Genomic DNA, 122787 nt, shown 5'->3' with positions numbered 1-122787 from the left:
ATACTAGAAGGGCAGGGGCTAGATTCAAAGACAGGAAGCCTCATGAAGCAAAAAGTCGAAAGCAAAATTTGTGAGTGTTCGCCATGGAAATGGACGGTCACTACTCCTCTTCAATCTCACAGTAAGTAAAATCACTGAAGAACGGAAAAAAAGGAAAAACCAAAATCTCTGGTAACGTAAACAACTAGGTCGGACTAAAGATGACATTCATATGTTTTGCTTAGCTTCCGCAGACGGTTTAGTGATACTAGCGGATAATAAAATCACAGCACTCAAAAAGTCAGAAGTCTTCAAAGAATGCGCGGAAAAAGATGGCCTGCAAATCAAAGAAAAGATCATTTGCACTAAATATAACTTTCAGAAACTAAACGAAGTACAGGCAAATGAAGAGGGGCTAGACAGTTCAAGTACCACGGTGAGGTCTTAGAACCAAAGACGCTACAAAAAGGACAGAGCGTTTGATTACAGAAACTCAACAGAGAGTGCGACGGGAGAATGTATAGCATCCCAACAAGAACTGCCGGTCCACGCACATGGCTGAGCACTACAACACGGTGATCAAACGTGAAGTTCTCTACGGAAGCGAAAAATTACTCCTCAGCAGAAAAGGTGATCTGAAATACACCCTGAAGGATGGGTGAATGATTATGAGGAAAATTCTGGCCCCAGAAAAAAATAGAGGATGGATACAGCCTGAAATCAGGTAAAGTAACAGGGAAGTTACGGAGCTTGGCAGCAGACATTACAAATGAATACTGAAATTTGATAGATTATGCACAAAGTTATGACATATGGAGGGAAATTAAGGAATGTAGCTGAATGCAACAAGCTATAAAGGTCCTAGAGAGTGTCCAGATAGATGCACTGGAAATAGTAAACGGAAAACTGTTCTGTCAAAAGGTAAACTGATGGGTAGTACAGTAAGAGAATTATGTTACAAAATAAAGGACTGGAGAGAAAAAATAATCCACGGAGAGGAATGAGAGCCATAAGGGAGATCAGGTAAAATAACCTTTGCATGATCCATCAGGGTCCACACCCAAATAATAATAATAATAATAATAAACCCCGTGGAGGCCCGGGAAAAGAATAGGCCTCCGGTATGTTCTGCCAGTCGTAAAAGGCGACGAAAAGAACAAACCACTAATAGGGCTAACCCTCCTTTTAGTGTGATTACTTGGTTCAGGATAGAACTAAAGAAGCCTCGGACAAGCGCCGTCATGGTCGGGGACGACGCTTGAACCCTATGCCCGCCCACAATGGTAACGACACTGCTAGCCAACTGGAAAATGATTTAAATCCGAATAGAGGTGTTTTGCAGGATATGCTTCCTGCAACCACCCTAGAAGGAAATCAAAGACAGAGGATGAGATGGTCAGATGAAGTTAATCGACACCTCATGTTCTGTTATTACCAAGCAACAAACCTAGGAACCAACACAACTGGATACAGATCACAAGTATACACAACATTTATTACCAGATACCCGGAATTAAAATTTTTAACAGAACAACGACTAGCTGATCAGATCCGCGTAATAATCAAAAATAACAGGATACCCCAGTCAGAATTAGAAAACATCAAACAACAAGTACAACAAATACTGGAACAAAATAATGTGCAATCAGAAGAAGAAGACAATACAGTAATGGACTCAAACATCCCAGAGCAAACAAACAAAGAACAACACACATCAATTAAACAGCCAGAGGAAAACGAAATCTTAAGACAGCCACCAGAACAAGCACAAATAGAACACGAAGAGACACACGTGTTAGATATAGAAGAGAAATTTCAGCTGACATATATAGAATACAAAGACACAAATACAGACATTAGACCATTCTTGCATAGACCGCCAAATAACCCACAAGTCGAAACAACAATAAAAACCATCAACATAATCATACACAACAAAATAAATGAAAACACAACTATGGAAGAGTTACAACTACTGGTTTATATAGGAGCACTCACTACACTAAATATACACACTAGGCAGAGATCAGAACAAACCAACACACAGAAGAAACCCACAAAACCAGCATGGCAACACAGGTTACAGATCAGAATAGAGAAACTGAGAAAAGACATCGGACAGCTAACACAATTTATAAGAAATGAAATATCAGACAATAAACGAAAAAGGTTAGGTAAAATCTCACAACAAGAAGCAATAGAGCAATTAGATGAAAAAAAGCAGAAATTGCAAGCATTGGCCAAACGACTTAGAAGATACAAAAAAAGTGAAAATAGAAGGAAACAAAACCAAACATTCAACACAAACCAAAAGAGATTTTACCAAACAATGGATAACACACACATTAAAATAGACAATCCACCAAACATAACAGACATGGAACACTTCTGGAGCAGCATATGGTCAAACCCGGTACAACATAACAGGCATGCACGGTGGATACAAGCAGAAACAGACACATACAAGGTGATACCACAAATGCCTGAAGTGATAATTTTGCAACATGAAGTCACCCGAGCAGTTAATTCTACACACAATTGGAAAGCCCCTGGAAATGATAAAATAGCAAATTACTGGCTAAAGAAATTCACCTCAACACATTCACATCTAACTAAGTTATTTAACAGTTACATTGCAGACCCATACACATTCCCTGATACACTTTCACATGGAATAACCTATCTGAAACCTAAAGATCAAGCAGACACAGCAAACCCAGCTAAATATTGCCCCATAACATGCCTACCAACAATATACAAAATATTAACTTCAGTCATCACACAGAAATTAATGACACATACAACACAGAACAAAATTATAAATGAAGAACAAAAAGGCTGCTGCAAAGGAGCACGAGGATGTAAAGAGCAACTGATAATTGATACAGAGGTGACATATCAAGCTAAAACTAAACAAAGGTCGCTACACTACGCATACATTGATTACCAAAAAGGCTTTGATAGTGTACCCCACTCATGGTTACTACAGATATTGGAAATATACAAAGTAGATCCTAAATTGATACGGTTTCTAAACACAGTAATGAAAAACTGGAAAACCACACTTAATATCCAAACAAATTCAGATAACATCACATCACAGCCAATACAGATTAAGCGTGGAATATACCAAGGAGACTCATTAAGTCCTTTCTGTTTCTGTCTTGCTCTGAACCCACTATCCAACATGCTAAATAATACAAATTATGGATACAATATTACTGGAACATACCCACACAAAATCACACATTTGCTATACATGGATGATCTAAAACTACTGGCAGCAACAAATCAACAACTCAACCAATTACTAAAGATAACAGAAGTATTCAGCAATGATATAAATATGGCTTTTGGAACAGACAAATGTAAGAAAAATAGCATAGTCAAGGGCAAACACACTAAACAAGAAGATTACATATTGGATAACCACAGCGACAGCATAGAAGCGATGGAAAAAACAGATGCCTATAAATACCTAGGATACAGACAAAAAATAGGAATAGATCATACAAATATTAAAGAAGAACTAAAAGAAAAATATAGACAAAGACTAACAAAAATACTGAAAACAGAATTGACAGCAAGAAACAAGACAAAAGCTATAAATACTTATGCTATACCAGTATTGACCTACTCATTTGGAGTAGTGAAATGGAGTGACACAGACCTAGAAGCACTCAATACACTTACACGATCACAATGCCACAAATATAGAATACATCACATACATTCAGCAACAGAAAGATTCACATTAAGCAGAAAGGAAGGTGGAAGGGGATTTATAGATATAAAAAACCTACATTATGGACAGGTAGACAATTTAAGAAAATTCTTTCTAGAACGAGCAGAAACTAGCAAAATACACAAAGCAATCTCTCATATAAATACATCAGCTACACCATTGCAATTTCATAACCACTTCTACAACCCTTTAGATCACATAACATCAACAGATACAAAGAAAGTAAATTGGAAAAAGAAAACACTACACGGCAAGCACCCGTATCATCTAACACAGCCACACATAGATCAAGACGCATCCAACACATGGCTAAGAAACGGCAATATATACAGTGAGACGGAAGGATTCATGATCGCAATACAGGATCAAACAATAAACACCAGATATTACAGCAAGCATATTATTAAAGATCCCAATACCACAACAGATAAATGCAGACTTTGCAAACAACAAATAGAAACAGTAGATCACATCACAAGCGGATGTACAATACTAACAAATACAGAATACCCCAGAAGACATGACAATGTAGCAAAAATAATACATCAACAACTTGCCATAAAACATAAACTAATAAAACAACACGTTCCCACATACAAGTACACACCACAAAATGTACTGGAGAATGATGAATACAAATTATACTGGAACAGAACGATTATAACAGATAAAACAACACCACATAACAAGCCTGACATCATACTCACCAATAAAAAGAAGAAATTAACACAACTAATTGAAATATCCATACCCAACACAACAAATATACAGAAGAAAACAGGAGAAAAAATTGAAAAATACATCCAACTGGCTGAGGAAATCAAGGACATGTGGCATCAGGATAAAGTTGACATTATCCCAATTATACTATCAACTACAGGAGTCATACCTCACAATATCCACCAGTACATCAATGCAATACAGCTACATCCAAACATATATATACAACTACAAAAATCTGTAATTATTGATACATGTTCAATTACCCGAAAGTTCCTAAATGCAATATAACATATACCATACAGTTACAAGGAAGTCACGCTTGACCGAGGTCTGCTTCACGTTCCATTTTTAACCAGACTTAAGTCTGAGAAAAAAAAGTCAATAATAATAATAGGCCTCCGGTATGTTCTGACAATCGTAAAAGGCGACGAAAAGAACAAACCACTAATAGGGCTAACCCCCCTTTTAGTGTGATTAGTTGGTTCAGGACAGAAGTAATGAAGCCTCGGACAAGCGCTGTCATGGTCGTGGACGACGCTTGAACACTATGCCCGTCCACAATGGTAACGAGGCTGCTAGCCAACTGGAAAATGATTTAAATCGAAATATGTGTTTTGCAGGGTATGCTTACAGGAAAACAAAGACAGAGGATGAGATGGTCAGATGAAGTTAACCGACACCTCATGTTCTGTTATTACCAAGCAACAAACTTAGGAACCAACACAACTGGATACAGATCACAAGTATACACAACATTTATGACGAGATACCCAGAACTAAAATTTTTAACAGAACAACAACTAGCTGATCAGATCCGTGTAATGATCAAAAATAACAGGATACCCCAGTCAGAACTAGAAAACATCAAACAACAAGTACAACAAACACTGGAACAAAATAATGTGCAATCAGAAAAATAAGAAAATTCGGTAATGGACCCAAACATCCCAGAGCAAACAAACAAAGAACAACACACATCAGTTAAACAATCAGAGGAAAACAAGCACAAATAGAACACGAAGTGACACACATGTTAGATATAGAAGAAAAATTTCAGCTGACGTATATAGAATACAAAGACACAAATACAGACATTAGACCATTCTTGCATAGACCACCAAATAACCCACAAGTCGAAACAACAATAACAACTATCAACACAATTATACACAACAAAATAAATGAAAATACAACTATGGAAGAGTTACAACTACTGGTTTATACAGGAGCACTCACTACACTAAATATACACACTAGGCAGAGATTAGAACAAACCAACACACGGAAGAAACCCACAAAACCAGCATGGCAACACAGGCGACAGATAAGAATAGAAAAACTGAGAAAAGACATTGGACAGCTAACACAATTTATAAGAAATGAAATATCACACAAAAAACGAAAAGGTTTTGGTAAAATCTCACAACAAGAAGCGATAGAGCAATTAGATGAAAAGAAGCACAAATTACAAGCATTGGCCAAACGACTTAGAAGATACAAAAAAAGTGAAAGTAGAAGGAAACAAAACCAAACATTCAACACAAACCAAAAGAAATTTTACCAGACAATAGATAACACACACATTAAAATAGACAATCCACCAAACATAACAGACATGGAACACTTCTGGAGCAACATATGGTCAAACCCAGTGCAACATAACAGGCATGCACGGTGGATACAAGCAGAAACAGACACATACAAGATGATACCACAAATGCCTGAAGTGATAATTTTGCAACAAGAAGTCACCCGAGCAATTAATTTTTCTCACAATTGGAAAGCCCCTGTAAAAGATAAAATAGCAAATTTCTGGCTAAAGAAGTTCACCTGAACACATTCACATCTAACTAAATTATTTAACAGTTACATTGCAGACCCATGCACATTCCCTAATACACTTACATATGGAATAACTTATCTGAAACCTAAAGATCAAGCAGACACAGCAAACCCAGCTCAATATCGCCCCATAACATGCCTACCAACAATATACAAAATATTAACTTCAATCATTACACAGAAATTAATGACACATACAACGCAGCACAAAATTATAAATGATGAACAAAAAAGGCTGTTGCAAAGGAGCACGAGGATGTAAAGAGCAATTGATAATAGATGCAGAGGTGACATTTCAAGCTAAAACTACACAAAGGTCGCTACACTACGCATACACTGATTACCAAAAAGCTTTTGATAGTATACCCCACTCATGGTTACTACAAATATTGAAAATATACGCAGTAGATCCTAAATTGATACAGTTCCTAAACATAGTAATGAAAAACTGGAAAACCACACTTAATATCCAAAAAAATTCAAATAATATCACAACACAACCAATACAGATTAAGCGTGGAATATACCAAGGAGACTCATTAAATCCTTTCTGGTTCTGCTTTGGTCTGAACCCACTATCCAACATGCTAAATAATACAAATTATGGACACAATATTACTGGAACATACCCACACAAAATCACACATTTGCTATAATGGATGATCTAAAACTACTGGCAGCAACAAATCAACAACTCAACCAATTACTAAAGACAACAGAAGTATTCAGCAATGATATAAATATGGCTTTTGGAACAGACAAATGTAAGAAAAATAGCATAGTCAAGGGAAAAGAAACTAAACAAGAAGATTACATATTGGATAACCACAGTGACTGCATAGAAGCGATGAAAAAAACAGATGCCTATAAATATCTAGGATACAGACAAGAAATAGGAATAGATAATACAAATATTAAAGAAGAACTAAAAGAAAATATAGACAAAGACTAACAAAAATACTGAAAACAGAATTGACAGCAAGAAACAAGACAAAATCTGTAAATACTTACACTATACCAATATTGACCTACTCATTTGGAGTAGTGAAATGGAGTAACACAGACCTAGAAGCACTCAATACAGTTACAAGATCACAATGCCACAAATATAGAATACATTACATACATTCAGCAACAGAAAGATTCACATTAAGCAGAAAGGAAGGAGGAAGGGGATTTGTCGACATAAAAAGCCTACATTATGGACAGGTAGACAATTTAAGAAAATTCTTTATAGCTAGCAAAATACACAAAGCAATCACTCATATAAATACATCGGCTACACCACTGCAATTTCATAACCACTCCTACAACCCTTTAGATCACATAACATCAACAGATACGAAGAAAGTAAATTGGAAAAAGAAAACACTACATGGCAAGCACACGTATCATCTAACACAGCCACATATCGATCAAGACGCATCCAACACATGGCTAAGAAAAGGCAACATATACAGTGAGACGGAAGTATTCATGACTGCAATACAGGATCAAACCAGATATTACAGCAAGCATATTATTAAAGATCCCAATACCACAACAGATAAATGCAGACTTTGCAAACAACAAATAGAAACAGTAGATCATATCACAAGCAGATGTACAATACTAGCAAATACGGAATACCCCAGAAGACATGACAATGTAGCAAAAATAATACATCAACAACTTGCCATAAAACATAAACTAATAAAACAACACGTTCCCACATACAAGTATGCACCACAAAATGTACTGGAGAATGATGAATACAAATTATACTGGAACAGAACCATTATGACAGATAAAACAACACCACATAACAAACCTGACATCATACTCACCAGTAAAAAGAAGAAATTAACACAACTAATCGAAATATCCATACCCAATACAACAAATATACAGAAGAAAACATGAGAAAAAATTGAAAAATACATCCAACTGGCTGGGGAAGTGAAGGACATGTGGCATCAGGATAAAGTTGACATTATGCCAATTATACTATCAACTACAGGAGTCATATCACACAATATCCACCAGTACATCAACGCAATACAGCTACACCCAAACGTATATATACAAGTACAGAAATCTGTAATTATTGATACATGTTCAATTACCCGAAAGTTCCTAAATGGAATGTAACATACACTGTACAGTTAAAAGGAAGTCACGCTTGATGAAGGTCTGCGTGACTTTCCATTTGTAACCAGACATAACATCTGAGAAAGGAAAGAAATAATAATAATAGTAAAAGTCTACTTACAGATTTGGTATGATCCATTTTTCTTGATATGCTGTCTACTTCATCAAATGACATTGAAAGGTATGAATTTTACTCTTGGCGCCACTGTTGTCTTGCGACATTGACTTCTTGACTTTTCCGTACCACGAACTTCACGCCTGTCGATAATCCTATATTTGGACAGCTGTAAGGCGGCCACATTCGCCGAAAATGATTATGTGCAGAACTGCGATTCTTCGCTAAACATATTGCGGTCCATTCATCAGGAGACCATGCTTCCCCGTCACGACACACTATTCCAAACGCAGCCTTTTGTATGTGATGTCAAGGGCAGCCTGTACATGGACGCTAATTCCCTAATCTGCCTGCTGCTAGTCTGCGCCCCATGGCACAGGATGACAGAATGTGGCAGGGAATCTATTACTTGTTGTCGGATAGCAAGCACGGATGTGAACAATTTAAGATGTGCTTGGTCCACATTACAGCATTTCTCGCTTACGGTGGGCAGACGTGGTCGACCATAAGCTTGACAACGAGTTTGCCAGCCGTCACGTTCCCATGCAGGCATACATTGGGCCACTGTCAGATTCTATTGCCCCACAAATCCGGATATTGCACTACTCGAACATGCGGCCAAATGGAGAACCGCCATGACGCCCCTTTTAAACTGTGTCAGATGCTGATAACACTGTTTCACACAGGTATGCGGCATCTTTATGTTCTTTTCAGTATAAGCAATTGTTAAGCCCCTTATAAGAAAGGTGAAAAGAAAGATTTAAAAAATTATGTAATTTACTTATTAATTTTTTTTCAAAGTATTCAAAATAGTAACGTACCCAAGGATAATCTCACATGTAAGCAGAAACGATTTACTTAGCTTATCACAGTTTGGATTCGAGAAGCGTTATTCACCTGAGAATGCTACTTACAAGTATTACAAGCCTTAAGTAATAAGCTATCGACAGCTAGTATTTTTTATCATCTTTCCAAAGGGTTTGATTGTGCAGTTACGTTAAATTCTTAGAAAAACTTAAGTTTTATGACCTTGTTGGATTTACACATACTTAACAAACAGACTTCAAAAATTTGGGTTCAACAATTCAAGCACTGTTGGAAAGGTAGAAAATTCTAGTGGCTGGGGGAAATCACAAAGGGTATCCCACAGAGTTCAATTTTTGGTGCACTCCTACTCCTTATATATGTGAATGACCTTCTACTAAACATTAAACAAGGAAAATTGGCATTTTTTCACGCAGTACTAGTGTTCTAACAAATTCCATTAGAGAGAAACCGGCAGACGAAATTGTTAATTATTTTTTCGCAATTATTAAGTGGTTCTCTGAAAATGGAATGTCCCCAAAATTTTTAGAAACGACGCCATATTCAATCCTGTACAAAACATAGAGTCGTACCAGCAACTGATGTAGTACATGCACAGGAGGCAATAAAGTAGGGTAGAATGCTCCAAATTTTGGGTGTACAAATTGATGAAAACTTGAACTAGAAGAAGCACATAACTGAGCTTTTCTAGAAAATAAGTTCAGCTATTTTGCTCGCTGTATGATTGCTAGCCTTCGAAACAGGTGAATCAACCTCCTAACATAATTTACATATTTCCACTTAGTAATGTCTTGTGGAACAATTTTCTGGGGTAAACGTCGCTCAGGAAGAGAGTACTGATTGCACAAAAGCGGACACTAAGAATTATATGTGGTGTTCACCAGCATTCGTCATGTATCTACCCTTTCAAGGAATTGGCATTTTAACTGAACCATCACAATAGATGTACGGTAAGCGTACAAATAACCCATTGCAGTCTGAGAAGAACAATGCTGTCCACACTATAGAAAAAAAATAGATCTTTATTACCCATCACGAAAACTGTCAGTGCCTCAGAAAGGATTGATTATTTGCCCAATACCATAAAAGTCTGACAGGTAGCAAAGGAAGCTGTAATCCTAACCTAAATTTATTTCTCCTGAACAGCTCCTATTCACTGGACGAATTTCTATTCTTTTTATTTGAAAACTGGTAGTATTGGGAAAAAGGCTAACCTAGTTTTAAGGTGTAGTGGCACGAAAAGGGCGAAAATCTGTTTTCATTAATGTTAACGCTAATGATGGATACATATCCTGTAAACTGATTGTTTCCACATCATTGCAATAAAATATTCGGTCAAATGAGCTATGGAACATATAACTAACTAAGTCATCACTCAATACCTGACGCTGTTCACGTATGTTATATATCGTACAACATTAAACACGAACGACATAAATGTACTCTAATTGGGTCATTCTGTGAGAGAGAATTGCAGCTCTAATTATTGACATAACTGCCGATAGTATGCACATGTATGGAGTTACATTGACATCCGACAATGTCGAGATAGTTTCACATTTTTGTCACTATGCGTTGACGTCAGCTGTTTAGACACATGAAAATTTGAGATGGAACAGGACTCGAATCCCGAATGCTCGCTTATCTGGAGCTGTCGCTTGCGCCACTTCGGGTGCCTGAAAGCTCCTCCAGGACCGATTCAAACTTTTCGTAATTCTCGCACAGGGTAACAAGTATTATATCGTCAAGAATACATCATTGATGGTTTCGAATATCTATGTTTATACAGTGCCTGTATCTTCACAATACAATGTCATTTGAGACATGCGCGCAGACACTCTAACTATTACTGACAAATACACCTGTGGTAAACATTATGAAATACGAGTAGCTGCACTTTCTACGACTCTGTGGTGATGTCAGCTCTTTGTCGACATAAAAATTTGCAGCAGGCCGGGGCTCAAACCCAGATTTCCCGCTTATCGCGAGCGGTGGCCGTGACCACTTCAGCTATCCGAGCACGCCTCCGCGACTGATCCCAACTTCCACATGTCACATAGTCAGAAACATTATGCTGGTATTGTGACGATACAGTCACAGACACTGTAGCCGTCACTGATATATCCGACCACGTCTTCTGGCTGCTTCACTTTTTTGCCAGTGAGTAGAACTGACTGGGATAACTCCAGAAGCTCCATGACGCCGTACATGGATGACTAACCGAATGAGGATTCGCTTTTTGACCAAATTGGAGGTTTCAACAGCTTTTCTTCCGTCTCTACAGCTTCGATAGGTTGTGAGCGGCGTTTCAGTTGGGACCTGCTCATTTTGTAAATTGACCATTGAGTAACGTTGTACATGCATAACTATATAGTATAATAATTGCTGTGAACATCAGATTTGTCGCCCCATCTGAACTGTTTCGCCCCTGAACTGTTTCGCCCCTGCACCTTTCTCATAGGTAACAGCCGGCCGGTGTGGCCAGCGGTTCTAGGCGCTTCAGTCTGGAACCGCGCGACCGCTACGGTCGCAGGTTCGAATCCTGCCTCGGGCATGGATGTGTGTGATGTCCTTAGGTTAGTTAGGTTTAAGTAGTTCTAAGCTCTAAGGGACTGATGACCTCAGAAGTTAAGTCGCATAGTGCTCAGAGCTATTTGAACCATTTTTTTTCATAGGTAACAGGGGAAAAAATTAGATTAGTATTACAGTGCTCATCTAAGGAATTAGATTCTAGAAACTTCCGTGCCTGATAGACAGTTCAAAAATATTAATAAGAATCATGCTGCACTGCACCTGGCAGCTTACGTTTGAAATTAAGATTTACACTGAGGTGACAAAAGTCAAAAGTTATGGTATATCTCCTAATATCGTGTGAGACCTCTTTTTACCCTGCGTAGTGCAGCCTGCCGGTGTAGGATTTTTTGCACGAGCTGACCTCTCAATTGTGTCCCACCAATGTTCGATGGGATACACTTAGGGCGATCTGGGTGGAGAAATCATTCTCTTGAACTGTTATGAATATTCTTCAGACCAGTCATGAACTACGAGGGTCATCTATAAAGTAAGTTCCGTTTGGTTATATAAAACAAACTTGTACAGATACAGAAAAAATATTTATTGCACAAAAATCTACAACTGTTAAACTACTTTTCTACATAGCATCCGAAATTTTGTAGGCACTTGTCATAGCGTGGCACAAGTTTTTGTATGCCTTCATCATAGAAGGTTGCCGCCTGTGTATTCAACCATGTGGTAACATGTTCTTTCAGCTCGTCATCGTCATTGAAGTGTTGACCACAAAGGATAGATTTTAGATGAAAAAATGGTTCAAATGGCTATGAGCACTATGGGACTTAACTTCTGAAGTCATCAGTCCCCTAGAACTTAGAATACTTAAACCTAACTAACCTAAGGACATCACACACGTCCATGCCCGAGGCAGGATTCGAACCTGCGACCGTAGCGGTCGCGCGGTTCCAGACTGAAGCGCCTAGAACCGCTCGGCCACTCCGGCCGGCGATTTTAGAAGAGATGAAAGACGCTAGGAGCGAGGTCCGGGCTGTACGGAAGATGAGCAAATGTGTGTGTGGAATCTTATGGGACTTAACTGCTAAGGTCATCAGTCCCTAATCCTACACACTCCCTAACCTAAATTATCCTAAGGACAAACGCACACATCCATGCCGGAGGGAGGACTCGAATCTCCGCCGCGACCAGCCGCACAGTCCATGACTGCAGCGCCTAAGATTGCTCGGTTAATCCCGCGCGGCGGAGGATGATCAAACGCGTCCTAGTGAAATTCCCGTAAGAGTTGTTCGGTCAAATTCACCGTGTGAGGTCGGGAATTATCGCGGAAAAAAAAACCCACACCTTTTGACAGTAAAACTCGGCGCTTGTTCTGTATTGTGCGGCGCAATTTATTAATGGTCTCCCAGTAACCACGTGCATTGATTGCTTGGCTTCGTGGTAAGAAAGCAATCAGAAAATTGCCTTTTCTGTCCCAGAAAACGGTGCACATAACTTCTCGAGGTGTCAAAATTTGCTTAGGCTTACCCTTCGTTGGGGATGAAGTGTGCCTCCATTCCATTGATTGCCGTATTGTTTGAGGGGTGTTGTACGATATCCAAGTTTCATCCCCCGTGACTATCTGAGAAAGAAAACCATCGCCTTCTTAATTGTAGCGTGTCAAAAACGGAAGTGCACTGCCCATCCGTTGCTTTTTTGTGTTGTTCAGTAAGAATTTTGGGTACCCAACGTGAACAAAGTTTTCGAAATATCAGTTTTTCAGTAACAATTTCACGAATTATTGATCGTAAGATTTGCGGAACTTCCATAGCAAGGGCACTAAGTGTAATCTTACAGTTGTGCTTAATCTTTTCAATTGTGTGTACCAGTTCATCAGTAACCACAGACGGGCGTCCACTTCGTTTTCCACAGTGCACTTGATCACGTCCTTCATTGAACAGTCTGACCCATCTTCTTGAATCACTCATAGCATTTTGTCCGTAAACCTCGCAGATTTGCCAATGAATTTCCTTTGGTTTAACTTATTTTGCATTTAGAAAACGAAACACAGACCTGATTTCACAAGCGGCGTCATTCTCAATTACGGCTGACTTTATAAAGAAGTACTACAAAGCAGACGTCGGCAGCAGCGATCTGAAAATGGCGTACATGTCTTCTCCTTGAGTCAGAGTAACTGCGGCGCATGCTCAGAACTGCGATCGTAGCGCTGCCGCGGACAGAAATAGAAACGGAACTTACTTTGTGGACTACCCTCGTACTGTGGCGTAGTATCAGCCACAAAAATTCCATCATTGGCAACATGAACTCCACGAACGGCTGCAAATAGTCTCCAAGTAGCCGAACATAACCATTTGCAGTCAATGATCAGTTCATTCAGACCAGAAGCTCGAGTCCTTATAATCCAGACACAGCCCACACCACATGGCTTGTTGAGGACTTGAATCCATGGCTTCGTGGGGTCTGCGCCATTCTCGAACCCTACCGTCAGCAATTACCAAGTGAAATCGGGACTCGTGTGACCAGGCCGCGGTTTTCCAGTCGTCTAGCGTCCAATCGACATGGCCACGAAACCAGAAGAGGGCTGCAGGCGATGTCGTACTGTTAGCAAAGGCATTCGTGTCAGTCGTCTGCTGGCACAGCTCATTAAGGGCAAATTTAGCGCCTCTGTCCCAACGGATTCGTTTGTCGTACGTCCCGCATTGATTTCTGTGCTTATTTCAAGCAATGTTGCTCGTCTGTCAGCACCGAAAACTTCAAGCAAACGCGGCAGTTCTCGGTCTTTAAGTGAAGACGTTCACCGCTGCCTTGTCCGTGGTGAGAGGTAGTGCCTGAAATTTGGTATTCTCGGCATTCTTTTGTCACTGTGGATCTCGGAATACTGAATTCGCTAACGATTTTCGAAATGGAATGTCCCATGCGTCTAGTTACAACTACCATTCCGCGTCCACAATTGATAATTCCCTTCGTGCGACCGTAATAACATCGGAAACCTTTTCACATGAATCATCTGAGTGCAAGTGAGAGCTCCGGCAATGCACTTGTGTACGAGACACTACCGCCATCTGTATATGTGCATATCGCTACCGATGACTTTTGTCACATTGAGTGTATTTCAGGCTGAAAGTCGCGAGCTCTATCTTCTTATCTCGTCTTTTCTACTGAAAATTTCGTGCTTGTACTCTTGTTAAGTTTACTATAACAGAGATCGCCTAAACTTTTTTTTTTAATAGGTCCTGTGCGTAACAAATAACTTCCATGGTCTTTCTGCTGCCACTGCTTGATCTGCTGCATTCCATTATTTAACAAAACCATAAAAACCTATTATTCATGCTGAGTGCAATGCATGTTCTGTATGCCAGCTCCTGCTGTTGCTGCAGCTGAACCCAGGCAAGTAATTCCTTTTTTCAAAAACTATATTCTGAAAGCGATTCTTTCTCATTCTATTAACAGAACGCTAGAAGCTCTTTGAACAATCGCTTCGTATGTAAATCTGCCTCCAGTGGCATTAAAGCAATATTACAAATTAATCAAACTCTTGAGACAGACTGAAATACTTCTCAATTAAATACATAGTGAAACAATTTCCTGACAATTACAAAAGAAATGAATGACAAAAATCAATACTTAATCTATTCGCCTAACAATGGTTTCCCTTAAGAATTCAACTCCTATCATTATCAAAATTACCGTCTGTTGCTACGCACATACACAAACCCTTTTCTTTAAATTAATAAGCGCGCTGCAAATTATAAAATATATCAACTCAATACCAAATCCTGTGACGCTGCGGGCGGACACAGCAGTACGGCAGCTCGGCGACGACCCCTCGCCCAACACACGTGCGCACCACAGCAGGCGGGCTCCTACACCGGTTTCCAAACTGCCAGTAATTAATCCGTGCACTGCGAAACGCGACAACAATATCTTAGATACCAGAGCTTGTGTATGGGCGCTGTAGCCAACCTTTAAAACCTAAGAGAGTATTTCCAACTCTCAAGGCCACTACGTTACATCTACGTAGTTTTTTATTTTAATTAGCACTTTATCTATGCAATGGTATATGATCGTAGGCATGTGAACAACGTCTGTTCATGCAGACGCAAATGCACGACTGAATGTGCTTCTGTTTTTTGTCCTGATTGCTACCTCTTTTGCTCGAATGCTCAGTGAAATACTGTCCATGAGAAAATGCTTCAGTAACTTGATCTCTCTTTTGTTGGCATGTTGCGGGTGGATATTCTGGAAGGGATGATTTTGTATATTTTCTTTGTGTTGTTGTGTGGTGTGTAACAGTGATAGTGCAAGTTACAGACAGTCTTTTTAACTGTTAACTACGGACACCAGTTAGCTCATCAGAGAGAAATGGAATCCTATGTGTGTGTTGTGTAGCTGCACTCCAGTACTTTAAGTTTTCGACACACAAGTACACTACTGGCTATTAAAATTAATACACCAAGAAGAAATGCAGATGATAAGGGGGTATTCATTGGACAAATATATTATACTAGAATTGACATGTGATTACATTTTCACGCAATTTGGGTGCATAGATCCTGAGAAATCTGTACCCAGAACAACCACCTCTGGCCGTAATAACGGCCTTGATACGCCTAGCCATTGAGTCAAACAGAGCTTGGATGACGTGTACAGGTAGAGCTGCCCATGCAGCTTCAACACGATACCACAGTTCATCAAGAGTAGTGACTGGCGTATTGTGACGAGACAGTTGCTCGGCCACCAGTGACCACACTTTTTCAATTGGTGAGAGATCTCGAGAATGTGCTGGCCAGGGTAGTAGTCGAACATTTTCTGTATCCAGAAAGACCCGTACAGGACCTGCAACATGCGGTCGTGCATTTTCCTGGTGAAATGTAGGGTTTCGCAGGGATCAAATGGTTCAAATGGCTCTGAGCACTATGCGACTTAATTTCTGAGGTCATCAGTCGCCTAGAACTTAGAACTAATTAAACCTAACTAACCTAAGGACATCACACACATCCATGCCTGAGGCAGGATTCGAACCTGCGACCGTAGCGGTCACGCGGTTCCAGACTGAAGCGCCTTTAACCGCACGGCCACACCGGCCGGCTTCGCAGGGATCGAATGAAGGGTAGAGCCACGGGTAGTAACACATCTGAAATGTAACGTCCACTGTTCAAAGTGCAGTCAATGCGAGCAAGAAGTGACCGAGACGTGTAACCAACGGCACCCCATATCATCACGCCGGGTGATACGCCAGTATGGCGACGACGAATACACGCTTCCAATGTCCATTCACCGCGATGTCGCCAAACACGGATGCGACGATCATGATGCTGTAAACAGAACCCGGATTCATCCGAAAAAAAATGACGTTTTGCCATTCGTGCACCCAGGTTCGTCGTTGAGTACACCATCGCAGGCGCTCCTGTCTGTGATGCAGCGTCAAGGGTAACCGCAGCCATGGTCTCCGAGCTGATAGTCCACGCTGCTGCAAACGTCGTCGAATTGTTCGTGCAGATGGTTGTTGTCTTGCAAACGTCCCTATCTGTTGACTCAGAGATCGAGACGTGGCTGCACGATCCGTTACAGCCATGCGGATAAGATGCTTGTCATCTCGACTGCTAGTGATACAAGGCCGTTGGGATCCAGCACGGCGTTCCGTATTACCCTCCTGAAACCACCGTCACTGTATCTCGACCAACGCGAGCAGCAATGTCGCGATACGATAAACCGCAATCGCGAAAGGCTACAATCGCACCTTTATCAAAGTCGGAAACGCGTTGGTGTGCATTTCCCCTCCTTACACGAGGCATCACAACAACGTTTCACCAGGCAACGCCGGTCTGCTGTTTGTGTATGAGAAATCGGTTGGAAACTTTCCTCGTGTCAGCACGTAGGAGGTGTCGCCACCGGCGCCAACCTTGTGTGAATGCTCTGCAAAGCTAATCATTTGCATATCACAGCATCTTCTTCCTGTCGGTTAAATTTCGCGTCTGTAGCACGTCATCTTCGTGGAGTAGAAATTTTAATGGCCAGTAATGTATTAGCAACAGCGCGTGATATTTCTGTTTAAGACAGTTTAGTGTGACGTTAAGAGCGTCAGTCTTTTAGTACGCAAACTGCAAATAAATGGCATTTGTGGCAAAAACTTCGTAGTAAAGTTGTGTAGAGATTTAAGTCAGTTAAGAAGATGTTTCGCTACGGTCTTTGCTCTGCACCATTTGACGTCCGCAAGGATCCTGCAAAAACGCAAAACCGTGTTATTGGTGGCAGTGGGACTCGAGGTGGTCGAAAGAGTGGAAATATGGAGCATGCGAGCAGTGGCGCGCTGCGCCGGTGTCTGGGTCCCGTGTGGCTGTCCGGAGCACCTGGTGGGGGAGGCGCGACTTAAAAGATGCGGCCTCGCGCGCCGCCGGCAGATGTCCGAAGCCACAGCACAAGTCCGCCTGCCGCAGACCGACACAGCCGCAGCACGCAGCCGCGACAGTCCGTGAGTACGCGCGCGGGCTAGCGGCGGGAACAACCGAACGGAAGCAGTCGATTCAGTCGGCTGCTGGAAAACAATCAACTCATTCGTCTGAAGTTTCACGTATCAGTTGAATTATTTATCCATTCTTTTGAGTGAAGCCAGCCAAATAGAAGCTATCGATTGAGTCTGTTGAAGGGATGGCACTTATCGCTGAAACAACCGGTTTTCGCTTATATGTTTTTTTTTCAGTTTTTCCTCACTGCTCAAACAGCTCAAAGTAATCGGTTTCTGAAATAATCGCCTTTCGGTTTTTTATTCCTGTTATTTCCCGTAATGTCCGCTCCGATAGCTGAGCGCGGCAGTCTGTCACGCCAAAGGACCCGGGTTCGATTCCCGGCTGGGTCGGAGATTTTCTACGCTCAGGGACTGGGTGTTGTGTTGTCATAATCATTTCATCATCACTAGTGGAAGGCAACGGGAAACCACCACTGGAATCCCTTCCGTAGACGCTCATTCGGTGGACCTCTCTGACGAGGCTTCCCCTCGTGACAAGACCTGCCGTAAGGCAGAAAGCAAAGACGGTTTTCCCGTAGTTAAAGTAGAAATCGAACAAAGATCGAAACATCCCCAGTCTCTCAGGTTCAAAATACATAGACTCACTGTATTAAATTAAATAGGAGAATAAAAAGAAAAGTTAATCCACCCTCCTTCGCTGCTTGTCTCTAAAAGTGATAACTGGTTGAATAATACACTAATTTTTGAAACTGTGCTCAAAAATCATGCTGTAGTTGAGAATCATACAACTATTTGGGCATTACGAATGCCAAAGGATGAAGACTAATCGTGAAGAACTCTGTTAATTTAGACGTTTCCGAGGACTGCAAGCAGATAAACACATATTATGTAGATACAGGAAGCAGATCAGCTGCTTTCTATTTTTGTTGTCCTCTACGAATGGACCGTTAAGTTTTCAATTTATTGCTGTTATAGTAATGTCCTTCCTCTTTTATTATTTCAGAGAAATGGAAAACAAATCTTTAATCCTTTAAAGTAAATGAAGCATTGTACTCCATTGCTGTATCACTTCGAAAAATATATCCCTACTATAGGCTTAGTGCCATTCTGCAATACAGTGGATGTCCGGCGGTGGTAGCGAATAACTACCATACCAGACCACGTGGAGGCGAATCTAAAACACTGCACGTACACACATGCCATAAGCCAGCACACGGCAACAGGGGCATTATTGTCTCAACAATCCTGCGACACCCTTAACCTATGTGTTTGTGGGTCGTCTCTGTCGGCTTTGTTATTAAAATAGCACTGATCGCTTTTTTTCTTTTTGTATAATAATGTAATATTTCAAACCAATGCAAGTTTTACGAATAAAAATAACTCCTTTTTTTAAGAAAGGAATTTTAAAACTGAAAAATTTTAGCACTGCTTCTAAGACTAATCGGTATTTCCTTTTTTTACTCAGTTATTAGTAAAAAATGAAAAATGCCTGTTATAACCGAGACGAAACAATACCGAAAAATATCGGTTACTCAGAAGTAAAATACTGGTCGATTTTTCCCCTTCCCTAGTCTGTTGTAGTTGGGTTGGACTAATCATTCATTCGTTTGAGTGAAACAAGCTTCTGGCAGCAACTGACGAAAACCGTTTAGCACATTCAATTCTGAGCGGGAATATTCGTTCGTTTTTCCACTATCGAATCATTATTGCTGTCTGCACTCTGTTATCCCTGACGTCCCTTTTATTGCCCTTCCGATTTCTATAGAGTGGTAATAGCTAATCTTTCAGTTCACTTTCTCGTCCATGCTTACGAACAGGAGTTTTTTTAATAGCGAACATTGTCTAATCAGAATGCCGAAACTCTCAGTGGCGTGGGAATGGAAGAAATTATATGACTAAATGAAATGTGATCCCGAAAGCAGTTCATTACGATATATAGTATCTGCAGCGATGATTAATATTACGAAAATATATTAAAAAACGAAAAGAAAATTAACGAATGATTACAAATATTTCTGGCAAAAAAGAATGCTTCCGACAAGTGACATCTGCGCTTAAGAAGCAAGTGACTGAGTCACCGAACAATTAAGAAATTTTTATTTCATACGCTTTCTATTCACGTCACCTCAGCAACTAGCGAGACAAATTACCGATGATAGGTGAAAACCAATGTGAAAAGAGAACGAGGACCAAAATAAATTTAAATTTTGGTTTTTATTGAGCGCCAACGAATAGCTTTCGGTACAGTTTTTCGTCCATGTTAATGAACAGGTATTTTCCGAATAGTCTGGCTCAGAATGTCGAAACAATCAGTGGCGTGGGAACGGAAGCAATCATATGTCTAGATCAAAAGTGATCCCCAAGATTCATTCAATGCGATATATAATATCTGCAAGAATGATTTATATTATGAAACTATATTGATTAAAGAAAATTAACGGATGATAATACATTTCTGGCAGAAAAGGCCACTTACGACAGTATATGCTTAAGAAGCAAGTAATTAAGTCACCGTACCTTCTCCCTGCATTTTAATGCCCTTTTTAAATTTCTCCTTGTTTCCTTGACTGTTTGTTCATTGTATAGACTGAATAACATCAGTGATAGGCTAAAACTCTGTCTCACTCCCTTCTCAACCACTAGTTCCACTTCATGTTCTTCAACTCTTATAATTACAGCCTTGATTTGCAACAACTTGTATGCAAGGTTTCGGTCACTGTATTTTATTTCTTGGAGTGTAATCCGGTCTACATCGTCAGCAGCCTCTCTAAATCTACAAAAACCATAAAGATAGGCCTGTCTCTCTTCATTATAGGGTAACCGCTATATCACGAAATAGTTTATTCTAGAACTGCCCGAGACAGCACGTTACACGATTAGTCACGAAGCATTATGGCCGCGTACATACATTTCGCACAGTGAAAATCACGATACAATCACAGAAATTCGACCTAATACTCAGGCGTGTCCATCTCGAATAGTGTGGAAGGGAGAAAACGATTTCAATACACAGGTATCGTCCATCACATGCCGTGCTGCCGCTTGCAGAGTAGAGATGTAACTGGAATTAGAGGAAGAAAAATCATTCGTTTTGTGACTTCTCTAGTTACATTTGCGCAACAAAACTGCACACTTTCAGGTTATATGAGTTATAAAAAAAGTAAGAGTTTATTATTTGCGCTTTACTCTACCGATTATTCAAAATACATTCAGTAATTCATCTTGTTTTTCGATTTTTTCATTGGCTCACTTCTCTGCGTTAATAAATTCGAGTTTCATCAGAATGATGCTTATAGCCACGTTATAACTTTCCAGCGTCACTTCTAGAATTTTTCTGCGGATTGGCTATAGTGTGACTGGTCACTCATCTTTGTGTAGAAAGCAGTTACAGATTATTTAATTTAATACCTAGTTCAATCCCTAATGTACAGGAATGTCACAATAGTTATGTAAAGAAAGAAATACTTTTTATATACTGCAGCATTGTTTGTTTAAAGAATAGATAAGTTAATGTTTATATTTAAAAAAAAGAAATATTTTTAACTTTTAAAAATTAATTTTTTCTCAAGAATCTAGATATCTTAGGAACCATTTCGTTTCTACAAATAACTTAACAATAATTATGACGCATTAACTATAAGTTATTTATAAATCAACCTAAATCGAGAATTAAATCTGCTTTGTTGTTGTTGTTGTGGTCTTCAGTCCTGAGACTGGTTTGATGCAGCTTTCCATGCTACTCTATCCTGTGCAAGCTTCTTCATCTCCCAGTACTTACTGCAACCTACATCCTTCTGAATCTGCTTAGTGTATTCATCTCTTGGTCTCCCTCTACGATTTTTATCCTTCACGCTGCCCTCCAATGCTAAATTTGTGATCCCTTGATGCCTCAAAACATGTCCTACCAACCGATCCCTTCTTCTAGTCAAGTTGTGCCACAAACTTCTCTTCTCCCCAATCCTATTCAATACCTCCTCATTAGTTACGTGATCTACCCACCTTATCTTCAGCATTCTTCTGTAACACCACATTTCGAAAGCTTCTATTCTCTTCTTGTCCAAACTAGTTATCGTCCATGTTTCACTTCCATACATGGCTACACTCCATGCAAATACTTTCAGAAACGACTTCCTGACACTTAAATCTATACTCGATGTTAACAAATTTCTCTTCTTCAGAAACGATTTCCTTGCCATTGCCAGTCTACATTTTATATCCTCTCTACTTCGACCATCATCAGTTATTTTGCTCCCTAAATAGCAAAACTCCTTTACTACTTTAAGTGTCTCATTTCCTAATATAATTCCCTCAGGATCACCCGATTTAATTTGACTACATTCCATTATCCTCGTTTTGCTTTTGTTGATGTTCATCTTATATCCTCCTTTCAAGACACTGTCCATTCCGTTCAACTGCTCTTCCAAGTCATTTGCTGTCTCTGACAGAATTACAATGTCATCGGCGAACCTCAAAGTTTTTACTTCTTCTCCATGAATTTTAATACCTACTCCGAATTTTTCTTTTGTTTCCTTTACTGCTTGCTCAATATACAGACTGAATAACATCGGGGAGAGGCTACAACCCTGTCTCACTCCCTTCCCAATCACTGCTTCCCTTTGATGCCCCTCGACTCTTATAACCGCAATCTGGTTTCTGTACAAGTTGTAAATAGCCTTTCGCTCCCTTTATTTTACACCTGCCACGTTCAGAATTTGAAAGAGAGTATTCCAGTCAACATTGTCAAAAGATTTCTCTAAGTCTACAAATGCTAGAAACGTGGGTTTGCCTTTCCTTAATCTAGCTTCTAAGATAAGTCATATGGTCAATATTGCCTCACATGTTCCTATCTTTCTACCGAATCCAAACTGATCTTCCCCGAGGTCGGCTTCTACTAGTTTTTCCATTCGTCTGTAAAGAATTCGTGTCAGTATTTTGTAGCCGTGACTTATTAAACTGATAGGTCGGTAAATTTCACATCTGTCAACACCTGCTTTATTTGGGATTGGAATTATTATATTCTTCCTGAAGTCTGAGGGTATTTCGCCTGTCTCATATATCTTGCTCACCAGATGGTAGAGTTTTGTAAGGACTGGCTCTCCCAAGGCTGTCAGTAGTTGCCCGCATCTCGTGGTCGTGCGGTAGCGTTCTCGCTTCCCACGCCCGGGTTCCCGGGTTCGATTCCCGGCGGGGTCAGGGATTTTCTCTGCCTCGTGATGGCTGGGTGTTGTGTGATGTCCTTAGGTTAGTTAGGTTTAAGTAGTTCTAAGTTCTAGGGGACTGATGACCATAGATGTTAAGTCCCATAGTGCTCAGAGCCATTTTGTCAGTAGTTCTAATGGAATTTTGTCTACTCCCGGGGCCTTGTTTCGACTCAGGTCTCTCAGTGCTCTGTCAAACTCTTCACGCAGTATCATATCTCCCATTTCATCTTCATCTACATCCTCTTCCATTTCCATAATATTGTCCTCAAGTACATTGCCCTTGTATAGACCTTCTATGTACTCCCTCCACCTTTCTGCTTTCCCTTGTTTGCTTAGAACTGGGTTTCCATCTGAGCTCTTGATATTCATGCAATTGGTTCTCTTCTCTCCGAAGGTCTCTTTAATTTTCCTGTAGGCAGTATCTATCTTACCCCTAGTGAGACAAGCCTCTACATCCTTACATTTGTCCTCTAGCCATCCCCGCTTAGCCATTTTGCACTTCCTGTCGATCTCATTTTTGAGACGTTTGTATTCCTTTTTGCCTGCTTCATTTACTGCATTTTTATATTTTCTCCTTTCATCAATTAAATTCAATATTTCTTCTGTTACCCAAGGATTTCTATTAGCCCTCGTCTTTCTACCTACTTGATCGTCTGCTGCCTTCACTACTTCATCCCTCAGAGCTACCCATTCTTCTTCTACTGTATATCCTTCCCCCATTCCTGTCAATTGTTCCCTTATGCTCTCCCTGAAACTCTCTACAACATCTGGTTCTTTCAGTTTATCCAGGTCCCATCTCCTTAAATTTCCACCTTTTTGCAGTTTCTTCAGTTTCAATCTGCAGTTCATAACCAATAGATTGTGGTCAGAATCCACATCTGCCACTGGAAATGTCTTACAATTTAAAACCTGGTTCCTAAATCTCTGTCTTACCATTATATAATCTATCTGATACCTTTTAGTATCTCCAGGATTCTTCCAGGTATACAACCTTCTTTTATGATTCTTGAACCAAATCTGCTTTAACAAATGTAATTTGATGTTTCATAAATCACTTACATTACCAGTAAATTTTGCTGTAAGTTATGGGAAAGACTTTATCTGAGAACCGATTATTCGTAATGGGGGCAAAAAAGTTAGTGCAACGATTCTGAAGCATCCTAATGTCTTTTTGATTATGGTGTCCTGCATACCTGTTCGGTATACGAGCGACGTACGAGGGACAATCATAATGCTTTCATTATTACCTAAAAATGTTAGTAAGCAATTTCTTGATATTTTTGCAAGTACACGTGTGTAGTCCTGATATACACTGCAGTAGTTCTGCAACATGTAAAAAAAGGGTGTGTGCGTGCGAGGGGGGTGGGGGGAGGAGGGATTCGTGGAGTCACTTCATGTCCCCTGTATCAATAGGCAGCGCTATTTCGTTTTGACTTCCTCTAGCGGCGCACTGTAATACCTGTGGACAAAACAAATCAGTATGTTTATGTTTTTGTGGTGATAACTAGAACTTCATAATAATTCCACGAATTTGTACAACGTATACTTGACATTTACACTATTTTGTTGAGTAATTAAGATTCGCACGTCGAATTAGTGACTTTACTTAAAAGTAAATGAGCAACTGATATTAGTGATTTTCTTGGGGGGCGGGGGGGGGGGGGGGGGGGAAGGGGAGGTTGCTTGGATTTAAGTTCCAACAGAATAATTTAATGTAGCTTGTCCGTGGTTTATTTTGTGACGCTAAAAAGAATGAATCGTTTCATGACATTTTCAAAGCTGTCACGGCCGACTATTTAACGTGTCTTTGTCCAACTCGTCCTGTAGGTACATAAATGTCTGTATACTGAATTATATTTTTTGATCTGAAACTGAAAAGTAATTCACGGGTAAATAAATACTATTACTCCTACCGCTACTACTACTACCATTACTACTCAGGTGCTCAAAACATAAGGACGACATCAACATCCGCATGATGTGTCAGAGCCAAGTAACATAACCCGATGCTCGCACTGCCAAGTAACATAGCTCGATGAAACTTGGACCACGTATAGAAAGAGTGTCATGCTATAGTATAGGAGGTAAGTGAAAGAAATACGCAATGAGACGAACATAAATGAGCCTTTCATTCAAAGTCAACAGTTACACTGAAATCAGCTTAATTTATGATGATCCCCTGAACATTACAAAAGACGGGATATGGTTCTTAATAGTGTGTGCGATAACCACGGACGCTGACGGATGCTCTATAACGTTTTCCCGTGCTGGACACAACTTAGGTAAGCAGCTTTTGTGGTAGGGGCTCTATTCCTCCATCAGAGCTGCTGACAACTGTTGGAAGATCGTTGGTGGATGTGGATACGTGGTAATACGCCTCTCCAACGCATCCCACACCTTCTCGATGGGATTTAAGTCGGGAGAACAGGCAGGACAGTCCATTGGCCGAATACCCTGCCGTTCCAAAATTTCCTTCACCTGCACAATTCGATACTGTCGCTCATTGTCATCCATATAAACGAAGTCAGGCCGGAATGCGCCCCTGATAAGACGCAAATGGGGGAGGAGTACAGTGTGGCAATAGTATTGACCGTCGGCTGTATCGTGTTCAAAGTCTTGGAGTTCAGTACGCCAGTGCAACATTATGCCTCTCCGAGCCGTAACACCTGGATCACCATACGATCATGTTCGACATTGGAGAACGTAGTCTCATAGGGGGAGAAGTGGGATACGTAATGCACCCACGGAACATTGTCGAACATGATCGGTTGTAACATGGGCTTAAATGATACTCAGAACCACGTACAGCAAATTTCACAAAACATTTCACAGACGTTTTTGTTTTCAAAATTTAGTTTAATTTTCGTCTTTTCTTTAGGAAGCAATTAACAGCATAAATTTTATCGGTCGGAGTTCCATTATTCTTAGGTCTATACGGAACAAGAGAACGCAGAGAAGTTTTAATTTCTGCTGTAATTTGATAGTTATTTTATGTTTTCACCACGAAAGAAAGAATTCCACCAATTCTACACCAAAGTAATAACTTTCATGTGTAAAATAGCTAAGCCGTAATGAGATTAATTTTTTTGACACATTTACTGTTGGTGATATATTTCAGTTTTCCCTTAAATCACTAATTCATGTTTTATTAATTATTCTGATTACTTTCAAACAATTAAATCCTATTTTGAAACACTAGATCTCATGCTGGTTAATTTGATTCTACATTTGTCCATTTCCGACTCATTGTTTGGCTTTGAAAATTCGAACAAAAATCCGTTGAGTAATTTCTAGAGGGTCTTGTTTCCTCTCCGCTCATTTGATCAAAAACATACAATAATGTTCAGTCAGATTGTGACAAGATTCCAAAGTGGTGCAAAGACTGAATTTCGTTTAGATGTACAGAAATGTAAAATTTTGCACATCAAAAAATGAAAAATGGTAGACTAGAACATCGGTGAGTAATAACTGCCATCGGTCAACTCATACAAATACCTGGATGTTGCAATCTGTATGGATGAGAAACTGGAACAATCACATAGGCTCAGTAGTACGTGAACCAGGTGGCAGACTTCAGTTCATTCGTAGATTACTAGGGAAATTCAATCAGCATATTTGTTACAAAACACTCAAGCGACCCGTTTTTCAATATTGTTCAATTGTGTGTGACCCATACCAAACATTACTGTCAGGGCCTACTGAATGTTCACAGGTCTGTTCACCCATGGGAGAGAGTCCTCGAGATGCTTAAAAACTTGAAAACAGATGCAAACTATAACATGAAAGCCTACTTACAAAGCTTTGAGAGTCAGCTTTAAGGGAAGAATCTAGGAGTATACAACACCAGCCTGTTTATCACTCAAACGATTTTGATCATCTTGATCACAATATGTATTCACTGACTATGCCTAACGCGTGTCGGATTTCGCCATTTTCATAGAATACAGAAATACACAAACTGCTATCACAAGACATACATTACACGTTAGCATAAAACACTTTGTATCCATATTGGACAGATCCATTTGGGTTAAGCGCGAACGGTGAGTGTTTTATTCCAGTGTATTATGTATGTACTTCGGTATTACCATAACCTTCCTTTACAGATACCAGTTTATGTATTTTTGTAGCCTTTGAAAGTGGCGAAAGCCGAAGCACGTAACGCTTAATAAGTGCGTAAATACTGTGGTTAATTTATAAAAAAGTGTTTGAGTGCAATCAATGGCCGCACCATCGCATAGTGCATTTATGCAGTTTATAACCAGTACTTATAGGTACCGTAGGCTGCGAATGGAACAGGAGGAACCCTAATAAGTACAGTGTGCCATGCATTTAACAGTGGTTTGCCGAGCTCTACTTGCTAAAGTAGTTTTACCGACCATACAGATTGGTTGCAGCATACGTTGCTTTCAGTGCTTGAACAGTACGAAGCAGAAGATGCCATCAGCGATGAATAAACAGCCTTATTTTGCCGCTGCTTACTCAGTAAAAGTTTGTCGTTTAAGGGACAATAGGTTTCAGCGAGAAAAATCTTTAAGGAAAAAACTGTGACGTTTGTAGGGTGCAATTCAATGGAACTACAAAATTTACCATTATTTATCACACCATCGGTACTTTAAAAATGTTGGAAAGTAGCTATTCGAATAAACGAAGAAAGAAAAAGCATGGATGGTGGCCGCTCTGTTCACCGATTGATTTATAAATTTTTATATAGAATAACAATTTATTTCAAATAATAATGTACTGTACACAGACTTTTTAATGAACGGTACGTAGAGATAAAAGAGAAAATTTTGTCAGTAAATCGAGTTATTGTACTGTGTTAAACTTTGACAAAATGGAAAAAAACAATTTATTTCGCATGCATAGTTTTAACAGAAATTCTTTTATCACGGAAAAAATATTTCGGACTCCTCAGATTCGTTTTAATCATGCTTTAACCACATTAGCACGCAATCTCGGTCTACGACTTTTCCAGCCGATTTGTCTCCCCAACTTGGGCCACCCTTTGGAGTGGCAATTGCAGCAGGTGTGAACTCGATGGTTCTCAACATCTACACGTGACTCTCAGTGTTTCCATACTGAGTTCTCTAAACTCCCCCATAACAGACAAAAAATTCCCCAAAATTATATCATCTCAGCAACTTTCCGCCAAGTATCTTAAGCGCGATCATTCCTTTACATTATCATTTGTTATCAGTCTTGGCAACTTATAGAGGTGGAATTATTTGTTAGGGTCCCAAAATAATCGTACATGTTAAAAAATTATACTACATAAACTAAAATTTTTAATTTGTTAATAAAAACAATAGTCGGACCAGAAAAATAAAAGATTGTTCTATGGGTACCACATTTGCTTCCTTCATACTCTTTCCATTGTTCTATTTATTTACCGTTAACGCACCACCTATATCTCACTTCGCAGTTCGCTACCTCGATCCACTACGCAATTCTTTTTACTTACACTTCGTGAAGGCTCTTAACTGCCGATCTGTCATTACCTTACGTATAATTAGAACAAATCACACCATGACCGGCGTGTTTCCGAGAGTTCCTCAATATGTGAAACAACATATATTCGTAGTAATATGAAACCCACCAGATACGAGCATCAATTAAGACGACGAAATTCATTGCAGCATCTCCTCAAAACTCGATAAGGCCATGAAAGTAGCAAGAGATCCCAAACAGTCGAAACTGGGCATGTACGCATCATAGTGATGTCACCGCGGCAAGCGCAACGTCTCCCACAAAAGATAAAATGTGTCGGTTTATATGAAGAGAGGGTGATATCTAGTGAAAAGTATGTGTTGTCTGAACTAAAATATGAGAGCTGGCATTGGTATTAAGGCTAGACAATTAAATACTTCCCCAATTTCCCTGTCACCAAAATTTTCTTCCCCAAAAATTTTCCTTTCCCCAAAAGTTCCCCCAAACTGCGGAGAAAAAAAAAAAAAAAAAAGAAGTTACCAGCATGTCTGTACCTCCCCAAGAATAATCGCGCAACAGCTAGAATGACAACGTGCTGAACGCATTAATAAAATATCTCATGGTCTGAGATAAATAACCGCTGAAACCTGTAATTTAAAATGTTCATAAATGTAGCTTCTGTATTTCGATACATGTTTTCAGGTTATGAATTAGCGACGTGTCACATTTTTGCTTCGAGATACATCATATTTAAAACTTCTATTCCGTGGCACGTGTGCAAGTGTGTCCGTTAAACAACCCAGCAAAAGGAAACAATTTAAAGTTATTTATTTCGTAATTGAAACAGATTTCTGATAATAAGCGTCAGCGTCTCGAAACAGTAACCTTCGAACACGGTTAACGTAACGCCGAGTTTCGGGGACGGGACTGCAATCCCCTGCAGCACCGTTGTAATGAAGATGTCATCTGTTTCTCCCCGGACACTATAACCAATTCTTTGATGCGTATCTGTGTCTAATTGATCATTACTATGAGTACTTGTCCAATTTAATATTATATTTACGTTCTTATAGATGATTTTGGAATTAATGAAGTAAGCGAAATTTGTGCGTGGGACGTAATCTGTTCGTGTTGAGTAGCACCTAAGTGCCTGCTGGCCTTAACATCTCCATCTCAATAACTAATGTTCGCATACCTTCATTCTACGATATACTGCGGAGAAATTTGGAATTTAATCTACGACACTGATACATGGATTAACTGAAGCGTTCGATAACGCTTTGCCAACTCACAATCAAACCTAGATTTCTGTCAATGCTACAGATCGCTGTTACCACAACCTACACCCCAAAACCTAATACAGACGCAAAAGAAATATTATGTGCCTTGTCTTTCTGTTTGAGCACGTATGACGTCACATGCCACATCATCATTGCTTTACGGCTCGAATTCTATATACAGTAGCTATACGGTTAGTTTTAACATCGGGATTCGTGACCGCTAGCTTCTGCTACAGTGCTACGGCACTAGTGCGTGTTTATCTTTTAATCTCGAAGGTGGGCATACAATTCAAGTATAATCATTGAACAGTGATTAAGTTGTTTATTGACGTGTCTCGGTAGCGCAGTAGGTAGCGCGTCTCATAATCTTAAGGTCGCAAGTTCGAACATCACTCGGGGCACTTAATTTACTTTCATTCACAGTTAAATTGACAACTCTGGGGTTGTGAGGAACGAAACACTTTGTCGTTTGCTATCCACAAGGTTCCGATGAGTAGGTCAGGTGTCCACTACACGCAGGAGGCGGCTACACGGGTAGCAGGGGCAGTGTGGCGTGGACTGGGCAGTTTTTCAGGCTAGAGGGTCTCTGGAAAACACAAGAAGGGCTTCAGTCACAAAGGATTCAGGCTGAACACATGAAGAACGTAGATACAGTAACCACCGGTATAACAGTTGTAAATTGTCGTAGCTGTGCTGCGAAAGTACCTGAGCTCCAAGGGCAAATAGAAAGCACAGATGCTCAAATCGTTATAGGCACTGAAAGCTGGCTAAAGCCGGAGATAAGGTAAGCCGAAATTTTTACGAAGAAACTAACGGTGTTCCGAAAGGATAGGCTAAACACGGTTGCCGGTGGCGTGTTTGTTGCTGTTAGAAGTAGTTTGTCTTGTCTCGAAAGTGAAGTAAATAGTTCCTGTGAATTAATATGAGCAGAGGTCATTGTGGGCAACCAGAATAAAATAATAATTCTATCCTTTTACCGACCTTTTAATTCAGATGATACAGTTGCTGAAAGGTTCAAAGAGTTTGATTTCAAACACGTACCGGACTCATACGATTATAGTTGGTGGTGGCTTTAATTTATCCTCGATATGTTGGCGAAAATACATGTTTAATTCCGGAGGTACCCATAAAACATCATCCGAAATTGTGCTAAACGCATTCTTCTAAAAATTATTTGGAGCAGTTAGTTCATGACCCAACGCGAATAGTAAACGGTTGTGAAAACACACTTGACCTCTTAGCAACAAATAATCCTGAGTTAATAGCGAGCATCAAAACGGATACAAGGATTGGTGAATACAGGGTTTTCGTTGCGAGACTGAATATTATAGCCCCCAAATCCTCCAAAAGTAAACAAAAGATATACCTATTCAGAAAAGCAGATAAAAATTCACTTGATGCCTTCCTGAGAGACAATCTCCACTCCTTCCAAATTAATAATATAAGTGTAGACCAGATGTGACTTGAATTCAAAAAAATAGTATCGACAGCAATTAAGAGATTTATACCAAATAAATTAACCAACGACGGAGCTGATCCCCCTTGGTACACAAAACGGGTCAGAACACTGTTGCATAAACAATGAAAAAAGTATGGCAAATTTAAACGAACACATAGTCTCCAAGACTGGCGATCATTTACAGAAACTCGAAATTTAGAGTAAACATCAATGGGAGATGCTTATAGCAGTTTCCGAAACGAAACTTTTCCTCGAAACCTGCCCGAAAATCCAAAGAGATTCAGGTCGTATGTTAGCGGCAAGAACCATCAATGCCTTCTCTGCACGATAGCAATGGAGATACTATTGAAGACAGTGCTGCCAAAGGAGAGTTACTAAACACGGCCTTCCGAAACGCCTTCGCAAAAGAAGACGAAGTAAATGTTCCAGAATTCGAATCAAGAATAGCTGCCAACATGAGTAACGTAGAAGTAAATATCCTCGGGGTAGTGAGGCAACTTAAATCACTTAATAAAAGCAAGTCTTCTGGTCCAGACTGTATACCAATTAGGTTCCTTTCAGAGTATGCCGATGAATTAGCTTCTTATATCAATCATAAAGAACCTTTCGCTCGACGAAAGATCCGTACCCAAAGACTGGAAAGTTGCACAGGTCACACCAATACTTAAGAAAGGTAGCAGGAGTAATACACTAAATTACAGGCCCAAATCATTAACGTCGATATGTAGCAGGATTCTGAAACGTATATTGTGTTCAAACATTATGAATTACCGCGAAGAAAACGGTATATTGACAAACAGTCAACATGGGTTTAGAAAACGTCGTTCTTGTGAAACAACTAGTTCTTTATTCGCATGAAGTGTTTAGTGCTATTGACAATGAATTTCAGATCGATTCTGTATTTCTGGGTTTCCGGAAGGCTTTTGACACTGTACCACACAAGCGGCTTTTAGTGAAACTGTGTGCTTGTGGAATATCGTCTCAGTTATGAGACTGGATTTGTGATTTCCTTTCAGAGAGATCACAGTTCGTAGTAACTGACGGAAAGTCATCGAGTGAAACAGAAGTGATTTATGGCGTTCGCCAAGGTAGTGTTATAGGCCCTTTGCTGTTCCTTATCTATATAAACGATTTGGGAGACAATCTGAGCAGCCGTCTTAGGTTGTTTGCAGATGTCGCTGTCGTTTATCGACTAATAAAGACACCAGACGATCAAAACAAATTGTAAAATGATTTAGAAAAGTTATCTGAATGGTGCGAAAATTGTCAGTTGACCCTAAACAACGAAAAGTGTGAGGTCTTCCACATGAGTGTTAAAGGAATTCGTTAAACTTTGGTTACACGATAAGTCAATCAAACCTAAAGGCCGTAAATTCAACTAAATACCTAGGAATTACAATTACGAACAACTTAAATTGGAAGGAACACACAGAAAATATTGTGGGGAAGGCTAACCAAAGACTGCACTTTATTAGCAGGACACTTAGAAAATGTAACATATCTACTATGGAGACTGCCAACACTACGCTTGTCCCTCCTTTTTTAGAATACTGCTGCGCGGTGTGGGATCCTTACCAGATAGGACTGACGGAGTACATCGAAAAAGTTCAAAGAAGGGCAGCATGTTTTGCTTTATCGCGAAATATGGGAGAGAGTGTCGCTGAAATGATACAGGATTTGGGCTGGGCATCATTAAAAGAAAGGCGTTTGTCGTTGCGAAGTAATCCTCTCACGAAATTCCAATCAGCAATATGCGAAAATGAGAAAATATTTTGTTGACACCGACCTACGCGGAAAGATATAGGTGTTTGTTCTTTCCGCGCGCTGTACGGGATTGGAATAATAGAGAATTGTGAAGGAGGTTCAACGAACCCTCTGCCAGGGGCTTAAATGTGATTTGCAGAGTATCTATGTAGATATAGATTGACAAGACTGTAATTTCATTTAATACTAACAATCAGAACTTTCTACGATACTGGTAAGACAATAACATATTTTCGTAAAAGTTTTTTAATTAAAACAATATAATATCACATGAAAATAGTTAAAATTTTTAAATTTGTTGATCAGGTGACTGGTGTAATAATTTTTACAATTTCAACAACTTACACGGGATCTTAGATTGTTTTTATTTAAAAACTTTCTTTATAATTGCTCATTGCAGTTTCCCAGGAAGAGAATTAAAAAAAAAAAAAAGTTAACGACACAGTAAGTAAAAACGTGATGACATATCAGCGAGGGAAAAAACCAGAGGAATCTGATAGTGGAAGAATGCACCAGTTGCCTAGGTGAGTGATGAGGTACGAAACGATCAAATGAGGACGGGAATATCAATGCAGTGGGAGACGATTGTACAGATTATTGGGTTCTTTGAGTATTACAGCAATAGAGAGATAAAGAACTTTACGCAGGGTATCGTGTGGCTCGGGAGATAAGTTGGCAAGTGTCACAAAAATGTCAAGTAGTGCTATAGTTCGTGATAAACTATTTGTTACCTGTAACTGCCTGAATAAACCAAGTGAAAGGTGAGGGAAAGACAAGAACATGTCACCTCCAACACGACCATGTAAAATAAAAAACACTGAGCACTTCAAATTGATTGTGATAGATTTACAAAGAAATTAAAGAGAGTGTCGAGTCAAGATAACGCAAAAAAATAACTGCACTTAAATTTAATCTGCATCGTTTGTTTCGAGTAGTACCTTGCAGCTTGTTCCGATTATATGAGATAACGTTTGTCACAGATTCACATTCAGCATAATATCTGAAAAGTTTCCCTCCATTTTATTGGCTGATACGTTCGTGACCTACATTAATACAGGGATGTCACTTGCACTGCACCAAAAACCTACCGAAAAATTTCGTTATGTACTCATCTGGGTCACGTTTCTTTGAGCGGTATGTAAACCAGGCCAACCGCTATGCATTGTTGTTTGTGACACGTACCCCAAGAGGAAGTTACTGCCTCTTGCGACCGTCAAAGGGAGCAAGAGGGAAAAAGAGGAGTCAGACATGGCTTCAGGCGCATCTTTTTGTTGGACGTATGGAACGCATTGAAAAATGGCGCTTGTCTTGCAGCAGCACGAAGACGCACGAACGCAGCCGAGACGAAACCTCTTAATGGCTATTGGTAGTTCAGTCTCATCCAAAGATGATGCGTGGGGTGACTGGAAGAATGGAAGGAAAAAGCGGAAACGCTTCATCGGTTGCAAACAATCGGCATGGAATTACTGGGTCACGGAGCTGAGTTTGTTTTGAGGGGAGACTAAGAAACGAGATTAATTTTTCTTACGAGAGCTGATGTAAAACAATTGAGATTTGATGAGCGTTCATTTCAATTGGACCACTCCGTTAGCTACAGACAAGCAGAAGATCGCCATACGGTCTAGCTTCCATCAGATATTTGTATGCATCGCTCTCGTTTTGATGTGAATGTAGTTTGAGACGTCGCCCCAAAACTCAGCAGTGTGCTACAATTTTTCTGGTTTTATTTTTTTTATTTGGTTCGTTCACTTATTATATTAATTCAGGTAGACTTAGGATCACGGGAACTAGTTATAAATTACACCCCTTTGCAACAACTTCCTTAAGAAAATTCTGTATTTCCTTTTAACTTCCATTTTTACCCGTACTATTTGTTTTTCTGTAAATATATGTTCACTGCGAAAAGTATATTAAGCCCAGATTGCCTTCCGTACGTCTAGTTATGTTTAACAGATAGAAAAAGAAATAAAGAATTAAATTGAAACAGAACATCATTGTAAGAGATACTACGAAGTATTAATTTGATGACTGGAATTATTTTATTGTAATAATCCGATTTACCATGTCCTTTCAAAGTTTCCAAGTTTCTCAGGAAGTCATTTTTGGACTTAACACATTTTACGCAGCATACTAACCTGCCTTTCACCAGTATTATCATCGGAATTCAAGCACCTTATTTTATACTGTGAAAGTCTTTTAAGTCCAAAGGATGTAATGAGAACGATCTTGTTTTTTATTAATTCGTTAATACACTACTAACGATGACGTTTATGTGCTTCTTTAGGACTTCCACAATTTCGATAACTCATGTATGAGTAATTTCCTGAGGTAAATTTCCTCCAACTAGTAGCAGATCGTTTTCATTTTCAACCTAAAGATACAACTCAAGTCTTGCTGTCACCGTCCATGTCAGGCAGGCGCCTGAAGTGACAAATCTTTATTGATAAACTATTTTTTCTTACTGTTAAAGTGATTGTTCTGTAGATTCTAAACGAATAACGAAAGAAATTTCATCAGTTCTATCAGTGTTCACAATACGCAGATGCCAATCATCTGTGACCTCCATATATTTGCCTTACAACTGTCCCTTTTTCTTCTTCTATATTGCTCAAAGTATGGTTCAATGCAAGCGACATTCTATTCTTAATCAATTAATTTACAATCTAGCGATCTTGATTTCTAACGCCACAGTATCGTAGTGAAAAACCTTCCTGAACCAAAGGCGGAGTATGGTATCGTGGATCTTTACGCATAGAGTACAGGCAATATTTACTCTAAAAATATCAGACAAGACACACTAATAAGCACATATATAAGGCAGACACGAAAAGAACAAATCTCTTGAAATATGTGGGATAACATAAGCTAATTTCTTCAAACTCTCTGTACCAAAACCATATTACGACGTAGGGACTCGGATCCCTTATATAACGTCAAAAATACTTCACTGAATATTTAACACTTCAACAAGTTGCTTTGTGTGATAAATTTGACAACAAATTTTGTTATTACGGTTGGCTTATGAGGTTCATTTAGCGTACTTTTTGAGGCCTTAAGAAAGCAGCTGATCAGCCACAAGTTTTATTTTAAAAGGGATTACCCTAAAGGTAACCTTAGGCTTGAAATTCGTATCTTGTGAGAGTTAATTACAAATATTTAATTTAAGTGACACGTGGAAACTTTTTGATATTCAGTATCTTACAGAATATTTTAGTGCTTCCACAAAAGAAACAGAAGAGTTATGACTGTAAATAAATATGCTTAAACGGTTCAGCTTAGATGCTGAAAAAATACTTCTGTAACCTTCTACAGAAAGAAGTTTGCCTTGAAGAAAATGTTTATTGTTCTTCAGGTCAGGAAATCTAAATACCGCAAATTGCACGTAACTGATGGAGTTATTTTATTTATCTTATTATGAGAGATACTGTAAAGTGGTTTTATTCAATAAATTATTTTTTTGCAAAACTTTTACGGTATCAGTTTTCTGCTGTCCATCACTATTCAGTGTCAATCCTCGTATTGTCTACACCGTGAATAGTTAGATTTTTGAAGTGTGATTCCAAGTGCATTCCGAGAATAACGTTTCTTTGCTGGAATTGAGGACCATGGTTTGTCAATACAATACCGGCACGTAGTGTGTAGATTGCATCATAGATTAGTGAATTGTTATTGTGATGTGGGCTGCTGCTTCGGTACTTTGCAAAAACGTTTTTGTTGCCTTCAGTCAATGGTAGAAGATACCTAGGAAGGTAAAATAACATTTTACCTGTATGTCTGACAGTCTGTCTTGAAAAGTTATCTATTTTTTATATGACGAGCGTAATGTCTATTAAAAAATTTTACTCTGAATCAGATACTTTGCGACCTAATTAGATCTATAGCGGTGTGCAATACATTACTAAGGACAGTGTACTGGGGTGACTGTTCGAGGTTATATTTTACTTGCTGCATTTTTCAAAGATTCCAATCTCCAAAACTGGGTGTAAATTTATTTTGCCCACGTCACTGGTGGATATCGGACTCACAACCTCGCAGCAGGTAGACTCACCTTTTCGGGACCACGATCCATGCTCGTAACATAGTAGTACAGTTTTCTGGGAGTACTACAGGAAAGCATAAGAAGAACCGATGTTAATGTCGTAGAAACGCGTGGCACCACAATGCACAAGACGCTTGTAAACTGTTTTACTGACTGTAGCTTTTTATAATTTTTGTTTACCTTATTTCGTATTGTACTAGGCCTCTTTGTCGCTGCAACATGATCATGAGATACTGATGTACATTATATAACTGTTTTATACAGAATAGAAAAGAAGTACGGGGTTTAGAAATTGAAATTAAAATTATGATGATAGTTGTTTATATCGCAGTGAGATTAGACACTGATACTGAAAAAGATATGAGGAGTTTTGATGTTGTCGTCCTCAGTCTGAAGATCTGTTTCACACAGCTCTCAACGCTAGACTTATCATGTGCAAATGTTTTCTTCTCTGAATAACTACTGCAGCCCTACAATTTTCCCCCGTCACATACACACAGACACAAACACACACTCACCCACACACACTTCGCTCCATTGCCAGATTTAATATCACTTGATGCCTCAGTATGTTTTCTATATTCTCATCGGTCTTTCGATCTAGTAATGCCAAGAATTTAGTTTTTTCCCAATTAGATTCGGAATCCTCTCATTAGTTATTCGATCTGCTTTTCTAATCTTCAGCATCACCTTTCAAAACTTCTGTTCTCTTTTTGATGAACTGCTTATCGTTAACGTTTGCTTTCGCACTAGGCTACTCTCTAGTCAAATACATTAAGAAAAGACTTCCTAACACTCAAATTTATATTAAATGTTGAAAATTTTTTTACATAAATTCGTATCTTGGTAAAGTCAGTGTGCATTTTTTATCCTCACTTCTTTGGCCATCATCAATTATTTTAAGGTCTAATTTTCTAATCTCATTTCTAAACATCGCATGATTATTTCGACTACAGTCTACTATCCTTTCTCATCTATAATCTCTTATACAAATCTGGTTATACTAGACATGTACATAGTATAAAATTCTTGCATAATAGGCAACCATATGTAACTTAGCTGAAGGATCGCTTGAATGTAACCATCTCCACTCTGTACTGTTTTCTTGTGAGGATGAAAACTTGGTGAACCTAGAGTGGAGCATGGGGAGTCAGTGTAGCTGATAAGTTCCTGCTTACACTAGCACATAAGTAAATAAAGGGTACACTAACAAGACCACAACAAATATACTCAGATACTTTCAAGATCGAAAACTTTACTGCCTGTGATGAGTTACAAAACATTGATTAAACAAGACTAACAGAATAGAACTTACAAAAACGAGGTTTATGACGTTAAATTCCTTCAGATAGAAATGAAAAGTATTAAACGTGTTTAATGAACAGTGATATGAAAAGTTCCGTCTGCTGTTGGACAATGGCCTATTTTTTGGGGCCAGAGTGCATGTAGAAACACAGAATCATCTTCGTAACCTTGCGGCGTAAAACTCACAAGGGAGAAACCACTTTGCGGTATCATGAGCATAGAGGAAGCACTCACAGAACGTTTTTCCATTAACATCGTAGTGAATGAGCTTCAGTAGCTGAAGTCCTGAAGAATCCGTGTTTATAAACGTATATTGGCCAACGAAATTTTTCATTTAAATTTCCTGTTATTTCATTGAGTTGCTTGGAACAGCCGCAACGGCTATCCTAAAGTTCTTTAAAATGAATGAGGTAAAGAAGATATAGCGACTGAAGTAATGCAACCTAAAGAAGGATAAACACTATTACCAGAGACGCAACTGAACTGTAAGACAAAGGGACGGAGTAACAAAAGAAAGAAACATCATAATACAGGATATCGGAAGGAACCATAGATTGTTTGAGCACTTTTGCTGATCATAGGTACAAAAGAAAGAAAGAATCTTACACAATTGTTAGGAGACCTAAAGGAATCGTTCGGCCGCCTAGTAGGAAAAGGATTTCTTTCCCTGTGCAGTGTAAGAACCGTGTCTCAAGTGTGTAGACTCAAGGTGTCTGTAATGGCTATGGCGTCACATTTGCATAGTACGATAGTGAGAAAGGAGAGTATGAAGTCCGTTGCTGGTACATAGCATACGCCTCTCGAGTAACACCAAGGAGACCATTGGGAGTAACCTTCCCATCCGACGGACGGATCACAATCATCGGTATCATATGACCTCACTTCATCAAACACTGGAGGGATGTGGCGCAAAGTCTGATAAGCAGGAATTTTCTTCGTCCACCATGACTGGAACCAGCTGTCTCTGTGATGACCGCCAGCTTTCAGGGGTGAATTATCGACCTCGGCTACTGAGGTGAGTATGACAGTGCTATAGTTACCACACTGGAGGATGATGGGTACACGATCACACAGATAGCAGTGCTACAGTACCGGAAGATGAAGCCGCAGTTGCTTCAAAATCGAATACAAATAAATTAAAACAATAAAAATAGCTGAGTGGAATAGTTGGAATATAGCACTGTTCTTCATAACGAGGCACAAAATTGGATATATTAGATGATGTTGCTGTATCGGATAAATAAAAGCTATGATGACCCCGAGTTGACGCATGCAGAAACTGGACTTTTATTCGGAAGTATTTTGTGTAGTTTCTATAACGCTGTTAAGAAGAATGCCTGGAAGGTTGCCTCGATAAGGCTGTAACTTGTGGGACTGTGGAGTCAGATTTGGGTGAATAATGTGCAAAACGACGAGTTGATACATTTATTAATGGTTCAAATGGCTCTGAGCACTATGGGACTTAACATCTGAGGTCATCAGTCCCCTAGAACTTTGAACTACTTAAACCTAACTAACCTAAAGACATCACACACATCCATGCCCGAGGCAGGATTCAAACCTGCTACCGTAGCATCCTCGCGGTTCCGAACTGAAGCGCCTAGAACCGCTAGGCCACCGCGGCCGGCGTTTATTAATGACAGTCACTAAAATGAGAAATAATTCTTTCAAAGTGAAGAGTATAAGCTCACATTCCAAGTCAAACGTAGCCAGTCAACTGTACAACCCATTACACGTGATTTTAAAAACTAAAATTTTTGTAAACCCTCGTCACCAATTTTGTAAACGGCTCGTCGCTACTGTTGTGGAGGCCGAGTTGCCACTGTTGTTACGGTAAGCTGAGTTTATGAGTTCGTGAAACGGCTTCTGGTGCAGTACACCGTTAACACAATTTCTCCCTGCCACTATGACACAGCTGTGCCCCAGGTTCAAGAAACAGGATAGGAGAACGAAAGTTCTACAATACTCCGACAAATTAGTAACGAACTTAAAAAGGTTTACTTATCTTTGTGACTAGTTGAATATTGAAGTCTGCAACACTCCTTGTAATATAACACAAAGTAGGCCCTCAATGGCTAAGTGCAAATAATCTTAGGTAAACTTCACAGTACATAGCAAATGCAATTTACAACAACTGTCTGTTCACTGCTAAGAGTTCACTAAACGACGTTTCCTGTCTAAGCCAGCCCTGGACAATGATCTGTAACCAAGTGGGCGAGAGCTGCTCTTCTACTTTTCGAGTAGACTTTTGTCAGCTGTCGTCCGGCCATTGGCGTATTGTATTCGGCCGGCAATTAGCCGAGGCGAAGTCGCTATCTTCATCCGCAGCGCCTCCCGTGGCGTTGCTGGAACTCGCGCAAGTGGGGAGTCTCTACGGCACTGGTGCCAGCTCGCATCTTTGCGCCTGTGGTGCTTTTGCCCTGGCTGTACATTGCTCGGACGGCGCTGCAAAAATGATGATAAAGGTTTACTTTGTTAAGATGTAACTTTAGGAAAACTGAAACGTGATAAAAAATTTACTTTATCGGTCGCTAGTTTATACTGAATTTAAAAGTAGCCACTTACCAGATTAATGCTTTACAACAATCTAGATACACAAGTAGTTAACAATGAACTGCAATATGAAGTAGTAGCTTGAATTTAAATTAAAAGAAATTACAGATCAATGATTTACAGTTTTTAAAACAAACACAACACACAAATATTTACTAAATGACTTTAATTTCAACCAATAGTTAAATTAATGAAGCTAAGATATAGATGCATCAAGTAAATTTGACAGTTACGATATGTAACAGAAGCAGAAATTCCAGCAACCAGATTGTTTATTGTGTCGGTGGAGCCTACAACTGGTAACCGTTACAATGACACATAATATTACTAACTGGACAGCATCACAGGCCACGCGGTTCCTTACACAACTGGCACTACATAACGGTGTACACAATGCTACAGCTCAGGTAACCTGAAAAAAAAATCTGATTCAGTGCTCACCAATAGCCATTATAATTCTACCGTAGAATGGGTTTATTATGTTTACACTAAAGGGTCACAAATCTTAGCAGCAACCAGCAACCGAAGTCAGCCGTTCTAGAATACAAAAAGCAAACTTCTCGTGAATTGGCATAGCCCCTTAGTACACTGAAGAGCCAAACAAACTGGTACACCTGCCTAATATCGTGGTCCTATAGAGCCACGTACCGGGACCCGCAATCGGGACCTTTGCCTTTCGCGGGCAAGTGCTCTACCAACTGAGCTACCCAAGCACGAATCCACGCCCCGTTCTCACAGCTTCAGTTCTGCCAGTGCCTCGTCTCCTACCTTCCAAACTTCAAAGAAGCTCTTCTCCGAACCTTGCAGAACTAGCAATCCTGGAAGAAATGATATATCGGGGACATGGCTTAGCTACAGCCTGGGGGATGTTTCCGGAATGAGAACATGATATGAAACTTCCTGGCAGATTAAAACTGTGTGCCGTACCGAGACACTTAAACCTTTCGCGAACAAGTGCTCTACCCACTGATCTACCTAAGCACGATGAGGTACTGGTGGAAGTAAAGTTGTGAGGACGGGTCGTGAGTCGTATATGAGTAGCTCAGTTGCTAGAGCCCGTAAAAGGCAAAGGTCCTGAGTTCGAGTCTCGGTCCGGCACACAGTTTTAATCTGCCAGGAAGTTTCATATCAGTGCACACTCCGCTGCAGAGTGAAAATCTCATTCTGGACTGAAGTAGTGCTGGGGGAATTGACACCATGAATCTTGAAGGGCTGTCCATAAATCAGTAATAGTACGAGGGGGGTGGAGATCTCTTCTGTACAGCACGTTGCAAGGAAATCCAGATATGCTCAATAATGTTCATGTCTGGGGAGTTTGGTGGCCAGAAGAAGTATTTAAACTCAGAACAGTGTTCATGCAGCCGCTCTGTAGCAATTCTGGACGTGTGGGGTTTCGAACTGTCCTGATGAATTGCACAAGTCCGTCGGAATGTACAATGGATATGAATGGAGGCAGGTGACCAGACAGGATGCTTACGTACGTGTCCCCTGTCAGTGTCGTATATAGACGTATCAGGGGTCCCATGTCACTCCAACTGCGAACGCCCCACACCATTACAGAGGCTTCACCAACTTGAACAGTCCCCTGCTGACATGCAGGGTCCATGGATTCATGAGGTTGTCTCCATATCCGTACACGTTCATCTGCTCGATACAATTCGAAAGAGGAGGCAACATGTTTCCAGTCGTCAACAATACAATGTCGGTGTTGACGGGCCCAGGCGAGGCTTAAAGCTTCGTGTTGTGCAGTCATTAAGGGTACATGAGTGGGCCTTCGTCTCCGAAAGCCCATATCGATGATGTTTCGTTGAATGGTTTGCACACTAACACTTGTTGACGGCCTGGCACTGAAGTCTGCAGCAGTTTGCAGAAGAGTTGCACTTCTATCACGTTGAACTATTCTCTTCAGTCTTGCAGGTTCTTTTTCCGGCCGCAGCGATGTCGGAAATTTTATGTTTTACCGGATTCTTGATATTCACGGTACACTCGTGAAATGGTCTTAGGGAAAATCACCACTACTTCGAAGATGCTGAGTCCCTTCGCTCATGCGCCGACTACAACACCACGTTCAAACACATTTAAATCTTGATAGACCGCCATTGTAGCAGCAGTAACCGATCTAACAACTGCGCCAGACATTTGTCTTATATAGGCGTTGCCGACCGCAGCGCCATATTCTGCCTGTTTACCTATCTCTGAATTTGAATACGCACGCCTACACCAGTTTCTTTGGCGCTTCAATGTAGTTCGGCAAGCACTTATAATGCGGGTCGTTAGATGCCGAGCCGGTGAGGGGAAAAGTGTGTCGTACTCGACCCGGTATACGATCTGGTGACTTGGCTACAGAACTGTGCTGGATTGCATCTGGCGTTCCTGGTTGCTATTGACGGATGTGGAAACGACTACCCGACTGTAGGCGATTCAGTCACAGCTGGAAGGGTTATATTCGTATACAACCTACAGCACTAAAAACTGTGAAATTAGCGGTACGTTTTTTCTAAATTTAGTGTTGGCCGAGCTAAGTTATACTTCAGTGCTATCTGCCCCATTAGTAACGGCGTTTCAGATGTGTGACTAATCCGATCGTTGTGATAAACGATTTCGGTACTGTGCTCAAAGGTGGCGCCTCCGTTTAATACTTGTGCAATTTGTGTAATAAGTAGTCGTTGGCATTTGTATTATGCATTACTGTGCTCAAAGGCGGCGCCTCCGTTTAATACTTGTGCAATTTGTGTAATAAGTAGTCGTTGGCATTTGTATTATGCATAAGTGCCGGTGAAATTACGTGCAAGTGACCAAGACTAGTATATCATTTATTTACGTAATTCATCTGAAGCTCAGCGAATTTATGGCCAATTACTACTAAAGCGCTTGCGTAATACGGTTGACTGGATGTCCTTAGAATAGCTACAACCTAACTGCCCAGTGTTAGATGAGTAATATATAAAGTATCTCGATGTCGGCTCACCACCGACTGCCTCGCTGAGGGCTTATGTCTGCCCGCTGTTGGAACCAAAAGTCTCACAAAGCAACTGATGTGCACAAGGCCTGGGGTGAACCGATCTCCTCACTTTTCTCGTACTAAGCTAACGATACACGTCTTTAGCCACTTCTTTGTGGACGGGAGAAACTGTAACATTTCTTCTTATCGTGTTCCTGTGGAACTCACTGTGTTATTCCTAGACTGAGATCTTTTGAGTTGCTGCTGCCAATTGAGAATCCGGAAAGCGCTGCAAACACGACCTTTGAGAACAACGGCCGCTTTGATTGTAATCGTTGATAGGCAGCCAACCAATGAAGTGAATAAAATTTCGTCAGGCTACCAGAAGCGTCAATTGCTTAAAATGTCGCAAACTTTCGACCAAACACTCCTTGTCCATTGTCAAGTGCAATGACTGCTGATGGTCGGCTGGTACCTTGGTACTCTCTAACTGTGCAGTATCTGACATCACTTTTTCCCGGGGTTATCGCCGTATGTGTGCGAGGTGCCGGGGCTAGCAGTGTATTTAACTCTACATTCGTCTAGAGTCTTCATATGGAAATGATGCTCTAAGCCCCCCCTTTTCTAACTCCGACTTTTGCTGTTGCACATGGATTAAGAAGAAACGCGAACTGACTGTAATCGACCCTGCAAGTGGAGTAGAAAAGAGTTCGGCACCTGCAATAATTTAATTTGATAGAAATTAATTTGATAAAGGAAAGTTTCATTAACGTGGTGAGAAATGAAAGGGTTGCTCTACCGATCTACAGAATGAAAGTTCTGTCCAAAATAACAATTTGAGTTATTACTACTAAACTCAAAATAATGAAAAAAACACATGAAACATTTACAAAACGTCAAATTGGATACTCAAATAAATCCTGTGAAGGTGAAGTTGTCCATAAACTAGTTTGTGACATTTATGACCATGTGGTATCTGGGGACAATTTCTTGCACTCAAATCTTAAGAGAAACACCCAGCCAACCCAACATTAATTGTTGCTACAGTAGTGAGAACTCAGACAGTGAACACCCAAGACAGAACCACGTTAGAAAAGACGGGAACAGGCGCGCTCTGCTGAGCTCTGATTATCGCCTAGCAAAATTCCCTAATCTGCCGGTGCTGCGGACATACATTACCAAACTGTCTTCTTAGCTGCACGGACACGATCCGGCGTACTGGAGGCGATGGCTGGTTGCTTCGACGTTCCGTCGTGGTGATGATAACGTCGCGAGTATAGCCCGAAACAAATTATCGTGATCTGGTTGTTCCAGACTAAAGACTTCCTAGCAATAAAAATACGCCTCTGAGGGCGACGAAGAAGGCTCGCCACCCAATCACTAACGGTACAGTGATTGATTTTAACAAGCGAAGTCACACAGTAACGCCGATACAGTTAACTTTAGCCAAAACTTCTCAAGACGGACAACATAGGCGGCTTGTTTGGAGAACGCTCATTTGCCAACTGTACTCGGAAAGTTACGTTGAAGTAGAAACTTCAGCAACTTCATCAAACAGTTACAATTAAATGAAAGTATATTAGACAGCCAACGGAAGGCAGGCTGTCCAGAGCAGCGAGAGCTCAGTCTTGTAACCTACTCCGACCGAAAGGCGCGAGCCGACCCCTCAAGAGCATCCGTACAAGCCGAACACAGAACATTCCCACCCCCACGACAGTGGCCGTGGTTAAACGTTCCAATCAGCAACTCGTAAACCGGAGGAAAATTCCACTCTATTGCCGAAGCACTACTATTCCACCAATGGAGATACTTGGCGCCAATTTCTGCGCCGATTTTGCTACGTCACGGAGTTATCCCCTGAGCAAGCCAATCACAGTTATGATTTTGCAGAAAACGCGGTAATTTGCCCGACAAGACTGCCTGGGAACACAAGTCATTCCCACGGCTCGCAGGTAGCCCGTCAGAAAGTGTTTTCACTAAGTTTAGGCGAAGTAACGGAGTGTCTAGCCCCAGCCACTCCTTCAGGCCCCTGTAGGCGTGTCACTCCCGCTCTTATGACAATGTCGGCGTCTGGACAGCATCCACTCGACCCCCTCACACCCGTCGGCATAACCCTTTCAAGATCAGCAGGACCCGCCTGTCACCGGACCACCCGGGTGACGAGAGATGCGTTGGAAGTCCGCGTGTGAAGCAATAGCAACTTTTCACCGCACGCAATTAGAGACGAAAATAATCAAAGCTTCTGAGTTCTCAATACTAGCCTTGTAATGACAATACTCGGCCGTACTTACTCAGAGTACGATATAAATATGAGAGGGGGCAAGTCGCTGTATCTGACATGACTTTTTCCAGAGGTATCGCCGTATATGGTCATATGTTGACTCTGTATTTGCTGCTCCGTCTTCATCCTCGCTGTGGCCGGCTGCCACACTACACATAGCTGTAGGCCGCTGTTGTCAGTGATTTTAATTCTGACGGTTTCTTTAATCCCACTGTTCCAGGAGCCGTTATCTGCGAGGTACGTCAAGAGTTTCGTCAGCTGTGATTCGCTGACCGTTTTCTAGAGCGTTCTGAGCTAAAATAGCTCTTTCGATGTAGCGTAGGCGATAATACCTTTTGTTATTCTACAGTGCCCTCGTTTTCCGACGTGAGATCTGCCGCAGTTGCAGGGTATTTTGAAACCCCAAGTGTTCTGAGACCTGCCGCACCTCTAGCAGGGTCAATTTTCGATGAAAAATAGACTTGGTTTTGCGTTTCTTCAGCAGGTGACTCATCTTACCAGGCAGGGATCCACAGAACGACAAGTATGCAGACTTCTTTTACTACTCCTTGTGGCTGGTCTCATTGCGATTCTTGGAAATTTGGAAATTTGTGGTAAGTTCCCACAGAACCAAACTGCTGAGGTCATCGGTCCCTACGCTTACACGATACTTAATTCAACTTAAACTAACTTACGCTAAGGACAACACACACACACACCCATGCTCAACTGGGGAATCGAACTTCCGACAGGGGGAGCCGCGCAAACCGTGGCTAGGCGTCATAGACCGCATCGCTACCCCGCACGGCTATCCCGCAAGGCAGCTCCGCACGGCTTTTGCGATTCATAGTTGAGATAATATATTTGATAGTTGTTGAAGACCTGCGTAGGCGGCTCACCTGATGGGGTAAGTTATCGGCGTCTGGTATCGTTCTTGCACGATGTACCAACCTCTGCGTCACAGTGCGCTTCTGTACTGGGTGATCATCACTGATGGAGTGCAAATACACTTTTATGTGCTTAAGTTTTCTGTAGACGCTGTGGTCAAGGAACTGATTTCATTTGCGGTGCATAAGGACGTCGAGGAAGGGCAAGGCATCGTCTTCTTCTACTTTCGTAGTGAACTGGATGTTAGTGAAATGCTGCTGATATATTCCAAGAACGCGCCAAGTTTTTCACCTCCCTGTGGCCAAATGACGAACGTGACGGCAATATATCGAAGGAAATAATTGGGCTTTATTGGGGCCGTGTCCAAGGAAACGTCCTCGAACTTCCCCACATAAAGAGGTTTTGCGACTGCCGGAGATAACAAGATTCTCATCGCAAAACCGTACGTCTCACCGTGGTGCTGGTCATCGTACAGAAAATAAGATGAATTACTAGTGTGCCTACGTAGCCAGACCTCGTCACCCTCAAAGAACTGGGATGTGCACAGTGACCCACCAATCACGTGCATGAGCGTGGTTGTTTGAGGGCGCTGCGGATTCTGAAAAGCCGGCCCGGCTGCCCAGGCGTGAGCCGCCATTGTGGAGCGGACGGCGCATGCGCGGATGAGCGACACTGCAGGCGCCAGACGCGGTCTGCTCGTTACGGCCGCCTGTATAAGGAGGCTCTGGAAGGAACCGCTCCTCACCCGCAGGCTGACAACTGCCCGCCGTCGGCTCTTTGTCCCTTTCTTCTGGACTTCCTTCGCCGGTACTGTCCGCTTCGTAATCACGCGGGTCAGGCTGCATAACGCTACTCATTGCCAACTGCGCTATACCCATCTCCTTGCAAGTTAGTGCTAGGGAGCCCCATTTCAATTTTTGTTTCTGTTCGATGATGCAAGATGTATGTCGAACGGAACGTCTACAACGAAGACGTAAGGGTCCAAAAGTTGTTTTACAACTTCTACATCTACACCTACACTACTGGCCATTAAAATTGCTACACCACGAAGACGACGTGCTACAGAAGCGAAATTTAACCGACAGGAAGAAGATGCTGTGATATGCAAATTATTAGCTTTTCAGAGCATTCACATAAGGTAGGCGCCGGTGGCGACTCCTACAACGTGCTGACATGAGGAAACTTTCCAACCGATTTCTCATACACAAACAGCAGTCGACCGCCGTTGCCTGGTGAAACGCTGTGTTGATGCCTCGTGTAAGGAGGAGAAATGCGTACCATCACGTTTCCGACTTTGATAAAGGTCGGATTGTAGCCTATCGCGATTGCGGTTTATCATATCACGACATTGCTGCTCGCATTGGTCGAGATCCAATGACTGTTAGCAGAATGTCGAATTGGTGGGTTCAGAAGGGTAATCCGGAACGCCGTGCTGGATCCCAACGGCCTCGTATCACTAGCAGTCGAGATGACAGGCATCTTATCCTCACGGCTGTAACGGATCGTGCAGCCACGTCTCGATCCCTGAGTCAACAGATGGGGACGTTTGCAAGACAACCTTTGCAACAGCATGGACGATCAGCTCGGAGACCATGGCTGCGGTTACCCTTTACGCTGCATCACAGACAGGAGCGCCTGCGATGATGTACTCAACGACGAACCTGGGTGCACGAATGGCAAAACGTCATTTTTCTGGATGAATCCAGGTTCTGTTTACAGCATCGTGATGGTCGCATTCGTGTTTGGCGACATCGCGGTGAACGCACATTGGAAGCGTGTATACGTCATCGCCATACTGGCGTATCACCCGGCGTGATGATATGGGGTGCCATTGCTTACATGTCTCGCTCACCTCTTGTTCGCACTGACGGCACTTTGAACAGTGGACGTTACATTTCAGATGTGTTACGACCCGTGGCTCTACCCTGCATTCGATCCCTGCGAAACCCTACATTTCAGCAGGATAATGCACGACCGCATGTTGCAGGTCCTGTACGGGCCTTTCTGGATACAGAAAATGTTCGACTCCTGCTCTGGTCAGCACATTCTCCAGATCTCTCACCAGTTGAAAACTGGTCAATGATGACCGAGCGACTGGCTCGTCACAATATGCCAGTCACTACTCTTGATGAACTGTGGTATCGTGTTGAAGCTACATGGGCAGCTGTACGTGTACACGACGTCTAAGCTCTGTTTGACTCAATGACCAGGCGTATCAAGGCCGTTATTACGGCCAGAGATGGTTGTTCTGGGTACTGATTTCTCAGGATCTATGCACTCAAATCGCGTGAAAATGTAATCACATGTCAGTTCTAGTATAATATATTTGTCCAATAAATACCCGTTTATCATTTGCATTTCTTCTTGGTGTAGCAATTTTAATGGCCAGTAGTGTACATCGATACTCTGAAATCCACACTACCACGCGTGGCGGAGGTAACATTCTACCACTACCAGTCATTTCCTTTCCTGTTCCACTCACAAATAGCAAGACGGGAAAACGCCTGTCTGTATGCCTCCGTATGAGATTTGATTTCTCCTATCCTATCTTATGTGAAAATTACCGAACTATCAGCTTAATAAGTCACAGCTGCAAAATACTAACACGAATTCTTTACAGACGAATGGAAAAACTAGTAGAAGCCAACCTCGGGGAAGATCAGTTTGGATTCCGTAGAAACACTGGAACACGTGAGGCAATACTGACCTTACGACTTATCTTAGAAGAAAGATTAAGGAAAGGCAAACCTACGTTTCTAGCATTTGTAGACTTAGAGAAAGCTTTTGACAATGTTGACTGGAATACTCTCTTTCAAATTCTAAAGGTGGCAGGGGTAAAATACAGGGAGCGAAAGGCTATTTACAACTTGTACAGAAACCAGATGGCAGTTATAAGAGTCGAGGGACATGAAAGGGAAGCAGTGGTTGGGAAGGGAGTAAGACAGGGTTGTAGCCTCTCCCCGATGTTGTTCAATCTGTATATTGAGCAAGCAGTAAAGGAAACAAAAGAAAAATTCGGAGTAGGTATTAAAATTCATGGAGAAGAAATAAAAACTTTGAGGTTCGCCGATGACATTGTAATTCTGTCAGAGACAGCAAAGGACTTGGAAGGGCAGTTGAATGGAATGGACAGTGTCTTGAAAGGAGGATATAAGATGAACATCAACAAAAGCAAAACAAGGATAATGGAATGTAGTCTAATTAAGTCGGGTGATGCTGAGGGAATTAGATTAGGAAATGAGGCACTTAAAGTAGTAAAGGAGTTTTGCTATTTGGGGAGCAAAATGACTGATGATGGTCGAAGTAGGGAGGATATAAAATGTAGGCTGGCAATGGCAAGGAAAGCGTTTCTGAAGAAGAGAAATTTGTTAACATCCAGTATTGATTTAAGTGTCAGGAAGTCATTTCTGAAAGTATTCGTATGGAGTGTAGCCATGTATGGAAGTGAAACATGGACGATAAATAGTTTGGACAAGAAGAGAATAGAAGCTTTCGAAATGTGGTGCTACAGAAGAATGCTGAAGATTAGATGGGTAGATCACATAACTAATGAGGAAGTATTGAATAGGATTGGGGAGAAGAGAAGTTTGTGGCACAACTTGACCAGAAGAAGGGATCGGTTGGTAGGACATGTTCTGAGGCATCAAGGGATCACCAATTTAGTATTGGAGGACAGCGTGGAGGGTAAAAATCGTAGAGGGAGACCAAGAGATGAATACACTAAGCAGATTCAGAAGGATGTAGGTTGCAGTAGGTACTGGGAGATGAAAAAGCTTGCACAGGATAGAGTAGCATGGAGAGCTGCATCAAACCAGTCTCAGGACTGAAGACCACAACAACAACAACATCTTATCTTCGCGGTCCTTACACGCAAAGTACGTTGGAGGTAACAGAATCGTTTTGCAGTCAGCTTCAAATGTCAGTTTTCTAAATTTTCTCAGTCGTGTTCGTCGAAAAGAATGTCGCCTCTCCTGCAGAGATTTCCATTTAAGACCCCGAAGCACCTCCGTAATATTTCCGTATTGTTCGAATCTACTGGGAACAAATCTAGTAGCCCGCCTCTGAATTGCTTCGATGTCTTCCTTTAATCCGATCTGGCACGGAACGCAAACGGTCGTGAAGTACTAAAGATTAGATGGGACCAACGTCCTATATGCGGTCTCCTTTTCAGATGAACCACATTTTCCTAGAATTCTTCCAATAAACCGGTCTTTCCTACCACAATCCTCGTATGCTCGTTCCATTTCATATCGCTTTTTAGCGTTAAGCCCGGACATTTAAACGACGTGACTGTGTCAAGCAGGACATTAGTAATACTGTATCCGAACATTACATGTTTGTTTTTGCCTACTCATCCGCATTAACTTACATTTTTCTACATTTAGAGCTAGCTGCCTTTCATGACACCAATACGAGTAAGTCGTCTTCTATCCTTCTACAGTTACTCAACTTCGAGAGCTTACCATACACCACAGCATCATCAGCAAACAATCGCAGATTGCTGTCCACTCGGTCCGCCAAAATATTTATGTATATAGAGAACAAAAGCGGTCCTATCACACTTACCAGGGGCCCTCCTGACGATAAGGTCGTTTCTGATGAGTATTCGCCGTCGAGGGCAACATGCCGGGTTCTATAGCTTAAGAAGTCTTCAAGCCACTCACACATCCGGACTTGTCTCTCTGCGACGGAGATGCTTATTATTATGCCGCCCATAAGGGAGTAGGTTCGTTGGTCAAACGAAGGTAAGTTTGTACTTTTCTCCTGCGTGAACGATTTCCGGAACGTGAAATTTGAAACTTCAGCTTTCGTTTTGTTGTCTTCAACTGCCACACCAAGCTGGTCAACAAGTGACTGGATGGAAGGCTTAGACCCATATAGCGATTTTACGTAGCGGTGGGTCTTTTCCGTCCTTAATCCACTTACTAGGCATATAATTCTCTAGACCACGGTTACAATCTGCTTAAACTTTGCTTATAACCCCTTCACCATGTAACACAGTTCTGAATTAGAAGATCACCCACTGAAATGGTGATCCGCCCGTCTTTTAATGGTCATCGTCTACAAGTTTGGTAACAATTGTAGGACGGTTCCAGTCTTTTAAGGTTTCTACAATCGGGCTTTAAAAAGGGAAGTTAACGGAGGATACTGTAAACGAGGCAAGAAACTTTACAGGCAAATAAGTAGAGAAAGTAATGATTAACTATTGCTGGTGCTTTTTAGCACCATTATTGACCAGTGCTTCTCAATCGATTAGGGGAGTTGGATTGCTCTAGAGCTCTGTTCAACCCGGGTAAAATATTATCATCAGGATAAAGGGGTAGAACTTACATGCCTAGATCAAAATCTAATTAATAAAATCTCCAAAGGCTGCCCACAAAGATCCATCTGATCTGGGATCTGACGCCGGATCCGTCGTGCGCAAGTTGCAAAAAAATCTGTCACAGCCTCGGTGACATTTGCCGATGATTTAATGATGCTTGTGAGAGGCATCGTGAGAAACAGTCTGGAAAAGTTGTAACGTAGTTATTCAGGGAGGTAATCAATCGGTGTCTGTTATGGTGCCCAAAAAACTACATAGTTTTTTTTTTCATTTTGTTGAAATACCACATGTTAAGAAACTGACTCCAGTGACCCAACTGGTGGAAGGGGACCTACCGTTTAACGTGGAATCCGAACCATTTGTCATTCCTGACGACACCTCACCTCGTTGAGCGACGAAGGCTAGGAAAGTAGGAGAGAGGTAGTGAGGGAACCGAAAGGCGGAAGCGGTTCGTGAGCCATGCCTGGGTAGCTCAGCCAGTAAGAGCATTGGCCACAAAACGCAACGCTCAGCGTTCAACAATCAGTTTTAATCCGCAAGGGACCGTCAGCATCGTCAGAATTGTACAGTGAAACACTCACCATGCTTTATTTATTTAAATCCACATTAGTATAGACTTTAAAGACAGTTTCAGTGTTTCTTGTGTCCTCAGCTTGTGGGGGCTGATGCATGTGTATTTCTGAGAAAATTAGGGAAGTGAACATGTAATAGAAGTTAAAAATGTTTACAGGTACAACAACGTACACTGTTGGACTCTACATAAACAACGTCTGGAAACCTGAGGTCTCTGTAATAGCTGTTGTTTGACCTGCGAATCGGTGTTGTAAATAATAGAAAGAAATCAGGACAATTTCATAGGATTTGCTAATCTAGTAAAAGTGTTCAACAGTGAAGAAGGGTGGAAGATGTTCGAAATTCTCACGAAAATAGGTGTAAGCTATAGGGAAAGAACGCGCAATGTGTGAAATGTGGAGAAACTAAGAGGGAAAAATAAAAATGGAAGAACAAGAACGAAGTGCTCTGATTAGAAAGGGTGTAAGACACGAATGTAGTCTTTCGCTCTTACTGTTCAATCTACGAGGGTTGTCCAGAGAGCAAGGTCTGATCGGTCGCGAAATGGACACCACAGTGAAAACCCGATGAAGCTTTGCACAGATGAGTTGGGTAGTGTCTCTAATATGACCGTCGATCGCATCAAGACGCTCTTTTCACTTGTTAGCCCACTGTGAGCGAGTAAAGGTGTCTAGAACAACGATGTCTCCCACCAAGAAGGAGGGACCGCTCAGAGGCTTCGCCTTACTGAATGCAACCCACCTAACACAACTGCCACGCACTTCCTTCTTCACGGCAATTCTCAGCCACAAGCTGCAGGGGCAGTGAAAACACTCCTGCAGCCTTTTCGATGGAAAGTGTTCGATCACCCACAACACGGCCCTAATTGGCTCGTCCTGAGTATCATCTCAGTTCACATGAAACGCTGGATATGGAGACAGCACTTGGGCGCAGGCTACGCGCTATAGACCAGCGTAGAGAATTATAGGAAAACACAGGCGGCTGCCTTCTATGACGATAGAATTGGAAATTTGGTATAACGCTCCGACAAAAGTCTATGTCGCAGCGGTGACTATGTAGAGAAGTATCTGGAAAAGTAAAATGTTTCTGATTTTCACTGTGGTTTCCGTTAAGCGACCAGTCGGAAATTACTTTCTGGACAACCCTCGTATACACTCCTGGAAATGGAGAAAAGAACACATTGACACCGGTGTGTCAGACCCACCATACTTGCTCCGGACACTGCGAGAGGGCTGTACAAGCAATGATCACACGCACGGCACAGTGGACACACCAGGAACCGCGGTGTTGGCCGTCGAATGGCGCTAGCTGCGCAGCATTTGTGCACCGCCGCCGTCAGTGTCAGCCAGTTTGCCGTGGCATACGGAGCTCCATCGCAGTCTTTAACACTGGTAGCATGCCGCGACAGCGTGGACGTGAACCGTATGTGCAGTTGACGGACTTTGAGCGAGGGCGTATAGTGGGCATGCAGGAGGCCGGGTGGACATACCGCCGAATTGCTCAACACGTGGGGCGTGAGGTCTCCACAGTACATCGATGTTGTCGCCAGTGGTCGGCGGAAGGTGCACGTGCCCGTCGACCTGGGACCGGACCGCAGCGACGCACGGATGCACGCCAAGACCGTAGGATCCTAAGCAGTGCCACTTCCCAGCAAATTAGGGACACTGTTGCTCCTGGGATATCGGCGAGGACCATTCGCAATCGTCTCCATGAAGCTGGGCTACGGTCCCGCACACCGTTAGGCCGTCTTCCGCTCACGCCCCAACATCGTGCAGCCCGCCTCCAGTGGTGTCGCGACAGGCGTGAATGGAGGGACGAATGGAGACGTGTCGCTTCTGCCTTGGTGCCAATGATGGTCGTATGCGTGTTTGGCGCCGTGCAGGTGAGCGCCACAATCAGGACTGCATACGACCGAGGCACACAGGGCCAACACCCGCCATCATGGTGTGGGGAGCGATCTCCTACACTGGCCGTACACCACTGGTGATCGTCGAGGGGACACTGAATAGTGCACGGTACATCCAAACCGTCATCGAACCCATCGTTCTACCATTCCTAGACCGGCAAGGGAACTTGCTGTTCCAACAGGACAATGCACGTCCGCATGTATCCCGTGCCACCCAACGTGCTCTAGAAGGTGTAAGTCAACTACCCTGGCCAGCAAGATCTCCGGATCTGTCCCCCATTGGGCATGTTTGGGACTGGATGAAGCGTCGTCTCACGCGGTCTGCACGTCCAGCACGAACGCTGGTCCAACTGAGGCGCCAGGTGGAAATGGCATGGCAAGCCGTTCCACAGGACTACATCCAGCATCTCTACGATCGTCTCCATGGGAGAATAGCAGCCTGCATTGCTGCGAAAGGTGGATATACACTGTACTAGTGCCGACATTGTGCATGCTCTGTTGCCTGTGTCTATGTGCCTGTGGTTCTGTCAGTGTGATCATGTGATGTATCTGACCCCAGGAATGTGTCAATAAAGTTTCCCCTTCCTGGGACAATGAATTCACGGTGTTCTTATTTCAATTTCCAGGAGTGTATATCCAAGAAGCAAAGATAGATGTGGCAGTGGAATTAAAATTTAGGGTGAAAGGATATCAACGATAACATTCGCTGATCAAATTGGTATCCTCAGTGAAAGAGAGGAAGAATTGTAGGGCCTGTTCGAAACAGTGAACAGACAGATGAGCACACATTTTAGTCTGAGAGTAAACAATGAAGGACAGAAATAATGAGAAGTAGCAGAAATGAGATTAGCAATAAACATAACATGAAAACTGATGATTACGAAGTAGACGAAGTTAAGAACTTCTGCTACAATATGACACACGATCGCAGGATCCAGGACGTGGTAGGCTCCACTAAGGACAGGATGGATGCAGTACACACTGCAGGCGTGTACAAGGTGGAATGCGAATGTGGAGAGGCATACATCGGAGAGACTGGCAAGCCAATAACAACGCGCATTCGAGAACACGAGCGCTATATTCGTCTAGGGCAACACAAGAAATCTGCAGTGGCAGAACATCAGCAAGACTGCGGAAAAGAAATAAAATTCAGCGAAGCCTATGTCTTGGACATGCAGCCGGTTATGACGAAACGCAAAATCAGAGAGGCTATCGAAATACTTAAACACCCTAAGAACACGTATAGGGAAGATGGACTCAGGCTTGCCCCACTTTGGCTTCCTGGAATCAAAGCCCAACAGACCGCACTGTCAACACGAGGCGCGGACACTACCGGCGGGTAACTGCCGCCGCGCGGCAGACGTCCAGCACTTGGTAAACCTCTCATTCGGCACATAACACAAGAGCCAACAGACAACACAGGTTACGTTCTCCCTTCACCGCAATAACCTATTAAAATAAAATTCCCTCTCCTTCTTCCTTAAGTGACCAATGAAACGAACTATAGTTAAAATCTTCTGGGTTATTAGGCCGCGTCATATTTCCACTAAAATGATCGATGGCTCTGGCTCTGAGCACTGTGGGACTTAACATCTGTGGTCATCAGTCCCCTAGAACTTAGAACTACTTAAACCTAGCTAACCTAAGGACATCACACACATCCATGCCCGAGGCAGGATTCGAACCTGCGACCGTAGCAGTCGCGCGGTTCCGGACTGAGCACCTAGAACCACTAGACCACCGCGGCCGGCAATGATCGATGTTCGACCTCTCTGCTGGGATCTTCCTCAGGATCTTCTGATGTCCACTACTGGATCTAGGACGTGCTAGGCTCCACTAAGGACAGTATCCTGCGATAGTGTATAGTAGACACCAGATCCTGAGGAAGACCCCAGTAGAGGGATCGAAATGTCGATCATTTTAGTATGAATATGACGCGGCCTAATAACCCAGAAGATTTTAACTACAGTGACAACGGCCACGAAAGCCTGCAGAATTACATGAAACGAAGTATCTTTTTAAAATTGTCACGTAATGGCATGCGCAGTAAACAGTACCAACAAAATATAAGGTACACTGCATAGCTAGAAAGCACCAGTAGACCCAGAAGAAAGCCGCTGCAACCGTGGCCGAAACGTTGGATTTTCTCCAGCAGCAGTAGTTTTATACATTATGACGTGGTACCATACCCAGAAAACTTTTAAGTCGACTTACTCTGGCCGCGGAAGCCTACGCAGTTATAAACATGACACACGATGGACGAAGTAAGAAGGACATAAAAAGCATAATAGCACAGGTAAAGAAGGCATTTCTGGTCAAAAGAAGTCTGTCAGTATCGACATTAATAATAGGAAAGAGTTTTTGAGACTGTACGATTGCCGGCCGCGGTGGTCTCGCGGTTCTAGGCGCGCAGTCCGGAACCGCGCGACTGCTACGGTCGTAGGTTCGAATCCTGCCTCAGGCATGGATGTGTGTGATGTCTTTAGGTTAGTTAGGTTTAAGTAGTTGTAAGTTCTAGGGGACTGATGACCACAGCTGTTAAGTCCCTTAGTGCTCAGAACCATTTGAACCATTTTTGAACTGTACGATTGGAGCACATCATTGTGTGGTAGTGAATCATGGAATGTGGAAAAATTTGAAAAGGAGAGATATGGTCCTATAGAAGGATTCTGAAAATTAAGTGGCGTAATAAGGAGCCGTGGTGTTCTCCCCAAAACCATAGAAGAGAGCAACATATGGAAACCATTGGCATGGAGGGGTAGGATGACAGAACGTGTTAAGACATGAGGGAAAAACTTGCACGGTTCTAGATGGAACTTTAGAGGGTAAAAATCCAACGATTAATCGAGGATGTAGGATGGAAGTGCCACTCTGAGATGAAGACGTTGGCGCAGGAGAGGAATTTGTGACGGTCTGCATCAAGCAACACAATACAGTGATGACAAAAAAGGAATGATACTTGCATATCAATCGTGATTCGTTACAGTTTGGGAGTTTTAGCATCTCGTCCAAGATGAAGATTGCACTCCTGTTTATAAAGGAAGAGGGTGAGTTCAAAGGAGCAACACGGCGGATTACGTCTTTAGACAAGGGAAGCCTCGCTGACGCTAATCGCTCGCTAAGCGGTTACGCTGCAAGAACGCGTTGCTCCGAGGAGGCGGCAACAGCAAGAAGGAAACCAGCTCGCAGAGATGAGCGAACTGACGCTGCCTTCAATGTAAGCCCACTAACACATTACTCATGCCTCATTGAAACGCAGCCGACCAACTAATTGCCTATACGACTCTGTAACCATTGTTAATAAGACGGAAACTTTTGCCCTTCACACTGTTATTACAGGCGCGCCTATAACGTTCGGCGAGTATTCCTGTCTACATGGTACAATGAATACTTAGCACGCTAAATGAGAAAACACGATGAATATCTTCACTCTGTGACAGCAATGGTAATGTTACCGTGGACAGCATCTCCAAAGCGAAGTTACAGAACACAGTTATACGAAATTGTTTCTACAACTACATCTACATACAGGGTGTTTCAAAAATGACCGGTATATTTGAAACGGCAATAAAACCTAAACGAGCAGCGATAGAAATACACCGTTTGTTGCAATATGCTTGGGACAACAGTACATTTTCAGGCGGACAAACTTTCGAAATTACAGTAGTTACAATTTTCAACAACAGATGGCGCTGCAAGTGATGTGAAAGATATAGAAGACAACGCAGTCTGTGGGTGCGCCATTCTGTACGTCGTCTTTCTGCTGTAAGCGTGTGCTGTTCACAACGTGCAAGTGTGCTGTAGACAACATGGTTTATTCCTTAGAACAGAGGATTTTTCTGGTGTTGGAATTCCACCGCCTAGAACACAGTGTTGTTGCAACAAGACGAAGTTTTCAACGGAGGTTTAATGTAACCAAAGGACCGAAAAGCGATACAATAAAGGATCTGTTTGAAAAATTTCAACGGACTGGGAACGTGACGGATGAACGTGCTGGAAAGGTAGGGCGACCGCGTACGACAACCACAGAGGGCAACGCGCAGCTACTGCAGCAGGTGATCCAACAGCGGCCTCGGGTTTCCGTTCGCCGTGTTGCAGCTGCGGTCCAAATGACGCCAACGTCCACGTATCGTCTCATGCGCCAGAGTTTACACCTTTATCCATACAAAATTCAAACGCGGCAACCCCTCAGCGCCGCTACCATTGCTGCACGAGAGACATTCGCTAACGATATAGTGCACAGGATTGATGACGGCGATATGCATGTGGGCAGCATTTGGTTTACTGACGAAGCTTATTTTTACCTGGACGGCTTCGTCAATAAACAGAACTGGCGCATATGGGGAACCGAAAAGCCCCATGTTGCAGTCCCATCGTCCCTGCATCCTCAAAAAGTACTGGTCTGGGCCGCCATTTCTTCCAAAGGAATCATTGGCCCATTTTTCAGATCCGAAACGATTACTGCATCACGCTATCTGGACATTCTTCGTGAATTTGTGGCGGTACAAACTGTCTTAGACGACACTGCGAACACCTCGTGGTTTATGCAAGATGGTGCCCGGCCACATCGCAAGGCCGACGTCTTTAATTTCCTGAATGAATATTTCGATGATCGTGTGATTGCTTTGGGCTATCCGAAACATACAGGAGGCGGCGTGGATTGGCCTCCCTATTCGCCAGACATGAACCCCTGTGACTTCTTTCTGTGGGGACACTTGAAAGACCAGGTGGACCGCCAGAATCAAGAAACAATTGAACAGCTGAAGCAGTACATCTCATCTGCATGTAAGCCATTCCGCCAGACACGTTGTCAAAGGTTTCGGGTAATTTCATTCAGAGACTACGCCATATTATTGCTACGCATGGTGGATATGTGGAAAATATCGTACTATAGAGTTTCCCAGACCGCAGCGCCATCTGTTGTTGAAAATTGTAACTACTGTAATTTCGAAAGTTTGTCTGCCTGAAAATGTACTGTTGTCCCAAGCATATTGCAACAAACGGTGTATTTCTACCGCTGCTCTTTTAGTTTTTATTGCCGTTTCAAATATACCGGTCATTTTTGAAACACCCTGTGTATACTCCGCTAGCCAATAACCAGTGTGTGGCGGAGGGCACAATTCGCGCCAAAGTTATATTTTCACCCATCTGTTCCACTATCGGATCGCGCGAGGGAAAAACGACTGTCTTAACACCTCAGTACGAGCTCTAATTTCCCTTATCCTTGACTGGTGATCATTGCGCGATTTGAAAGCTGGTGGTAAAATATGTGCTCTATATCCTCGGCGAAGATCGGATTTCGGAATTTAGTGAGCAGCCCCTTCTGTTTAGCGCGCCTTCTATCTGCAAGTGTGTCCCACTTCAAACTTTCTATGAGATCTGTAGCGCTCTCGAGATGGCTAAATGTACCAGTCACGAATCTTGCCTCTCTTCTTTGGACCTTCTCAATGTCTTGAATCAGACCCAACTGGTAAGGGTCCCATACAGACGAACAGTACTCTAAGACTGGACGAACTAACGTATTGTAAGCAATTTCCTTTGTTGAAGGACTGCATCGCTTCAGGATTCTACCAATAAACCGCGATCTAGAGTTTGTCTTGCCCGTTACTTGTGTAATCCGATCATTCCATTTGAGATCATTTCGAATAGTCACACCCAGATACTTGACGGATGTTACCGCTTCCAAACACTGGGCATTTTATTTTGTACTCGTACATTAACGGGGATTTTCGCCTTCTTATACGCAGTAGGTTACACTTACTAATATTGAGAGATAACTGCCAGTCATTACACCACGCATTTATTTTCTGCAAATCCTCATTGATTTGTTCACAACTTTCGTGTGATCTACTTTTCTGTAGACTACAGCATCAACGGCAAACAGTCTAAGGCCGCTGTCAGTTCCATCAACCAGATCGTTTATGTAAATCGTATAAAGCAGCGGACCTATTACGCTGCCCTGGGGCACACCTGATGTTACGCATGTTTCTGTTGAAGTCACCTCATTCAGGACGATATACTTTCTACCCAACCGCATATGTGGACTGATAGACCGTGAGCGCGCACTTTTTGGAGCAAGCGACAGTGCGGAACTGCGTCGAACGCCTTTCGAAAGTCGAGAAATATGGTTAAACGTTGGAGCCGGTATCTAGAGCCTGTTGTATATCTTGCACAAAGAGGGCCAGCTGTGTCACGCATGACCACTGTTTCCTAAAACCGTGCTGGTTTCTGGAGATGAGCTTCTCAGAGTCTAGAAAGGTCATTATGTCTGAACACAAAATATGCTCCGTGATTCTACATCAAATCTACGTCAGTGAAATTGGCCGGTAATTATGTGCATCCAATTCATCATTGTGCAACATACTCTCGATTTAGAATACCACCTGACAATTTGTAATTATTTTGACGTCTAAAGAGATTGTTGTTAAGGTTGTAGCTGACGGATTTGGGAAATATAATGATTCGGGTGTGCTCAAGGTTCAAATGGCTCTGAACACTATGGGACTTAACTTCTGAGGTCGCGCGGTTCCAGACTGCAGCACCTGGAACCGCTCGGCCACCCCGGCCGGCTGTGCTCAAGGATCTGTAAAGGGGCTCATTGGACTACAGCACACATAGTTCCATAAACGGCACGAAGATGTATCTAGTCATTCACGTCTGTATGCAGGCTGTAATATGATTCTGCTTTCCATTCGCAAAAGCTAGTTTACGGAGATTAGAGCGCGGACAGAGACAAAGAGAATCGGTTTTTGTCGCTCTACACAGCATTAGAACGGGAAAGTCAGTAATTAATACTGTCAAGTGATGAGTTCCCTGAAAATTTTTCGTAAATGTAGCAGAAAAAGGTAACGAGAATAGGGTTTAATATCCGGTCAACAGCGGGGTCATTAGGGACGGAACACGGATTGGACATTGGGGAAGGAAATCGGCCGTGTTCTTTTCAAAGGAACCATCTTCGCATTCGCTTTCATAGAAAAAGAGAAACTACGGAAAACCCAAATATGACTAGCTGGCTGAGGGTCTGAACTCCGCTGTTCACTAGTGTGTTCCAATGCGTGAAAGAATTAGCCACCAGCGCTCGACGCACCTGTAGCATAAAACAGGTTTCATAACAGATTTCTGGTAGTCATCTCAGTACTATCACCAATTTTAGTTGCTGCCTAGTTACTTCAATACTCGTCGACCTGCTTGGTTACTCATCTAGATGCGACTGATTAAGTTATACATCGCTCCTACTAAAACAAAGAAGTGTGAAAGACAGAGCGCTGTTTGCGTGTAACATCTTGCATTGACGACTACTGGAGATAAATCAACAGCCGGTAGGTTCAGTACGAACACAGCATCCTATACGAATCCTATACGAATCTGTTGCTGTTATCGTAGCATAAGGCAGCAAGACATCCTCGACTACCAATCCATCATTCACACAGGCACCTTTCAGCGCGTAATTTATGCTCGTTGTGCAAAGAAACACTTCGGGCAACCTCCCTCGGACCGTACGCCATGACGCCAGCGTTTCTAATGAATGCTTCCCATTCAGACGTAACATCTGATTCCACCTGTCGAGTAATTCCTTTGTCGAATACTACATCAGAGAAAATGTAGGTTACTGATGTCTTTTTCTGAATAGCTGGCTGGGTCCAGGAAGCGTGCAGAGTGTAGCAGACGGACGTTCCACCGTCCTGTGACTGTCCGGCAAAGAGTTATAAAGGAGGAAGGTGCGCTTCATTTCTCAGCTCGCAGACAGTCTAACGACGGGTCTGCCGCCATGTGTTTCGGCTTTTCAAAGCACAAAATGCCCCTTAAAATGGCACTACCGTACGTTTTTGCCTTTCCTTTTCTCTTGCGGCACTCTCGCCAGCAGTTTCCACGTTCAAAGGTGTCTCCTTGGGAACTGCCACATCAGTGTTTCATTCTAAGCCCGTTGCTTGCTGTTGCACGCTGTGGAACACTGTTCAGCAGCTGCCGCAGTTCCCTGTGAGGTAACTGTGCCTCCAGCACTCTTTCCTATGAAAGAAACAGCTTTATTAAAAAATCAATTGTGGGGCCTAATTACCTGCTGACAGGGTGTTTGTTAGAAAGGGGCTGGACAAAAATATGTATGTTACTTATAATCCGTCTTGATTGCAAAATGTTTAATCATATGACCGGTTTCGGTTCCTCTAGAACCATCTTCAGAGCTGATATTTCGATTACAAGAGTAATCCGTCCACAGACAGCATGTGAAAGTTGCTGTGTGTGGACGGGTGAATCCTGTAACCGAAATATCAGATCTGAAGATGGTTCTAGGGGAACCGAAACCGGTCATATGATTAAACATTTTACAATCAAGACGGATTATAAGTAATATTGTAAAACCACTGATTGCGGCTATCCCATCAGACATTATGTCTGTTTTTGCAAAAATATGGAAACAGCAAAAACACATTACAACGTCTAATACGGTGTATGAAAACCGCCCACATTCAAAATAGCTCCCAGCCATCTCAGAATGTATAAATACAGGCCTCGTATGGGCTTCAAATCGTTCTTATACCACTCTTCCTGTCCGCCTCGATAGCTGAGTGATCAGCGCGACAGAATGTCATGCAAAGGGGCCCGGGTTCGATTCGCGGCTGGGTTGGAGATTTTCTCCGCTGAGATGTTTCTCCGCCTGAATGTTGTGTTGTCTTCATCATCATATCATTCTCATCGACACGCAAGTCGCCAAAGTGGCGTCACCTAAAAAGACTTGCACCGGGCGACAGGTCTAGCCGACGGGAAGCCCTAGCCACCGACATTTATTTACCACTGTTGCTGCAGAGTAGTGGCAATTCGGGTCTTCGAAGTAGACCACAATGTTCAATAACATTGAGATCTGATTACTGTGTGGGCCAGGGAAGATGCTACAGTCCATCCTCGCGCTCACAAAACCAGTCCTAGACCACGTAACCTGCGTGAGAAAGAGTCTTGTCGTCTTGGAACACAGCATAATCACTGGAGAACAAACATTGTACAATGAGATGGACCTGATAAGCCAAAAATGTCACACGATCCTCAGCAGTAATACGACCCTGCAGAGTAACCACGGGGCCCATGGAATACTACGATATGGCTGTCCAAATCTTCACCGAACCCTCGCTACGTTTCCCTCTTGGGACGTAAAGTAGCCAGAAATTGAAAACAGTGTGAAACAAGCCTCATCCGACCAAACTGCTATCACTCCATAGTCCAGGTTTTATGGCTTCGGCACCACGTTCTGATGTACCGAGCTCGATAGCGTAGTGCTTAGCACACTGGACTTGCATTCGGAAGGACGACGGTTCAAACCCAGGTCCGGTAATCCTGATTTAGGTTTTCAGTGATTTATCTAAATCATTTAAGGCAAATGCCGCATCTTTTCTTCGAAAGGGCATGGCCGACTTTCTTCCGGACTTGTGCTCTGTCTCTAATGACCTCGTTGTCGATGGGACGTTAAACACTAATCTCCTCCTGCCTTCTCTTCCTACTCCCGTTTTCTTACAACGGGCATTTGCTTCACTGGTGAGCGATTTTGGAATTCAAGCTCGCCATGGAATTCCCTGTAGGTGGAGTTCCTTTCGCGTTGTTTTGGCGCCGACAGCGTTCACGAGTGCGACATTCATAGTGACCTTTGCAGTTGTTGTCGTCTTATAGTTTTCGTCACAATCATCTTCGATGTCCGTCTGTTACGTTCACTCAACGCATACTTCCGTCCACGTTGTGACTTACCGGATGGTGTTATTCCATTTTTCCTTGCGCGCGGTAAAAATCTACGATATGATGCCTCTTGAAAAACCATGCGCTTCGGCTAGCTTGGTTATGGAAGCACCCACCATACGAACACCAAAAACCTGCCCTGGTTCGAATTCACTTAGCTCAGACATAATGCACTCACAACAACTCAGAATATTGTTCTGACAACGACTGACCCTTGAAACACATTGTTACTTTGTGCCTGGTAGGGCTCTCAACAAGGGAAGTGTCCAGGCGCCTCGGAGTGAACCAAAGCGATGTTGTTCGGTCATGGAGGAGACACAGAGACAGGAACTGTCGATGACATGCCTCCTCAGGCGCCCAAGGGCTACTACTGCAGTAGATGACAGCTGCCTACGGATTATGGCTCGGAGGAAACTATGACAGCAAGGTCACCATGTTGAATAACGCATTTCGGGCAGCCACAAGACTTCGTCTTATGACTCAAAATGCATGATGCGCAGCTTCACTCCAGCCGTCCATGGCGAGGTCCATCTTCGCAATCACGACACCATGCATGGGCCCAACAACATGCAGAATGGACCGCTCAGAATTGGCATCACGTTCTCTGCATCGATGAGTGTTGCATATGCCTTCAACCAGACAACCCGGTCAGGTTGAGCACCTTAGCCACACTGTCCAGCGAGTGCAGCAAGGTGGAGGTCCCTTGCTATTTAGTAGTGGCATTATGTGGGGCCGACGTACGCCGCTGGTGGTCATGGAAGGCGCCGCAACGGATGTATAATACTTGAATGCCATCCTCCGACCGATAGTGCAACCATATCGGCAGCATATTGTGAGGCACTCGTCTTCATAAACGACAGTTCGCGCACCCATTGTGCACATCTTGTGAATGACTTCCTTCGGGATAACGACGTCGCTCGGCTAGAGTGGCCAGCGTGTTCTCCAGACATGAACCCTATCGAACAACACTGGGATAGATTGAAAAGCGCTGTTTATGGACGACGTTACCCACCAGTTACTCTGAGGGATCTACGCCTAATCGCTGTGGAGGAGTGGGACAATGTGGACCAACAGTGTCTTGATGAACTTGTGGATAGAATTCCACGACGAATACAGGAATGCGTCAATGCAAGAGGACGTGCTACTGGGTATTAGAGGTACCGATGTGTGCAGCAATCTGGACCCCCACCTCTGAAGGACTCGCTGTATGGTAGTACTACATGCAATGTGTGGTTTTCATGAGCAATAAAAAGGGAGAAATGATGTTTATGTTGATCTGTATTCCAATTTTCTGTACAGTTCCGGAACTCTCGGAATGATGTGTGTATATCCAACTACGTATTTCTCTTACTATGAAGGCCCAACGGTACCGACCGGCCACCGTGTCATCCTCAACTAATAGGCGTTACTGGATGCGAATTTGAGGGGCATATGGTCACCACACCGCTCTGCCGGCCATATGTCAGTTTCCGAGACCGGGACCGCTGCTTCTGAATCAAGCTGCTCCTCAGATGGCCTCACAAGGGCTGAGTGCACACCGCTTGCCAACAGCGCTCGACAGACCGGATGGTCTCCCATCCAAGTGCTAGCCCAGCCCGACAGCGCTTCACTTCGGTGATCTGATGGGAACCGGTGTTACCACTGCGGCGAGACCGTTTCTTAGTATTAACTGCAGCAAATAATAATTATAATTCAGACCTGCATCAGACTGGCAAACAAAACTAATGGTCTACAAAATCATTCACTAAAAACACAAATACTCTTAGGTCCAGTGGGAAGTCGGTTCGTAAATCGCGCCCTCGAAATTATACTGGCGGAAAAAAAATCGGAACACCAAGAAGAGCTGCGCGACATAAACGGAAGTTGGTAGGCGTGTTTCTACACCTGAAAGATGATGTATATTCAGATTTCGCACCAGTCCCATAACAATGGCGCTAGTAGTGCCACTACGAGGATGCAGATCACTTTTACCTTAAACACACGATGTAACGGACGTGAACGTTAGTTACCTTTGGGACTGGGCGTGGTGAGTTGATGTTAGTGAAGAATGCCTATGAGGCGTCAAAGACGCCATTGTCAACACCCCACGGAGTTTGAACAAGGTACTGTAGTTGGATTGCGACTGCTCTCGGCGGTGGTCAAGGTCGTCGCAAGAAGACGGGGCTCCGGATGACCACGTGGCACTAAAGAGAGGCAAGACCGTCGTGTTTGGCATATGGCTATGGCGGAGAGTACTGTATCTGCAGCAGCAATTTGAGCAGCAGTTGGCACCACAATGACACAACGAACTGTCGCAGATTGGTTACTTCGAGGACAGTTCTGAGCTACACGCCATGTAGCTTGCATTCCTCTGACCCCAAACCACCGCCATTTGCGACTTCAGTGGCTTCGAGTGAGAGCTCATTGGTTCAAATGGCTCTGAGCACTAAGGGACTTAACATCTATGGTCATCAGTCCCCTAGAACTTAGAAATACTTAAACATAACGAACCTAAGGACAGCACACAACACCCGGTCATCACGGGGCAGAGAAAATCCCTGACCCCGCCGGGAATCGAACCCGGGAATGAGAGCTCATTGGAGGGCAGGGTGGAGGTCTGTTGTGTTTTCAGGTGAAGGCTCCTTCTGCCTCGCTATCAATGATGGGTGCTGGTTAGATGGAGGCCAGTTGAGGGCCTGCAACCAACCTGTGTGTGCCCTAAATACACTGGACCAATACGTGGCGCTATGGTCTGGGATGCGATATTGTATGGCAGTAGGAGCACTCTCATGATTATCCTATCATGCAAAACTGTATGCCCGTCTGGAGATTCGACCTGTTGTGCTGACATTCATGAGAACCACTCCAGGAGGTGTTTTCCAACAGGATAACGCGCGCCCACATACCGGTGTTGTAACCTCACATGCTGTAGGGATTATAGACATGTTGACTTGCCTGCTCGATCACCAGATCTGTCTCCATTCGAATACATTTGGGATATCATTGGGCGACAAGTCCAGCGTCATTCACAAACAGCGTTAACCCTCCCTGTATCGACAGAACAAGTGCAACAAGCATCGAAATCCATCTCACAGACGACAGCCGTCACCTGTACAACACAATGCAAGCACTCTGCTGGGATCTTCTTCAGGATTTTCCGGTGTCCACTGTTGCTAGAACACTGACAGAGACCAGTGTCGCGTTCTCTTATAAAGGGGAGTTTTCCCGCGTTTGTGCTGGAGAGTGGGAGTATTGGTTAAAATTCTTGTGGCCACCATTGGTGGGCCATCGTCATAGGCTAATATTCATGCGCTGATGCAGAAGAAGGGGCGTTATTGGCTAAACTCTTGTGGATACTATTGGTGGCGCATCGTCATTGGATATTAAGTCACTATTCTACTCTTACGCTAGAGAAGGGTTATTGGTTGAAATTCGTCCTACTGCTATCGGTTGGCCGTCAGCATTGGCTAGATCCTAAGCGGAGAGAGCAAGCGTGAGGGAACATTTACGCAAAATATTGTTGTCCGCCGAGGTGACTTGCAGCGCGTTGTTTATGTTGCTCGCACACCGCGGTCGCGTATTCACTTCTTTGATAGCTGGGAGCCACTAAGCCGGAAGATACTGAAGTGAATCCCAGTAGAGGGGTCGAAACGTCGACTATTTTAGAGGATATATGACGCTGCCTAACACCCCAGAATATTTAAACTTTAAATTCCCGAAATGTCTTTACTCTACATTAACTATTTCTTGGTGTCGCGTTTTTTTTCCGTCAGTGTATTCTGAGTCCACTGAAATATTAAAGTATTTAAAGTGTTCACGGCTATTTGGCTGCACGGCCTATCAACAATAACACACTCACCAACACCAGCACCCACTGGCAAAAGATCCCACGTGCTCTAACACTCGTCCTTAAATATTCTCTGTGACGTCACACACAACTGGATCCAAGTTAGATAGTGAAACAATGACCACCATTTAAATTTAAAGTCATACATATAGTAACGTACTATAGAACGGAGAAAATTACTGCGGTCACTTAGCGATCTCTCGTTAAACATCGACACGCGCAAGTTATTAAAAAAAAACTCATGAAGCATGGATACATGTGATCTAGCAACGTGACTAGACTTAAAATACGTATCAAATAGCAGATCGTGATTATTATTTTATTAGGAATATTAAATAAGGATTTGGGAAACTCATGCTACTTATATATTACTTGTAATTGTGGAGGATGAACAGGATTGGCACGGTTCCATAACAACTTTCAGTAGCAGTAAAAAACAAAGTTCTGCGTTCTCGCCCTAGGGGTGCGACCAACTACCGTGTTATCCTCTGTCAAATGGCTCCATCGGATGAGGTACGAAGGGGCATGTGGTCAGCACACGTCTCTCCCGGTCGATGTTGGGTTTCTGAACTAGGGAACTACTAATCGGTCGAGCATCTCTTCAGTTTGCGTCACGTTGCTTAGTGCGCCCCGTTCCAGTATTCCGGCCAAGGATAAATCCCTGGCAGTACTGGGAATCGGGTCCAGCCGTGCTGAACACTCAGGTGCAAAGGCTGACCAAGTTTCAGTAAATCTCCTATAATTCTTTATAGACATGCGTGATTCGAAAAGTAGGCCAAGCTCATTATGCTGTTTACAGACGTTGGCAGCATCCACGTGACATTTCATGTGATCAGATTGCTCCAACAGTTTATTAGTTATTAATTTTATAATTTATCGTAATTAAAAACAACAGTAACTTTTTAATAACGGTTCTAGAGTCTTGCTTGAAGCTGCAACGAGCTCAACCCATCGATGCCATTTTTCTTATGTACTTGGTGCTTTTGTATCATGTTTGTAGCGTTTGTAATGTAATATCTGCGAAAGTGTATATAACAGTATAATTGTAGTTTCAAATAGGTTCCAAAGTTTGGGGGCTTTTTACGCTTACAATAGGCCTATTACAGCTGTTCTGCCATCATCAAGTTGCTTATAATTAATGGTACATACTTCTGACAAATTTTTCTAATTTTATAGGTAATTATTAAATCGATTTCATTGTTACACATTTTTACATACGTCTAATGGTTTTCACATTCATGCAATATCGGTTGTTCTGTCACTGTCTATTTGCTGGTTATTTACGTTACTTTGGTGTTATTGGAGTTGTAATGATTGGTTATCACCTTTCTGACTTATTATTTAATGTAGGTGTCAGATTATATTCTTCATATCAGTATTTTCGTGACAGCTTATTTCATAGATAGTCCAGCGATATTTCATGGTCACAGGCAGTTCTATCATTGCTGTTATCTTAGTGTTGATCCTGGCTGTTGGTATACCTTTTCTTTTCCCTTGTGTTATATCTATATCTATATTTTCTTAGATATAACACACAGAAAAAGAAAAGGTACAACAACAGCCCAGATCAGTGCCTTCATAATAGAAATGATAAAAAGAACTACCTGTAACCACACAGTACGGCTCGATTATTTATCAAATAAGCTGTCACGAAAATACCTATGTAAAGAATGTAATCTGACAACTACATAAAGTAATAAGTTAGATAAGGTGATAACCTACCATTTTTACAGTGACAGAACCACCGATATAGCATGTATGACAAAAACCATCAGACGTACTAAAAATGTATAATAATGAAATCCATTTAATGATTACCCATCAAATTAGAAATAAGTACTAAAAATATATACCATTTACTCACAGATAATCTGATGATGGTAGTTCAGCCGAAATAGGCCTATTGTAAAAATAAAAGCTATCAAACTTAGCAGTGTGCTTGGAATTATAATTGTACTATGTCGTTAAAAGACATATACTCCTCAAAAGACATACACTACGTAGCGAGCACAGAAGAATATAAATTATTGAAAATATATATTATTACTTTTTCATTTCGTCCAGCTTAGCTGTCATTTTATCGTCTCTATCCCCTTAAGCCAGCATGCACGCAATGGCCCCATAAAAATCCGTCATCCAGTCACGCAGGCACATAGATGCCCCGCATTCCTGGCCAAGCTTTCAAATACTCACCACTGTTCTCGCAGATGAGATGGCTCTTCATAATGCAAATTCCACTGTGCGCACGTCACTAAGAACGCTGAGATAGACAGCTGTTTGTCATGAAACATAAGTAGTTTACAAAGGCATGCTTCTACATCGACATCTAAATCCATACTCCTCAAGCCACCTGACGGTGTGTGGCGGAGGGTACCTCGAGTACCTCTATCGGTTCTCCCTTCTATTCCAGTCTCGTATTGTTCGTGGAAAGAAGGATTGTCGGTATGCTTCTGTGTGGGCTCTAATCTCTCTGATTTTATCCTCATGGTCTCTTCGCGAGATATACGTAGGAGGGAGCAATATACTGCTTGACTCTTCGGTGAAGGTATGTTCTCGAAACTTCAACAAAAGCCCGTACCGAGCTACTGAGCGTCTCTCCTACAGTCTTCCACTGGAGTTTGTCTTTCATCTCCGTAACGCTTTCGCGATTACTAAATGATCCTGTAACGTAGAGCGGTGCTCTCCGTTGGATCTTCTCTATCTCTTCTATCAACCCTATCTGGTACGGATCCCACACTGCTGAGCATTATTCAAGCAGTGGGCGAACAAGCGTACTGTAACCTACTTCCTTTGTTTTCGGATTGCATTTCCTTAGGATTCTTCCAATGAATCTCAGTCTGGCATCTGCCTTACCAACTATCAGCTTTATATGATAATTCCATTTTAAATCACTCCTAATGCGTACTCCCAGATAATTTATGGAATTAACTGCTTCCAGTTGCTGACCTGCTATATTGTAGCTAAATGATAAGGGATCTATCTTTCTATGTATTCGTAGCACATTACACTCGTCTACATTGAGATTCAATTGCCATTCCCTGCACCATGCGTCAGTTCGTGGCAGATCCTCCTGCATTTCAGTACAATTTTCCATTGTTACAACCTCTCGATATACCACAGCATCATCCGCAAAAAGCCTCAGTGAACTTCCGATGTCATCCACAAGGTCATTTATGTATATTGTGAATAGCAACGGTCCTACGACACTCCCCTTCGGCACACCTGAAATCACTCTTACTTCGGAAGACTTCTCTCCATTGAGAATGACATGCTGCGCTCTGTTATCTAGGAAATCTTCAATCCAATCGCATAATTGGTCTGATAGTCCATATGCTCTTACTTTGTTCATGAAGCGACTGTGGGGAACTGTATCGAACGCCTTGCGGAAGTCAAGAAACACGGCATCTACCTGTGAACCCGTGTCTATGGCCCTTTGAGTCTCGTGGATGAATAGTGCTAGCTGGGTTTCAAAATTCTACAACTGATCGACGTTAGAGATATAGGTCTATAGTTCTGCACATCTGTTCGACGTCCCTTCTTGAAAACGGGGATGACCTGTGCCCTTTTCCAATCCTTTGGAACCCTACGCTCTTCTAGAGACCTACGGTACACCGCTGCAAGAAGGGGGGCAAGTTCCTTCGCATATTCTGTGTAAAATCGAACTGGTATCCCATCAGGTCCAGCGGCCTTTCCTCTTTTGAGCCATTTTAATTGTTTCTCTATCCCTCTGTCGTCTATTTCGATATCTACCATTTTGTCATCCGTGCGACAATCTAGAGAAGGAACTACAGTGCAGTCTTCCTCTGTGAAACGGCTTTGGAAAAAGACATTTAGTATTTCGGACTTTAGTCTGTCATCCTCTGTTTCAGTACCAGAGTGTCTGGACATTTTGTTTTGATCCACCAACCGCTTTGACATAAGACCAAAATTTCTTAGGATTTTCTGCCAAGTCAGTACATAGCACATTACTTTCGAATTCACTGAACGCCTCTCGCATAGCCCTCCTCACACTACATTTCGCTTCGCGTAATTTTTGTTTGTCTGCAAGGCTTTGGATATGTTTATGTTTGCTGTGAAGTTCCCTTTGCTTCCGCAGCAGTTTTCTAACTCGGTTGTTGTACCACGTTGGCTGTTTTCCATGTCTTACGATGTTGCTTGGCACATACTCATCTAATGCATGTTGTACGATGGTTTTGAACTTTGTCCACTGATCCTCAACACTATCTGTACTTGAGACAAAACTTTTGTGTTGAGCCGTCACACATTTCTTACTAAAGACCATGAGATACCTCAAATATTCGCTTACAACTATTGATTCCTTATCTCAGAGTAGTTCAGGGTCCTCTACCACCTATAATTTTGTTGTTAAAAGTTTGCGTACTCAATAAAAAGGCACCTAAAGTTACTAATAACGTTCTCACAAGTCGCTAATGTTTTGTTGTCCCTTGTTGAAACAATTCATAGACACTTAGTCTTTTGTTGTTGGCAGGTGAAGAAATGAGAGCAGCCATGAGCACGGCGCTGCTGTACCTGGTGCCCCTGTGGATGGCGATGGCCCAACCAGCTCATGTACAGAATCAGGCGACACAGCCTCTGGTGGGCGATTTTCTGAGGTCGCACTGGTCGCCAGTTCAGCTTCAGAACCTCACGGCACAGCCTGTAGTCAGCACGATCGTGAGGGCTCGCTGGCCACCATCTCAAATACAGCACCAGATGGCGCAGCCTCTGGTCAGCGCGACCTCGAGGCCTCAATGGCCACTTGCTCAAGGTCCTCAAGGTCAGAACCAGACGGTGCAGACTCTGATCAGCGCAACTTCGAGGAGTCGCTGGTTGGACGTTCAAGTACACAACCAGACCGCGCATCCTCCGATCAATGCGACCTCTAAGTCTCACTGGTCGTCAGCTCAAGCACAGAACCCGATGGTGCAGCCTCCAAATAGCGCGATCTCGAGTCCTCAGTTGTCGCTGGCGACGTCTGGTCGGAGCTATCACACTCTACCATCCAACAACGAGTTGGGCAATGACGTGGATAGCCAGAAGCCTTCAGTGGCGGTGGGGACTGCAGAGTACGCTCCGCTGACCTACAACCACGACTACTACAGGAACCGCTACTCTGGGAAGTACCAACCACAAGAGGGTGACTACAAGAAGACGACAGTGTCGAGCAAGCAGGTAGAGGAAGGCTACAAATACGGCGCTAAGAAGCGGAAGGAGGATGCTGTCGACGACTACCCAACAGGGCCGTCGCCACGAGACCGCCTCGGCTTCGAAGATGACGATGACTATGAGGACCACGAGGGAGGCTACGGCTATGGATATGTAGAGGAAGACGGTGAGTGAGCGAAAGTTAGTAGTACGAGGGTTATTCCAAAAGTAAGGTCCGATTGATTGCCAAATTGAATCCACAGTGAACATCAGAAATGTTTTACTTGTAACAATTAGCTACACCTTTCAGCTACTTCTCTACGTAGTCGCCGTTCTGACTTAGACTTTTGTCATAGCGTTGTACCAACTTTTCAATAGCCTCATCATAGAAGGCAGCCGCCAGAGCTTTCCGCCAATTCTCCACGCTGGCCTACACCTCGTTGTCTGTGTCAAAATGTTGTCTTCAAAGACAGCGGTTCATGTGACCAGAGATGAAACTCAGGGGGAGACAATTGCGGACTGTATTGTGGGTAATCTCACATTTCCATTTGAAAACGATGCAGGAGCATCTTCATTGCCCCTGCAGAATGCGGCTGAGAATTGTCGTGAAGACGAAACAGCACGACAGTTATGTAATGTTGGCTGCATAGCTTCAGGCGAAATTTCTCACCAGGCCCTCGTACTTGGCGGCAGACACTATTTTCTAGACATCTTTACGCACTCACTGCGAGCTCAGAAATGAGAAGAGCGACGTGATGCTAACTGGGGTTATACTAGAGACACTACCCAACACATCTGTGCAAAGCTTTATCGGATTTTCATAGTCGTTTCCATTTCGCGACCGATCGGACCTTACTTTTGGAATAACCCTCGTATATACTGCTATAAGCAGCTGACTCTAAATGCAACGTGAGTCCAAAAATAAGTACATTTCCTGGAGGCAGAGGGACGCTATCAACAGATTCTCCCGCCAGTTTCACGTATTTCACATTGTGTTAACTGGACAAACAGCCATCATTGCATAAAAGTCAACAATATTAGGGTAAGGATAAATTGCTACTCACCATAAAGAAATTTGTGGTAAGTTCTATTGGACCTAACCTCTAAGGTCATCGGTCCCTAGGCTTACATACTGTTTAATCTAACTTAAAATAACTTACGCTAAGGACATCACAAACACCCATGCTCAAGGGAGGACTCGAAACTCCGACGGAGGCAGCCACGCGAACCGTGGCAAGGCGCCCCAGACCGCACAGCTACCCCGAGAGGTTCACTGTAAAGCTGAGCCACTGAGTGGCAAGAAGGCACAACGAAAAGACTATTACACATTATAGCTTCCCGCCGAAGCCTTCTTCAGCTATGAAAATCCGATCGGAGATGCCGGTGGTAGCTGTTATGTGTGCATGAGATGTGCTTGCTTGTGTGAATGAGTGTGTGTTTTCTTTGCTGAAGAAGGTTTTGGCCAAAAGCTATAAAGTGTAACAGTCTTTCCGTTGCACCTATTTGCAATTTAGCTGGCGTTTTTTAAGGTGAATAACAGTTTAACCTTTTCCTAATATTGTTGGCATTCCAACCTGGAGTTTCCATTGTATAAGAGTCAGTTAGGAAAGAGGGCTTGTACTTGTAAATGCTGTTTCATGAGTTTGGCGGTTTTTCAGTTCCACAGCTGAAGAAACAATGTCTTAACATAGATGTTTTGTCAAAAAGCTTCACAGACGACGAAACTTGGTGTTATTGTTATCATTTGATACTAGCCATTACTTTTATTTGTTTATTGCGACACAGTCCAATACGAATTTTGTAATACTACATCTTTAAGCTTATTGTTCTACAAAATATGTGACGAACAAAATTAAACATAAGGAATTGCTACTGTGCTGGTGAAAGTTCACAATTAATTATATTTAAAACAGTACGCTTCAATAAAGTAATTTAAGGCAATGTTTCCTACTACCAGAGAAATACGTTAATGCCATTACAAAAATAAAAGTGTACGTCACATATGGTTTTCAGGCAAAACAATTTTTTTTAACTTTGGCAAGTGTTACGACTATTTTTATCTTGAGATTTTTTATTCCATTACAAAATTTGCAAAATTGTTTCATGTATAGTTTTACTAAAACTGGTTTGCCGACTGGCCAGCTGCCTCCCTTTTTGTTACATTTTTCCTTAGCGCATCTCTCTCATTATTAACTTCGTGATTCGTCTATAAACGGCGGTCTACTGCTGGGCCGTTCTCTGCGTATGTGGAGTCAGCACGGAGGGATAATCTGAACCGATGGCAATAAAACATTATGTTTCCGTTCCCAGGTAACGTAGTTGTAAGATTAGATTACGGTGTTAAATTTATGGAAAGGTGAAATCCAGCAGTTGGAAACAATTCCTTTTCTTGATTTCACCAGCTCTCTTTCCCATTTTCCGTTTGGTATACATCTTAATTTCCTTTTGATAACAGAGGCAGAAATTCTGTTGTGGCTTTTTGTTGCGTTTTCTCGAGCTCTTTGTTAGGCGAGCTTATCCGCGAACTCATTCCCAGGAGTTCCTGCATGGTTTTTGTTCATTCAAAGTTAAGGTACTATTTCCTCTGCCCATTACCATAATTTTGTACCTGATTTCTTTGATCAATTGCTTGCGATAACTAGATTTTTAAAAAAATAGATCCATCTGACCCGTTTTCCTGTTGGTGCTCCCGTTCTTGGCAGGTGTGATAGTAATAATTATGGACACCCCTGGACTCGTTCCTTACTCCGTATAACTCCCATCGAGCTTGTGGAAGACGTTTTAATTACCTCGACCAATAAAAGGAAGACCGTTGACAATCAAATTAAGAGATGTTGTTTCGCCATTCTGATACTGAGTGGATAGTCCTCCGTGAGTTTGTTCAAAAAATGGTTCAAATGGCTCTGAGCACTATGGGACTTAATATCTGAGGTCATCAATCCCCTAGAACTTAGAACTACTTAAACCGAACTAACCTAAGGAAATCACATACATCCATGCCCGAGGCAGGATTCGAACCAACGACCGTAGCAGTCGCGCGGTTGCGGACTGTAGCGCCTAGAACCACTCGGCCCGTGCGTTTGTTCCCCGAGGTACATCAGCAGACCACTATTACCCACTGTTACTACCTTCAGCTGTCAAAACGGTTTCGTTCGCATTACGGAAGAAAAAATGGCCTGTAACCAAAGGAGTAGCTTCTACATCACGACTACTCTCCTGGTCATGCAGTGTTGAGTGTCAGGCAGCTTTAGATCAAGCCTATAATCACTACAGTTTCACATCCCCCGTAATCACAGGATGTGCACCCCTGTTCCCTGTAATGAATACGAAGCTTCAAGGAAAGCATTTTCAGGACACAAAGAGGCGAAATAAAGACATTCGAACAGATGAAACAACTTTACAAAAGCAAGCAGTCAGGCCCAACTGACGGTTCTACACGGATGACGAAAGATGAATCAGAGTAAAAGAGAGCAGTAGAGGCCTATAGTAGGAGAATCGATCACTATAGTCCTTCCACGCACGGAAGTTGAGTACCAGTTATGCTAGAAGTTAGAACCCACACTCATAAACGCTATTAATGTCATTAATACACGAAGGACTTACCTCTCAAATCTTGAATCTTAGTCAGCTAGGGGCTCAGCGTCATCGTTTAAGGCAAAGAGAGAATTCTGCGTTCCTGTACCTTGGGGATGTGGTCTCACACTGACAAGGGGACGCTCCATACTGTAAATCACGGATTTTGATACGCTTCAAATATGTTGTAGAGGCACTTACCCTGAGTACTGGCTATTCGGTTTTTTAGCGACGGGCCTTGGTTTTTGAGAAAATCAATTATGAAGTTCATTGTGCAATTTGTATATACGTAACATTACATATATTCCGAGCAAGTCAGCGTAGCTCAGCCGTAAAGGTTCACGGCTACTGCGCTGGAGGTATCGCGTTAGAATCCGTCTCCTGTGCCTCTTTTTCTTTTTTCAAGATCAACTGAATTTTTCAATTTTATTTCAAAGAATATCAAAGCACAGTGTAACGTGTGCGAAATTATATAGATATATTCAGTTATTAATTTTTTCAAATATTCATTCCGTTTGTGGTTCGCATTTGGAGTTCCAAATGTTCGTACAACGGTCGCGTCTTGTATTACCTCAATTCGATATCCACCCATTATCGTTGAGCGATTCAAGAAAAAACATAAGATACGGCAAAGAAATATTACAAAATTCGTCAGCTCTAAAGAATGCGATGATAGACGAAGTTTTATCAGCTGCCGAACAATTCCGCGTACAAACGAGAATACTTATGGAGAATTTCGACCTGGACTTCGTAATCAAGACTGATCAAACTGGCTGCCAGTATCAGGCAAGGTATAATAAATCACTTTCGGGAAAAGGAACGAAAACCGTTCTTGTCCGAAAAAAAGATTTAAACAATTCTTTATAGCCCAGTATACCGTAACAGCCTCAGGAAAGGTGATCCCATATGGTTTTTTATGTGTGCAAGAACCCTTCCGAAAATTTGGTCCTAACGTTCAAAAACAAGTAGACGAATTAACTGGGAAATACAGAAATGTAGTCGTGTCCTGCACGAAATCCGGGAAGTTCACGAAACTGGTGTACGAAGAATTTTTGCGTTCTGTAATTCTTCCGTACGTGGGACAGAAAAAAATTTTGTTCATCATCGATTCGTGGAGATGGCAAACGGATTCAACTTTATACGATCATCTATTCACTGATGAAAGGAAAGCGCGTACCTACGCCCTAAAAGTGGTCCCGCCAAAGTGCACTCCTTGTTGCTAGCCCTGCGATGTTTATTTTTACCGACAGGTAAAAATCTTCACGGAAATGATTCAGAATGCTACCGACTTGATGAAAGACAATAGAGAGATCGCTTCTAGTGAAGATTCGATAAAAGTACATTCGCTAATCCTACATCAATTCAATGCACCTCATTTTGATACTATGATTAGATACGCATGGTTCGCATAGAAATTAGTGGATGAAAGAGAAATCTTTTGAATGTAAAAGAATTGTGTTTCCCGGTATCGCTCATGAAGAAACCGTGCGCCTGCAAGAGATTACTTTCATAAAATGCGCATGGTGCTGCGAAAATTTGTGCGTCGGTTGTTTCTATAATAAATATCACCCACAATATTGTTCTGGCACGTCAAGCAATGTGGACGATGAAAAATAAGATTTTGTAATACTGTATGACAGAAAAAATTAGTAACTGAATATATCTTTATAATTTTGCACACCTTACACTGTTTGTTGATATTCTCCTACCCATTTTTTGATTTTTATCTTGCTCTAGTAATTGACTAGTCAAAACTGATGACATTCTCTAATTCTGAGGTTTAGTGGGCTGGAGAACTACGACTTTCGATGTCTTCAAAGGACTATGGCTTTTCTGGTAGTGTAGTGTGACTCGCATGAAAATGACCCTCACTGTGACAGAACCATTTTCACGTCTTACTTCATTTACCCTTTAAAACAACATATGAAGCTACCCCATCATCTTTGGCTTTATGCACGGTTACTTCATCATGAGTTTACAGGAGAAGGACTACAGTTAACCCACGACAGAAGAAACGCAATTAAGATTGATCTATGAAGCATTGCTATTAGGGAACATGACGATTAGCACGATACAGGGACTGCAAGATAGGCAAAATAAAACAGGCTCGGAAATTATTTATGATAAGACTGTTGCGGGACTAATCCTTGCTAACGAGCAGCACGGCTTTGATTCGCTGCAGAACCCGTTTTGCGCAATTTCGACACTAAGTTTCGCATTTCAGACCTTGCTGATAGTCTAGTCAAAACACTTCCTGTGTTAAACTCTTGCACAACACGATATTGCAGTGCCTGTGTTATTCTGAAGGAAACTTGCAACGTAATTCGAAATAACGCAGGCACTACAATGCAGTATTTATCTACAGACACCGGACGAGCGACTTTCACGTAAAATGTCTCCTCTATACGGGAATGTACATAATGGATGTACGAGTACAGGTTGTAGACACATGGAAGTTTGGGTGTGCTCGTAAGTAGTGCACAGATAGCCAAATGGTAAGGCGACCGCTCGCAGTAACCGGGAAATGCGGCTTCCAGTTCCGGTCCGGCACAAGTTTTCACTGTTGTCATTCCATCATATAGCTGATGGTAGCCCATATTCGCAACAGCGAATACATTTTATCTACTTGCACAAACAGGTTGCAAGTAATTTTGCTTCGCATGGCTCCTGACAATTAACACGTGAGTCCTACTGTGTGCTGCATTTAACGGGGCACTAAGAGAGTCTACTCTCTTCACTCAGGCGAAGATAATGCGGCAGCAAAGCACTCGGGATGGAGCACGCGGGAGATGTGCACTTACCGGAATGCGACAGTAACAGATGGGTGTATCGAAGTAAAGGTTTCCAGCATTTCTGTAGAGAGAAGTATTCTTGTTAATTAACAAGGTTGCCGGCCGGTCTGGCCAAGCGGCTCTAGGCGCTTCAGTCTGGATCCGCGCGACCGCTACGGTCGCAGGTTCGAATCCTGCCGCAGCCATGGATGTGTGAGATGTCCTTAGGTTAGTTAGGTTTAAGTAGTTCTAAGTTCTAGGGGACTGATGACCTCAGATGTTAAGTCCCATAGTGCTCAGAGTCATCTGAATTAACAAGGATCAGTTCCACATCAGACTAATAAATATTTTCCTGTCCAGACTAGCGTATAGCCTATGTCACTCGTCTGCCGTGCATCCTATCAAAAAGCACCAGGGAAGTTCTCAGGCTTAACATTCCTATTTGATAGACAGTTCGCAATCAATACCACATACTGTCATCATATAAGATATTTTGAACAGGTTTTAAACGTAGCCCAGGCTACTTCTGTGCTATATGGTGACGAAAATTAGACCGGGTATTGTCATCAACGATGCCTACCATTTTGGTTTATTTATCGATATCTGTCACAGAGGAGGAACTAAGTAGGAACTACTCACCGAAATGGAGAACAAGGTGTTCAGTCAGTGGTGCGATTTTCTGTGATTCTTGTTGCAGGCTACTATGAACACGGTGACGACTACCACCACCACCACGCTCGCCCCGTGCACCATGGCTACCATGGACCACCCGTGTACGTGCCACACCGGCATCATCACCATGGTGACAAGTACCTCAAGTTCGGCATCCTGGCGCTGCTCAAGCTCATCCTGGCCAAGCTCAAGGCATTTGGTCTGTTTAAGCTCCTGCTGCTCTTCATCATCAAGCCCATTCTACTCTTCAAGCTCGCTCTCAAGTTCCTCTTCGTTACAAAGGTATGTGCATGATTACATCAGTGTGTGTCGTCGGATTCTTTCATCGTGGCATGCTTCAATAAAATTTTCTCGGTTTACAAGCCGCGTCACTTCGGATAAACCGCTCAAGCTTCGTCGTCATCAGGAGCTGAAATCCATACTGTGGAACAACTACTAGCAAGATAGGGATCGTGATGAAGAGACATGGACTGAGACCAGTGTCCTGGCCCCACCACCAAGATAAGAGATACGTTACGCCACGTTAAAGACAACGTAGGTCTTCAAGTTCCTTGCGTGTAAGGCGTCACCTGTGAATGTGGCAGCATTTATAGCACTGTTGCTGAGCATTGTGCAGAGCATACACGTCATTTCAATAAAAAATAATTTGAGCAGTTGGCTGTGGCTGAATACCGCCTACAAAATGGCATGAAATACATTGTGGAAAGACGAGAGTTTTGGCTCAAACAATATCCTACTGGGATCCTGTTACAACAGAAGCGGACGAAATTAGAATAAAAAGCAGTAATTTTAACAGAGACGAAGGGTACACAGTAGCGCGTGGTGTCGGGCTGTGGACATTGAGCGAAAGCAAAGACGGAGGCTTGACGCTTGTAGAAACGCGAGAATGGAGTTTCAAACGTTGTGTTGGCAGCTCGCGCTTTGTGACGTCACTCGATCCCGCGGCAGGACGGGAGCTGCCTAGCTTGCCTTCCGCGTAAGCGCCCCTCTGACCCTCTCTGGAAGGTTCAAACGCTGCCATTGCATCTGTATAAGCAGAACAGCGGGCCAGTTCCGGTAGTCAATGATTTTAACTCTCGACGATGATGGCGGTGATAGCTGTCGAAAGCTCTGCTATTTTATTCGAAGCGTCGTGGCTCATAAACCGAGAAGACAGTGTTCTCTGAAGTTAAAAAGCATTTAGTGACGAAATACTACAGGTGGTGCCCCAGCATCCCAGTCAACTATGACTTTTATGATGCGTCATTACGAATTGTAGATGTCGTTAGTGTCAGGACTATTTTGACTCTTAACTTTTATTTGAGAAGTATGGACTCGGGTAGTCGATGATCTCACAACGATAAAAGTGCAAGCTAGTTGTGGGTACTCTTAAAAACTGAAAGTTGGATACATCTGCTGAGTTTGGAATTTTCCAGCCGATATTGTATGTAAAAATTACTTTGGCAGTGGTCGAATGCGGTAAGTCTCCTGGCAGTTATGTGTCATAAATGGCTGAATAGTAATTGTAGGTTCTAATAAAGCACTGCAATTCTGAAAACAGCCTACAGTCTATTTGCTTGTGTGCTTTAGCCTTTCTAGAAATCGTTTCTCGGCAGGAGCTTAACATGTGGCTCCACGTCTTCAGTCTTCCAGAGCACGTAACAAGATATGAAGACTCAGAAACAGTACTGTACGTTGTTCGCAGAACAACACTAATGTACTCCTTAGAACACAAGCGAAAATTAAAAGAATATTTAGCAGTGCAACTTGTAACACAAGCCTTTAAACGTGCAAATAACTTTCAGTCACAGCACTATATTATTTGTTCTGTTTACCTTACGTTAATTTAAAGCTGCGAGAAGGAAATAAAATAATGAGAGAGTAAATGAATGGATATATATTGCTGACTAGAGGTTCTCTCCTGATAATCTCTCAGCTACGTCCAGTAACTTGTAAGTGATCTTCATAATCGTGGAGCTACAGATCATTTTGTTCACATTCAGTGTGGAACGGTACAGCATTCGTGTCCTTGGTCATGGACATTTATTCCTGATGATCCGCTGCTTGTATATTCTAGTGGAGAAAAAGCGTCTTAATATAGGTTAAACAGCGACAGCAATAACAATAAAATATATCAATGCTGACCGGTTCATCAATTATGGAGTGATAAAAATTAATAGCAGAACAAGATAGTGCACTGTGCATGTGATGTACAGGGTGGTTATAAATAGTCTGAAAAGCTTGTAAGGGTGTTGCAGGGTACGTTGTGCCAAGAAACAATTATGAAGAAAAAAAATTCGATACATTGCTCCGTTTTCGAATTAGCCAATCAGGCCGTTACGTGCGCGGATTCAAACGGCCCGCCAGAGAATGAGAAGTCAAATGTGTTCTTCGTTTGGTTTCCTAAAACCAAACAACAGAGCGATACAAACATTGGACGTGAGACTGTAGTAACAATAGATCCCGATTCAAAGGCTGAGCAGCCTCGTGCGCTATCATCTATGCTATGAAAACTACTGACATTAATTGTATGTGGCGGGCCGTTCGAATTTTCGAGCGTCATGGCCTGATTGGCTAATTTCAATGCTAATTAACTCGGAAACGGGGCAATATATCGACTTTGTTTCTTAATAGTTATTTCTTAGCACTCCTACCCGGCAACAACCCTACTAGGTTTCCAAACTGTTTCTGACCGCCCTGTACACTGTACATAGCTGTAGACCGCTGTGGATGGTGCCAGTTAAGCAACTCTCAGTAGTCACTACTCCCGAGCTGTATGCAAAGAAGTGCTAATAAATTGCAAGTAAGTGGCGTCTTCATAATCCGAGATCACAGTAATTTTTGAGAACAATTCCCACTGCTCTTATCCTTCTGGTACCTCTTACAGTAATCCGTCATACTGGGCGAGGTAGCACAGAAATTGAGGCCCTCGACTCACATTCAAGAGGAGCAGGATTCCAATTCCAGTCTGGTTACCCGGTATCAGATATTCATTAAACAACTTAAATGTTTGTTTATTTGAATAGCATGTGGGTAGTATACTTTCCTTTTCTTTTCCCCCCCATTCTTGATGGTTCATTTCAAAATACGTGGCCAATTTCCAGTCCCATTCCGACCTTGTAGCCCCTCTTTAATGCCGTGCGGTCTTGGACGCCTTACCACGGTTCGCGCGGCTCCCCCCATCGGAAGTTCGAGTCCTCCCTCGGCCATGGATGTGTGTGTTGTCCTGTTGTCCTTAGCGTAAGTTAGTTGAAGTTAGATTAAGTAGTGTGTAAGCCTAGAGACCGATGACCTCACCAGTTTGGTCCCATAGGAACTTACCACAACTTTCCAATTTCCCTCTTTAATGATCTCGTCGATCACATTACGATCTACCTTTACTTCCTTTTAAAATTGCCCTCTATCAGAACTATGTTTTGGTACACTACATAAACGTCGTAGTAAATGATAGGATTATCGGTACTGTTGGTAGCATTGCTAGGGAAAGAAACGTGAGTGAATGTGTGAGAGAGAAACTGGGAGCTGACGACTTCTTTTTGTTTTCCGTTTGTTTGTTTGTTTTGGACACAAGTAGAACTGAACATTGTTCAGTGTTAGTTGATTGTGTATTTTATGTTCTTACAGAATATAAATTGTGTTTTATTAGTAACAATACTTATTTTACCACGTAACTTCCGTGCTTTTCTGTAATCAGAGGAATTTACTTTCGATGTAGATACAGTTTACATGCATAAAAATAAAAAAGGCTTTATAATTATTGTTATTATTTTGTACTAAATAAAATGTTCTTCATCATGATTAGGGCAAAGTTTCCTGTTATTCTTGATAAGTACCAAAAATTTTGATGAACATCAGAAACACGTTTCATGTAAGCTCACAAATGTACTGAAGCGATATCTAACATGTTTTTTTAAAGTTTTATCTATTTTTTAGGAATTGTATCATTGAGCGCTATGTGATAAATATGTATTCTTATAATCCCTCTGTTTCAGGCTACAAATCAACAATTTTCGAATAAAACCGGATTTAAACACCGATAATTTCAGTGTTGCTATAAATACTGTTTACTTTTAAGTAATGGACAGGAGTATAACATTGTAGAACAGAAATGTTCCGCAGGTTATGCGGCCCTTTATTTATGCTCACTCAGTTTGTAGATGGTTCTCCACTTCCAGTTTCTCATGCAGTCTAATAAGACACCAATCGTATATGCAAACAAAGGAATCGAAATAAGCTAACGCCTGAAATGTATGCAACACAGCTAACATAGAGGTTATGCGGTTACCATCTTCACCGACCAGCTACCAGGAAACTGCCATAGGCTGCATTTACTTATGACAGTCTTGCTTCCCATAACCACCCATGCTAGTGTTGCTGCCTCTGGATCACAGGGTCCCGGGTTCGATTCCCGGCCAGGTTGGGGATTTTCTCTGCCTGGGGACTGGGAGTTTGTTTTGTCGTCATCATTTCATCATCATTATCATGATTATTCGTGACAGTGGGTGGGTTGGACTGTCTACAAAAATTGGGCCATGTAAAAATACAGACTTTGTACGGGCGCTGATGACTGCACAGTTGAGTGCCCCACAAACCAAACATCATCATAACCACCCATAGACGATACTGGCCAGTACCGTAATGAGAGAAGGCAGCTCGGTAGTAGCTGTATTTGTGTGCGTTTTGTTGCAGGCGTTCAACGCGCTGACGCTGCCGCTGCTGCTGCTGCCGCTGCTGCTGTTGCTGCTGCCGCTGCTGTTGCTGCTGCCGCTGGCGCCGCTGCTGCTGCTGCCGCTGCTGCTGCCGTTGCTGCTGCTGTTCCTGCCCGTGCCCGTGCTGACACCCGGCGCTGGCGCTGGCGGCACTGGCCGTCGCCGCCGTCGCAGGAGTGCGCCTGCCCTTGCCGCAGGCTCCGCCAGCCCAAACCTGCTGACGCTGACGCGCCAGGTGCTGGAGGCCGACCAGTGCCTCGAGAGGATCGCCTGCCAGCTCGCAGCGCGCCGCTCCAGTCTCTACAACAGATTCATCATATGGTAAGCACTTCCACCCACTTCTCACATCTTGCTTTAGGAATCAGTGTTAGAAACGTCTGCACTTTAAACGAATGAGGTACCCCAGTGGTTAACACAATCGACTCGCATTCAGGACAGTTCAAATCTTCATGAAGCCACCACGATTTAGGTTTCTCTTGGTTTACCTAAATCGCTCTAGGAAAATGCCAGGATTGTTCCTTTGGAAAAAAACACGACCTATTTCTTTTCGTATCCTCGAAACAATCCGAGCTTATGCCCTACATCTGACGTTGATGGGATTTTAAACCCTAGTAATCCTTCCTACCATACTTACTGCATACATTTTTTCTTGTACTATTGTTTGTTCTATTAGACACATCGTTTGTGCAGTAAGATGCGTTGTGGTACACCTAGTTGCAAGTACAGACTTGTCAGAGATTTCAGTTTGATACACCACTGTCCACCCTCACCCGTTGTCGCAAATATGTACATGGAACATTTCGAGGAGGAAGCACTTGAATCAGCACATCTAAAACCCACTTGCTTCTTTAGAAATGTGGATGATACCTTCGTTATCTGGCCACAGGGAAGAGATAAACTGGCAGACTTCCTCACACATCTCAACTCTAGACACGAGAATATTAAGTTCAGCATGGAGATCGAAACGGATGGGATGCTCTCTTTCCTAGATGTTTTGATTAGAAGACTAACTGACGGCACTTTGGACCACAGCGTGTATAGGAAGAAGACGCACACCGATTTGTACTTACATGTGGATAGCTGCCACCACCCGGCACAAAAGAATGGCGTGCTCAAAACTCTTGTACACAGAGCTCACACCATCTCCGACAGGGACAGTCTCCAACAAGAATTGGACCATCTGAAGACCGTGTTTCGGAGGAACGGTTACAAGGAAGGGCAAATTCGGAAGGCTCTACATCCCACACCTGCAGCACCGGCGGAAACTGAGGATGGACGTCAGGAGGAGACGGCCTTGGCTATTATTCCGTTTTGTGGACCCTTATCTGGAAAATTGGACGCATTTTAAGTAAACACCAAGTGAAAACCATCTTCCGTCCTCCAAGCAAAACCAAGAGCCTTCTTGGTAGTGTCAAGGACAACCTTGGTCTACATAAATCAGGGGTTAATCAGATACCTTGCCAATGCGGTAGTGTATACATAGGGCAGACCATTCGTACCATTGAGGACCGATGCCGAGAACATCAACGGCACACTAGACTGAAACAGCCCAGTAAGTCGGCAATCGCTGAGCATTGCCTGCCGGAACTCCACAGCATGGATTACGACCAAACCAAAATCCTGACACAGACTTCCAAATACTGGGACTGTGTCATCAACGAAGCCATAGAGATCAGAGTAAGGGAGCCACAACTAAATCGTGACAGCGGTAACATCCTTAGCAAGGCGTGCGAACCCGCGATCACCCGGATTAAGAAGAAAAAGGATATTTCCCAGAGTGTACCGACTTCGGGGGAGGAGGGAAGAATAACGAGAGCGGCACCGGCAGACCCTCCTGAACGAGGAGACCTAGGACGCAGCGCCCAGGCGGTGGGAGAACGGACGCTGTACCTGGACCGCGCGGGGCGCGGACCGCACCGACTCTTAGGAAGCGCCTGAGGGAGTAGCGGGAGGGGGATTGTCCTATACATACATGGCTCCGGCCCACTGCCGGTCAGTACATCAGCGCACCTGATGATGGCAACGTGGTCGGTTGCCGAAATATTGTGTCCTATGCACACTCATACCATGCTGTTGACCCGAGATTTATTTCGTCACCACTGTCCTTGTCCCACCATGTAGAGCTGGGCCAATGTCCCTATTTAGTCATATTTTTCTCTTTTGTTTAGTCTTTTTCTACAGTGTTTTTAAATTTTAACAAAGAATGTTATGAAAGTAAAAATTTATAAATGAAATGGTTCAAATGGCTCTGAGCACTATGGGACTTAACTACTGAGGTCATCAGTCCCCTAGAACTTAGAACTACTTAAACCTAACTAACCTAAGGACATCACACACATCCATGCCCGAGGCAGGATTCGAACCTGCGACCGTAGCGGACACGCGGCTCCAAACTGACGCGCTTAGAACCGCACGGCCACACCGGCCGGCCTTATAAATGAAGTTATTGATTTAAGTAAGGAAATAAGACAGACAAGACAGTTAAAAAGAAAGCGATATTTCAGTGCCTGTGTTGTTAAGAAGAACGATGCAGCGTTCCTTCGGACATGCTTGCATGTCTCAAGGAACAGGCACTGCGTTGACTACACCCATTATGGAATACGTGAAACGTATTCGCAGTTGTGAATACGAACAACCATCAGCTTTATAAGGGAATAACGACAGTTAAAATTTGAGTCAGACCAGGACTGCGTATCCGTGCACGACGGAACATAACACCGTTCTCTTTAACAACACAGGCACGTCAATGTCGTGTTTATCTGTCGATACCAGGCAGCGACATTCAATTAAAATGTCCTTCCCTGTACAGGATTACATAAACTGTGTACGAGTACAGGGAGTGACGCAGGAGCGACCAGGTATGAAAGTTTGGGTCTGGCCGTGAGTCGTGCACGGATAGCCGAAGCGATTAAGGTGACGCTCGCCTAAAGCGTTAAATCCGGGCTCGAGTCCCGGTCCGACACAAATTTTCACTGTCGTCACTCCCTTATACAGATTTTAACAAAGAAGGATGGGTAGCCACACCACTAGCCATGAGTGGAAATGAAGATTTCAGAATGCGAATTTCGAGCTCTAGCACCTTCGGTTTGTGACCTCTCATTTTAGTATAGCTGTGTTCTGTAGTGATGGTGATTTCATGAATAGCCAGGAGTCCCATCCACACTGCAACGACCTACAGTGCCAGTAGGACTGGTGATTGCAGAAACAACGTAAGGTCGTTTTTCTAAATTTACAAGACGCCGAAAAATCTAGTAGATAGTGTCGGAAGTTCCATGCGGCTTTTCGCGGATGATGCTGTAGTATACAGAGAAGTTGCAGCATTAGAAAATTGCAGCGAAATGCAGGAAGATCTGCAGCGGATAGGCACTTGGTACAGGGAGTGGCAACTGACCCATAACATAGACGAATGTAATGTATTGCGAATACATAGAAAGAAGGATCCTTTATTGTATGATTATATGATAGCGGAACAAACACTGGTAGCAGTTACTTCTGTAAAATATCTGGGAGTATGCGTACGGAACGATTTGAAGTGGAATGATCATATAAAATTAATTGTTGGTAAGGCGGGTGCCAGGTTGAGATTAATTGGGAGAGTCATTATAAAATGTAGTCCATCAACAAAGGAGGTGGCTTACAAGACACTCGTTCGACCTATACTTGAGTATTGCTCATCAGTGTGGGATCTGTACCAGGTCGGGTTGACACAGGAGATAGAGAAGATCCAAAGAAGAGCGGCGCGTTTCGTCACAGGGTTATTTGGTAAGCGTGATAGCGTTACGGAGATGTTTAGCAAACTCAAATGGTAGACTCTGCAAGAGAGGCGCTCTGCATCGCGGTGTAGCTTGCTGTCCAGGTTTCGAGAGGGTGCGTTTCTGGATGAGGTATCGAATATATTGCTTCCCCCTACTTATACCTCCGGAGGAGATCACGAATGTAAAATTAGAGAGATTCGAGCACGCACGGAGGCTTTCCGGCAGTCATTCTTCCCACGAACCATACGCGACTGGAACAGGAAAGGGAGTTAATGACAGTGGCACGTAAAGTGCCCTCCGCCACACACCGTTGGGTGGCTTGCGGAGTATAAATGTAGATGTAGATGAAATCTGCATATCGTTCCCAAATCGAGTAAACAATATTTGGTATTCCTGTGTTATAACTAATTTCTGTTATAGTGTTGACCGTGTGTATGTACATATTCTAAGTTACTATGTAAATCTGAACTAATTACTGTTTTGAATGACTGTATTAGTACAACAAATATTCATGATCTATAAACACTTTACACATTTTTGATACGACCTAAGCAGCAACAATAGTCACGATCTACCGAATGCTACGTGTGGTGTGAAGTTCACACATATTTCTTGGCTTGCAATGGTATAGTTCTTTGTTGGCATTAGCAATGTGAGTTCTCATTTGTGTTATTCTGTATGGTCGTGTCTATCTATATTCTTTGTGTAATGTGATCGATATTTTGTCAGCACGTTTTTGGATGCCTGTCCAATGACTTTTACTTTTGATACTTTTATGCATTGTCTGTCACGTGATTGTGTTGTAGGTACCTGTAACCACTACAGCACAGAATAATGTCTTCAGCGCATCCTCATGTTGCACGCTTTCTTGAGAATAGTGTCGACTGGCGGACTGTTGCAGGATATTGGAGAGGTTCCAGCGGTGGGTAGCTCCAGAAAGCGCGAAGCCGCGGCTGACGTCCTACCTGGGAGCGTACCGACAGGGAGCTGAGGTGCCCAGCCAGTGCAGACCACGCTACGAGTGCGACAGCGAAGTGCTGGGTCTGCCCAGGGGCAGCCTCCTGCAGCAACTTCTGTAGCTGCCAGCTGCTCTACGCTGACGCCCAAGCCTGCGGCCTACCACCAGCGCCTCCAGATGTCCAGTCCACGCTGGTCTTCCAACGAGCGCTGATAAACGTAACCTCTGAAGGCCAGCTTCTGTAGCCCCTAACATCGACTCCTCCAGGGACTTATCTGCAGGAGTTTCTCGCCTCACTACATCTGATACTGGACCTCCATAACATACTCTCCAGCAACAGATATCAGTGACTTCCAATGCTGCCGCGCCAGTGGTGTGCAAATACAATTGTTTGGAATGGTGACATCATGGCTGGGATGTAGTGACTGCAGCACTGTTAGTAGTATAAAAATACTCTGCCTCGATTGCACAGTATTTTTATCAACGAACGCCCGGTTTGAATGTACGTGGAATATTCAATAAGTAATGCAACACTTTTTTCTGAAAGGTTGGTTTTATTCAGGTTTCTAATACACCGTATTATTCCCCTCTCTTGTAGCTAGCTTTCAACATTATCTACGTTCAATGCAATGTCCTAACGCCACCTTACTGTGTGTCCGCCTGGGACCAAACTATTGGTTGACATCGGACCCAAGGTCATGCTGCATCAATAAACTCCCCGTTATCCACGTACTGCTTCCTCCGGAGTACATTATGGGCCAAGCAAATGCAAGGCCTTTCTGGTCTTCTGTTGGGAGGCCAGGAATCCAGCGGGCACACACTTTTGGTTATCCCTATTGGTGGACGGGTATGTCGGCGCTACCAACAGAGACGTCCAGTTGCGCAGCGAGGTGTTTGTGATACCTCGATCACCTCGTTCCAAAATACCAGGAGTCACAGTTGTGTGCGTCTTGCGGCACGCGGGAGATAGGGCGGGTTTGTGCAACCTTGTTGTGATGATGACAGACGCTCCGCCCAACGACTCACCGTGCTTTTGTTCACTCCAGGTCTCCATAGACATTCTGAAAGCGCATATGAAAATCTGCGATGCTCTTGTTTTCCGTCAGAAGAAACTCACTAACAGCTACGTGGAACTCATCTCCATTACAGACGCTATTGTGGATAGCGCCACCATCTATCGAAACTTCGTGACACTATTGGGACTGAAGCGGGAATATTCCACAATGTCCCACAAAAAATTTCGCACTTTTTCAACCGAAATTGGCCGAGAAAAAAGTGTTGCATTAGTTACTGAACACCCCCTACATTGAAACTTCCTGGCAGATTAAAACTGTGTGCCCGACCGAGACTCGAACTCGGGACCTTTGCCTTTCGCGGGCAAGTGCTCTACCAACTGAGCTACCGAAGCACGACTCACGTCCGGTACTCACAGCTTTACTTCTGCCAGTACCTCGTCTCCTACCTTCCAAACTTTACAGAAGCTCTCCTGCGAACCTTGCAGAACTAGCACTCCTGAAAGAAAGGATATTGCGGAGACATGGCTTAGCCACAGCCTGGGGGATGTTTCCCATTCTGGAAACATCCCCCAGGCTGTGGCTAAGCCATGTCTCCGCAATATCCTTTCTTTCAGGAGTGCTAGTTCTGCAAGGTTCGCAGGAGAGCTTCTGTAAAGTTTGGAAGGTAGGAGACGAGGTACTGGCAGAAGTAAAGCTGTGAGTACTGGACGTGAGTCGTGCTTCGGTAGCTCAGTTGGTAGAGCACTTGCCCGCGAAAGGCAAAGGTCCCGAGTTCGAGTCTCGGTCGGGCACACAGTTTTAATCTGCCAGGCAGTTTCATATCAGCGCACACTCCGCTGCAGAGTGAAAATCTCATTCTGGACCCCCTACATTGTTCACTATCATCACATACAAAATGCTTGTCTACGAATAGCAGTGAATGAGAACACCTCTCTGCAACTTATGATATTGACAGTTTACATGCTATTCGTAGCGAGTCATTTTGTGCTTGGTGCATAAGGAAACTGGTCATGTGTCAGTGAAAATATTTCGTGGTCGATACATTTCTTTTATACATTGTTAAAAACAAATTGCCTTATCCATAGATCGACTGTAGGAGCTCCTGTCTCGCTGGAAGAATGTGGTTATGTCCTCCCTGGGGTATGTTTGTACGGTACTAATACAGTGGAGCCCCTACTATATCATGAGAACAGGACATCGTAGCAGCAGATATTATGGTCACGCGCGACGACTCCCCATTTCTGCCACTATCACTCATTGCGCATAGGTGCCACTGAGATTTCCACAACCAGGCATGCGATGTTAAAGAACAGCAATACGTCTACCAAACAGTCCCATCAGCGTCCTTCCAAAGACAGAATCTCGAGTGCTTTGTAGATACTTTCTGAAGTGACGACTTCAGGGCATCACAGGGTCCAACTTTCTATGCACAAATTATGCATATTTTTTCTGCAATACAGTCAGTAATACAGGGACGACTTCAGGGCATCACAGGGTCCAACTTTCTATGCACAAATTATGCATATTTTTTCTGCAATACACTCAGTAATACAGGGATTCACACAAAGCGTAGCTGTATATGACACAGTTACATTTCTATACACACATTGACATTATATTTCTAGTTATAGGTCCGTGCTGCTGCAAAACGTTAGATTGTCTTTATTTAAAAATATTTACCGAAGTGCTGATGGTTTTAATTTTAAAGTATTTGACTAAGAATTCATCATCAGAAAGCTTATATTTCTGCAATTAGGGCAAAGTAAAGAATAAGTACAACGAGAAAACTGACTGCTGAGTTAGGATACTTGCTATATATTGTGTTCTTTGCTCACAGTAGTTTTACGTGATTTTTTTTCATAGTTTCAGGCGGAAAAGGCCACTGACGATGGCATTAGTTTGTACAAAATTTTTTAAGTAAAGACAGATAACAGTTCTTTGTAAAACGTCGTCTTCTTCCACTAGTCATGGACCGATAAAAATAAAAGTGCGTAGTCTGGGCAAATTTCGATATTGTATAATGCAACAGATAGCTAAAACATATATGCATACTTTGAATGCACTGTATGACCGTGACTGCCAGTTTCAAAATGTCGCTCGATACTAAAAATAACACATCTACCTACTAATAAACTGGTTGTGGAACAGCGCCATGCGGTACCATTCTTTGGATGTCCTGTGTATGCTTAGTCTGAAGTGTACGAAGCCTTGCCTGTCGCCTAATAGCTAAACGACGTTGAGATCTACTTTCTAATGTTGTCTTGTACCTATGAAATGGTAAATGAAATATCTGGTCGACACAAATATAATCGAATGTTCGTCGTTTTATTTATTTATTTATAAATGTTTTATTTACTGATTAATTGATTAATTTATTTATTTGAAGATGTATTTATTTATTTATTTTGTGCGTATAAAATATACAAGAAATAAAACTTTTTATGCAAATAAACAATAACTAAAAAATGCTTTTTTGTGATAGACTAAATAAGACATCACCTCACAGAAAAAAAATGTTTTCATAATACAAATTCACAATGTCGAAACTCTATTTTAGTTGAGTCATAACTTACTGTTGAGTCAGCTTTCTTGTTGCGGCTCTGTTTGTCAGTCTGGAACTGTTTTTGACCAGCAGATTCAGGAGTTGTTCCATGTGACAGAGTGCTTCTAATGTGCCACACAGTTATGGGGTATTGGAAGTACCTGAAAGTAGACGAAAAAATCTTTTTACTGTAAATAGGTACAAAAGCAAATACCAATTTACAGGGTAGATTCTAAAGTCTAAATTTGTTAACATTTGATGAATCAGTATGTTAAAACTGTTAAACATGCGTTTTAACTGGAAGAAGAAATGTCTAAGAATGTATACCTCGAGCACAGCATTGTAGAGAAGTGAATCATTGACCGTGGGTAAACTGGGAAAGAAGGTGTTGTTTCAGATGGAAACTAAAAGTTAAGTGGACTGATACGGTAAGAAATGAGAAGCGTCACTACGGAGTCGGCGAGGATAGGAATGTGTAGATAACACTGGAAAAAGGGATATGATGATAGGACGTGTGTTAGGGCATTAGGGGTAATGGAGGACCCGTAAACATCGAAATTGCAGGGTAGTAGAGGAATTATACACACAAAACGTAACTGAGACTGTTAGATGAAGAGCTGGATCATACGAGGGAAAATGGTGGTGGTTCGCTTCAGCCAGTGATAAGACAGACGACAAAGAAAAAATAATCCAGCACCCTAGTCTGGCTGGAGGCGTAAGATAAACTAAGGTGAAAGTGTTCAGTTATGTCGCACGTTGCGGCATAAATGCATTTTTTCTTTTTTGTTCTCTCAATAACCACAGTGTAGTGACAAAATACATTCTTAAAAAAAGAAAAGAAAAAAATAGGGCGCACCAGGAAGGAATGATCTTAATAGGACGGAAATCATCAGATATGATGCAGATGTACAGGCAAAAAAAAAAAAAAAAAAAAAAAAAAAAAAAAAAAAAAAAAAAAGCAATATCAGAAAAATTGAAAGTTTATTCAAAACAAAGAGCTTCACGAACTGAGCATGTCAATAACACTTTGGTATGCCTCTGGCCTCTATGCAAGTAAATATTCAGCTTGGCACTGATTAGCAGAATTTTTGGATGTCTTCCTGCGGGATATCGAGCCAAATCCTGTCCAGTTGGCTCGTTAGATTGTCGAAATCCAGAGGTGGTTGGAGGGCTCTGCAAAACGGGGAGTAGAATATCGTCGAAGTGCCGCTGCGCTGTAAGGGTACCGCGGATGACAGCCAAAGGGGTGCTGCTATGAAAAGGAACGGCGTCCTAGCCCATCACTCCTTCTAGGCGGGCCGTTTGGCGGGCGACAATCGGGTTGGTATCTCACCGCTATCCGAGTCGTCTCCAGACAGGTCTCTACAGGTCATCGGGTCTCATTTTGAACCAGGGCTCATCACTTAAGACAATTCCATCCAGTCAATGAGATTCCAAACCGGAGACGTGTCTGGAGTCGCCTTGGACAGCACTGGAATTCCAACCTGGCTGTTGCTCGCCGTATGATACTCTGGGGTGTCAATTCATTTCACAGCGGGACCCCTTTGGTTGTCACCCGCGGTAGCCTTACGGCAATGCGGTACGACGGCGGCATTCTACGCCCCGTTTTGTTGCCCATCATGACAATACCGCCTGGACTTACATTTCAGAAAAATAATGACCGCCCACACACGGTGAGAGTTTCTATCGTTTGTCTTCGTACTTACCAAATCCTACCTTAGCCAGCATGGTCGCCAGATCCCTCCCCAGTTGAGCTTATGGGCAGGGTCCTCCAAACAGCCTGGGATTTTGAGAGTTTAACGCGCTAAATGGACAAAATATGGCTCGATATCGTCAGGTGGACATCCGACAACTCTTTCAATTAATGCCAGGCCGAATAACTGTTTGTATTTGGGTCAGAGATGGACCAATGTTTTACTGACTAGCTTAATTTGTGAGGTTCTTTCTCTTGAGTAAATCATCCAATTTTTCTGAAGTTGTTATCATTTGTTTGTCTGTAATGTACATCACATCTACCGATTTCCATCCCATTCGGATAAGTTCTACGTGGTTATCTGCTTTTTTTGTTTTAGTGTGTAATAGCAACTATGATTACGTAAGTGAGAAATTCTACGTGTACTTTTTTCTAAGACGTTCATTCAATACGAAGACCCGTGTAACCAGATCTCTGGTAATCCATCAAGGAAAGCGGGTCTGCAGCCTGACACTAAGTACCTGAATAATGATAACAAAATCAGCGGCTGTATTTGAATCCAACGTCGTTTATTCTCTTTAACACGGGCTACCAGTTTCGACAACAAATGGTGTCATCTTCAGGCCACAAGCATAACCTGCCATCCACAACCGTTTTCATGTGCAATGAACAGAATCGTATGCAGCGGGCCAAAATTAACTGGATTCCGTACTCCAAGCTTGAAGTTCCAGTTGTTGTCTGACCGTGCTGCGCTTGTTATTGCCACGAAAGGCACGGAATCCGGTTAATATTGCCCCGCAGCATACGATTCTGTTCACTGAACATGAAAACTGTTATGGATGGCAGGTTGCGGTTGGGTCCTGAAGATGAGACCATTTGGTGTCGAAACTGGTAGCATGTGTTAATAAGAATAAGCGACGTTGACTTCAAATATAGCCGCTGGTTTTGTTAGACTCTAATACATTTGTAAAATATCTGTTTCGCCGTGTCAGTCATGTGACTGTTGATAGGGGAATCCCAATTTCGGTGTCATTTCTTCTGTCTTTATACTATTCTCCTTTTACAGGGTGTCTAAAAAAAAGGCTTCATGACTTTAAAATTAAATAACAGGAAAACAAAGATCGACGGAGGAATCCGAGAGCTTTAAGAATTGTATAGAGATGTTTCGAAGTAGTTGTTACAAATACTTATAATAAACGACGCTATAGTCACAAAATGTACGTTAGTGACTATAAGTACTACTCCGAAGCCCAGAAGGATCGGTTCCCTCGCTGAATCGTGAAAGGAGCTTAGCGTACAGAAGGAAGAGGTTGAAATCATGTATTGCTTTAAACCATGTGTGTTCCTGCTGCTGAAATATCACAGGCTAAAACACAGTATTGCGTCAACAAGGAACAGCTTTAAACTCGGTTTTTATGTTCCAAAAGGACCGATACCGAACACTATTCGCAAGCCCATCGCCAAATTAGAACACAGAAGAACCGTGAAGCGTTCCAGCATGCATACGACACTAAGAAGCCTCACAGATGAAGCACACTTCCACCTGATGGATTCGTGAATAAACAGAACTGGTGATTTGTGGGTCCGAAAATCAGAATTTGTGTTCAACGAAATCATTGGTTGGACTGTGGTAAGTAGCAGAGGAAGTATCGGCCCTTTTTTCATGGGAGAATCGATAACTAGTGAACGTTACGTAGCAATTTTGGAACGGTTTTTCACCACAAAGCAGGCACCGAGTTGTTCAAGCAAGATGGGTCCTGTCCACATTGTGCTGAAGAGATAATTCACTTCCTTGATGAGTACTTCAGGAAAAGAGCTACTGAAATTTACTGGCGCAAGCATGGACTGGCCTCCATTTTAACGTGATCTGGTCATTTGTGATTACTTTTTTGTGGGCGCCACTGAAAGACACTGTCTAATGCAACTGTCCCACCACGCTGCATCAGCTTGAATCGTCGAGCTGTGTGGAAATTGAATTTTCGTTGAGACATTACAAGATGACAAATTATGTTGTTTGTTTGTGCCATTTCTCTACTGTGAGCGGTGGATCTCTTGGAACACATTGCGAAATAATGTTCTGGTGGAATTATGTTTTCCTGGAGACGTATGAGTCTCAACTTTATCTTCGATAAGGGTAGAAGCTGAAGTAATGAATTAGAATTTGTACCAAGTCAGTGGAAGTCTCTGAGGCACAATACCACGCTAATGTAGTGGTTACCAATCTGCCTAGTATGCTGCAAACTCGGGTGTAAGTCCCAGCCTTGCTATAAATTTAAATTAATTACTTTATCTTCTATCCTTATCGAACGTTGTGAAACGATTGCAAAGACTGCTTGCAGAGGAAGAGTTTATTTATGCATGGTGACACTCAATGTACAGCGCACAGGGCCATAGGTTAGCAGCTTTTGTAAATAGTATTTCGAAACTTCTGCATAAAATTCTTATGAGTTTCCCAACAAACATACCATCCGTTGAATTTTTTTCCATCGATCTATGTTTTTAAAACTTCCTTTTTTATATCAGGGAGTCCTTTTCCGGACACCCTGTAGTTAGATTTAAGCACTTTGGGCCACGACCGCAGTTATAACCTTCTGCCAGTGTTTAGTGTGTCAAGAGGAGTAAGCTGAGGGCGACCTCCATGCGCAGCAGAGGTAATATAGCGTCTTCCTCTTCTTTTCAATTACGCATCATCAGCTTAAAAGCCCTCCTCACAAGGGACGAGAGTTGGTCGAGTTTTATGACGTAGAGTTTCACGTTCTACAGGAGTCCATAGCATGAAGAGCTGAATAAAACAAGTCAGACTTTTACTTCGTGGAGAGGAATTGTGGATATTGACATGTAAGACCGCGATCTGCGTCCCACGCAGAACTTGGAAGATGCCATAATCCATAGCTTCGGTTTGAGTTGAAGCTCTTATTTGGCGAGTTTTATAACTTATGTCCCATGAATTTCATAGCACCAGCACATTAAAGTTCTCTCAAAAAGGCATTCTTATAGATACAATTTGCTGTATGAAATGACTAAACTCGTCACATCGGTGATTAAAAAATTGTAGTATTACATCTTCCGTGTTTTTAAAATATCCCCATTTATCGGAACGACGCATGGAAGATTTATCAAAAAAATTCGTTAGTTAAATGTCCTTTGCTAACATGACGACAGTTAAAGCCTAGAGATCCTAAAATGAAAGACATGGACGCAATTTACGTAAGTTTGCTGTAGTGTAGTGGAGGCGTGGAACTTGTAAGTATGAAGGAATTCCTTCGACTCCAGTTATGTGAAAATGTTTTTTTATTCACCTTTGCGTTCGTAAAAGATTCTGGGACTTTGTTAATTTAATAGATTTATATTCTGTAACACATAAGAGTACTCTATCCTTTGTACACCACAGCTTGATTCGATCGCAATTCAATATTTATTTATTCATCCAAAAAATACACAAGCATGTATGCTCATGAATGTACACCAACACACACACACACTCTTACATGAAATGCAGCAAATACTTTTCTGGCTTTATTTACAAGAAAGCTTACTCTGCTTGCAGTGGGATACTTCGCATTTTCTTGTATAAAGTCTCATGTTTCACAAGTTCTAAAAATTCTGCTACTAGGCAGAAGCATTGATATAGTACGAGTTTTAGAAAAAAGTGACAGTGATTAAATAGTTCCCCCCATGAACCATGGACCTTGCCGTTGGTGGGGAGGCTTGCGTGCCTCAACGATACAGATAGCCGTACCGTAGGTGCAACCACAACGGATGGGTATCTGTTGAGAGGCCAGACAAACATGTGGTTCCTGAAGAGGGGCAGCAGCCTTTTCAGTAGTTGCAGGGGCAACAGTCTGGATGATTGACTGATCTGGCCTTGTAACATTAACCAAAACGGCCTTGCTGTGCTGGTACTGCGAACGGCTGAAAGCAAGGGGAAACTACAGCCGTAATTTTTCCCGAGGACATGCAGCTTTACTGTATGATTAAATGATGATGGCGTCCTCTTGGGTAAAATATTCCGGAGGTAAAATAGTCCCCCATTCGGATCTCCGGGCGGGGACTACTCAAGAGGACGTCGTTATCAGGAGAAAGAAAACTGGCATTCTACGGATCGGAGCGTGGAATGTCAGATCCCTTAACCGGGCAGGTAGGATAGAAAATTTAAAAAGGGAAATGGATAGGTTAAAGTTAGATATAGTGGGAATTAGTGAAGTTCAGTGGCAGGAGGAACAAGACTTTTGATCAGGTGATTACAGGGTTATAAATACAAAATCAAATAAAGGTAATGCAGGAGAAGGTTTAATAATGAATAAAAAAAACAGCACAGTGAACGTATTATTGTGGCCAAGATAGACACAAAGCCCACACCTACTACAGTAGTACAAGTTTATATGCCAACTAGCTCTGCAGATGATGAAGAAATTGATGAAATGTATGACGAGATAAAAGAAATTATTCAGGTAGTGAAGGGAGACGAAAATTTAATAGTCATGGGTGACTGGAATTCGTCAGTAGGAAAAGGGAGAGAAGGAAACATAGTAGGTGAATATGGATTGGGGGGAAGAAATGAAAGAGGAAGCCGCCTTGTAGAATTTTGCACAGAGCATAACTTAATCATTGCTAACACTTAGTTCAAGAATCATGAAAGAAGGTTGTATACCTGGAAGAATCCTGGAGATACTAAAAGGTATCAGATAGATTACATAATGGTAAGACAGAGATTTAGGAACCAGGTTTTAAATTGTAAGACATTTCCAGGGGCAGATGTGGATTCTGACCACAATCTATTGGTTATGAACTGCAGATTGAAACTGAAGAAACTGCAAAAAGGCGGGAATTTAAGGAGATGGGACTTGGATAAACTGAAAGAACCAGAGGTTGTAGAGAGTTTCAGGGAGAGCATAAGGGAACAATTGACAGGAATGGGGGAAAGAAATACAGTAGAAGAAGAATGGGTAGCTCTGAGGCATGAAGTAGTGAAGGCAGCAGAGGATCAAGTAGGTAAAAAGACGAGGGCTAATAGAAATCCTTGGGTAACAGAAGAAATATTGAATTTAATTGATCAAAGGAGAAAATATAAAAATGCAGTAAATGAAGCAGGCAAAAAGGAATACAAACGTCTCAAAAATGAGATCGACAGGAAGTGCAAAATGGCTAAGCAGGGATGGCTAGAGTACAAATGTAAGGATGCAGAGGCTTAACTCACTAGGGGTAAGATAGATACTGCCTACAGGAAAATTAAAGAGGCCTTTAGAGAGAAGAGAACCACTTGTATGAATATCAAGAGCTCAGATGGCAACCCAGTTCTAAGCAAAGAAAGGAAGGCAGAAAGGTGGAAGGAGTATATAGAGGGTTTATACAAGGGCGATGTACTTGAGGACAATATTATGGAAATGGAAGAGGATGTAGATGAAGATGAAATGGGAGATAAGATACTGCGTGAAGAGTTTGACAGAGCACTGAAAGACCTGAGTCGAAACAAGGCCCCGGGAGTAGACAACATTCCATTAGAACTACTGATGGCCTTGGGAGAGCCAGTCATGACAAAACTCTACCATCTGCTGAGCAAGATGTATGAGACAGGCGAAATACCCACAGACTTCAAGAAGAATATAATAATTCCAATCCCAAAGAAAGCAGGTGTTGACAGATGTGAAAATTACAGAACTATCAGTTTAATAAGTCACAGCTGCAAAATACTAACGCGAATTCTTTACAGACGAATGGAAAAACTGGTAGAAGCGGACCTCGGGGAGGATCAGTTTGGATTCCGTAGAAATGTTGGAACACGTGAGGCAATACTAACCTTACGACTTATCATAGAAGAAAGATTAAGAAAAGGCAAACCTACGTTTCTAGTATTTGTAGACTTAGAGAAAGCTTTTGACAACGTTAACAGGAATACTCTCTTTCAAATTCTGAAGGTGGCAGGGGTAAAATACAGGGAGCGAAAGGCTATTTACAATTTGTACAGAAACCAGATGGCAGTTATAAGAGTCGAGGGGCATGAAAGGGAACTAGTGGTTGGGAAGGGAGTGAGACAGGGTTGTAGCCTCTCCCCGATGTTATTCAATCTGTATATTGAGCAAGCAGTAAAGGAAACAAAAGAAAAATTCGGAGTAGGTATTAAAATTCATGGAGAAGAATTAAAAACTTTGAGGTTTGCCGATGACATTGTAATTCTGTCAGAGACAGCAAAGGACTCGGAAGAGCAGTTGAACGGAATGGACAGTGTCTTGAAAGGAGGATATAAGATGAACATCAACAAAAGCAAAACGAGGATAATGGAATGTAGTCAAATTAAATAGGGTGATGCTGAGGGGATTAGATTAGGAAATGAGACACTTAAAGTAGTAAAGGAGTTTTTCTATTTAGGGAGTAAAATAACTGATGATGGTCGAAGTAGAGAGGATATAAAATGTAGACTGGCAATGGCAAAGAAATCGTTTCTGAAGAAGAGAAATTTGTTAACATCGAGTATAGATTTAAGTGTCAGGAAGTCGTTTCTGAAAGTATTTGTATGGAGTGTAGCCATGTATGGAAGTGAAACATGGACGATAACCAGTTTGGACAAGAAGAGAATAGAAGCTTTCGAAATGTGGTGCTACAGAAGAATGCTGAAGATAAGGTGAGTAGATCACGTAACTAGTGAGGAGGTATTGAATAGGATTGGGGAGAAGAGAAGTTTGTGGCACAACTTGACTAGAAGAAGGGATCTGTTGGTAGGACATGTTTTGAGGCATCAAGGGATCACAAATTTAGCGTTGGAGGGCAGCGTGAAGGGTAAAAATCGTAGAGGGAGACCAAGAGATGAATACACTAAGCAGATTCAGAAGGATGTAGGTTGCAGTAGGTACTGGGAGATGAAGAAGCTTGCACAGGATAGAGTAGCATGGAGAGCTGCATCAAACCAGTCTCAGGACTGAAGACCACAACAACAACAATTAAATAGTTGTAATTTTTATCTTATGTGGAAGACTACTGTAAGTTTGCATCGCTCTATTTGTAATCGAAGTTTTAAAAGCTGATGTACTTACTGACTCAACATGAAATTTTTCGTCTTGCCTTAGGATACTGAAGTATTTATCTACAAACAAAACAACATGGCTAGGAGATGGACAAGAGAGGAAAAGTGCGCTAACATAGCAGTTCTACGCCGTTCATTTTCGTAAACAAACTGTATGATTTGAGAGGCGGATACAGCAACAACTGCCTCTGGAAAACATTGCGATCGGAAATCATGAGGAGTACCATCTCTTTTCTAAGCGTGCACCGACCAAGATACAAACAAAATCTGGCATGCTTTCAGATGAGGTACCCACGACTTAGCAGATAACACTAAGTGGACAAGTATGTAGTCAGTTAGTTAGTTACTTAGCTGTTCCATGGCTCATTTGAACGATCGAAATGACGTGTAACCAGTCAATTTACAGGGTTGTATTCATAATTAGTGTCAACATTAAGGAACTAATTATTATGTTCAGTTCTGCTCATGCAACTACACTTATTATTAATATTGTTTACCTTTTGTTTTACTGTCTACCAGTTTTTAAGTAAAAATTCGTCAGTGGAATAGAAGGAGTTGTCCAGGAGAAATTATTTTAAATTCTATTTAAAACTTGCTTAGCTACCTGTCAGACATCTTACGTTGTTGGGAAAATGATCAGAAATATTTTTTGCTCCGTATTGAACTCTTTTATGAGCCAGTAACAGCTTTAACAATGGGTAATAAAGGTCATTTTTCCCTCTAGTGTTATAGGTATGGAGATCACTTTTCTTCCCAAATTGTGATTGTGATGCAGTATTTATGACGAATTTCACTAGTGAAAATATGTATTGTGACACCTCTGTTAAAATGTCTAGCTCCTTGAAGAGGTGTGTGCATGACGTCCGTGGGCGAACACCACATATCGTTCTATTTGTTAGTTTTTATGCAATCCATGAGTGATGAGTTACCTCAGAAAATTATGCGACAAGACATTATTCTGTGGAAACATGCAAAATATGTCAGGAGATTGATACATTTCTTTCCAAGATTTAAATTACATGAAGAGGAAAAGTAACCAACTAAATATTTTTCAGAAGCTCAATAATATACTTCTACCAGTTCAAGTTTTCATCAATATGTACACCAAAAAATTTAGAGTTTCTATTTACTGACTGCTGCTCATGTGGTACATCAATAGCTGTTCTTACTTTATTTGTTGTACAGATGTAGTATGATATTCTCAAACCTTGGATTCTCAGAATCCGTTTTCAGAGAACCACTTTACAATTCTTTGGAGAATATCATCCACCAACTCTTCTGCTGTCTTCTCTCTAATGAGTTTTGTTATAACACTAATATCGTCTGCAAAAAAACACCAATTTTACTTGTAGAATGTTAAGTGGAAGATCATTCAAATGTACAAGGAATAGGAGTGGACCAAAAATTGAACCCTGTGGGACTCCTTTCGTGATTCTTTTTTTTTCCCCTGTCACTGAAGTTTTCTACCTTTACTACAGTGTCAGTGTCGTTCAGTAGAGCCTTTTGCATTCTCTTTGTTGAGTACTGATTCAGTGCAGAGACGCCTGCCTGAGGCTCAGACCGGGAGGGCGCCATGTGGCCGGACTTCTTGCGCTGGTCTGGGCCGTTGTGAGCTCCGTCACGGTTCTTAGGGCCATCAGAACCGGCAGACACGCCCAGACTGCTCACGACACGTCGCGCCCAACAGCCGCGACCAATGGCCGTTAAGGCACGCGGGTCCGAAGTGTGTTTTTGGCCGACAGCCGTATCTGAACGGAGACCACCCGGGGTGTGGCCAGTTACACAGGCACCTAAAAAAAAACGCGTTGTAACTAACTACTGCCAGATTTCAGAGAAGCTCCAAGACGTGATAGAAATCGACAGCTTCTCAGATCGACCACATTTCTAGTTACATAGCTCTGCAGCAAGGCTGCGCCACCTTGAAAGCAACGTGAAACAAACATGAAATTGGTATAAAGTGTACTACATGCTTGGGTATGTAAGTGATTACGATCTCAGCACAACTGCCTAATGTTAGTTGGAGTAACGCCATCTACAGGGTGAATCATAATTAATGGTTGAAGTTGAAAGTACACGACACTAGAAGCAAAAAAGTCTCAGTAAACATAGGGTCGAAAATGTATACCTTTAGAGCTACGAGCAACTTTTCATCTTCGATACTGTGAAACAAATCTCTTCTACTGCAAGTCCTTTGCTTTCCATATTTTTGGAAGTGGTAGTATGTGCTCTAAAACGCATACCTTAAAAGTTGGCGCACTTGATCATTAGAAGAGTTGTGTTTAAAAGTAGCAAAGATGAAAAAGTGGTCATAGCTCCTAAGGAATGCATTTTACAGAAAGTGTTTACTGGACTTTTTTTGTAGTTTTGGTACATACTACCACTTCCCAAAATATGGAAAGCAAAGAACTTGCTGTAGGAGAGATTTGTTTTGTAGTATCGAAGATGAAAAATTGCTCATAGCTCTTAAGGTATGCATTTTCGATCTTGTTTACTGAGACATTTTTGCTTCTAGTGTAGTGTACTTTCAACTGTATACATTTACGCCATTAATTATGATACACCCTGTATATTCTGTATAAAAGGAAAGACTCTGGACCGTATCTCTCGTTCAGAAATCACATTTTAATGGCGATTGTTTATAGGAAGATCGTGATGTGCCTCGTGTAAGAAACAGGAACGTCTATCAGCACCTGTCGGAATTTCACAGTAGAGTGATCGTAGCTTATGGATACTCCATTTTTCTTCGAAGTTGATGCTAGCGTCTGCCGGGTTACCACGGCTGTAATGCGAATATGGAATCACTGGGTACAGCAGGGCCACATACAACAACATGTCGGATCTCGACTACCCTAAGTGACTAGTGCCCATTTGCTAACGTAAGGCAGGTGGTTGATGATGCTTGGTCTTCTTCTTCTTCTTCTGCTAACTAGTGTTACCTTTGTTTGTCAGCACTCATTCCGTGGCTGTAGCGAATCAACTGCTGTTCCATGTCTTGGGTGGTTGTCCCAGTAGCGGTTTCCCTGGAGTCGTCCATGTTTACAAACTTAAGTTAGTATTGAAGGGTCCATTCATTCCACATGACTCTTCAATTTCGTTTTCTTGTTTTCATTAGTTTACTTATATTTTGTATTCCACACTATTTCCTCATCGACACATTTGTTCTTTTGTCCCACGTAGTTACTCTTTGGACCTGTCTTAGTACCTTCATTTCCACTGCCATTAATTCTTGTTTTATCTTTTACATTTCTGTTCTAGTTTCTGCGTCGAAACAGAGAACACCATTGTTTTTATGTTTTTATTTTCCCCTCAGTTGTTAGAAATTTGTTTCTCCGTACAGTATTTTGCAGGCCCATAGCTACCCCTACTGATAAAAGTCCCTAGGTAGTTGAAGCTCATCATTTTTTCAATTGATGTACCATCTACTTCTAATTCACATCGTATAGGTGCTTTTTATATTATCATCCTCTTAGTTTTTTAATTGAGATTTACGTGTTATATTGCTTAGCTGTTTTATTAAATTGGTGAAGAAACCTTTGTAAACCATCCTCATTATTTGCTAACAGTACAGCATCATCAACATATAATACAATATTTAACACTTTATTTCCCATTTTATAGCCTGGTTTCTTTCTTACTTTACCAATGATGTGCTCCATTAGTAAGTAGAGCAGGAGTGCGATTATTGGGTCTCCTTGGGTTTTAATTCTCGTTTTATTGCGTGTATATAGATCTTCTATGATTTTTACTAAACCCGTTGGTACTCTCATGTCGATTTAGGTTTGAATTATATACTTTTTTCTAATCCCATAAATGGCTTCTAACAAGTCAACGAAGCACAGGTCGGCTGCGTTATTAAACTATATAAATTTCTTCCAAAATCTGTTTTAAAGCGAAGATAACATTTATTGCACTTCTGTTTTTCCACAATTCTTGCTATTCTTCTGGTATTCCTATCCAATTTACCATTCTGTCTCTAATTACTGATGTTAACAGTTTTGAAGTAGTTTCAAGGAGCGTCATTCCCCGGTAACTATCTAATATTTACTTATCTCCTTTTTTATACACTGCAATTGTAATACTTTATACCCATTCTCCTTTCTTCATGATACTATTAAGCAAAGTATAAAGCTGTTGATATAATGCCTGTTGTAAGACGTATGCTTCGCCGGCGATGGGCGAGGCATGACAGAATCTCTGACCAGAGAGTAGTTTATCGTTAGTTGTTGCTTGTCGCTAGTCTGCGCTTGTCTGCGCGAGTCGACAGTAGTAGTCTTCAGTCCGTGCTAGTAAGCTGTAGTCGACAGTAGTAGTCTGTTGTAGTCTGGTGGAGTCGGCATGCGTCGGCTGTGTGCTCCGCTCGAGACTCTGGTCAGGATTCTGGAGGATGAGTATTGTTGTAGAAGGTAAAGAAGCAGCCTTGCGCAAATAATGTATGTTAATTGTAATTTAATTTGATCAGAAAAATGCCCCAATAATAATTTTTTTATAAGGTAACTTTTTTAAAGAAAAGCATTCATTTCAATTTAAAGAATATTTCCTATGCATTCCTTCCAAGAATAAAAAAATATATATATACGCCAGCATTGCACGAAGCTGTGTCGCTAAATAACAGCAGATATAGTTGCAGTTTTTATTGAGGTAAGAATTTTGCTTTTGTTATTCAGAGTACAGGGCCGAAGGTCAGCGCTGCTGTCCTTATAAAATTTACCAGATATTATTATTTCTGTTAGGAGGTTACATTTCGTTCATGGTTCATTATTTAATTAATATTATTGTTGGTTTATGGTTCCATTTTGCATTATTATTAAACATTATTTTTGTTGGGAGGTTACATTTGGCTCCATTTCAAATTTTCATTTAATTAAACTTCGTGCTGGGAGGTTACACTGTCCCTGGTATTTTATTTATTCATTATATATGCCATCTGGCCTTGGAGACTTTTTATTTTTATGTCTTTTTATTGCAGTGCATATTTCCTCGAATGAGAAGTCTATTTGATAGTCATTTTCTGTAATTTAATAACAAATTTCTATCTCCACGTTTGTTACGTTCTTACGCTGTAATTTAAGAACAATTTCCCCACAGAATTTTAATTAGTTGTGTCTCTGAAGGTGTTCATTAATACTCTATCATTCTTTTGCCAGAAGGTTTTCATTAATACTGTCTCATTCTTTTGCCAGGTACGCAACAGAACAAAAGAATTGTATCAAGCCAAAATTAATAGTAGTTCCTTGCAAAGTACAGTCTATGTACTACAACAGCGCAGCTCAAACTTCCCCTTCAGAGACAAAAATTAGAGAAAGTAAAAGGATCGTACTGATAATTAAAATACTTTCTTGAGATAGGCTTATATCGCGCGCTCGTGCACCTGTAACCACTGTACGTTACAAATTGTGTTTTAAAAGTCGTAATAAAACAGTCCACAGACACGCCCTGTGTTTTTTCGTGAAGAGTTTTGTATTGAGAAACGCAACAGCCTCTGAGCATTCTGTGTCCGTAAATTGTCGGAGAAAATGGGAGAGACAGCCCATCAGAGCATGTCTGCTTTTTCTCGTGACTTGCGTATGCCAACGGAAATGGGGGAACAAGAGCTAGGCGAGAAGCGAGACCGACGTTGTAGCGGCCTGAATAGGTTCACGGGACCGTGTCATCAAAACATAACACGCCTCTCAGTGGAACTGCTCTTTGATCGGTGACAGAGAACATTTGGTGAGGACGAATACGAGTGTAGTTCACGTACATTATACACTGAAGCGCCAAAGAAACTGGTATGGACATGTGTATTCAAATACAGAGATACGTAAACAGGCAGAATACGGTGCTGAAGTCGGCAACGGCCATATAAGACAACAAGCGTCTGGCGCCGGCCGGGGTGGCCGAGCGGTTCTAGGCGCTACAGTCTGGAACCGCGCGACCGCTACGGTCGCAGGTTCGAATCCTGCCTCGGGCATGGATGTGTGGGATGTTCTTAGGTTAGTTAGGTTTACGTAGTTCTAAGTTCTAGGGGACTGATGACCTCACAAGTTAAGTCCCATAGTGTTCAGAGCCATTTGCACCATTTGAAGCGTCTGGCACAGTTATTAGATCGGTTACTGCCGCTACAATGACAGGTTATCAAGATTTAAGTGAGTTTGAACATGTTGTTATAGCCGGCAAACGAGCGATCTGACACAGCATTTCCGACGTAACGATGAAGTGGGGATTGTCCCGTACGGGCATTTCACGAGTGTACCGTGAATATCAGGAATACGGGTAAACATCAAATCTCCAACATCGCTGCCGCCGAAAAAAGCTCCTGCAAGAACGGGACCAACGACGACTGAAGAGAATCGTTCAACGTGACAGAAGTGCAGCCCTTCCCCAAATCGCTGCAGATTTCAGTGCTGGGCCATCAACAAGTCTAGATACGACTCTGACAGGTGACACATACGTAAACATCCTGTCTGACCACCTGCATCCATTCATGTCCATTGTGCATTCCGTCTAATGTCGGTAATTCCAATGCGACACCCCACTCGTCCAGAAACACTCTTCTGAGTCTAAACACTTCCAATGGCCACCAAACTCCCCAGACATGAACATTATTGAGCATATCTGGGATGCCTTGGAAAGTGCTGTTCAGAAGAGATCTCCGCCCTTCGTACTCTTACGGAGTTATGGACATCCATGCAGTATTCATGGCATCAGTTCCTTCCAGGACTACTTCAGACATTAGTCGAGTCCGTGCCTCGTCTTGTTGCGACACTCCTGCGTGCTCGCGGGGGCTCTACAAAATGTTAGGCAGGTCTACCAGTTTCTTTGGATCTTCAGTGTAAGACCTTCAGCTTGTGCATTAAACTACTTTATTCACTAGTCTTCAGGTCTATATGGATAAGCTGACGTGCAAGATGTGGAAAGTTATGTGTGTCAGTAGGATCACTCTCAGAAGTTGGTTTCGATACATTTGTAAGCTGCTTTATCCAAGATGTTTAAAGAAAAGTACCACGTATACTTACACGAAGTAGTAATGATCAAAAGTACAAGAAAAGTTCATATAACGATAGGAACTGAATACCTATTGAGACATGGAATAGTCTGCTACATAGTAGACACTGAAGACAATGCTGCATGTGGTAACGGATATCACATATACACATACATTCGTATCTGGTAAAGGAGATGATCCTTGTCCTCGCATTTGGACGCAATTCTACGTCAGTCACGGCAGTGTATTACGAATTATTTCAAAATCTGAAGATCATATCATTAACTTTTACAAGACCAATTCTCTGCTACAGTTCTTCGACAGTATCAACAGGAATGTTGTACACTCCAATTTTGTGACGACCGTAACAGAAAAGTGTAAAGCATAGTGCAGGATGATCTAGGAGGCCGAGGTACAGGCGCAGTTCGACCGAACCATCTTGGACCAAACTGGCGCGTTATATTTTGTCTTTCGTTAGAAGGCACTTGCAGTGTCTAGTCATCATAAGTAGCCGGACACGTATTAATGAATGCCTCATAGATATTAATTTATGACAGGGTTCTGTGTCATGAGGATATAGTGACAAGCTGTGTTGTCACTTAGGTTTTGTGACGTCATTTGATGTGTAACTACACGTATCTCTGCCTACAAGTCATACAGTTTAGTGGACTGCACATGTACACGCAGTTAAAGCACACCACTTGACGTACAGAACAGAACACAACAGCATATATATAAAAAACAACACAACACGATGTATGGAGAATTCCCGCCCTTCGACTTCCTGATGCTGGAACTGTGCTGAGGACACTTTCAATTAGATTTGTGGGTAGGAATGTCAGTACAGTCTTCCTCGAGAGCCAAAACCGGATGTGATGGCGATGTTGGACACTGGGGACTGTAGCGACACCATACATCCCAAAGCTGAGATCCACTGCTTTCAGGTAGCGATTCGGAACAGGCCAGTCCATTTCAGTCGGCAGCTCGTGGTCTTGCGGTAGCTTTCTCGCTTCCCGCGCACGGGGTCCCGGCGACGATTCCCGGCGGGGCCAGGGATTTACCCTGCCTCGAGATGACTGGGTGTTGTTGCGTTGTCCTCATCATCATCATTGATACCCATTACAGTCGGAGGAAAGCAATGGCAAACCACCTCCGCTACGACCTTGCCTAGTCGGCGGTGCGGGTCTCCCGCATCGTTTCCTACGCTCCTCGGAGTACGAGATCTCATCAGCATCAGTCCATTTCAGGAGTGTTATTGTCTGAAAATCGTTGCCTCATAGATATTAATTTATGACAGGATGCTGTGTCATGAGGATATAGTCTGCTGTAAGCAGTATACTGTATTTTAGCCCTGGGGATAGCAATATTTACTCATATGGAATTACGGACAGTGCAATGAATTAAAAGACTTTCATGATTCTTGAAGGAAGGAAGTAAAAATATACAGAAAAAAAATTATCATTCAACGTAATTGTACGTAAAAACGATAATGATTTATTACGTGTGTTGTTATTTGTTCTATTTAAAAAAATATTAATAGCTGTGAAAGAGTCGAATGATTTTATGTACTTACTTACTCTGGTCTTGATCTTGGATGAGGATAAGCGTGAGAGACATTGTAAGTTACTTATATTGCATTTTGGTTAAATATATGTGTTTATTTGCTCTTAAAATCTTTATTTATGCATCTTTAGCACCCCAACATGTTACGAAAATAATGACTTATTTTTTCAGAGTGACAGAACGCGCAACACAGCGCGAACCTATGATCGATTGTTGTCGGCCATTTGCACGGCCGCAACGTTTTGTTTGAATATTCGCAATATTAAACGACACAGAGCTGCAAGCAAACTTACAAAACTTGGATTTTAATTATATTATTTAACTTAAAACGTGTTATTTTAATTTGTTTACGAAGATTAATAGCAGTTTTCATTAAATTCTTGTGGTTGCCGTATAACGGTTACGGTACTCTTTGTCTCAGATACGTAAAGTCATAGAACTGACTTACTCCGAAATTATCAGTGATAAATATGGCATACAATATTATTTCTCTACGCGAACCCATGACGTTAAACCAGTATTTATTTCAATGAAATTGCAATGCAAAAAAAACCTTAAATATTTTTTTTTTAACTTACGAGATAGTGTGGTGCTTCACACCGCTCCTTACGTGTTTCGTATTGCGGGCATTAAACCTTCAATTAATATTTCCATAAAAAAAGACTGTGTAATTTGCCCGTGACAAGCTGTGTTGTCACTTAGGTTTTGTGACGTCATTTGATGTGTAACTACACGTATCTCTGCCTACAAGTCATACAGTTTAGTGGACTGCACATGTACACGCAATTAAAGCACACCACTTGACGTACGGAACAGAACACAACAGCATATATATAAAAAACAACACAACACGATGCTGTAAAATGTGTTCTTATCCTTCAACTTCAGCATTGCATCTCATTCTTTTTAAATCCACAGAGACAGTCATTTTGACAGCTGGACTACATGTAGCACTTTGGTACCCACGCGTGATTTCTTCCGCTGATCTCATGGGATTTTTTACAAACACTCTCCGCACTTCTCAACCGTCTCTTTCCCTCATTACATGAGATCTGCGTATTCTTAGCTTAGCTGTTGTTGTGCCTACGCGTTTCCACTTCACAGTCACATCACCAGGAGTCGACTTCGGTAGCTTTAGAACGGATGAAGTATTCCTGATGGATCTTTTACTAAGGTGATATCCAATGACTAGTTCAACTTCGAAGTCACTGAGCTCTCATGACCGACCCGTGAAGCTGTTACTGCTTCCCCGCTGACAATACAGACATCGAATTGGCTGGTTACACCCATTTTGTGGAGGAAGATCCAGCGTTCTGTGACACTGTCTTCCGATTAGCTAACCTGGGGTAATGAAAAATGGCATTGGTGTGAGTAAAGGCTTGGGGACTCTTCTCCGATTTATGGTGTTGTTGTAGGAAATTTGTGATGGTTGTGGGATTACTTTTAATATACTATATGGTAGTTTTTCTGTTTATCATCTGAACTGACGATGGATGGTGGTGATGGGTGTGTTATGACTGGGGTGTTGTCCTTCTCCGAGTGAGCTGATGTGATGAAATTGTGGGTTACATCATGCATTTTAGAATGAGATGGATTTTTGTTTAATGATTTGATGTATAGTGGGATGTTCCAGCGTAACTCGATTCTCTTAGTTGCTGATAAATCTTGGTACATCTGAAATAATGCGAAGTGTCCTGTTCTGGACTCTCTCGATTTTCGTTAGGTTTGTGTTTGCCTCTATGCTCCATACTTCCGAGGCATACAGTAGGACAGGTAGGATGGCAGCTTTCCTGATGCGTAATTTGGAATCTGTAGATAGCCCCTTTCCTTTTAGTAGTGGATATCACTGAATCAATCTGACATGTGCTTTATTGAAAGCCTCTGAGATATGTTGTCGGGACGTTAATGCGCTGTCAATTTTTAGTCCTAAGTAGGTAACTGATATTCTCCATGTCCGCCCCTGGTAGCTGAGTGGTCAGCGAGACAGAATCTCAATCCTAAGGGCCCGGGTTCGATTCCCGGCTGGCTCGGAGATTTTCTCCTCTCAGGGACTGGGTGTTGTCCTAATCATCATCATTTCATCCTCATCGAGGCGCATTTCGCCGAAGTGGCGTCAAATCGAAAGATTTGCACCCGGCGAACGGTCTACCCGACGGGAGGCCCTAGTCATACGACATTTTTATCTTCTCCATGAGAGATCCTGGTCATTTATTTGGGTGTTTAAATTGGTGGCTTCCTCTTTGCGACGAAGAGGATTGCCTAGCATTTTCCTGCGTTTATTTTTACTTTCCATTTGTTGCACCATGTAACAACACTGTTCATATGCCGCTGTAGTCTGGCTACAGTGTAACTCATGTATCGGCCACTGTTATGTAGAGCAGTGTCATCTGCATAAAGGGCTATCTGCCCCCCGCACTTTGTGTATGTCATTGGTATACAGAAGGTATACGAGGGGACCAAACACGGTCGAATGCCTTTTCGATGTCGAGGGAAATGGCACCGGTGCTGCTGCCCTGGTGTTTCTGCGTCCATATGTGCTCTACCAAGCGAATGGCTTGCTGTATTGTGCTAAGCCCAGCACGAAATCCGTACTGTTCGAGGGTTAGGATATTGTTGGCTGTAAGGAATTGCTATACTCCTCGCCTACTTTTATACTGGCGGATCTGGCTCTCGTGACATCTCGCGGTCAATTTCGCCTGTTCGAGGGTGGCCCTCCCGCCAACAGTCTCGTACGAGCTACTTTCGACGGACCTCGGGCACTGGAGTTCATTCGAAAACATTATAAAAGATAAAGATGAATGCCTTTCTGCGCTTCTCTGGAAGGACGTGAGGAGATTGGCGCTTCCTCACCTCCCTCCCCTCCACCGCATACCGACACGCCTTCCCCCTCTCTCCACCACTTCTCCCGACAACCCCCACCACCACCACCAATCTGAGGACCTCTGATCAGCTGGAAAAGAACGAGACAGCTGAAAAAGCGAGTTTCGGCGTGACTATAGCTGCTAAAGGAAAACCATGCGTAACGGCAACAAACATTTCTGTGCTACAGGGATGCCGTTCTGTGAGAGAAATCTAATTAGCATGAGCCTGCAGATGGAAGGAAAATATAGGACAAAGTTCTTTACAACTGTGAGATCGGACAATAGCACATATCCAGTGGGACCTCATGCTAAATCAGTGTTGTTGAAATTGAATGTTCCACACAGACAGCACCTTTTAGATAGGTACATGCTAGGGTGGAGGAGGAACTACCAGCTGCCGTACAGTGTTCTTTGTCAGTCTAGCAGGTTGCGGCCTGCGTGTCGAGAGTAGGATCACTTCACGCAGTCTTCCTGGTCTTTGCTATTGGATTGCGTCTGTAAGAAGTCTCAGTTAATGTCAACATTGACGATTACACCACGGAGACGCAATTTATAGTACAACACACAGACATGTTCTACCAGATGCACATTATCTTTTGCGATGAGCGCGGGTCTTTTATGGGGAGTTGCTGCTTTGTTTCTGCTCTACCATTCCCCTTATGTTAGCATAGAGACGTCATTTCTCGTCACTGATCCGGGATAGGTGACGAGCAAGCAGAGATGCACATACAGCCACCTAATGATTTTTGTGATTTTGGCTTAGGGCACTCGACTTTTGAACCTTCCCCATTGCATGCAAATGTCCACGATGGTGGACTGATCACATCTCATCACATTTGCCAGTTCTCGAGTACGCTGAACTTGGATCGTTGTGGGTTAATGCGTAGAAACGATCCACCTTAAAAGGAGAAATCTATTTTCTTGCCGTGCTCTGCCCAATGTCATTATCTCCATACAAGGGGCAAATGTTACTAGCTCCCTCCGCTGCTGTCGCCCCTCCACTGAACTCAAACAGAACACGTCGCAAATGTTCCGATTTCTCTATTTGGTACTCCATTTTTCGTATCTACAGTCCCATTCACTATCTCCACATGATAAAATGAAAATATGTAAACTCACTTAGCAACAGAGAACTACAAATAAAAAATGACAATCGATAAATAATCCGATAGCAACCTGAATACCAACACAATACAAAAAAGCCATGAACTCACGCACCAACCAAATACATCACAGGTGCGTAAATATCTCATGAAAATTATCGCAGTACAGCACAAATTGTTTCATTATTTACCTCAGAACAAAAATTGAAGTAACTGAGAGTTCAACTCGACAGTAGCTATGTAATGGCTACCACACTGCTGTAGGGCCTACGCTGTATTGTATTGTATGTTAACTGGGGGCCTAGAAACGACGGAGAGTCTCCGTCCCCGCCGCAGCCACAGTGGTCCACAACCCCACGACGACTACCACAGTCCACTTCACCCCTCCGCCGCCCCACACCAACCACTCTTTCAGGGTTACTGTGCAGTTCGCCCCCCCCCCTCCCTTCCCCCCAGGGAACGTCTCACACCAGACAGGTGTAACCCCTATGTTTGCGTGGTAGGGTAATGGTGTGGACGCGTACGTGGAGAACTTGTTTGCGCAGCAGTCGCCGACATAGTGTAGCTGAGGCGGAATAAGGGGAACCAGCCCGCATTTGCTGAGGCAGATGGAAAACCGCCTAAAAACAATCCACAAACCTGCCGGCTCACCGGACCTCGACACAAGTCCGCCGGGCGGATTCGTGCCGGGGACCAGGCGGTCCTTTCCAATCCAGAAAGCCGTGCGTTAGACCGCACGGCTAACCGGGCGGGCTACGCTGTATTACTGTTGTTATTATTAGTGGGAAATGTCAGATACGATGCAAAGTCTTCTAATTTCTGCCAGTTCAGGGTAAGATGTCCGGGCCTGTGGTTTGTGGGTGAAGAGAATGTCATGAGGGAGACAAGTAGATAGGGGAACATGTTTGGTAATAAGTGTCAGCCTTCCATGTGGACAGTAGCTTTCTTTTCTGAGAAGGGGTAGTAGGTAGCACTCGGGATACATTGAGAATTGCATCCTCATTGTATAGAAGAGGGCTGTTTGAATTAAGCAGTAACAATTATGTCTTCACTCATTAGTCTGAGGTTTAATAGAATGGCAACAAAAACTAAATATAATTTTCCTTTCATCATTTCAAAAATACAAGCGTTGAACGAAAGTTCTTCTTCTTTCTAAAGTTTAGAGAATTGCTAATGTTAATGACTGGCGGGGCGGAGAAGGAGGGATGCGTGTACTACCTAATATTTGATTGCACCCATGTGTAGTGGTCTCAAGAGAGTTGTGAACCAATGTACAAAGTGACATACAAACATCTAAGTCTATGAAAGAAGTCAATAAACTCAAAGTAAGTGAATTGAATGATCAGTTTTTGAGTGGCTCTTCTTTTCTTTTTTGGTTCTACGAGGCCAGAGCTTCGCTAGATGGGATTTTAATGCGCGAACCAGCAGTGCTGGTCGTCTGCCGTGACCAGCCGTTTGCTCACGCTTCGCCACCTGTCACGAAGTTGTAGTGCTGACAAGGCCTTCTGTGTCCAATCGTCATGTTGAGTCCCTAGTTTAGTTGTCCTGTTTCACATATTTCTTCACACTCGCCCCAGTCGCTTAAAACAGAAGAAGACCGATCTCGCATGTCTCAAGTTTCGCGTTGGCTTCCTCTTATCCGGTTAGATGAAGATACTTATTAATGGGGAGGCAGGTTATTGGCTCAGTAACTGCAACAGCTCTGTTGCCCATCTCACAGCAAGAAACAAAGAAATAGTGGTTGCTGGGGACTGTAATGTGGATTTATTGAATTGCTCTGTCAATGAACAATTACTGCAATCACTAGCACTGTCATTCAATTTAGATCCTACTGTAAACTTTGGAAACTACGATATGTAAATCCACTGAGACGGGTATTAATTATGTCTTTGTAGACAAATCGAGGGAAAAAGACATATAAAACCAATAGTAGATGGGCTATGTCATCATGACATGCAACACCTTATATTAAATGTTGATACTTGTCAGGATATAAAATCTATTAAATTTGAGTATAGGAGGATAATAAATGAGTAAAAAATTAAGAATTTTAGGAGATTTCTCAAAGACATAAAATTGATAGATGTTTACAATACTTATGACTCAAATGGAAAGTACAAAGCATTCATTAGTAAAGTTAATTCCTCATTTGAAAATATTTCCCCTAAAGGTAACTCAAATCAAACAGAAGTCTAAAAATAAACCTAGGATTACACAAGGAACGAAGGTATCATGTGGGACAAAAAGTAAACTATACCAACTATATAGGAACAGCTCTGACATTTGCATTGTAATGCATTACAAATAATACATCAAAATATTGAAGAAGGTAATCCAGAAAAATGAGCAGCTTCATTATGAGAAGAAGAAATTTACACGAGGCAACAAGATAAAAACTACAAGTACTTTGTTTTTGTTACTGACAGCTTTGGGTTATCAGGTTCAGTAAACAGTGCAATGCAATATCTGCGACCAGTCTCTACAAATAACTTCAGTAGATTGGAAATGACACTCACCTCTCCCCAAGAAGTAATATCCATCATAAAATTCTTAAAATCAAAATATTCTAGTGGTTATGATAACATATGATCAGTCACTTATCAGCGAAACATTTCTGGTCTCGCTAAAATATACTGAAGTTAAGCCTCTTTACAAGAAGGGAAATAAAGAAATACTGTCAATCTATCGACGAATTTCACTTTTGATGGCTGTTTTCAAAAATATTTGAAAAGGTTGTAACTGAACTGGAATATAATGGTGTCACTGGCAGCGCTGAAAAATGACTTGAATCTTACCTAACTAACAAGAAATGAAGGGTGTCGTTGCGAAGTAAATGTGACGTAAGTAATCAGTCTTCATCTTTAAATTATTTACATGTGGTGTTCCTCAAGGTTCCATATTAGGTTCGTTGCTTTTTATCGTGTACTTTAATGTCCTCTCGTCTGTTACATTGCCAGACGCAAAGTTTATTTTGCTTGCAGATGATACAAACATTGCAACAAATAATAAGTAAAGTATAGATTTAGAAATGGTTGCTAATCAAACTTTCACTGACATTAATCAATAGTTTTAATCTGATTCACTCTCATTAAACTTTCAAAAGACCCACTGTACACAGTTCAGAACCTCTAAGAGATTTCCTTCGAGCATGCATGTGCATATGAAGACATTCAGATAGAAGAGGTTGACAGTGTTAAATTTCTGGGATTACAACTCGATAATAAATTCAGTTGGGAAGGGCACACCACAAAATTGCTGAAGCACCTAAATAAGTCTGTATTTGTAATTTGAATGTTGTCAGATGTAGGAGATACAAATATTAAAAAAAACTTGCATACCTTGCTTACTTTCATTCTTATGTGTCATATGGGATCATATCATCGTGTAACTCATGAAACAAAAAAAAAAGTTTTTAGAGTACAAAACGTGTAATAGGACTCATTTGTGGTGTAAATTCAAGAACAGAAAGTAGAAACTTGTTCAAGGAACTGGGTACCCTAACTACTGCTTCTCAGTATACTGATTCCTTAATGAAATTTGTCACAAAAATATGTCTCTACTGCCTACCAATAGCTCAATACATAGTATCAATACCAGGAATAAGAACAATGTACATACAGACCTAAAATCAATTTTGTTGGCCAAAAAAGGAGTCAGTTACTCAGGAACACGCGTTTTAAATACATTGCCAGGAACCATTAAAAACTTGGTTTCAGATAAAGCACAGTTTAAACAGAATTTGAAAGACTTTTTGATAGGCAACTCCTTCTACTCTATAGGTGAATATCTTAACAAGGTCTGTTAGATCAGCTTAAGTAAAAATGTCTCTTAGATTTCAGTTTTTACAGCACTTGGTCACAACAATCATGATAAGATATTTTGTGCATCATAAATTTATTAAAAGTGCATAACTATGTTTCATTCTGACTGTGTATTAATTCTGTAAACATTTGCGGCTCCAGTTTACTGTAATGTATTCACATATTTTGACAATCTCCTGACAAATGATCAGCGAAGTGAGTACTATATTGAAATGTTCTACGTTCTTTATGTTATACTTGCTGACATGTTCCAGACTCACGAGAACCGTCTCATTTTGGGTCTAGGGAACAAAACGTGAATCTGATTTAATGTAGTCTAATTGAATCTCTTATAAACTCCTGAACATTTCAGTACACTAACAATATATACTATTTTCCATACTCTGCTCCCTGGGATTTACGACTTGTGGTAGAACTTGCTGCAAAATACATCCCTAATGTGAACATGAAGGTGCGTTTACACAGGCAATAGAAATTGCACACTGTCGACTATATAAACGGCAATATTGCCCAGCAGCGTGGTGGACCTCACTAATTGCACCCTCTCCAGTACAAAGTCATTAAATGCAGCTCTCTCTGCGTTACTGCAGCAGCCTACATCCACTTGAGGTTGCTTACTGTAATAAAGACTTGGCCTTATCCTACAATTTTTCCTTCTTGTGCTTTCATGCACTACCAGATTCGTATATCTCATATCTTGCATGCCAGAAGGCTCAGTTTTATTTCTCCCAGTCACTTTAGTCATTCTGAAGGGATGTGTTCTACTCCATGTTCTTCATTTCGACTTAGATTTTCCATAATTCTGTAAAATTCTTCACGCAGCGCTGCATCACTCATCTCACTCCATCCACTCTCTCTTCCCTTTGCACAGTATTATTTGTAAGTGCCTTTACTATATGCAGCCCTTCTGTATTTTCTTCCACTTGTCAACCCACCCTTCTTTGCTTAGCACTGGTTCTCCGTCTGAGTTCTTGACGCTCATAGAGCCGACTCTCTTTCCTCTAACGGTTTCTTTAACTTCTCTATGAGCGGCATCTACCTTTCTCTTAGTCGCTCATGTTTCTACAACTTTGCATTTCTTCTCTAGCCAGTCTTGCTATGCAATTTGGTACTTTCTGTCAATCTACTTTCTTTGAAATTCTGCGCTCTCTTTACCCGTTTCATTTTGCTGTATTTTTATATTTGCTCCACACATTGATCAAATGTAATATGTCGTGCTTTATCCAAGAATTTCTCTAGTGCCTTACCTTTCTGTCTAAATGATTTTCTGCTGCATCCACTGTACATCTCTCCAAGCTAACGATTCATCTTCTATTAAGTTTCTTTAGCCTATTTAAGTTAGTGCTTTCCTAAGGTTCCGTTTTAAAATCTCTACTACATCTGGTCGTTTCAACTTATCCTAATTTCGTCTTTCTCTGCAATTTCTGCAACTTTTACTTCCATGTCACAGATCAGATGTGCTCAGACTTCACGTCTGCTGCTGTAAGTTATTTGCAGTTGACAATCTGGCTTCTTAATCACTGTCTTGCAATTGTATGATCCACCTGAAACCTTCCAGCCTCGCCGTGTCTTTCACAGATAGAACACTCTTCCATGATTGTTAACCCAGATGTTATAAATGATTAAACTGTGCTTTGTGCGGTACCCTAAAGCCGCGTCCGTTGCCGAGGACGCTAACGCACTGTGATACTCGACTCGGCAGTACGCCACTTCGTATCCTGGCGGTGGAAAATTTGTCTGACCAGGGGAGGAGAGGTATTGGTGTAAAGTTCCTGATCACCATTCTTTGTGCCAATGTCCTGGCTTAAACGTCAAACTTCTCCACAGTGTCTCATGATGTGAAGACGCATGTCACTTCTGATGGTGAACTGTCTGTCGGATGGATACTTTAAGCTCGGTGGCCCCTCCGTGCTAATAAGGAGTAGGCTATGTGGCGATACACGGCATCACCCTCTTCCTTCCTTTCATTCATGACAACACAGACACAACACTACACTGTACAAACACCCAAAACAGTCATCCATATGACGCAGAGACACTATTGACACTTCATAACGGTTGGAGGAAGGTAATGGCAAAGTACCTCCACTTGGACTTTGCCTATAACGGCGACGCTATAACCCTCCATCTTCTCTCCAACGCTCTTTCCCTAGGTATGGAACAACTATAACTTTTTGAAATTTGCTGTCATGTGGTCAAAACAGTCATAGATTCTTTAGTCAGTCGATAGCGGTATTGTAAAAATGTCTCAACTGCTCCAGCAACCACGACAATCTTACACTCATGCTCATAAATGAAGGATAATTGCAGAATGTGGTGCCACACAATCGTGGCACTGCACAAAACTGGCGCTATTAGCGTAGGCACATAGGGAACACACACGACACAAATCTGTAAGTCCACAGTATTGGTGATAAGTTGATAAAACAGTCCCGAAACACATGAGCTGCAAAACGGCACTGTTTCCTGCTCATGTACCCCGACATCAATATGGAATATGATCACCATGCACACCTACACAGCCCGCACAACGGGTTGGCATACTCTGGATCAGGTGGTCGAGCAGCTGCTGGGGTATAGCCTCCCATTCTTGCACCATTGCCTGTCGGGGCTCCTGAAGAGTCGTAGGGGTTTGAAGACGTGCAGCGAAACGACCGAGAGCATCCCAGACTTGTTCGATGGGGTTTAGGTCTGGAGAACAGGCAGGCCACTCCATTCGCCTGGTATCTTCTGTTTCAAAGTACTCTTCCACGATGGCAGCTCGGCGGGGCTGTGCGTTATCATCCATCAGGAGTAAGGTGGGCACACTGCGGCCCTGGAAAGATGGACATACTGGTGCAAAATGACGTCCCGATACATCTGACCTGTTACAGTTCCTGTGTCAAAGACATGCAGGGGTGTACGTGCACCAATCACGATCCCACCGCACACCATCAAACCACGACCTCCATACAAGTCCCTTTCAAGGACATTAAGGGGTTGGTATCTGGTTCCTGGTTCACGCCAGATGAAAATTCGCCGAGAATCACTGTTCAGACTATACCTGGACTCGTCCGTGAACATAACCTGGGACCACTGTTTCAGCGACCATGCACTGTGTTCTTGACACCAGGCTTTACTGGCTCTCCAGTGAACAGGGGTCAGTGGAATGCACCTTGCAGGTCTCCGAGCGAATAAACCATGTCTGTTCAGTCGCCTGTAGACTGTGTGTCTGCAGACAACTGCTCCAGTGGCTGCGGTAAGGTCCTGAGCAGAGCTACCTGCAGTACTCCGTGGTCGTCTGCGGGCACTGATGGTGAGATATCGGTCTTCTTATGGTGCTGTACACTGTGGACGTCCCGTACTATAGCGCCTGGACACGTTTCCTGTCTGCTGGAATCGTTGCCATAATCTTGAGATCACACTTTGTGGCACACGGAGGGCCCGTGCTACGACCTGATGTGTTTGACCAGCCTCCAGTCGCCCTAGTATTCTACTCCTCATAACGTCATCAGTATGTGTTTTTTGAGCCATTTTCAACACAGTCACCATTAGCACGTCTGAAAACGTCTGCCCACTTACTCGCTGCACCGTACTCTGACATGTACCAACACACCTCTGCGTATGTGGACTGCTGCCAGTGCCACCGTGCGACGACCGCAGGTCAAATGCACTGCATGGTCATACCCTGAGGTGATTTAAACCCATAAACCGCCACCACAGCCTTGTTTCACCATATATCAGCATTATTCTTAATTTATGAGCATGAGTGTAGATAATAGATTATCAGATCTACAATATTAATTAAAACTGATGTATTGAATCTCGACTGGATACTTCGGTACTTCA

General features: G+C 42.4%; 1 protein-coding gene across 1 annotated transcript; it reads left to right on the top strand.

Moving 5' to 3' along the window:
- Positions 1-18296: 18296 nt before the first annotated feature.
- LOC126458320 (uncharacterized) lies at positions 18297-91731 on the top strand. The gene is made up of 5 exons (XM_050095274.1): positions 18297-18357; positions 73306-74148; positions 81003-81259; positions 85646-85986; positions 90322-91731. The coding sequence occupies exons 2-5, from the start codon at positions 73314-73316 to the stop codon at positions 90497-90499; spliced, it is 1611 nt and encodes a 536-aa protein (XP_049951231.1). The 5' UTR covers positions 18297-18357; positions 73306-73313; the 3' UTR covers positions 90500-91731.
- Positions 91732-122787: the final 31056 nt, after the last annotated feature.

Source organism: Schistocerca serialis, chromosome 2 (assembly GCF_023864345.2).
Source record: "Schistocerca serialis cubense isolate TAMUIC-IGC-003099 chromosome 2, iqSchSeri2.2, whole genome shotgun sequence".
Taxonomy (NCBI): domain Eukaryota; kingdom Metazoa; phylum Arthropoda; class Insecta; order Orthoptera; family Acrididae; genus Schistocerca; species Schistocerca serialis.
The sequence above is the reverse complement of the archived record's forward strand: the minus strand, read 5'-3'. Positions and strand labels throughout refer to the sequence as shown.

Excerpts from the sequence above, each read along its gene's own strand:
- LOC126458320 (XM_050095274.1), top strand. The coding sequence starts at position 73,314 with ATGAGAGCAGCCATGAGCACGGCGCTGCTGTACCTGGTGCCCCTGTGG. Across the intron at positions 74,149-81,002 it reads TGGATATGTAGAGGAAGACG|GCTACTATGAACACGGTGAC; the intron begins GTGAGTGAGCGA and ends TTCTTGTTGCAG. Across the intron at positions 81,260-85,645 it reads AGTTCCTCTTCGTTACAAAG|GCGTTCAACGCGCTGACGCT; the intron begins GTATGTGCATGA and ends GTTTTGTTGCAG.